Source organism: Acomys minous (assembly GCF_964271855.1).
Source record: "Acomys minous genome assembly, chromosome: 5".
NCBI classification, from domain to species: domain Eukaryota; kingdom Metazoa; phylum Chordata; class Mammalia; order Rodentia; family Muridae; genus Acomys; species Acomys minous.
In genome coordinates, this window is record NC_140494.1 from 32603574 (window position 1) to 32706122 (window position 102549).

Here is a 102549-nt window from a genome sequence, read left to right on the forward strand (position 1 = left end):
TGCATAATTTACATCACAAAAAACCAGATCAGGATTAATCAATTCATGATGTAAAAAAAACATAGTACTTAGCCAGGTGATGGTGGCACTGCCTTTTATCCCTGCACTCAGGAGACAGAGGCAGGTGGATTTCTGAGTTTGAGGCCAGCTGGTCTACAGAGTGAGTTCCAGGACAGTCAGGAACACACAGAGAACTCTTGTCTCAAAACAAAACAAAACAAAACAAAACAAAACAAAAACAAAAAACAAAGATAGTGTAGCTGCCCATCATTTGATGCCAAACCCAATATAAATACATTTACCCAGTCGCTATTTCTGAGTCTGTGTTGTCTGTCAGGCAGAGCTGTTTTATAAACTAGAGAATAGAGTAAAGCCTACCCCCCCCCCCGTGCCCCCAGATTTGCTGGCAGAACTCACATACCAGGTGTCATTCAGCTCCAGAGCTGTGCACGGAAAAGGCAAGGTCCCTTCACCTCTGAGATCCGAGGGCAGGTCCCTTGTGAAACTCTACGGAAGGGGGTGCCTTCTGACCAAACAGCCAGTGCAAAGCTAAGGAACAGGGAGCAAGCAAGAGTACTTCTGGGGAGCCCTAGCCTAAGGACAGTGACATTAGGGTGCATCCCAGGAGCTGGAAACAGGACTGGCTGCCTAGGCGGAAGGCTGGAAGGTCAGGGTGAGGAGTAGGACGTGGAAGGCAGGCTGCCCATATGAAGAACTTCATAGATTCCGTGAGAGGCACCTTGTGCTTGTTAGCACGTGGGACAGTAGAACAGGTAGGTACGTTTAGGCTGAGGCTAGCCACCATGTGGTGTCTGGAAAAGCTTCAGACGAGAATGTCTCCCATAAGACTCCAATGTACTAGTATGTCTCATTCCTGGTAAGTTCTGTGTCAAGAAGTAGCAAACTAATATTTTATACTTTGTGACCTATAAAAATGCAGTATTTTAATATATTTTTTTTTTATTCTCCAAACAACTCCGCAGAGGAGGAGAAGGGACGCGCTAAATTTAGGTTATCTGTTTTGATCTCACCCTCTGGCCTCAGGGGCCAACGGGCTCCAACCTACAGCTCTTTAAAATTGAGACCACCTGGACCTCCTCAGGCCCAGGTGGGATTTGGTGCACACACTGGGACGTCGAAAAGCACAAAGCAAGAGCCACCACGTTTAGGCAAAAAGACCTCGAGGACCGCGGGGACTCAAAGGACACGCAGTGTTACCCTATCCAGGCACTCAGACCCGGGAACCCCAAAGACTCAAAGGCGCGTTGCAGGCAGGGACGGAGTTGTGCGTGCGCCCCCTGCCGCTTTTCTCTTGCGTTTGCTGCTCCGGGCGGGGCAGGGCTGCTCGCGTGCTGGGGTGGGGCTTTCCTTCTCTAGTCCTGCGGCCAGGTCCCCGAGATGAGAGAGCTGACAGCTCCCTGTCCTCCGTGGCTCCCTCACGGGCGCGCCCTATCTTCTGCGCCCCGCCTGCTCCGGGTAAGTGCTCCTGGGCTTCCCGGGCTCTCTGGTCTTTGCCTCTGCAGTAGCCTCTCTGAGACTGTCCTGCGTGGTCTGGGGCCCCTTCTCCCACTTATTTTTGTTTCTAGAGGGCCCAGAACTCCTGAAAGTGATGGGCACTCCAGGGGCTTCTCTCTTGACACCCAGCCTTTGAGGGAAACCAGCCAGGTCAGTCGTACGCACACACGCCCCTCAGGTGTCCTGTCACCCCTCCACTCTCTCAATGCAAATGAATATATATACCTGTCCTGCATTAGGGAGTCCTTTGCCCTGGACCTAGCGTCTTTTAGAAGATTTTCGTTTTGTTTTGTTTTGTTTTGTTTTTTGTTTGTTTTTTAAACAGATGCTGGCAAGGGGCTCCCCACAGGCCACCTTAGTTGTTCCTAGAACGGGGGTCACTGGCACAGCCAAGCCCTTCATGGAGATCAGAGGGCAGGAACCTGGGATCCACGCTTTGAAGGGAATTCCACCATTCCAGGAATTCGTCAGTTAGTGGCACCAGAAGTATTTACTCTCTCCAATTTTGAGTGGCAGAGAATTCCGGAGTGTGCCTTCTTTCGGAAAGGGACAGGAATCCTGGTGTTGCTGGAAATCTGAGTGGCCCTGGAGGCCTCGGCCCTGCATTACTGCCCCAACCCCAGTTGGGGAGCCCCCTCCCCATTAAAGATGACTCTCACCCACCTCCCAGGGCTCCTCCTGGAGGGGGTCCAGGCTTTGCACAGTTCTGGTACAAGGGTCCCTCCAGAAAAGCTCCATTTTGCAGCTGATTCCACTGTTTGGGCTCATGGGGGTCCTTCCCGCTGTGGCTACCCCTGACCAGGCTGGGAGGTGTAACTTGGCTCCTCAGCACAGTGTCTAGCTAAACTTAAAGGTTCTGTCCTAGGAGAAACTTGGGTGTGCACCTTGAGGATTATACCCCAAGGCTTGGGGTACTGGATTTTGTAATTAGACTACCTCTAGTCTGGTCGAGGGGGACACTGTAGGCCTCAGAACCCTGGCCTTCCCAGTAACCCAACATGGTCTCAGGGTTATCAGACGTGCAAGACTAGAAAGAAGACTGAAGTAGTGCTACTACACACACAGGGGGCTGGGTTTTTTTTCTTCCTATTTTCTATTTATCTGTTATATAAAATGAACAGCTGTTAACTTTCACCCGAGGAATCAGCTCTTAGTGAGCAGAAGGTCCGCAGGCCACAGAGGGCAGGCCCTGCTGTCAGCATAGGGCTTCCTACGAAGAACACTCACATGTCTGTTGCCCACAGCCCATGGCTCAGCTCTGTCTACCAAAGAGATCCTGCTCTCTAGGAGTCCACTGCGGATGGTCCTCCCAGCCAGTCTTCGCTGAAGAGATGCCCCCTATCTGCTTCTAAAGTGTGGGAAGGAGATGTAGTTAGCCACAAGGGACGTTTGTGTGAAGTCACAGCGAGAAGGATCCCATGAACCCAAACTGTGGAACCAGCTGCAAAATGGAGCTTTTCTGGAGGGACACCTGTGGCAGAATTGTGCAAAGCCTGGACCCCTCATCCAGGAGGAACCCTAGTGGGAGGGGGAGCACGAGAGTCATCTCTAATGGGGAGGGGGCTCCCCAACTGGGATCGGGGCAGCAACGTAGGGCAGAGGCCTCCAGGGTTTGTGCCACTCAGATTTCCAGCAACACCGGGGCTCTCGTCCCTTTCTCAAAGAAGCCACGCAAGGGACACTCTGCTGGGGACATCGGCAGAGACAAAGGTGCAGGACAAAACTCAAAGCAGTTGCTTGGAAGACTTGAGACTGGCTGGGGGTGCCAGCGAATTGCTTATTGCTCTCCTGCTGTGGAGGCATAGAGCAGCTTTTATCAACTCTTTGTGATTTTTTTTTTGGGGGGGGCAAGAATCCGCATTTTAGGACTGTTCCTCACATCCCAATGGAAAGGTCTAGGAACCTATTTTAGACTACAGTGATCAATAGCAAGTGGCTGTTAACGAGGCTAGATTATGCCACACCCAGATCATAGCCCTTGTAGTTCCTGCTGTATGAGGCAGGAGAGTAAAGATGGCTCATACAGGCCTTCTGCTATGGCCTCTGTGCTCCTACACATGCTTAGCTGCCTCCTATTCTGACTTCTAGTTCTGTTCCTGCTCTGAGGCTCATTTGCCTATGATGTTGGTCAAGCTGGTGGTGCTGGGGCTTGGGCTTTTCTAGGATGTAGGGGTAACTCCTTCCTGTACTTTATTTGGCATGGAGGTTGGTTCAGTGGGTATAGTATGCATGTGGCCCTCTGAGGACGTCAGGAAGCATCCATGGCCTGTTCTCTGGGGCCAGTCCTGGGTGTGGCCTGGAAAGTTTCCTGTCTGAGTTGAAAGTCCTTTGCAGACCCAGTGGGATGGCTTGGCATACTGGCCTCCAGCCAGTGCTTACCCAACCTGGTTTCTTGAGAATTCCACTTACTGGACATGTGGCTGAGGCCAGCTCTCACTGGTCTTCTTGGGAAGATGGCCTCCTGAATGTCATTGCACACCTTTGTCCCTCCCCATAGCTACCTTTCGTGTGCCAGCTTATAGCCATTGCCCGTCACCCATCTATCTATACACCCCCAAACCTGCAGCTCCCCCATCCCTCCTTCTTTACCTATCTTCCCTTCAACCTATAGATTTCCCTCTGACCTCACCACGCTTGCAGCTTCCTGCCCTCCCCTGCTTTGTTCTTTGTTGTTGTTGCTGTGGGTGGTGGTGGTTGTGTAGGACTTTCTAGGCCCATAGTGATATGACTTGCCTATGTTTTCTGCCATTCTGTGCAATGTCTCTCTACTTTCTTTATAAACTAAAAGCATTTTATTTTATATTTTGTGTGGACGAGTGTCTTGCCTGCAGTTATTTATGTGCACCACATGCATGTCTGGTGCATGTCAGTGCCTGTGAGCTACGGTGTGGGTACTGGAAACCAAACCCAGGTCCTCTGCGAGAACAGCAAGTCCCTCAGTTTACTTTCTTGCCAGTGTGCTTTGAGACAAAAGTCTTATTTTTGATGAGACCCAAGTTAGCCTTTGTTTTATTTTGTTAGTTGTGCTTTTGATGCCCAAACTAAAAACATTGTCACATGTAAGGCTTATATCGTTTCTGTTTGTTGTAATCCTTTTGTTTCTGAGAGTGTTGGAGCGTAAGCTCTTGCTATTTTCTTTCATTCAAGCAGTGTGAGGAAGGAGCCCGGTCTCACACTTCAGCATGTAAATATCCGTTTGTCCTACCTCCAGCTGTTGGGGCACTATAGTCGAAAGTCAGCTGACCACAGTATGACCGTTCTTGTACCACATGTTCTTGCTTCTTAAAACTTAAAAATCCCACTTATTAGTTAATTTATTTTATATAACGGAGAGTGGCCTTGACCTCAGGATCCTTCTACCCTAGCATTTGAAGTGCTGGGTTACAGATGTGCGTGACCAGGCCAGCCCCCATACCTTTGTAACATAAGAGTCCCTTGAGCTGGAGTTAAGGTGCTCTCTTCTGGCTTCTGTTGTCACACACACACACACACACACACACACACACACACACACACACACACTTACACTCTTGTAACTCACTTGATGTGGTTGCTGGGGAATCAGCTTGGGTCCTCTGAAAGAGTAGTGTGCACTCCTAACTACTGTGTCATCCCTGTGGCCCCTCCCACACCTTTAATTAAGGAAAATTTCAAACCTTTTGCAAAGACGGGAAGAATTATACAATGAACCCATTTTGCTCACGACCCGGCACAGGTGGGTAATGGTCAATATTGGCAGACATGGCTTCATTTGAGCCTTATTCTTCCAACCAAACCATCTAGACTTCATTCATTGTCCTCCCAGACAGTTACATAGCAGTGACTCCTTTGCATGCCCTGTGTGTGTGTGTGTGTGTGTGTGTGTGTGTGTGTGATCATTTCTCAGCTTGACTTAATTTTCAGCTTAAATTTGATTAACTTTAATGTTTAATACACTATTAACTTTATCACTTCATGCAATAATACTTTATACAGTGTTTCAACTGTATCATACTTTGACACAGTACTAACTGTAACACTGGATTAACTATGAGGGTGACAAAGGGAACGCAGAAGAGTACCCTAGTGCAGAGGGAGAGTACCTAAGGAGGGTCCCTTCACAGCGATGGGATGCAAGCCTTTGGGGAGATAGGATTCAACCTTGCAGGTGGCAGAGGAGGCTGCTAAGTGTTCTAGCTTCTGCAGTGCTAAGTAAGAGCTAAAAGAAAAACTAGTTCCAGAACCAGAAAAGAACCCTTTCTCTTCCAGGATCCCTCTGGTGCCCTCTCTTGGCAGGTGTAACATCATGATCACTCTAAAAGAAAGTACTCTAAGGACCCCAAATCTTCTTGCCGAGTAGGCAAGCAAAGGTGACTCTGAACCCAGAAACAGCAGGTGGATAACCAGTACTATTTCCCATGGCTGATGTCTTCCCTGTTGGCTTTTGGTGTACACATCTCGTAAATCTCACAACATACTCTCATTGTTTTTAAATTGCCAACTATGGTTTTATTTAGTTTCAAGTGTGTGTGTGTGTGTGTGTGTGTGTGTGTGTGTGTGTGTGTGTGTGTGTGTGTGCACCAACAGAAGCCAGAAGAGAGCATTGGATCCCCTGGAGCTGGGATTATAGGTGGTTGTGAGCTTCCTGACACGGGTACTGGGGGCTGAACTCTAGTCCTCTGAAATATCAGTGAGCTTTCTTAACCGCTAAACCAACTATCCTGTCCCACATTTCAAAAATTAAAAAGGTGACCTTTGAAAAGCATTTTTACAATATGTAGAATTTTTAGGTTCTAGCATCTTTTTAAAAAGAGCTTTAATTTTGTTGCTTCTCTATCTTTTTCCTTGTCTTCTATCTGATGAAGAATCTGGTGCGATTCTTTCTCGTTTATTCTGCTGTACCAAATACTGTAGTACTTGGATTTTAAAATCACTCTATTTGTCACTGATTATGAACAATTTGGATATGAAGGACTTTAGTGTAATATTCCTTAGTGTGTGTGTGCGTGTGTGTGTGTGTGTGTGTGTGTGTGTGTGTGTGTGTGTGTGTTTGGGTTCACTGAGCCTCTTGGATCTGTAGTTTATGGTTTTCATTACATTAACTTTTTTTTCTGATATCCCTTTGACATTTCCTGCTTTTTAGAGGCCCACTTACACTTGTCAGGAATTTAGAGCTATCTATTTTTTTTAACTTGGGCATTATTTTAAATGTTATAGCTTAAAAAAAAACTAAATTCCATTGGCTCATTGCCAGAATATAGTTGTATGATTAACTTTTGTATATTGTCATTTTACTTTTTCACATTGCTTAATGGTTAATTATATGGTTTTTTTGTAATTTGTTTCTCATTTTCTTGTTTTTTTAATTTTTATTTTTTTGAGGCAGACACTGTATAACTTTGGCTTCCCTAAACTTGCTATGCAGACCAGGCTGGCCTTGAACTCATAGAGATCTGCCTGCCTCTGCTTCCACAGTGCTGTGGTTAAATGCATGTGACACCATGCTCAAATTATAGGAAGCTTTTCAAAAGTGTTGTTTTTTCTTTTTTGAGGGATTTTCTTTATGTACCATCACATTGCCTGTGATGAGATGAAGTTTGAATTCTTCCTTTCTAAGTTTTTAAAAAATTATTTTATTATATTTCTTTTTAACATACATTTATATTATTACACATGAATAAAATAAACTATGTACAGCAGGGAGAACCATGAGACAATCATGAGTTATATAAATGTTACTTTCATAGTGATTTGGCTATTTGTGTTTGTCAAACTTGAAGAAAACATCTTTCCCAGCTTGTTGGGTCTAAATTTCTGAATGACAACCAATATCTATCATATCTCATCTCTATTAATTTAAATCATCTATCTTGATCTAAAAAGATCTTATCCCCTAACCAACTAAACTTGATTGTAGGACTAAACTATTTGGTCTTCAACCCCCATGAAAGACTTGAGAAGGAATAAAACTTAAATGCTTGAGTGAACCGGAAGTGCAGGTTAGCAGCTTCCGAAATGAAAAAAAAAAAAAATGACTGAGACAGTTTACTGCCTGAACAGTCACCCAACACTCTCTATAACATTGGAGCATCATCTTCGGCCTTCTAGCTCAATGTATCTGCCAGACATATTTGCGAAGCAGAAACTATTGAGGACTTGCTTACCCTGTCTTGGTAGAGTTCAGCCGTCGACTCTGCCTACATCCAGGCTTGACCACTTTTAGGCAGAATTCTATCTGTGGCAGAAATGAGGACATTTTGTCCATGGCTGGTTTGCCACATTTAAAGCCATCTCCGTAAGGAGTTTTTTTTGATGCTCATCATATTCTTTGAGGTCAGCTGTGTGTTGCCAGAAGTTAACTTGTCTTGTTGTCAAAGAATCTTTAGAATAATAAAAAAAAAATCTTTTAATGCCATGTTCTGTAGGTCTCTGAGGCTTTTGAAGACCTTATTTAACTATTTTACCTTATATATCTGTAGAATCATATCTATCTGTTAGACCTTGGGTATATATTATATTCTTGTGATAAAATTAGACTAGTATTTGTTGTGACCATGATTTGCATCAATATACAAAAGTCTATACCAATGACTTAGAGATAACCTTCTTTGTGAGTAACTTAAGGCCTTGAGTTAAGGAGTAGGTTCAATAATCTACCTTTTGTTCTATCCTCCCTCTATATTTCTATATCCTCCTTTCTTTCTTTTCAGCTCCTATCTCCTTACCTATGAAAGAAAGACAAAGGAAAAGAGAGACGTCCCTGAGTCCAACTAGTCCCCTAGTTTTCTCTCTGTGTAAGACCAATAGTAACTTATAACCACCTCCTGATGAAAATAAGCATCTGTAGACCACCTTTCTAGGTTTTATGACTTTATTTTTCTTGCCTTTTTTCTCTGTCTAACCCACAATATGATATGTGATAGGAGTGGAGAGATACAACAGAAACACTTGCTCCTGGTTGTAGGGGGAAACTCAGTCTTTCACCATTAGGTAGGATGTTAGCTTTGGCTTTTTGGAGATGAACTTCATCAAGTTTATCACATTCCTTTCTCTCTATAATTTTAGGTGAAGATTTTAATGATCACAGATGGATTTGTATTTTGTCAGATATTTTTGTAGGTATTAAGGTGATCACATTTTCTTTAGTTTATTAATAGTAATAATGAATTGCAGTGATTGATTCTTGAGATTTAAAAAAGATCTGACTTCGTTGGACAAATTCCATTAAGATCTGGTGTAGTTTGTATTGCTGGATTCTGTGTACTAATATTTAATTGAAGATTTCTTGTCTATGTTCATGAAGAGAACTGACTTAAAATTTCCTTGCTCTGTAATATTTTTGCTTTGATATCAGCACATGGCTGGACTCACGCGTGAGTATTGTTTAGTTTTTCTCCTCTAAGCTATGGAGTGTTCTTATTTATATGTTAAATTAGTAGACTATCAGGGAAGCTATTTGGGCTTGGGTTTTCTTTGTTCAGATATAGAACTATCTATGTTATTTATTTTCTTGAGTAAGTTTTAAGAGTTTGTGCCCTTGAAGGAATTGCTTCGTTTCATTTGAGTTGTTGAATTCATGGGAAAATTATTTGTCCTAGTATGATTGGGTAACCATGACAAAAAAAAATCACAGGCTGGGCATATTAAAGGGCAGACCTTCTTAATTCACAGTTCTGGAAGATGGACATTGAAGATCAAGATGCTATTCCACTCAGGTTTTTGGTGAGAGTGTCTTCCTGGCAGGTGCATAGCCTTGTTTTCCCTTTGTCTTCCTGAAATGGCGAGAGAAAAAGCCATGTTGCCTTTTGCTCCTTTCCTAGGAGCACAACTCTGTGGGACTACAGAATCCACCAATGGCCTCACTTCCCTAGTCACCTCCATTCGTGTCCCATGCCCATGGAGAGAGCTGCAGCTTTAACATATGAATTTTGGGGGACACCGTTCAGTTCACAACAGTAAACTCTTACAGCCTTCCTGAAGTCTGTGGAGTCTGTGGAAATGTCCTCCCTCATTTCTGACTCTGGTAGTCTAGGCCTTTCATGTTTCTGATCATTCTGGGTAAAGGTTTGCCCATTTTGTTAATCTTTTAAGAATCGACTGTTAGGAGCTAGAGAGATGGCTCAGAGGTTACGAGCACCTTCCAGGGGTCCTGAGTTCAATTCCCAGAAACCACATGATAGCTCACAACCATCTGAAATGAGATCCGGTGCCCTCTTCTTGTGTGCAGGCATACATGTAAGCTGAACACTGTGTACATGATAAATAAGTAAATCCTTTTTTTTTAAAGGATAAAAAAGAGAATCAACTGTTAGTTTTATTGATTTTTTTCACTTTTATGTTTTAAGTTTCATACCTTCTCTTCCTTGTTTCTATCCTGCTTGATTTAGGTTTATTTTCTGGTCTAGTTACTTCAGTTAGAAGCTTAGATTATTTATTTGATTTTTTTCTAGTAAGTACTTATTGCTCCATCTTACAAAGTTTGATACATTTGCATTTTCACTCATCTATAAGTACTTTTAAATTATGAGTTCCTTGCTTTCCAAATATTTGGGAAAATTTCAGATGTCTTTCTAGTTTAATTCCACTATATCAGAGAACATATGATTTCTGTCACTTAAGATTTATTTGGGATTACATAAGTCCTACAGTAAAGTCTACCTTGGTGGATATTCCATGCACCCAGAATAACATGTACTCTGGTAGTGCTGAAGGGTGTGTTTTGTAGCTCCTCTGAGTAGCAGACAGCCGTCATTTGTGCATGCTGTGTCTGCAGTGATGTCCTATTGATTACTGAGAGTGCTGAACTGCTTTCTCTGTGGCTGGTGACATTCTTTCGTCATATGCCTTGCATGCTACCCTAGGGTGTGTGATTAGTGTTTACCCGGAATATCTTTTCTATGGGTTTTATTTGTCTCTGCCTGACTCCTTTTTACCCTCAAAGCAGATCAATCACACAGTTCTGACATGTTCACAGCCCCTTCCAGGGGGTAGAAATGGCGCCTTTTCCAGATGACACACACACACACGAGGTCAAGCCAGGGCTACCTATTTACATTCTCAGGCTGCTGGGGGATGCAACAGGGGTCTAGGGGAATCTGTAAGGCTCCGATGCCCCCACTACTGGAAGTATCAAGACCCCATGGCAGAGAAGAGGGAACTTATATTTGATGAAGGGTTGTGAAGTTGTAGACGTTGAAGTGCAGGGCATGGGCTGCCTCAGTGACTTCTGTGGGAAGCATGTGCGTGTGCCTGGCGCCACAGGACACTGTTAGTTGGACTGTAGAGGGATGAGCACGAGTGACCATAGTGGAAGTCCAGCACATAAGACTGAAAAAAAAAATAATACATGAAGGACTGGGGGCCTGTTAGCCCTGTGGGCTTGTGGGTATGGGGGGGGGAACTGTCCAGACAAACAGGTAGTATGGCTTTAAAAGGAGCAGCTTCTTGAGGCTCAGTAGCATGCACCCTGCTCCACCACATACGTAACAATTCTGTTCAGAGTGAAGCTGAAGCTGTGAAAGGTTTTCACAGGCAGCCACCTTGTTCTACACGGTAGAACTGGCTATAGCTCTGTCTATACTGCCTGTACAGATAGAGCCTTGACTGACCTCCCTGCTTTGGGGTCACTATAGTAAACACATGTGGGGATGTCATGTTGGGTCTCTTCATGTGATTGAATCAATGTCCCCTTTCTCTTTTTAGGACCAAAGATGATGATTCCATCAGGAGAGTGTACGTACGCTGGTAGGAAGAGGAGGAAGCCCGTCCAGAAGCGGTAGGGTACCATGCAGCTCACCCCGATACCCTGGGGGAATCGGGGACAGTTTTACGCCATCCTGAGGACCAACATAGTATAATGGAGGCTCTGGAGAACCTTCCTGGTGGCCATGGTCACGGTGGCCTTTGGGTCTCATGCTAGTGTGACTTGTCACTGGCTTTCTTTAGGCAGCTTTTCTGACCTGGACACAAAGCCCTGGCTGGAATTGGTGGAGGTCTCCTTTGGGTGACAGACATGTCACCTATGTTTGGAACCATTGTTCCCTTCAGCAAGGAGTCGGTCCATCTGTGGAAAGTGCCTTCATACTTCAAATGACAGAGGCTCTCTGAGGGTCATTCTCCTCAGCTAAGGTTCTCTAAAGGTATGGAGATGGGGGAACCTAGGGCTTAGACCCATGTCCCTCAGGGACACAATAGTTTGTGGTCTTTCTGTCTTTCCCAGGCTTAACCTGCTGGCCTCAGAGTAGTCAAAGTGAGAGAGGTGTGGTGATCCCAGCCATACAAGGGTTTAGAACACTTACCAGGAAATCAGCTGAGTTACAGCTTTCGCAAGAGGCACACAGGCTGCCTCTGGCTCCTGGTATAGAATCCGGTGTGTACATCACCAGCTGGGGATGGTGGTGGTGGTGGTGGTGGTAGTGTGTGTGTGTGTGTGTGTGTGTGTGTGTGTGTGTGTGTGTGTGTATGTGTGTGTGAGAGAGGGGAGGGGGGAGGGAGAGAGGGAGGGAAGGAGAGAGGGAGAGGTGTTGGTGGTTTGGGATGGGTGTTTTGGGTATGCTGTGTGTACGATACAGCTGTATGTGAGGCTGAGGTGGGGCAGAAGGTGAATAGGCACCCATTGGCAGCTCTTTCTAGGTGCGCTCTCTTTGTATGTGGCAGATCTACCTCGCTTAGCCTCCAGGGCTACAAGATCCTGTGTAGATTTAAGACCCTGTGGATCCAAAGACTGGCAAGAAGCTCAGGTTGCCCTGAGTGTGGGGCCGGCCCCTGAAGGTGGTTCTTTGGAGATTGGAGTCACCAAACAGTGGGGTTTGAGGTAGGCTGGGATGTAGGTGATTGATAAGGGAGGAGTGCTGGGGGAGGTGCAGAGGGAAGTCTGAGTGCACTGAAGAGAAGATATAAAGCTCATGAGAGTAAGCATAGCCATGTGCCCCTCTATGACAAAGATTCAAAATTGTTTATATAACATTTATCATGTAAGTAAGGACAGAATATAACTTTGTCACTCAGCTGAAACAGTGGTATGGAGATTTGTTTTTTTTTTTTTTTGCCTTCATATTATTTTTACTCCAACTCAAAAGTGAGGCCAGGTTTGAGGCATTGAATACTTACATTTATTTTATTTAATTTGTTTTGAGACAGCGTCTCACTATGTAGCCTTAGCTAGCCTCGAACTCACAGAGATCTGCCTGCTTCTGCCTCTCAACTGCTAAGATTAAAGGCCAACACCGCCATGCCAAGCTAATATTTGACTTATGGATGCCCTGAAAAGATAGAATGCTTGCCTGGCTCAGGACTCAGGGGAATGTCTCCGCACTCTGTCCCCTTTCAAGAAGCATCTGGCTTCAGCACAGCCTGGAAATGATCCCTGAGATGTGTGTGCAATGTGTTTTTCTTCTTTGTATATATGTGCTCATGTTATATACATACGTGCACACCTCAGGGTCTGTGCCGTAGGTTACACTTTCCCTGCTACACAGTCCGAGTATATGAAGTGTGCTCCTCGGAGGGTGTTTGTTCAGTCCTTTGATGTCCACTAAGTTCTGTGTTTTCCAGCTGCAATATAAATCTGCAGCACACATGTCATTAGGCAAGAGCCGTCCATCTGTCTCCAGGGGAACATGGATGTGGGTAAATGACACAGGCAGCCTGATGTTGGTGCCATTGGCCTTGCTCTAAGTGGCGAGCAATTTGTGAGTAGTCATTCAGTTATCAAAATTCTCTTCTTCATAGCTTTAGGTGTTACCTGGTAGTAAGGGTAATTCTGAATCCATAACTTTCTTCCAGGAATGAATGCTCACGTCGCCAGCAGCATGTTTAGTGCTCCGCATCATAATCTCTAGGACCCCTGAGGTCTTTCTCATGTGGAAGGTGTAATTCTAAAGTCCCCAATCCTTCTTCTTCTTCTTCTTCTTCTTCTTCTTCTTCTTCTTCTTCTTCTTCTTATTCTTATTCTTATTCTTATTCTTATTCTTCTCCTTCTTCTCTGACTCTGTCTCTGTGTGTGTGTGTGTGTGTGTGTGCGCACGCACGCGTGTGTGCATGTGTGTGTATGTTCTAAGAAACCTGTGACTATCCAAAATTCTGAAAGATTCTTGTACAAGTTTTCTTGTAAAGTTTTATGTTCGGTTTTACATTGGAGTCTGTGATTCATTAGAATCAGGAGGTGAGTCCTCCTGCTGTACTCTTCTCGATCGGCTATCCTAGGTCCTTTGCTTTCTGTATAAACTTGAGAGTTAATTTTATAATCATGTTAAAACCCCTGTTGGAATTTTAGTGAAAACGTCATTGAATCTGTAGATCATTTTTGGGAAGACTTGCATATTAACAATATTGTGTTCTTCAATCTAAGAACATGAAACACCTTTCCATTTACTTATGTGCACTACCTTTTAAAAACTCAGCAATACTTTTATAGTTTCGTCCGATGTCTTGCTAAGTCAGACCACAGTATCCTGCATGGCTGGTGTTACAGGGAGCTGACTAGTGGAGCTGACTAATTGCTTCTTACCTCTTGCTGCTTCTTACTTCTGTGCTGCTGATCGTCTTGGGTGAACCACTACTTCGCACTTCTTGCTGTCCCTCTCCCAGGAGTCAGTGGGAATGCTACCCTTATCTTCACGTCTGCCCTGGATTCAACCCAGCAGACTGTTTGCTTTCTAGATGGACTGCCCACCCCGATGATCTATCCTTTCTCACCCACCTGCTTCATGGAACTGATATTCAAAATGTATTATGACCCCGGCACAGCTACTGCCCTGGGCAGTGCCCGTCCTTGAGCCTGATAGAAAGGCTTGGAATGCAAGGACCCAGCTTACTGCAGGTAGCACCCTTCGTGTACTCTGTATAGAAAGACCTGATAGTCAGGGCTGGAGCTGGTGTAGGCATCACCCTGCATGGAAAGGCAAGGGCACCTCGACCTTAGATCTACACAGAGTTCAAAGTAAGCATGGCTTATGACTTAGGGAGCCCCTACTCATCTGAGGACTTCCCAGGACACTGAAGTAACTGGAGTTGGAGAGCATAAGTGGGAAGGCCCATGCCTGAGGCTGCGTAGGCCCCTGTGCAGCCCCTCAGATGGGCCAAGGCCTATGGTAAAGAAGACAGACCTGACCTCTGAGCACACAGCCCCATATGGACCCACCACATTGCTCTGGGCCCTAAATATCTCTTTCAGGTGCCTATACATGTCCACGCTCATCCTGGTTTTGCTGTCTCCCTCGCACTAGTCAGCACCTCCATGGTTCTCTTCCATTCTCTAACCCTGCCCCCATCCACCCATCAGATGTCGCCTTTGTTTTGCGTGGAGTCTTCAGGTATCTGTAATTCACAGAGAAGGCCCCTTGCCAAGTTGTGCTAGGTACTCTGTACCAATTTATTTCAGTTTGGACTGGCAATTTAAAATAACAAGCTGGGTAGTGGTGGTGCACGCCTTTAATCCCAGCACTCGAGAGGCAGCGGCAGGTGGAGCTCTGTGAGTTCGAGGCCAGCCTGGTCTCCAAAGTGAGTCCGGGACAGCCAGGGCTGTTACACAGAGAAACCCTATCTCAAAAACAAAAACAAAAACAAAAACAAAAACAAACCACAAAAACAAGAACAAAACACAACAACAACAAAACCAACCAAAATAAATAAATAAAATAACACTGGAAGTAGACAGTTAAGGACAACCAATAGAGAGGAGATACTATTTACAAATCATATATTGGACGAAGGCCTAATAGACATACAAAGAACTCTTGTAACTCAAACCACCAAACCAGCCCAATCAAAAGACATCAAAGGACCAACTTGCCACTTCTCAAAGACAATATGTAGGTGAACAAGCACAGCATAAGATTCATAACATGAGACGTCACCAGGGAAGCGCAAGCCAGGGTCACAAGGAAGTAGTGCCTCATACCAACTGTCTAGAATAAAAATGGAACTGAGCAAGTCTGGCCAAGCATGTGGAGACGTTGTAGCCCTGTGTACTGTGGAGAGTCTGTAAGTCGTGCAGATGTGTAGAGTGAGGCCCTATTATGAGATCCCTCAAAGCATAGATTTACACAGCTCCAGCAGTTCTGGTCCCGTGCATTTAACATACACGTTCAAGCAAATTCTTCGGAGTTAAATGCTCAGAGTATCTATATTCACAGTGATCATAAATGGAAAGACCCAGGATTTGTTTTTTGGTGAAAGATCAATACAATGTGGTCCATTTATATACTTGCATAGCATTCAGCCATAACACAGAATGAAGAGGCAACCACACTGCAGTGTGAACGAACCGTGGAAGCATCCTGTCTTGTGACAGCAGTTAGGGGCACCATTATTCATGTTTCTCTACATTAGGATGAAAATGCTCATTGCAAGTCAGCCCACATAGGTAGAACACAGGCCAGCAGCCTCCAGCACCAAGGGAAGGACCACAGGAGGAAAACGCACATGAGGGAAGAGCTTCCCTTTGAACAGGTAGAGTCTTCAGACCAAGAAGAGATGTGCAGTGCTATGACTGGCAAATGAAGGAGGATGCTCACTTTTATTTTATTTTTTTAAATTAATTTATTTATGCCGGGCCTGGCGGCACAGGCCTTTAATCCCAGTACTCAGGAGCCAGAGGCAGGTGGATTGCTGTGAGTTCAAGGCCAGCCTGGGCTACAAAGTGAGTCTAGAACAGCCAAGGCTACACAGAGAGACCCTGTCTTGAAAAACAAAAAAAAATTATTTATTTATTCACTTTATATCCCGGTCATAGCCCCTTCCCTCCTCTCCTCCCAGTCCCATCTTCATTTCTGCACCCCTTTCCCCTATTCCTCAGAAAAGGGGAGCCCCCCTACCCACCCACCCCAGCTCATCAAGTCACGCCAGGACTGAGTTCGTCCTCTTCCAAGGCCACAGGGGAAGAGATGCTCACTTTTAAGTGTCTGATTTTATTGTGTGAGGTACATCTCACTTTAAAAAGGAACAAACAAACAAACACAAAACAAAACAAACAAAAGGAACAAACGGCTCCTGAGGTTGTTACTGCCAGACACTATTAGAATTTGGGTCGCTGGACAACCCCTCCAAACCAGAGGGGCCTCTAATCCTGACATTTCTTGAGACCCCAGAAAGTGTTAACCTGCTGAATCAGGTGGCTGCTTTTGTAGTTCTGCAAATAAGGGGTCTTTTTGCTTTCCTGGCCTTTCCAACATTGGATATACTCTGGCTGCTGCCATCTCTTCTAGAGGTTTAGTGTGTGTGGGTAACGCCGAGGGTGAGGAATCAGGAATGTTCATTCTGTGACACAATTAAGAGGGCAGAAGAGGGAGGAGACCTAGGAAGTTGGATGAAGGCACGTTGAGGGCTCCCTCTTTAGGCAGGTGGATGAGGCCAGGTGAAGCTGCCTTTGGGTGAGCAGGTTTCCTGAGCTATGTGAAATGGTGGGCAAAGAGCCCTCTTAGCTCCCCAGATGCTGGAGCTCTGGAGGCCTTGACTTTGGGACCTTATCTGTGCTGTTTGTCAGCTCCTGGATTCCTCTTCTAGGCTTTTGGACTCTCAGGACTAGTTTGAACTGAAATTCATTGTCCTAGGAACCAAAAAGGCTAACTAACCTGTTTGGATTGCACAAGGGGTCAGGAAGCTGTCACCATTCTAGTCTGGGAACTTGTATTTTTCCTGTAGTATTTTAGGTTTGGCTTAGGTACTGGGAGACTCTGAAGGAAGTTAGACAAAAGCATATTTTCCACACATATTCTTGCCCAGACAGCCCTAGCTAGGCATCCTTCCTTCTCTAGAAACCTGGCCAGAGGATGTGAGGAATGCACCAGAGTCACATAGTCAGTAGCTATAACCTTCACCCTTACTTTCTCCATTTTCCTCCAAATAACAGGTTGTAGCTTACTAGTGCGTCTTCTCAGTTACTTGATACACATCTTCAAGAAGGAGTGATTGCTAATTTTTATAAGCATTTTCTCTGTCTGAGCAGGAGCTTCAGTGTTCCTAGTGAGGTCACCACAGAGAATGGTTTCTTCCTTGTGTGTGGCCAATGGCTCCTGGTGAGACCCTTTGTGAATAAAGCCTTCTTCCCACAGGAGGCTTCCCATGGGGGCTGAGAAATCAAATCCTTCCAAACGGCACCGGGACCGCCTCAATACAGAGCTGGACCACCTGGCCAGCCTGCTGCCATTTTCACCCGACATCATCTCCAAGCTGGACAAGCTTTCTGTCCTGCGACTCAGCGTTAGTTACCTCAGGGTGAAGAGTTTCTTCCAAGGTAGGACTCTTCTTCATTTGTGCCCTTTGTGTCCATCTGAGCCTAAGTCTCACTTGCGCCACCTGTGTCTGCTTGAGGTGACCTGGGTCCTCCTGGTCTATCTGGGTTTCTCCTGTGCTCTGTTGGGTCTTACTTGGGTCTACCAGATCCAGATGGATCAGACTTGGGCCCAGCTGGGATCAGACACGTGCAGAATTGTGTTATGCCACCACGCAACCCTTCCTGCCCGTGCCCATCTCATCTAGATGGAAAGACCTGGGTTGTGGGCTGACAGGCCTGTGGGATTTCTTTGGCTCCAGGTTAACAGTGATGCTCTTGTTTCAGGGTTTCTACCCACATTACTAGGATGATGCTGGGCTCTCCAAGTGCCTAGAGAGCCAAGACAGCCCTGGGGGTGGGGGAACTCCAGGGAATAAGAGGGCCATGCCCAGAGCCTGGATGACTGGTGGGGTGGGTCAGGGTTTCAGGGGTCTCTTCTGAGAGAGAGAGAGAGAGAGAGAGAGAGAGAGAGAGAGAGAGAGAGAGAGAGAGAGGGAGGGAGATTGCCACAGGCAAGAGGCTTTGCTGCCATGGCCATCACAAGGGTGTCTCCAGAAAAGCTTTGTGTGCTGTGCCAGCCACGCTGATCTCCCACCAACATGTTCTAGCAAAGTCTTTTTGCCCTTTACAACTTGTCAAGCCCTGTGTCGAGGACTCCAGAGGCTCCCTACAACATGAAGTGCCAATCCACCAGTTTAGGGATATCCTGTGTCTTTCTATTAGCTGCAGGGAATCCTCGAGGGTAGCAGGGTTCTGGGCTTTCTGCCATGCTGTGGCTTTTGCCCTATGGAAGAATGATTGGAAGAATGCCTGTGAAAGATTGGGGTGGTGGTCAGAGATGGACCCCTTCTCTGTGTTCGCCATGGCTTCTACCACTGTCTCAATTGAGACTGATCCTGTCCGTGTCCTGCCACATCATCTTATTTCCTTAGATGTCCAGGTTTTGGTTTCCTTCGGACCTTGGATATCTGAAGGGCCGATGAAGACATAGGGCTTAAAGACATAGGGCTGTGCAGCTTCTGCCTTGTGTGGCAGCTGAAGGTGACAGGCTTAAAGAGATCTGAAGCCCAAAGGGCATGGTTTCCAGTTGCTTGTTGCTCAGGTTAGTTTCTGTGTCTAGCATGGTTATGTATTCTGATGGAGTGGGGTGCACTGCTGAGCTTTGATAGCCCCTCTCAGTGTCCTGTTAGCAAGAACGGCCTTTCTTGGCATGTGGGTGCTCTCGGTGGAGCTCTGGTGATGGTTCACATTCCAGTATCAGGAGGATGCCAAGTGGAAGTTCTGCATGGCACCTGATATCTGATTGTCTTGACAGCTGCCTGAGGTCTTCCACAGACACCCCTGGGTCCTGGCTAGTCCAGGCCTCCTCAAAGTGAATGTTGAACACCATAATCACAGTGGAGCTGTAACAACACATTTTCACTTCACTCTAGGTTTTCCAGTTTTATATACAATATATTGTTTTTTTATGAATTTTCCTCTACCCTGGGGATCCTTTGCATAGAACTCTTATCTACCCTGTGGACCAAGACTGGAGATGCCTGTTGAGCAAGTCTCTCTCAGTCTGCTGCATTCAGAGATTTTTTTTCCCCTTCTGAGATTTGAGTGATTTTCCAGGTCATTAGGGTGGGAAGAAATTGAGGTCACCTTTCTAAACATGCTGTGTCATCCTGGTTTTGTATGGGTGTGGGAAGCTGGGAGAAAACTGAGTTTGTGTACTACAAAGTGCCTAAAAGTGAGAAGTGTGACTAAGTCAAGCCCAGCGCCCATGGGGACCTGTTATCAAACCTCAAGGGAAGCGTGTAAATCTAAGCACTCAGCTCAGACTGGGGCTGCCCTGGGTAGAGAAGAAGCTCCTTTCTTTTCTATTCTTGCACTGACATGGCCACACATATGCACGTATTGACCTTGGGGCAGAGATGAAGAGTGGTCTAGTTTCCTTTGGTTGCTGTGGTAAAATACTCTGATGTAAGTAACTTGGGACAGGAAAGGGTTTACTCATCATAATTCAGGTCATGGTCCATTGTCATTGAAGGAAGCTCAAGGCAGGAATTTGATGGTACGCCTGCTTATTAATTTCCACACAACTTTACCTTCAACCAAGGGACTCATTTTACAGCCAAAGAGGCATGGCAGAATTCATGGAGGATGCTCCTTTCTGGCTGGCTTGAAGACTGGTTTATACTCAGATAGCTTTCTGATGCACTTCAGGGTTATCAGCCCAGCAATAGGACCTCTCACTGTGGGCTTGCCATACAGTTAACAATTATGAAAATTTCTCACAGCTATGCCCACTGGCCAACTTGAGAATTGAGGCTTTCCTCTCAGATGACTCTAGGCTCTGTTAAGGTGACAGGTAAAGCTAACTAGGACAAGGAACAAGACCAGGCCACTTCTTCACTGGATAGGCTCAGATGCACCCAGCCAGGCCTAAAGCTTGTTGGCCCAGAGAAGATCTGCTCCTGAAGTTTCTGGGCAGTTCCGAAAATCTGTCCAGGAGTCTCTGTAAATAACCCAGTTGTTAACTTGCAAGTGAAGTGGTTTACACAGTTTGCCACTATTTTCACAGTTCTTTAATGTGGAATGCAGACTTGTGGCTCACCTGGCCATATCACTGCAGTCTGAGGACCCCGGTGTGTTGAAATTAAGTGACTCCTCAGTGTCCACAGACTTCTTGAGAGTGCTGTGGCTTCTGGGGGTAAGATTTTAAATTTCTTTACTATACATATTTTCCACCAAGAGTTCTGAATGTTCTGATTCCCCTTAAGGCTATATGTTAGAGAAGACATTTAAAAAATTTTCCTGAACTCATTTTCAACTGTGTGGTTAAGAAAAAAAGGTGGCTGGGCATAGTGGTGCACGCCTTTAATCCCAGCACTCGGGAGGCTGAGGCAGGTGGATTGCTGTGAGTTCGAGGCCAGCCTGGTCTACAGTGCGAGTCCAGGACAGCCAAGGCTAACACAGAGAGACCCTGTCTCAAAAAACAAAAAAAGAAAAAAGAAAAAAAGGGTGACTCTACAAAAATTGAATTTTAGTTTATGCTTGTTGACCCAAATAGATGAAATAATTTCATTAAAACTACTATAAAACATCACCTCTGAAAAGAGTGTGAGCTATAAACTCCAATCTCAGAGGGTGGCATTGGCCTGAGAATCTGCTCTTGGAATTGCCTTGGGTTGCCTTTAATGGGTTGTTAAAAGGCAGTGGGTTGTTTTAATTTTATTTGGTCTTTGTGTGTAGCAAGGCCTTGCTTTTTCAGAGCTCTACTTCCACTTCCACTCTCTTCTGCGGGTAACACACGTCAGGTGTGGGATTTTCCACATTCATAAATGTTGCTATCCACAAAAGGGGAAATTTGGGTGATGAAAAAAGTTTGGGGGTTGTTTAGAAGAGACTGCTATGTCCCGTTACAGGGCAAGGAGCAGCGTTTGGTCCTCCCATGCTTGCCCTAGGTTGCACCCTTGGCTGTATAGCACTGAGCATTAACTAGGAAAGTCTAAGAAACTGTGGCTCCAGTAGTTCAGTTCAGAAGCATCATAGGCTGGCTTGCTCCATATCTCCTCAGGAACTCCCTGCTGTCACCAGGCAGCTCTACTGGGGTAGAGAGTAGCAGGTATTGATGCTAAAGACTATGCTCAGGCCTGACCCATGGACAGCATCTACCCAAGGAGTCGATAGGATGGGAGCATCCATCAGGCAAGCAAATGTGCACTTTTGTGGAGAGCCCCGTCCAGGGAGAGAAGACAGTCCTAAAGACTAAAACAAATAATAAAAAGAGGCACAGAGGTCTAGCATTATCTTTCATAAAAACCTAGACATTTTTCATGCCTATGTTTCTGTTGCTGCTGCTGCTGCTGCTGCTGCTGCTGCTGCTGCTGCTGCTGCTGTTTCCCTAGTCTGGACTCACCTTGGATGGTGTCTGGTGTACATTTGTTTTGTTCCCAACCTGCCACACATGCCCACATGCTTCTGGATGTCCTAGAGTTTCTTCCCAAGGTCAGTCTTAGCCCCCATGTTCACTTGAGATGAACAGGCTCTTCTGCTTCATTCTAACCCCCAGATGGACAAATACAGACACACCATGATATCACTAGGTGGGACCTGGGACCCAGAACTTGAGGAACACAACTTCCATTAGCATGTAAAAAATCAGATGTTCCTTGAGAGCATTAATGATTTTGGAGACTCAGGACCGATGTGTACAATTATTAAACTGTACCACTTTTCCATTTTCACCACAAAGGATTATGCTTTTCATGATGGTCTTGATTATGGGTTAAATGTTTATATCCTCCCAAAATTCTGAAGCCCAAATCTGCTGTGTGATGACTTTTGAAGATGGGACCTCTAAGAAATCAAAGTTAAAGAGGATCCCAAGGTGTGGCTGTGATCTTTCAGGGTTATTGCTCTTATAAGAGTAACACAAGAATCTTTCTGAACACATACCCAGAGTAGCCACTCATTTGAGGGCACAGCAAGGTATGCGTTTATAAACCAGAAAGCCCCCCCCCCCCACCACCACAGGAACCCAAATTGGCTGTAATCGTGACAATGACCAGCCTCCTGTACTGTGAAATGATAAATGGTCCAACTTTCCCAGCCAATGGTATTTTGCTATAAGGAGCCTTATCTGACTGAATATTGAGAAGCGGGGTACCATTCAGACAAACACTGAGATATGTGAAGGAAGCTTTGGAATTGAGTGATGGAGGACACAGAAGCCTTAAGGTGTGTGCTGAGAAAAGCCAACTGGCTATGGGGTCTATTTGTTGTAATATGATTTTTTTAAAAACTAAGTTTATTTATTTATTTACTTTACATCCCAATCATAACGCCCTCCCTCCTTCCTCATGGTCCCACTCTCCCACACTCTTCCCTCTGTATCCCTTTCTCTTCTCCTCAAAAAGAGAACCCCTCTCCCTTACCAACCCACCCCAGCACATCAAGTCGCATTAGGACTGAGTGCAGCCTCTTCCACTGAGGGCGGGCAAGGCAGCCTCACCAGGGAGAAGTGATAAAAAAAAGTAGGCAATAGAGTCCATGTCAGAGAAAGCCCCTGTTCCACTTGCTAGGGGACCCACATGAAGACTAAGCTGTCCATCAGCTACATCTGTGTAGAGCGTTAGGTCCAGACCGAGCATGGTCCTTGAGTGTCCTTAAGCCCCCTGGGCATCGGTTAGTTGACTCTGTTGATCTTCTTGTGAAGTTCTTGTCCCCTCTGGGCTCTTCTATCCTTCCCCCTACTTTTCCACCAGGCTCCTCATGCTGGGCCTAAAGATTTTGGCTATGAGTCTCAGCATTTGTTTCAATTGGCTGCTGGGTGGAGCCTCTCAGAGGACAGCTACGTAATATGATCATTAAAGGTGATTCTAGAATGTGAAAGAAGGAAAGAAAGAAAGAAAGAAAGAAAGAAAGAAAGAAAGAAAGAAAAAGAGTGTTGTAGAACAGGCTCTTGATGTCTCAGATAATATATGTTATATTGAACAAAGGTTAGTAGAAATGTGAGTGTTAATAAGTTAATCTGTTAAGGACTCAGCAGGCACAAAGAGCTGATATTGGAAACCAGAGGAAATAGAATCCTTATTCATAAGATGGCAAAAATGCAGCCCGACCGTGCCCTAGTGTTTTGTCAAGAATAGAGCTTGCGAAAAGATGAGGCCAGACATTCAGTGGAAGAGGTCCCTCAGCAGACCACTGGAGGTGCTCCCTGAGGCTTTTCCTTACTGCTTATACTAAAATATGTGGAGGGATAAATTGAAGAAACTGAGAGAAAAGGAGCCAGAACTTAAAGAGTTGAAAAATCCTTGGCCTGCCCATCTTGCAACAAAGGAGAGAGGGTACAGATGGACAACCGCTTGTTAAGGAAGCTGTGTGGTGTGGACGTGAGTTTAATCAGCCACCACAGAAGGAGGAAGAGAGCAGGGATATATACCAGCAGCTACTTCGATCTCAACAAAGGGAGACGGGACAATAAAGGAGTGATTCCACACTCCGCATTCGCCATCAACACGGGCCAGTGTGACCCTGGAGAGGGTCAGAAGAGAGAGTCTACGGGGGCTGTGGGCCAAGGATGCCCATCCAGAGCCTTGAGCCCAAGATAACTTCTCAACTCAAAGAGGTAGTTGGATTTGCCTTACTAGGTTTTAGCTTTTCATAGCATCAACGCCTTTCTTTCTTTTCTTCTCCCCCTTTTGAAGCTGGAGTCCCTCTTTTTGGGCTCTCTGCCATTGTTTTTCAGATGTACACACATGGTTTGAGCCACAAGAGGAATCTGCTAAGGGGGCCTATCATATCCGATTGTCTCTCCACATGAGTAGATGATGCTGAGACGAGACTTTAGGGCCTAAACACTTCAGATCAAATAGCTTTCCAAATCATATTGTTAGGGTATAAAAAGATCACCCTTATTGTTTTATGAACAGATTTTATTTTCATTGATTTCAAAAGATCAACTCAACCAATTAGAGACAGCCTCGATCAGTTACTCTCTCCCTCCCTCTCTCCTGTCCCTGGATTCTTTCCCAGGACATAAAGGACTGAGGTTCAGTCTCCCTTCTTGTTTCCCCAACAGATCTTCTCTGTATATGGTCCTCCTTCTGCCTCTGGGAGGGTCTGGGACAGCCTAGAGCCTTGCTGGTCACTTTTAGGCAGGGTGTATTAGTATTTCTATCCTGTTGTTTAAGCAGGCTGGATTGAACATTTGTACAAGTATAAGACCGTTAAAACATAACATGCCTCACTAGACGTGTTAGTGCACACCTGTAATCCCAACACTCTGGGAGGCAGAGGCAGACGGATCTCTGTGAGTTTGAGGCCAACTTGGTCTACAAAGTGAGTCCAGGACAGCCAAGGCTACACAGTGAAACCCTGACTCAAAAACAACAACAAAGAACCCTCAAACAAACAAGCAAAATAAAACCAAACCAAAAACAAACAAACAAACAAACAAAAACCAAACCAAACCAAACCAAACCAAAACAAAAAACCATAACATGCATCTCTAGTGAGCAAGCCTCAGGAAGGAGGCTAGACCCTAATCACACTTCTCTACTGGGGTTCCTAGTCCCCTCAGTAGGAGTAGCAAGGGGAGAAGAAAGAAGGCCAAGAACTGTCCCATATGGCTGGCATGGTTGGCATGGCTGTGAGCTGGTACAGCAAGCAGGCATGAGATCCTAGGGGACCCTGGGATGTCACTGGGTGTCCTAAGAGATGACCACACTCTGGAGGTGAACACAGGTGAACATTCCCCTAGAACTGGTACCATGTAGCTTTCCTTGCCACAGGTGGCAGATCCCCCATTGATATTGTCTGCCTTCATGTCTCCCTTTACGCAGGACTTAGGCCACATCATCAAAGGCTAGTAAATAGAAACATGGTCTACTTGGTCCACACGAATTAATGCACCTTTGACCTACTAGCTAAATAGTTCTTTCTATGTGAGGCTTGTTGCCTGAAAGAAGCCCTCAAATCAGAGAAAAAAAGCAGCAGCCTTTAGTGCCACCCTGGCCCCAGAAGGCCCAGTAGTCTCACAGAGTCCTTCTAAAGCACCTCTGGCTGGACACAAGGGGAGAAGAAAGCCTACTCTCTCAGGTCATGGGTAGAGATAGACTTAGAGCATGCCCCTCTTGTTATTAAGAAAAAAAATGTCCCAGATTGTTCAATTTTACCAATAAAGACCTAGGGGCCAGATGCTGGGATGAAAGCCTACTAGCTTAGAGAGGTAGAGAAAACACCCAGCTGACCATACTATTTAGCTCATGTGCCAGTGGGAAAAAACCTTTCTTACTCAACTCACATCTCAGATGAAAAAAGCCAAAAGGCCAAAACCTTGCTAGCTTAGCTGACAGCCCAAGAGGAAAAGGCTTGCTAGCTCACCCAACAGGTCAGGAGGAAAAGCCAAAAACTAAAAGCCAAAGAGTCAAAGAGCTCTTCTTCTCCACACTGTTTTAAATACTCTTCTCCCAAAGTCTCTCCTCACTGCTTAATTCCTGTCAGATGGTTTCTTGCTCTACCTCTTGACCTAAGGTTAACTTTATCAAATTCTATGAACAGAAAGCTCTCAGGTTAAAAGTGTGTGTTAGGGATGAGCCACAAACAATAAACAGGTTTTTACAGTTTACAATCTCCAGGTTCACCGTGAGACCAAATAGCCTTTTACGCAAGTACCCCTTTACCATCCTTTGACTGTCAGTGTGGAGCCTAGGAATAGTTGTCATCAGTTGTCTTGAGGTCTCAAATTTATATGGAAAGAATTCATTTTAGCATTCTTTATAATGTGAGTGGGAAAAGGTGCCATCTGCATTCCTTTTTAATACTTGGAGTATACTGTGGGAAATCTACTTTTAAACAATCTTGTTAATTTTCAGTAGGCAATCAGTCTTCTCTTCTGTTGATGACAGCCACAAGTATAAGATAAAGTTATTTATTTTTGAGAAAAGGTCTTATTATGTCACCTTATCTGGCTAGAATTCAAAGTATTAGAACAGACTGTCCTTGAACTCACAGGGATCCACCTACCTCTGCCTCCCAAGTGTTCAGATTAAAGGTATGCACTACCACACTATCAAGATTTAGTGTTATAAAAATGAATTGATGAGTTATCAGAAACTTAAGTAACATTCTGAGACCAAAAATTAAGGAAAGCTAAGAACTCAAGAGATAACAGCATTAAATGAAACTGATACAGAAGAAAGAAAATTCCAGATGGAGTGTTTTGAGATGTAACAGAAATGAGAAACAAGAAAGTGGTGGCTATAGAGTAATTCAATAATTGACTAAAATGATGATATACAATAAAAACGAAAGAGAAATGAATGCATAAAGTATAATGGCACAGAATTAAAGAGGAGGCTTTGAGTTAGTTCTAAGGTTCTTGTATTATCCTCGGAGTTTATCTCCCCCGCCCCAAGACCGTTATTATTTTAGTGAAATCAGAGGTTACTCCTTGACCAGCTTTATACCCAAATAACCACACAGAGAGACCAGGATCTATTTAATTAGCCTATAGCACAATGCTGTGCAAGAATGACTCCGCCCCAAACCTCCATGCTAGCATAGTCTCCTGATGTTTCCCGGCCTCCTCCTCGTGTCTCCAGCCTCTCCTTCCTTCCCTCTCTCCTCTCCACTTTATACTTGCTTTCTACTCATCTCCCAGGTCCAGCTCATTCCTTCTGGTGCTCCCTGGTGCTCTCCACCTGCACTCCTCCTCTTCTCCCTGCTCTGTCTCCTTCCCTCTCTCTATCAGGATGTCCCACCCTATTCTCTGTTATTGCACAACATTGGCTAGTTGGTTTTTTATTGACAGCCCAGAGGACAAATGGTGACATGTTTACACAAGCTTGAAACCGGAGATACTTAGAATAAACACCACAGTGCCATGTCTGGATTGATGCAGGGAGTGGGGTGGAGAAATCAGCATTTGAATGAACAAGGGTGAACTGTACATAGTCGACAAGAACGTTATGCCAACAAATTTTCAAAAGAAAAAACAGAATAAGAAAATATAATAAAAAAAAAAGAGACAAGAAAGTAGGAAAGACTCAAATGAGTACAATAAATAGAAAGCACAAAAGTCCAAATATATCACTAATTGTAAGAAATATAAATGGACTAGCCATGCCAATTAAAAGGTATGTGAATTTTGATACGCTGTTTATAAACTGCCCATTTAAAGTCTAGTGGCTTAGAAAGAAAGAGCAAAAAGATGGAAAGACACAGTGAAGAAACTCTAATAGAGAGAAGACTTACATCTGAATCAATGTCCAAATTTTCCTTTGAAGTTAAAAAGCACTGGGGAGAGGAAGGGAATGAGTCACTACATAATTATTTAATGATTCATTTCACCAAATGAATAAAATAATTTAAAAATTGTGTGTTTCTAATAACTTTGAAATCTATAAAGCGAGCTGTAGAGGAATTTTAATTCAGAGAATTGGCTGCTCTGCCAAGAGATCACATCCAATGACCTTCTGGGTCTGTGTGATCATATTGGAATACAAACATGCCTTTACTCCAAGGAGACAGAGGCAAGCAGGTCTGAGTTCAAAACCAGCCTGTTTTAGAGCAAGTTTCAGGTAAAGAAAAGCTTAGGTTCAGGTGTGGTGGTACATGCCTTTAATTCCAAACAATGAAGGTAAAGTTAGTGTATGGAAGGAAGCACCCATGTTTTGAGAGTGATGTCTAATTGAGTTGCAAAAAAAAACAAAACAAAACAAAAAAAACAAAAAAAAAACTATAAAAGAAAAAAAAGTTTCTCCTCTGAACTAAATCTGTGGTGCTGAATTGGATATGGAGCTGTTGGTGTGAGTTGGTGCCTTTTAATATGTACAGATAGGCCAAGGATATCTCTCTCTCTCTCTCTCTCTCTCTCTCTCTCTCTCTCTCTCTCACACACACACACACACACACACACTTTGCGTTCAGATACTAACTCTGAATTCCATTCACCACTGGAAGGAGCCAGGGATTTGGGAACAGGGGAGACACAATATAAGCTAGAATTGTTTACACCAGAAAAAAAAAAAAGCAATGGAGGAATATCATGCAATATAGAAGACCAGCGAGGAGGCTCTACTGGCAAGATTTCAGCATTAAAATGCCTTACGGTAGTAATGGCCGATCGCTACATGGATAAAACAGGGTTCTGTCAGTGAACACTAACATCGACTAAATAGTGAACTAAACAGGGACAACACCTCTCTGTAATGCACTACTAGCTAATAAAGGTAGAGAAGACAAAGATAAAAGAGGCAAAGCTAAAAGTGGTCGTTCAGTGCCCTTTGAGCCATACTTGCCCTTTGAGCCTTATGGTTAAGGTGAACACGTGGGCCCCTCTCTCTACCCATCTTGGGATTGCTCCATCCAGATCTTAACTCAAAGGCCATTCCCTCAGATGGTTTGCCTAACCACAATTTTGACATCACCCTTCATCCCTAAGCTCCGGTAGAATTTATCTGACTCCCTGCTCTGTGTTTCTCCTTATGTTTGGCTTGTGTATGGTATCCCAGTCACAGCTGTACAAACTCAGGGATAGATAATGACAGATGCTGAAGGGGGAAGCAACTACAGGGACCAAGTGGGTATGTCTTTCAAGGACCTGTGTATCTGACATTAAGATACCAGGACGTTTTTACTAAATTCAGTTCTATAGCTATTGATCCCAATTATGGCAAAACCCTGATAGGAGCTAGTTACCCATAATGATCTATAATTTGTTTATGTGAATAAGCTGAAGACTCAGATGATTTTAAGGCGGGCAAGCCAGTTCTATGATGCTGTTATTTATGAGTGTTTGTGGTGTGTGTGGTGTGTGTGGTGTGGTGTGTGTGTGTGTGTGTGTGTGTGTGTGTGTGTGTGTGTGTCTGTGTGTGTCTGTGTGTGTGTTGCTGAGAACTGAACTTAAGGATAACCAAGTGCTCTATGTCTGAGTTTTCACCCTCCACTAACAGCTCATGGTTTACAAGTAGATTACAACACTATCTCTGACCTCTGAGCAGGGCACCCAGTCTGAGCTGTCAGGGTAGCAATTAGCTGTGAGCTGTAGGAGTTTGGTGAGTCTCATGAGGTGTCTTGTTTGTGTTGGCATTCACACCTGAGTATCATGATTTAGTAGATCTTTGATATTAAAATATTTTAAAACTGCAATTTTTGCTTTTGTTTTCTTTTACAAAACACTTCTTGAGTCCTCACTGACACCAGAGAACTTTCTCTTGCTATTGTTTGCTTAAACATTTCTTGATAAAACTTTGTAAGAATATCCAGTTTTGCTATACTGGAGGCTTCATATCAGGAAAAGAATATGGGTCTGTCCGCATTGTGCCCAAATCATGGTCTTCCCTCCCACAAAAAGCTAATTTAGGTTTCATCTTCTGTAGTGACAGGTTTTTGCAGGCAGGGTGGTGTTTCTTCTTTAAAAGACGTGTGGTTGGAACTACTACAGAGCCTGAGGGAGGAAGTGAACACCCTCAGCAAGTAGTTAGGAAGGGATGATGGACCAGTCCTCACTGGCTCAGAGGAAGTGCAGTTTTTGTGGTTCTTTGTGAACTGTTTGGAAGTGCGAAATCTTTAACGCATTTTTAAAAGCCTGGGAACTATATATCAAAGGCAGCAACTTGCTATAATATACAACTTGGACTGTGACCCAAATTTTTATGCCATGTTTGGGCGAGCGTTGTTTCATATTCCCTGGTGCCGTGTCTTGTTGAGGGACTGAGCAGTGAAAAGATTTTAAACGACAGGAGGTCATAGCCTAGCATGACCATAGTACAGGACCTGGGCAATGTGTCATCCTGAGTCTGCCTTGCTGCTTACTTGGGCCTTCTGTTCACAGTAGGCTGGGGGGCTGTAGACTGAGTTCTGACGGAGGCCTCTTCTTCCCAGCTGTAGTTCTGGGAATCTAAAGCCGATTGGCTTACTGAGATTCCAGCCAAACCCCTTTCTTGCCCAAGGGGGTACATGAGAGATTGTAAGTGTCCAGGAGGACAGTCCAGCTTGATACCAGGAGAGTCTGGTGAGTCTTGAGTGGTGGGCTCTCCCGTACCCCTTACTCTTATTTCCCGCCCCCTTGCTTCTCTTTCTTACCCTTTTGGTACCCTTCCTTCCTGCTCTGCCTGGGACCCACATCTCTATCTATTGACAATCTAAAATAAACTTTACTCAGCCTCATAAACATGCAGGAAACTTTAGCCAAAATTCTGGAACATCTCTGCTCCAGTTGGCTTGCTCAGCCCTTATCTCTGACTGTAGCAAGTCCAGGGGGGAAAGTAGAGGAATGCCTGGCCCACTGAATAGACACACCACTCTGGTGTAGGGATTGACATCACTAAGCTGAAAGGCAATTTTAGGCATTACAGCCTGACCCAGGAACAGAGATGGTTCAGTCTTCTTGCTTCTCCGCCACAAAGGACATTTGCCTGAATTGACCCCCAGCAGTTACTGGATTTTTGTGTGTCTAGCATCTGCAGATGGAGTCCTGCTTGCCTGCTGAGTTATGGAGAAAGGGAAACATGTTACTAGGAAGTTGGGTAGCCTGCACTACTTGCATTTCTGTGTGTAGCGATTTCAACCGTCTCTATGGTAACTCTTCAGATTCTTGCTGTTCCCAGTAAACTACTTCAAGGTTGCAGGAAATAGGAGAAGTGAAAGACTCGTTGGTTCCAGTTGATTGTGGCCAATTGGGGGCTCCTTGAAGTGCCCCTGAGAATCTTAAAAGTGAGTTTCCTGGGGGGTAGGGACCTACTGATCCTCCTTCACCTAAGGTAGTGAGGGAAGGACTAGGGCTGACAGGAAGCCATGGACTTCGGTTGAACTGGGCACAGGAACTGGGCTAATTTCTGAGTGATCGGTCCCAGCAGGTCCCTCTGCTTGTCAGTGGCCTCAGCACAGCAGAGAAACTTGCAGTGGTTGGTGCCTTGGAGAGTTAGCTTCCTGCTCACAGCCCTAGAAGCCAGGGAGGGGAAGGCCAACAGGCCCAGGGTCGGGATGGGGCATGAAGAAAGCAGAGGAAGTAGTGAGCGCTCACAGAGGTGCACGGATCACCTCTAGCTCTGCTTTGTGGGCCCCCAGTGACCTCCACAACTATTTTTTTTTGTAAATAATTTATTTATTCACTTTACACCCCCATCTCCTCTCGGTTCCACCATCCCTTCCTTTTCTCCCTCTCCTATTCCTCAGAAAAGGGGAGCTCCCCTATCCACCCACCCCAGCTCAGCAAGTCACATCAGACGGAGCAGTCCTCTTCCCCTGTGGCCTGGGAAAGGCAGCCCCGCCAGGGCAGGGGAGTGATCAGAGTCCGAGTCCGTGTCAGAGACAGCCCTCACTCCCCTTACTAGGGGACCCACATGAAGCCTGAGCTACATCTTCTGCTACATCTATGTAGGGGGCCTAGGCCCAGTTCATGCATGGTCCTTGGTTGGTGCTTCAGTCTCCACAAACCTCTCTGGGCCCTCATTAGCTGGTCTTCTTGTGGCGCTCCTGTCACCTCCAGGACCTTTTATCCATCTCCTTCCCCTCCCCCCACCCCGCTCCGCCCCGCATCCCCATTTTTCCATAAGACTCCCTATGCTTCGCCCAAGGGTTGGCTGTGAGTCTCCGCATCTTTTTGGATTCGCTGCTGTGTGTAGCCTCTCAGAGAACAGCTAAGCTACGCTTGACTCCTTTCTGTGTGCATTGCAGAGTATCGCTAATAGTGTCGGTGGCGGACCACTGACCTCCACAACTCGTGGCAAAGACACCCAGCTCTGGCTGACCAGCCACTCCAGGCAGGGAGTTACTGAACCCCACCTAGAGGTGAAACAATTCAAACCCCTCCCCTCCCGGCCCCACCCCCAGGCCCCGGCCACACCTCTATCCCTTTCCCTCGGGTCTAGGCCCCCAACCGATTTCCCCCCCGCGCCTACCGGGTGGGGCCCCATTCGCTCGCACGCGATCGCAGCCATCGCGTGACGCCTGTGGCCGCAGGAGGAAGCCAGAGGCGCCAAGCACGCGATGGGGGTGGCGGAGTCCCAGGAGCTGGACCTAGCGGCGCTTAGAGGCGGAGCTGGCTCTAGAGCTTGGGGTGGGGAAGATGTGGATTTGGCCAAAATCTGGTTGTGCTCAAGTGGTTCAGTTCCTCCAGCCCCATCCCACCCCGCCTCAGTGACTGAAGCGTACTGGCCCCTCAGACATCCTAACTTAAGTCCTCCACCATCAGGACGCTGTCCGCCGGGAATGAGCCCGGCTGGTACGGTGGTTTATACGGAATCCACACAGGCTGAACCTTGCTGTCCTGTAGGCTTCCTTACCCACCCCTCACGCCCAAGCGGGAGAGGACAGCAGCTCTTTCACTCTTGGCACCTTGTCCAGGGGTGTGGGATGACCTCCAAGAGCTCTAGCGCCCCCGCGTGGCTGCTAACCTCTCAGTACCCTATCTCCAGAGGGGAAGCCCAGCAGATCCCAGAAAATAGAAGCGATACAATGGAGCCCTCTGAGGCATCTAGAAGAGACACATCTGGAAACTCATGTATCAATGCCTCCCGTACAGGCGCAGACTAGGGAGATAAGCGGTGAAGACGGACTGGTGGGTCGGCTTCAAGGAGTCTGGCGTTGCCCCTTAGCTGCTTTTCTCAAGTTGTGTTAGCGACCCCTTTGGCAAACCTCTATATCCAAAAGTACTTACGTTATAATGCATACAGTAGCAAAGTAACAGTTATGAAGTAGCAACAATAATAATTTTACAATTGGCGGATCACCACAACACGAGGGACTGAATGAAAGGGTTGCAGCATTATGAAGGTTGAGAAACCACTGCCCTAGAGACACCAGGGCTCAAGTTTCCCAGGAGGGATCTGATATAAACCATGCGTGTCTTTCTGGGTCTTGTTACCTCACTCAGCATGATATATTCTAGCTCCATCCATTTGCCTGTAAACTTCATGGTGTTTTTGTTTTTAATAGCCGAGTAGTATCCCACTATGTAATTGTACCACAGTTTAGCCATTCTTTAGTTGAGAGACATCCCGGTTGTTTCCAGATTCTGGCTATTACAAATAAAATGGCTATGAACATAGTTGAGCGTAGTTGTCTTTTTTGTATGGTGGAGCATCTTTCGGCTATAGACCAGCAGTGGTATAGCTGGGTCTTGGTACCTTCTTTACTTAGTGCAGTGAACGCAAACCCAGCCTCACTAGGTGGGGAAGACAAAGGTGAGAAAGGACAGCTTCTGAGAAACGAAGAGAAAGAAACCAGGCTCCCAAGGATCATGTCACTGCCACTGGGGTCACAGCCTCCTGGGCTCCCCTGTGCAGGGTGGCCCTTTATCCCAGCAAACACACTTGCATGCAGGCAGAATTCTCTTAGGATTCCATGGACTTTCTGGGACTTTCTGCCAGCAGAAGCAACAGCTCTGGGTGAACCCAGAAGGGCTAAGTCTGAGGGCCAGGTGTGGGTTTGTTGGCAGGTGAGGCAGGGTGTTAAGCATTATCTGGGTCCCAGAGTAGTAGAGTTGCCCAGGAGCCTGGAGACCTATCAAGTTCCAAGGGTGCCTCAAATCTCTGCAAATGCTGTTAGCCTCAGCAAAGGAGGAGTTCAGTAGACTAGCTGGCAGTAGACTGGTACAAACTACTCAGAAAGGGAGGCATGGGGTCACAATGAGGCTCAGATTCTAGACAAGGGTTGCCAGACAGTACCACCACTCCTGGGCCAAGCCATGTGACACAAAAAATAATAGAACCTTGATTCAAATATTACTTTTATTTCTGAGTAGTATGCCCAGCCCAGCAAACCTATTCTTTTCAGCATGAAGTGGGCTGTGAACAAGCAATGTGAATACTTAATGCTGTGGTCCTCACCAATGGGACTTTTTCTCTGGGCTTGGGTCTCCCAGATAGTAGGGGCAGAGTCAGCTTGCCACAGACTAGAATCCAGCTTAGTGAGAGAACCTTGAGCTTTCCGTCCCAAAGCCACTAGCCCAGACTTCGATGGGGCTACCAGAGAGGTGGGCATCTTTATGGGCCCAGGAGCATTTATTTATTTATTTATTTTTTGGAATGGTGAGCACCGTCAGGGGACTTTCTTTACCTCCAGACAAGGGCGTTTGTCCTGCTCCCCTTTCAGAGGGTATGGGCAGACTCAGGGGCCTTGGCTTGCCTAGAAGCAGATGACAGACAGCCTTCCTTTCAAAGTGGGTAGTGTTGGGATCCACTGGTATTGGGTTTCTAGAGGTACTTGCAGCGGCCCCTGGAATCCTTGGCTCCTCCTGCCAATCAGGACCTCATGGAGATCCTGAACATTCCACATAGGACAAGAGCACAGCCCAGGATGGACATACAGCAGGAAAAAGGGGGCGGCGGGGGGGGGGGTGCAGGGAAGACAGGGAAACACAAGAAACTTGTGACTTAAAAGCCGATGGCAGGCCTAGCCTCTGAAAAGGGCTTATCTGTCTGTTCACTCTTCTCTGACAGCCTTGAAGGAGACGTGTGTATGGCGGGCTCCAGCCCTGTCACCCGAAGACCCCTCCCACAGAGAGTTCTCTGTGCAGGAAGGACGGCTGCTGCTGGAGGTATGTGCATACTCTGCTGCAACCTCACACAGCTATGTTTGTTTGTTTTTTTGTTTGTTTGTTGTGTGTGTGTGTGTGTGTGTGTGTGTGTGTGTGTGTGTGTGTGTGTGTGTATCCTGAGAAGAAGCTGAAAGGCACCAAAATGCCAGACTGGCCCGAGTCTGCTTAACCTGGGATCTGTGGGTAGAGAGCAACTTCACCGATGGAGTTAAGGATTTCATCATCCTCATGCTAAATTTGAGAAGCATTTGTCATCCCATATTCTCTAGTTTTACTAACTGGCAAAGGAACCTAAATATTAAGCTGTTTATTTTTTTCGAATTAAAGACTAAGAAGAGTCAATGTTGAGCTTCTGTGTCATTCACCCGGGGCCCTACACAAACAAGACCTAACAATTCTTTCATTTTACATTGGCATTCAGGCCTGATAGGAACTTCCATTAGGTGGATATCTTTTTCTCATCTGAGGTCAACTCCAAGATTCTCTGGTGCTGGGGTTTCTCTGAGCTGTTCAAGTTCTGTCTCTGATAACTCAGAGGATGACCTCAACGGTCTCTGAGGGCTGAGGCCTGGCACGAGAAGACCAGGAATTGGTGGGAATATGATGTAGGGCCAGGGTTGTATTCCTTTGTCCCCTGTCATCACTGGGCCAGTCCCTGGGTGAGCCTCTGTTGGGAGTACAGATGGCAGGAGCTGGTAGGTCCTCATTTTTCCCCTGCTCAATGGCTGTAGGAAAGGGTTAGCTTTCTGTTTATCATCAGTCAGATTTGAGGCACCATCTCTGTCTGGGCCGGCTTTATAAGAGGGAATGGAAATATTAAGTGCCCAGAGAGGGCATAGCACTTTACAGGGTGAAGCCACACCCTCTCGCCTCTTTTACTTTTTTTTTAATTAGAAAATCTCACACACATATATAGGAAGAAGAGGATAATGGACAGCCAGGTGCCAGGCTCTGCTCCATCCTCAGAACGTTGGCTTGGACTTAACTGCCTTCTGTATGAGCTTCTGCATCCTGCCTAATGGAGCAGACTTCCTTTGTGTTGGCTCTTCTTGCCTCTTATTATCTCCTAACTGTGCCCTTTTTAGACAATCCATGTGAAATACAGTTCAAGAATAGTGCTCTGGGTCTGCCTTGGCCATGACCAGCTTTGAGACATTGCACGTTCTGCGTTTTCACAGCATCCAGTGGGTTCTGGGATGCCGAAGGGAGAAAGGGTCTGGGGCTTGGGTGAGAAATCATCTCTAAGTTCTGTTGACTCTGAGAAGGAGTTTGGGTTTGATGAATTTATAAATTCTATCCTTAAAAAAAAAAGTATACAGGATGGGCTGAAGCAATGACTCAGAGGCTAAGAGCACTGGCTGTTCTCCCAAGGAACCCTGGTTCAATTCTAAGCACCCACACATGCAGCTCACAACTGTCTGTAACTCCAGTGCGAGGAGGTCTGACATCCTGACACAGACAGACACGTAAGCAAAACACCAGTGCACATGAAAATGAAATAAAAATGAATCCTAATTTTAAAAAGTACACAGGAGTTGCATGCTCAGAGGGGCCTATACCTAGAGGCAGTTATGCTTGCTCAGAAGAGCCAGTGATCTGGTTTCTGCTCTTTGTGGCTCAGTGTGAGTGGGCATCCAATGGGACTGAAATCTCTCCTTGGGGAACACTATCCTTCAGCTGAGGAAATGTGTGCAACGTTACCGCCTGCCATCATGTGCGAGAAAGCATCTCTTGAGCAGATTACCTTCTCTTCACTGTTGCTCTTTCTCTTGCTACTACTAAAAATGGAGTCTTAAAGTGCACCCTGGCTTGGTCATTATTCTTAGAAAAAGACAATTTAATATCTTTTAAAAGCTAAGATTCATCAAAAAATTAAGACTCAGACAATCATCCTTAAACTTTTTTTACTTATTGTAACACACAGAGTATATGTACCCAGCACCCAGGATACTGAGGTTGTCTGACCCGAGTCCTATCCAGAGTACATGTTTCTCCACACCTCCTGGTCCCACCTCCCTGCTCATGTCTGCACTTCCCTCTGTACCCCCCTTTCAGGCTCCACACCTCCACCCACACCCTACTCCATACCCGACACCTCACCACCTCCCTCTACTCCTCCTTCCACACCTCCACACCTCCTTCCAACGTCTCCAGCCATGCTCTGTCTGGAACCAAGCATGTTCCATGTGTAGCTCTTTCACTTCCAGGGCAGAGAGTTAAAACTACAAGGCTAACGCTGGTTCCAGAGGGCTCCCACTGCCCCATGTCCTTGGGGGCTGCCTTGGTTTTGTCTTTCACACTCAAAGTCATTCTGGTGGGTGTGTGCTGGAATCTCATGGTTTGAACTAGCGTTTCCTCATGACTCAGGGTGCTAAGCATCCCTTCTCTATGCCAATGTATCATATTTACCAAACTTTTCAAATTCTTTGCACGTATTTTAAAAAACCCACAATTTTTGCCTTCTTACTGTTTATTTAGTCTAGACTCATTCTACATTCTGGACACCTGTCCTTTGTCACATGTGAAATTTGTGAAAGTTCTCTCCTAGTCTGTGGTTTGTTTGTTTGTTTGTTTGTTTGTTTCATTCTCTTGATAGGGGGATATACAGAGTGAAAGCGCTTACGTTTTAATGGAGCCATCTATCAATTTTCCTTTTTGTTGGTCAAAATTTTAGTGTCACGTGTAGAAACTCTTTATCCCAAGGTCACAAAGATTTGTCTTCTATGTTTTCTCCGAAGCTTTAAATTATTTTTACATTTACTTATTATTTATTTATTTATGGTGTGTGTGTGTGTGTGTGTGTGTGTGTGTGTGTGTGTGTGTGTGTGTGTGTGTACCAGGGCATGCTTAGGGAAGTAAGGGAATTCAATTTTTTTCTTCTACCATGTGAATCCTAGGTATCAAACTCAGGTTGCCAAGCTTGGTGGCAAGCATCTTACTAAGCCATCTTCCTGACCCATTCTTCAAAGTTTTGTAGGTTTTTACATTTTGCATTCTCTGAATTTTGTCTGGCATCTTGACACTACCACACTTCCTAACTCCAGTAGAAGTAAGTAAAATTGTTCTGAACATCAGATGATACGAATCTTCTAATTGTGTTTTCTTTCAAAATTATATTGCCAGAGTTGAAAAAAATGGCTCAGCAGTCAAGAGCACTGAGTGTTCTTCCAAAGTCCTGAATTCAATTCCCAGCATCCACATGGCAGTTAACAACCACCTATAGTCTGTACTTCTGTGGGGTCCAATGCCCTTCTCTGGTGTGCAGATGTACATGCAAACAAAAGACCCGTATACATAAAATGCATAAATAAATCTTTTAGAAAATTGCCTTGCCTATTTTAGTTTCTTTCCACATAAATTTTAGACTGATCTTATTGATTTCTATAAGAATTCCCACCACAGGCTGGAAAGATGGCTCAGTGATTAAGAGCACTTGCTGATATTGCAGAGGATGTCGCTTTGGTTCCCAGAATGCACATAGCAGCTCAAACCATTGGTAACTGACGTTCCAGGGGATAGATGCCACATTCTAGGCTTCCGTGGGTACTTCCTCACTCAATACACACACATGCAGGCAAACGTTTGTACACATAAAATGAAAATTAAAAAATCTTTTAAAAACTTCCTGCTAGGGTCGGGCAGTGGTGGTGCACACCTTTAATCCTAGCACTCAGGAGGTAGAGGCAGGCAGATCACTGTGAGTTCGAGGCCAACCTGGCCTACAAAGTGAGTCCAGGACAGTCAAGGCTACACAGAGAAACTCTGTCTCAAAAAACCAAAACCAACCAGCCAAACAAGCAAAACTTCCTGCTAGGATTTTGATGGCAATTATTAAAACTGAAGTCAATTCGAGTGGGCTCCTGAACAGGGTGTGTGTCTCCATTTAGTTAGATCTTTAATCACTTTCAACGAAGTTTTTATCATTTTCATCTCACAGAGCCTGTCTATGTTAAACTGATACTTAGGCACTAAGTAATTTTTGGTCTTTCTATATATTGGTCTTTTTAAACTTTAATTTGCTTTTGTTGATAAAATAAAGAAATACAGTCTGGTTTCTAAGTTTACTTTGTATCATATGACTAATGTATTAGTTGAGTAGTTCTGGGAGCTTTTTCATAGATTTCATGGAATTCTGTTTTATGTTGATTATATTGTATGAGGGCAGATATAAGATGCATTAAAAAAGATTTATTTTATAATTTTGATTATGTGTATGAGTGTGGGCAGGGTACGTGCACATGAGTACAGGTGCCCATGGAGGCCAGACAGGAGTGTTAGGTGCCCTCAAGCTGGGGCTGTTGGCAGCTATGAGCAGCTGGGAACTCAAGTCTGATCCTCTGCAAGAGCAGTGAGTAGCCCTAACTCCTCAAGGCCCCAAATCTATGTTTACTTTTCTGAGATTCCTACTACCTGCCAGTGTGCATTTTTAGACTCCCAGTACTGGGTGGAATAAGACTGGTGAAAGGGACATATTTGTCTTGTTCCTCATATTAGGGGAAATTTCGGTCACTCCAAAATCAAGCATGACGTCAGTTTAGTTTTTCTGTTTGAAGCTTTGAGTTTTGTAGATGCTTTACATTAAATTAAGAAATTTCCCTCCCATTTTCCCTGTGAGTTCTTATGAATAAATGTTAAGATTAAAGTGATTTTCTGTATTTATTAAACTGATCATGCTTTTTTTGTCTTTACTCTGTTGATACTTTGAACTATATTGGTTTTCAACTGTTGGACCAACTTTGTATTATATTACCAGCATAAATCACACTTAGATATTGCTGGGTCCACTTTACAAAGGATTAGCATTAGCCCTTTAAACTATTTTTGAAATTAAAATATAATTACATTATTAACCCCCTTTCCCCGTTCAACCTTTTCTATGTATCTGTCTCCTGAATCTCTCAAATTCCTGGCCTCTGTTTCTTTGTTATTCCACAGATAAATAGATAAATAGGTGATAGGTGGTAGATTGATAGATAGATATTCCTAAATATACAAAACAATATGCCCAGTACACATTTTATTGGTATAAATATGATTTTGGGGTGAGTCATATGATATCAATCAATCTTGCCTGGAGAAGATTATTTCTTCCACTCTGAGCACTCATTAGTTGCCTACAGTTCTTTGCCTAGGGTTGAGGTCTCATGGGATTTCTCCCTTCCACGTTAGCATGTCTATTGGTGTTGCTCTTGTTCCAGTCGTGTTCAGGGAGCCATGTTGACAAGACTTCATGGGTGCAGCTTCTCTTACATTCTAGGCGATGCAACCTCACAGCAAACTTCCTGTTCCCTGGCTCTCACAGTCCGGTCCTTCTGCTCCCCTCTCCCACAGTATTCAATGAACCCTAGGTGCAGGAGTTGTGTTGTAGGTCCATCAGTTGGGGCTAGGCAGCAAATGATCACTTTTTTTCCTTCATTTTGATTGGTTGTGGCTTTCTGTATTCATATCCACTTGTTGCAAGGAGAGGTTTCTTGAAGGGTGAGAGCTACACTTATCTGTGGGTATAAAGATAAATATTTAGGATGTAGTTAAGAATTATACTGGCTTAATAAATTTGCAGTTGTATGTTTTCCTGTAAGGCCCAGGACTTCATTAATTCCAGGTAGTTGCAAGTACCAGGCAAGATTTCCCTCTTGTTGAACAAGCCTTTAGGGAACCGTTGGTTACCACAAAGGTATGTATCCATGCCACTAGTGCCATGCTGGCCATTGATTTAGTTCATAGATGGCACAGCTAGGTAGGTAGGACTCTTGATTGCTTTCTTCCCTGGGAAACTTGTATGGAACCTCCTGGAACCGTGAAAACTAGTCCACATGGAGGAAGCCTTCAGGTCAGAACCAGATCCGAGTCTCCAAAGTACATGGTGCCTTCAGAAATAGGGGCTTAGCTTTAGCCTCTGGGAGGCAACTAAGGGCAATAACCTATAATGTTTGCAGAGTTTATTGGACAACCCTCACCAACAACTCAAAAGAGGACTTCACATGCCTGGTGTGCTGGATAGCTTTATGTCAACTTGACACAAGCTAAAGTCATCTGAGAGGAAGGAACCTCAATTTTAAAAATGCCTCCATAAAATCTGTTGTAGGCAGGCCTGTGGGGGCATTTTCTTAATTATTGATTTATGGAGAAAGGCCCAACCCATTGTGGCTCACGCCATCCCTGGGCTAGTGGCCCTGGGTTCTAAGAGAAAGCAGGCTGAGCAACTTATGATGAGCATGGCAGTAAGCCACCAGCTTCTACATCAGCCCCTGCCTGCAGGTGCCTGGCTTGCCTGAGTTCCTGACCTCACTGCCTTTGATAATGAACTGTTATGTGGAACTTGAGTGAAACAACTCTCCAAGTTTCACAACAGCAATAGTAACCCTAACCAAGATACCTGGTGTTAGGGTTTTTGTTAGTCTATGGCTCTTTGGGGGAGCATTGTCAGCTTAGATAGAAAATTTTCATTTAAATAAAAATTTTTATGCATAAGCAGACTTATATGTATATAACATACAATTTTAGGTAGACATATGATTCCCTTATGACTTTTTCTGACACCCTTACTGTTATTTTAGCTCCTTCATCCTTTCTCAATATTTACCCTCCTCTCACTTCCCTACTTACAAGTCTCCTCCCCCTGTTCTTCTCCTCTCTCCTTTCAAATCACATGTATCCCGCTATTCCCCTCTTTGTTGCTCCACACAACTATAGTTCTTATTTAATTTCATGGTTTTCAGTTCCTCTGGGTTGTGTATTCATATCTGAAGATCTGAAGCTAAGAGCCACAGATAAGAGAGAAAATTTAATGTTTGTCTCTCTGGGTCAGGAGTAGCTCACTCAGTATGATCTATTCTAATTACATCCATTTACCTGCAAATTACTTGAGTTTGTTTTTTGTATGATATTATTTCTCTGTCGTCTATTTCAGAGATTCAGTTGAAATAGCTATACAGGTTATTAATCTTTTTTTAATATTGTTCCATAGGTCCCTGAGAATCTAATCTGTACATTTGTTTTTCCTGATATCTTCTCTTTCAATTGTCCTTAGCTTTATTAATTCTCTTCTCTGTCAACTACATATGCTGTTAAGCTCTTTCAGTGAAATAGTTATGTTCTATATTTTCTCAGTTTCAAAATTCTCACTTGATTCAGGATGCCTCTCCTAGTGTTCACCTTTGTCATGTGTAGTATAGTGATAGTTTCTGTTTCAGGATATTTATCTGACAATTATACCACTTTTAGCATTTGAAAATTATTATTTTATTGCCTTTAAGTACCAAATTCTAGTTCTTAGTGTATTTAGTACATATTGAGTAGAAAGAACGTGTTTGATGCAATCTGATCAGCCTGTATCCTGGATGTGTTGCATATGCTGTGAGACTATGGGTCCATGAGACTCTTGAGGAAATGCTGAGTATTTGTTTTTTAAATATAGTTTGTATTAGCAACCATCAGCACATCCAGGTCCTTTGTGAGCACCACATCCAGGTTTGGTCAGCTGTTTGGATTTGTACTACATGGATCTACCTCCCACAGCAACATATGGGTCCTAAGATGGTCCCTGCCACATCTGTCTCTCAATCATCCCTCTGTTTTCCCATGTGCCTCACATATAGCTTGGGAGTGACCTGGGTTAGTACAGTTCATATACAGAAGCTGAAAGTTCCTATCTCCTGCAGCCTCCTCTGCAAGGTCCTTCTGTTGGCTGCCTCCTTGTTTTCCTGGTCCTAAATAGAAAGGCAATATTTCTTTTAGACTTGTTTCTTCATCATTGCCGTATGGTATAGTGCAATGGTCTTATGATGAAGTCAAGGTACCAAGAGACTAGAGGGGAAACACATGATATTACCCTCTCTCTCAGGGAAGAAGGGCATTTCCAGACAGTCTGCACTTAGGTTACTTTTTCCGTGATGTTGTTCAGAAATTCACCAGAGGATTTCACTGTTAGATCCAGGTGCAGAAGAGGCAGGTATGGGACCTAGATTCCAGTGTCTTGCCAGAGGCAGAGACCTTGAGGTTGTCAATATGCGGCACACCTAGGAGATAGAGGCGCCAATATATAAATAAATAAATAAATAAATAAATAAAAATGGAATAGACAGGATGTCTGCCACAAAGTTGATCCAACTTGAAATGTATGGGGATGTCTTTTTCCATTCTCTCTGGTTGTAACTGAACCTCATAGACCACGTGGTCTATGGGAATAATGCTAACATAGCTCACAGTTCTGTAGGTTGGGAGGTGCAGGGTTAAGAAACTGAATCTGGCAAGAGCCTTCTTGCTGGCGGAAACTGTGTAGATATCTGAGGAGGGTCAAGGCGTTATTGGAGGGTGGAAGATTGATCCACCACTGAGGTACAAGATTTCATGGCCCATCACCCTATTAGCCACACTTGGTCCCTCCTCAACACCACAAAGTGGGGTTAAACTTAACTTGATTCTTGAATGGACACACCCAAACTTAGCACAATTAGTGAAAGGATAAGTGATTAGAAAATGAAGTGAACAGGCATTTTGCTAACTCCAGACAGAGAGGTTGCCCAGGGCACTGAAGGGTTCTGAGTCTGCCAGGTCGGGTTCTTCTGGGAAGTCTGTGTTGTTCTACAAGTGTACTGAGGACATTTGGGAAGCCAGGAAGGAAGTGTGTTGTGGTTGGTATTGGGCAAACCTGGCATCTCAGTGATGCAGTGACTGACTGGGGCTGAAGGAGTCACCGCTGCCTGTTATGTGTTCACATAATGAGCCAGAGAGAACAAGGACATGAAAGGAGCGCAGCGCCATTCTCTGCAGGGCAGGAAACTGTGAAGTCCATCTCAGTGGCGATCGCTCATATTTTTGGAGACTTTGGGCTCCATTTATCTTTTAAGGTCTTGTACATTTGGCCTTTGGCTCAGTCTGTCAGATGGTAAAATTATGCCTCAGGTTTATTTTGACTCCTCACTTCACTTTCTGCCCCTCTTCCCAAAATGAGCTTTGCTCTTAGGGGTGACTATACTGAAGTTGGTTCTTATTTGTTGGGCTGGTTTATGTTGTCCTATCTGTAGTTGCTTCTCTCTACATTCAACTAGAGAAGTCTAGTTCTCTGTAGACATCTGTGCTGTCTCCAGTCGACTGAGCCAGCCTTCATGTGTGGTCTGTGTTCTGTTGTGCTTGCCAAGCTTTCTGTAGGAGCTCTCTAGGGTACCCTCTGAAAGCCCCTAGACTTACTGACTCTGTCCTGGGACTTACATTGATTTCCTGTAGACCATAGGTTCTTGTCTTTGTTGCTGTCTTCTCTCTCTGTCTTGACAGGATCACTGGGAAGCCAACCAGAACCTTTGGTCATCCCCTTATCTCTCCCTGTTGCCCAGATCTGCCTCTCTTCAGAAGGATTCTTCAGGGTGTTACCACTGTGGGTCTTGATATCAAATCTTCCAGAGTCACAAAGCAAGCCAGTTGTTATGTATTGCATTTGGGTAGCCCTTTGGGTAGATACAGGATTTAAGGTGTGAGATCTTTCCCCTCAATTTTCACAGTATATTCTTCTGTTTGAAGTGCCTAGTGGTCTGAGTCCTCCATCTTGGTGATCTTGCTCTTTGAAAGTTTGCCTTTGGCATCCTTAAATTTCGCTATGATGTATCTTTTGCCTTATCTCCTCTGTCAGCTTCAATTCTGGAACTTATATGCCTTTATTCCCTGTTCCTTGTTTTATTTTTAGGAATTGGCATTATTCAAGGACTCACTATCCTAGTCACTTAGCATTTCTGCTTTTGTACAGTTGTCCTGCCCTATGCACATGGGCATATATTCACACCAAGTTCATGCCCACTGTGTTCAACATCACATTTTATACCTAATATTTTCATTTTTCCTTAATCCTATCACTTCTTGTTTTCCTTTGCTAATGTCTTCCTTATCTTCCTTAGCTTGATTCATATATATCTCATATTTTTCTTTGCTTGTGCTCCTGGGATACCGGACAGGGTCCTAGGCCTGGGAACATTGGCCAGCTCTAGTCTGCTGGAGAGGTGGAGCAAAGTGTAGTCAGTGCATCCAGCTTCCTGAGTGAGAGGGGCTTGTAAAGGAGCCCTTCTCTGCAGGAGTCCCCTCTGTGGGGTGTTGGTATAATATGTGTCTGGGAGGTAGCTCTGTCGTATCAGCTTCCCCGTCTCTGAATCTCGTGCCTGTGAACAGATCCTGCCAGTCAGGGATGGTTCCAAAGCCCCTGGCGAGGGGCAGGAACATAACCATTCCCAGGCTGTTCACTGTCAAATTACCAATGTATGCTAGTGCCTCGCACACTCCAACTCCAGACAACCTCAAGTGTCTGGGCCCCCTTGGCCTTTATGGGTACCCAGCTTCCCCAGTGTGACTGAAGCGAAGGTGCATGCTAAATCTTTGTGTGTGTGTGTCCAATGGAATGAAGGAGGTTGGCATGAATAAACAGCAGCCTGGGAAACTTTCTGGGTCAGTGACTTTGTATCCCGAGCCCAAGGCTGCCACGAGTCCTCGAAGGAGGTAGTAAAAGTCCTCTGGTTGTAAGTGGCTTGCAAACAGAAAGATCCACCGAATCACATGCTCCCGATGAAGGGAACCACACAAGTTACCTGAAAGGAGCACACCCAGCTCTGAAGCACAGGGAGACCTCTGCCAGGTTTTAGCTGCCCTCACAACGTGGTACAAAGACAGCTGTGGGATAACCTTATATGGCAGGGACCCACAGCTATGTGACAGGCAGAAGCTCTCTGGCCTACACTACTGTGTGTGTGTGTTTTTTTTTTAACTATTAGAAAAGCTACCACAGACCCTTCAGACTCCTGAAAAGAGGATTTTTTTTGGAATCCAAGTACCCCCAGCACTCCAAGTGTAGTAAGTTGGTGACAAACTATTTGGGAGTTGTTCTTCAAAAAAAAAAAAAAAAAAAGACTTCAAGAACTCACCTTCCCAATTAGGATGTCTTCCCTGGGCCACGTGGGCTGAACTGATATCTGACTCGCGTTTCATGTGAGTGGCCGTGTACTGGCCACTCAGGACTGAGGGGTGAGGCTATGAGAGAGAACCAGAAGGACAAGAATCCCTTTCTCCTGCCTTGGCTTCTTGGTACATAGTTAGGAGGACATAGCTACAAAGAGAAGGTGTAAAATCCAAGAGGCTCACAGCCAACATCCAGGGACTCCAGGGTACAGAAGAAGGGACCACAGTGGGAAATGAACCAGGAGGATGGGGCAGGCCTGCGGGGCCTGGGAGAGCCATGCTTGAGGCCGAGGGCCAAGATTACAGCTTATCTTCCAATGGCTGGGCCAGTGAAGGTGGCGCTTTGGGGGCCACTGGGTGGAGAGGATCTATTCTTCTCTTTCCCTGGCTATTGAAATGGTGGAGAATGAAGTGAACAGGATCAGGCATCTAAAGCCCATGTTTGAATGTGGTTGAGCTCTGCACTTTGGGGTGGATGTCTCCTCCTTCATTCTTGGCATCCTTAACAAACAGGATGCAGAATACGCTAGCTTCATCTCCTAGTCCAGAGCTTCCGGCCTCCTTTTGGACTTTTCTGACACAGAAGGCCATGTTTTATTACCAAGTTGTAATTACTGGGTCTATTGTTCCCAAATGCCTTTGAAGTACTTTCCTTTCAGAAATTCAAATATATGTGTGTGTGTGTGTGTGTGTGTGTGTGTGTGTGTGTGTGTGTGTGTATTATGTATATGAAGGTAGTGTTTTCACCAAGGAGGAACAACCTGGCCCTGTGGCTAGCCTGTGCATGGATATGGATGGGAAGTTCACCCTAGAGAAACAGTTGATCCCAGGGATGCCTGCCTCAGAGCAGTTCCCTTCAGTTGGGGCCATATCTTATCCTGTCTCACACGCTAGTGGGCCGCACATTCAGTGTTGATTAGGACACGTGGCTTTCATCCCTAACCCGGAGGTTGGTTCATATTTCTAGGGCTGGTCCTCACCTCTCTGTTGGTTTTTGATCCCTAGGATTCTATACCATTCACCCTCACTGTCCAGCATTTACCCCTAACCATGCCCAGCCTGAGATGGGCACACTGCTCGCTCAGTTTCTAACCTGCTGTAGGTTAACTATAAGCCTTTCTACCAGTAGAATGGAACACAAGGGATTGCTGAGAGAGTTGGCAGTGCGAATGTGGCTCTCCCAGGGCTGTCCACACTTGTTGCCCCGGCAGCTACAGTTAGCATGGTCTCTCAGGAACTGCTTTCAAGTGCTCTAGCTGCTTCATGGAAGAAACTCAAGGCTGAGTTTACTATTTGTGGGATCTATAAACAGCCATTTATTCCACTCCCCCGGCTAGAACAGTGCTTGCACGCACGCAAGTTCCATGCCACAGCCCCTGCGAGTGATCTGGCTCCAGGAAGCCCAGCCAGCTGCCCCAATGTCTGCCCGGTGCTGCTCGCGTGACTAGGGCCTGTTGCTGTGCAGTAACCATGGCAGCAACTCCCAGGGGGACGGACTTGCTCCAACTTCCCCTAATGCCAAGGGGGAGAGACGAGAGGAGCTGTTGAGAATTGTTCCCTCTTCCCTCTTTTTTTTTTTTTCTTTTTTCCTCTGTTATGACCTTGACAAAAATAATCTTTGAAGTACTTGCTGGCTATTTTCCTGCCATGGGACTGGAAGAAATCAAGATAGCCAGGGTTCGCCAAAGGAAGTACAACTTCTCAAAGTTCTGGCCTCCCTGTGTGCAGAGGGCGGGAGGAGTGCCAGGGCAGAGATGAGGGGCCATCAGGTCACCATCCCTTGCCTGTTCTTAGTGGCAGGTGTTTCATGTTGTGATTTTTGGTAATTAAACATAGATGAATTTTTTTCTCCTTAAAAAAAAATGTAGTCTTTAACCTTAGGGCTAAATCCTTTTTTTTTTTCCAACTTGGAAAAGTGATCTCATTTTCCATGTACCGTGGGTTTTTTGTTTTGTTTTGCTTTTTTAAAAAAACTTGTAGGAATGAGAAGAGAAAGAAAAGAAAAAAAAAACATTCATGATGCATATTTGAAAGATGGTTCCACATGTGTAAAAGAATTTGGCATGACAATTCTGGACCAGAAAGTCAATCTGATATTGAATCCATATGATCCCACAAACAGCATTTTATAGTCTTTAAAAAAAATTCTGCCTTGTGAGTTAAAATTAAGATTGTTTTTGCTTGTGACTAATCTCATAAAATCTTTTTAAAGAAGACATTTTATATACTCAAGTCTTGAAAATTTCTTTGGTCTTTGAACTATTATTAGAAGGACATCATGAGTACGTGGCAAGAACTGAGCTGGGAAAAGCTGCTGCAGGCCCTGGGAAGCACAGCTGAGCCATCTTTGCCCAGTGAGCTCAATTTTACTAAGGACATCTGCTCTGGCTTGGCCTGCCGTGTGCCTGCCACTCACCTGAGAAAGAAGGGATGCCCAACACCATGACTGCTGCCTGGAATAGACATCATAGTAGAGTTGAGGGCACGCCCTCCCATATTTCACCTACTTACTGCCCTGTTGATTTTGTCCTCACATAACAATCTAAGTTCTCACGCAGTGATGATGTCTTATTCACTGGTCACGGCCCAGTGCACCCTGATAGTACTCCCATCTCTGTCTGGATAGGGGCTTGCAGCAGCCTATGGATTAAGTGATGGAAAACAGCCAACAGTGCACACTGTAGTGATGTGACTCTCACTGATCTGCCCCTAAGGCATAGGCCAGAGAGAGATGACCGCCCTGGGAACTGATCACTGGCCTAGGCTGAGCTTACCAAGTCACCCTAACCATGCTGGCATCAGCTTTCCACCCTTCCACGGCCTCAGCTCTGGTCTCACCCACCCTAACTGTGCCCAGACCCTGCTGGGCAGTAAGTGGAGGGATGCAGGGGTTGCCAGACTTGGACATATTCCCCATGGAAATCAAATGTAGGCAGAACAAAAACTCTGGGATTTTCCCAGGCAAAGCACTTGAAGCCAGGGCACATGAGATGTGGGTCAAAAGTACTAGATGCCCCTTTGTAAAAAGCCTGCCAGCTGTTGAGGCAACAAAGTGACATTCAAGCCTCACTACAAGTTTATAAACCTTTTATCCCACTGGATTGCAGGAGGAGCAAAGTGTCAAATGGACCCTCACTCCACTGTGTCTATCAACAAATCAATGGAAATACAGAAACAGGATTGTATCAATCTAAAATCCTCTGTGGTAAAGGAAACAGTCAATAAATTGAAGAGAGAGACCACAGAATGAAAGAAAGCATCTAAAATGTACATATCCTGTAAGAGGTTAATGTTTAAAATAGATGAGACTCATATATGCATTAAAATATAGCCCTTGCTCCTATCATCTTCCCAAATGTGCCCAAGTTGGATGATTTCTAAGGTAAACCTGAATTTCAAGAAATACATTGCTCTTGTCCTAAAGAAGTAAGTCAAGATGATGGAGAAGAGACCAGATTTGGTATTTATTTTTTTCCACTAGACACCAACATTAGAAGAGAATACACACACAAACTCTTTAAAAAGCTGAAAAAAAATTCCAAAATAGTATACAAAACGCTGGACAATGAAGCGAAAGGCCCCACTTTGCTGCTTCTTGTGTTGATGTCTGATTATGTCCATCTGATGCTGCCATATTTCATTAAACGGGCGTGCTGTATCCTTTGCAGAAAGATCCAAGTCTTCAGCCTCATGAAGCATAGCCAGCTTCCTCTGTCTCCTGTTAATGGGGATGTGTTACAAAAAGGTGACAGAAAGCTGATGAGGGCATTTCTAGAGGTCATGCAAAACAGGAAAAATGTCAGGGAATTTCTACAGAACTAATGAGCCCAACTCAATTATACTTGTTTTTCTCTCTTAGTCTCTCAATGGCTTTGCCCTGGTGGTGAGTGCAGAAGGGATGATCTTTTATGCATCAGCAACAATTGTGGACTATCTGGGCTTCCATCAGGTAAATGAAGCCTTTTGGTATATTAAATGTTGGGTTCCATTACCTTTGTAAATGTGTATTGTCTTCCAAGCTTAAGACTGTCTAACATAAAGCTTTTTATATCACATGACCCAGCTTTGCCTAGGACAGCACATCAGCTTAGGTGGAGCATGGTGGGGCTAGGTGACCCTGAGTGGGCTAAGAGTCAACTCTCAGCCTCTCATATTCAGAGCACCATCTCATTTGATAACTCCATGTCTTAAACTCCACATATTTAGTGTGTTCCAAGACATAATTTCTCCCATAAATACCCTTTTCAATTTTGCAAATTTTCCATTGGAACAATTGCTTGGCCAACCCTGGTTATATTTAGCCCATGAGGCAAAGGGCTAGGGCCCAGGTACCTTAAATACAAGACTTATCAACAAACAGGTACAAAAAGGCCTTCTACCCAAGGCACAGAAAGAAATAAGGAAGCCTTTCCTGTTTTGAGCTCAGGAAGAAAAAAACCTCAATAGGAAACCAGCTCAAGTGAGACCAGAAACCAGAAACCAGATCTGCATTACTGTGGAGACGAGGCTGTGCCCTGATCTAAACTACTTTATATTGTATGAAAATAGCACCTTTCAGGCTGTGCCTTTCCCTAAATGACTTCATTTTACAAGCAGCATTTGGCTCAATTTTTGGGTGCAAATGCAAAGGCAGGATATCTGTGCTTCTCACTGTGCATGTAGACATCACCGCTTAGCCAGCCCTGTATAAGGCATTAACTGATAAATGACTTATTATTAAATGTAAAAATGTACTACCTATAAATATCACAATACACTAGGAGCATATGAACACATGGGTGTATAAAAGCCATTATCAGAAAGCCTAGACACAACACCTTATTGAACACACCAGACAAGGATACCACAGCCTCGCCTGACGCAGTGTTTAAATGATAAATATCATTTATAGATCTGGTACCTACTTGGAGGGCTGTTAGGGAAGATATGGGAGGTATAACCTTGCTGGAGGAAGTATGTCACTAGGGGCAACTTTTAGAGTTTAAGCCTCACTTCACTTCTACTTTGATTCTCTTTGAGTCATGTTTTTGGTTGAGGATGCTATCCATCAGCTTCTTGCTCCTGTTGCTATGCCTACTGCTTGCTGCCATGCCTCCTGGCCATGAGGGACTCTTAGAGCTAGGGTTGGGATTATTTTTATCCCTCTGAAACTGTAAGCCGAAATAAATTAATTCTTTCATATGTCACTTTTGGCCATGGTGTTCTATCATGGCAACAAAAAAAGTAACGGATACATTTGGTCTCCATAAAAAGGACATCCAATGTAAAGGCGACGGCCCTCCATTCACCTGTAATCTGACTACCTGGTGGTGCATCTGGAGACTAACAAAGAACTATCAACTATCCTCAGGGCTTCGTCTCAGCTTGGCCCTCACTGCTGATTCAAATCAACTATCTGCCCCATCCATCTTTTCATTGTCCATCCATCCATCTGTCCATGTGGACCTGGTCATGCATGTCACTGCAATGTCTTCCAGGGTCCTGGGCCTTGCCTATACAATTCAACTCAACCTTCAGGCCCATGACACCTGGCCACCTCATTGTTTAATACAAAGAATTTATGCCATGTGGCATAAGAAAGTATTGAAATTCAAAACAGTGCCTGAAGTTAGCCGTTACAGTAACAGAGCGTCAAAAGGGCCCTGACTGCAGTGGAGAGGCAGCAGGCACTCAAGGGGCCCATCTTGGGAATTACTATAAGGCTGAGAATTAGAATCTCATGACACAGGGAAGCATAGAGAGTTCACGAAGGGGTCAGACCAGGCATCCATCACAAAAAAGGGTTCTGTGCAGTTCTGATCTGACACCGAGGCACCTCAGGCTCCTGGCACCTCAAGAAGGAGGCAGTCTCCTGTCTCAAGCTTCCTCAAGCCAACTAGAAGCTCCACGAGCTGCAGTTAACGAATGAATGGCAACGTGGAGCAGCAAGCCAAATCATAGAATAATTAAAAACCAAAGCTGACCAGAGGCAAAGACAGTGGAAGGCAAGATCTGAGCGTGGGTTCCTGACATGTTGTCAAAACTAAAGTTCATCTGATATAATTATCGCTTTATCTAACTTTCAAGAAAAAAATAATTTTAATAGTTTCCCCGAACTGAAATAATATGGCAATTTCTTATAGCCACCTCACAGTTTCCTGTCACCCGAGCTGAAAGCCAGAGTCCCTCCAAACTACAGAGGTACTGTGACACCTGCCCTTGGTCATGGGAGACGATTGGTGGTATCATCCCTCTCAGTGACCCGTGGCAGCTGCCCCCAAGTGAGCAGTGTCCTGAGCAGGGACATTGACTCATGTCCACTTAGTAGATGCACACATGCTTTGCCCAAGAGGGCAAAACTAAAGTAGTCAGACATACAGATTGTAAAAAAAATAGGCATGTCTTTGTGTTGTACTGCATGCATGGATAGTGTCTTGAAGCTGAAGTGAAGACTGCTTCTCTCGGCGGCAGCAGTTTCTAGTTTCTGTGTACCCTTCACCCCTTCTCATATTTTTTCCCTCAACACTTCTCTTGGCTTCTCTTGGCGGCACACGCTCTAGGAAACTTTGAAGGACAAGGGGCCATCACACCTGTGGCGCTAGTTATTAAAACAGGAATCTGTTTCTTCAACCTAAAAATATTTCATGTTTTCTTCTAATTGTCATGGAAATATATGGCTTGGCTTGGCTCTCCCTTTTGGCTTTGCTGTGTCTTTCACTGTCTTGTCTGCCCTTTGCTCTGGCTGACTGCAGGCCCACAGCTTACGTTAACATGGATACACCCTTCACTGACCAAGGCACGTAAGATGAGAGATGAGATTTTTGAGGGGCCAGTCGACTCTGGAAACCACACTCTCTTGTGGTTCTACAAAGCTACAGGTAAAAAGAAAGTGTATGCTACAGCATCTGCCTGCATCCTTACTCTAGGAACCATGGATGTCCACTGTGCCTCGGTCAGAAGTTCCTCTAGTTAGAACCACATAGAAAAAAAGTAGTCTGCAACATAGTAAAAACAACAACAAAAACACCAACTTTGAAGGATGAATGCACTCAATGACTTACAGAACACTCACACAGAAAATAATAGTATTCATTTAAAAAAAACAGGGCTTTTTAATTAAATTAAGGCTGCTCCAAATATATGGTAAGATACACCATGCTCAGACGACTTGTTACAGTCGTGAGAATGTCAGTCCTCCTCACATCAAACTGCACAGTTAATGGGATTACAGTGAAAGCAGAGACACTCCTTGTGAACAATGGCGCTCCGGTTCTGGAATCTCCATTGATAGTGTCAGGAGAGGAGGGGGCTACCGGATGCCAAGAAACAGGTTTCTCAGACCTGTAAGCACAGAAGGGATAGCACAAGTCAGGCAAACCCACAAACACCTCTGCTCAGAGACAAGTGGCCTGGACCTATGAAAACATCCACTCCTGCAGTCACCCAAGCCAGGGAAGGCCACCTCATCTCCTGTTTTGTACCGTGCCTAAGTAAATATCATGGGGATGACAGAGATTTCTAGAGATGCAAGGGCAAAGATAGGGTGAACAAGTGGCTACGTTGTAAAATGTCACCGCCTGAAGATGATGCTGCCACACAAGGACTAGTTGTACAGTTGTGCTACTGGGATGCAAGATAGAGCCAGAAGAATCCAGTATTCCTTTGTTATGTGATCCAACCTGTGTGTATGGCACGAATCATAATTTACTGGTGTACAAAGAGGCTTCAGCATCATACTTCTTGAAATACTGACTTTCTTAGCTCAAGCCAACTTCTGGGCTATGCTTTAGTGTCAAAGTTGTACTAGGGTGGCTGAGATTTTGACGGCCAAACCTGTAATCCTAGTACCACAGGGTCTGGAGGCAAGAGGATCATGAGTTAGAGATGAGCCTGGCTTGCATATTGAGAGCCTCTCTTAAGAAAAAAAAAACAGGCAAGCAAATAAGCTAGTATGTGCACTCCTGCCATAAAGAGATCCCTGTGCCTCTGCCCCACAATTGCTCCAGAGCCCTCACCCTGACATCACTAACAGGACATCAGACGTTCCTGACCCACTCTCTGCCTCTGTGGGCTGTATCTGAACATTCCTTTGTGAAATATTCCCTCTAGATTGATGGTGCCTGCCACTGAATCAGTGCGTTTTATAGCCACATACTTCTACAACCTTGTGGAGAGTGTCTTATTTAATATCTGGGGTGCCACAGGCCTTACCCACAAAGTTACAGGAATTGGTAAAGATTGGGGGAAACATGAAGGAGCTCATGAACTCTGGGTGAGGTTTCTAGTTACATTCTTTAAAATGTAACATTTTTCTAAGGTCTTGGTTACTAAGGGACGTTTCCAGATCTGAGAAAAGAGTATTCTGCTTATTATAACCATTCGTTTGGAAAGGAATGCTGCCAGCCCTGACAATACTTAGGAGGCTGGGTTCCCAGTGCAAAGAATAAGCCAGATTTTTCCTTATAAGAATGGTAAGGTAAGGGTCATAGGAGACCTCTCCAGGTTCATGGGTTATCTCTGTACATGGCATAGTTAAAACTGATTGTCAGTCTTTGCAGGCCAAACTTTTTGCTCTGTCCACCAGACAGCTACAACAGGGCTCCAGTGCCTGAAAACTTTGGCTTCCTCTCAATTCTGATTTTCTTTAAAGAGGTTAGAGGAATGACAACCAGAGAGAAGCCATGCTCTGGAGGGTCCTTGGTGCATCCTTGACCTGGGTAGGTTGAAGTATATGACACAATTGTCATGAAGTACCAAAGTTGATTTAGGAAAGAGGACACCTCAGCCTTAGTGCCCGTGGCTCTGAGGACATAATTATACTGCACATGCAGGCCAGATCCTGGGAGCCACAGAGCGAAGATGCCATGGAGGTGACATGACCATGGAGGTGCATCCCTCCAGGGAGGGCTGTTGATGCCTCAAGAGGAAAAGTCTGTCTTTTTCTCAAAGCTTTCTCTTTACATATGTGACTTGCTTTTGAACGGTTGGTGTGGGTGGGGCTCTTGTGGTTCGTAATCACCAGAACATGTAAGTTCAGGATGAAGCTAAAGCAACTGCTTCTGTATTTCAGACAGATGTAATGCACCAAAACATTTATGACTACATCCATGTGGATGACCGACAGGACTTCTGCAGACAGCTACACTGGGCCATGGACCCTTCCCAGGTGGTGTTTGGGCAGTCCCCACGTGCTGACACAGGTGCGCCAGCTTCAGTGGCATCCACCCTTCCCCCTCTATTCACATGGAATTTCCTTCAGTTTTCTACTTTATCTTGAGCCCTCCTCTCCACACTCCTCCAGACAGCAGTTAGTCCATCCCAGGCTCTGTGTGACTACTGAGGGCCGTCGCACCATCATGCTCGCTCCACTCCATCCTGCTTTTCACTATGGCAGATACTTGAGATACTCAGCCCATAGAGAGAGAATGATTTCTTTGGCTCATAGTTTGGGAGGCTTCAGTAGGTTAACTGTGGATCCTTTGGTTTTATGCTTTTAGTGAGGGGCAGCACATTATGGTAGGAGTTTCTAGTGAGGTAAATCCTTATCTGACATCTAACTCAGAGAGGGAGAAGAAGGGACTTGGGTCCATATTAGTTACTGTAGCTGCTGCTGCAACAAAATACAAAATACTTAACAAAAATCAGCCTAAGGAAGGAAGGGCTTATTTCTGTACACTGTTGGGAGTTAAACCCCGTCATAACAGAGAAGGCACAGCAGCAGGCACATGAGGCAGGTGGTCACACTGTGTGTGCTGTTAGGAAACAGAGATGGATGCTGCTGCCCCTTTTCACTCAGCCTAGGTCATGGAATAGTGACATCGCATTCCAGGTAGACCTTCCCACCACAATGGACCCAGCCTAGGAACTCCCTCACAGACCTGCCCAGAGGTCTCTTTCCTGGGATGTTATAGAGAAGATTAATAATCACAACCCCACCTGTTGTCCTGTGACCCTGAGCACGCCACTTTAAATTGTAACAGGGTCCCCTAAGACCTCTCAAGGACGTGCCCCTAAAGCTCTAGCATCTCTCCCAGGTTCCATCACCATTGGCTGGGGCCATGGGGCTTTAGGGGATACTCAAGACCCAGATTCTAGGCTCTGCCATATTTGGTATTTTCAACACTGTCTAAGAGCCGAAGAGATTGTGACTTGTTTCAAAAACCTCTTCACGCTTCTTATCTACCAGGCAGCTTCTTTGGACTAAATTACATTGAACTAAAAAACAAAACAAAACAAAACAAAAACAACAAAACAAAACAAAAAACATTCCATGGAAATAGTAATTCTTTGTGCACTATGGCTCTGTAAATCACCCGCCAACAAATGCATTGTCCCCTACTGATACCCAGTTGATGGGCTGGGCATAGACTGTTCCCATGAGTAGCAGGTAACAGTGGGCTTGGAGACAAATGCATGTGGGTCCTGGACTTCATCCAAGAGTTCATTCAGATGGTGGTTTCCTACAGAAAATTTAAATACTTCAAAGAAAAATGTCCATATAACTTTAACATCCAACGCCTATATGTCATCTCATTTCTACAGCCCAAATGATATAAGTAATTGAGCTTTAGTCACACAGGCAGTAGTGCTTAAAATCAGTGTCAATAAGGGCAAGGCCAATGAAAGCAAAATCCACCAAAGTACTTGGAGACACGAGGATGGCAAAGCTTGGAGACCCATGGAGAGATGTGCATTCTAGACAGAGTTGCAACAGCCACAGCGTTGTTACAGCCAGTTACACATTCTCCCATATAGTTATATCTCTAGTCTGTTGTTTCCAAGCCTAATCACCACATTTTAATTTACATTATTTGCATTATCTTGGCAGACAACACCATCCTGGGGAAGCTGCTTGGGGCCCAACAAGGGGGCAAGGGATTGCCTTCAGAGTACTCGGCCTTCCTAACACGCTGTTTCATCTGTCGTGTTCGCTGCCTGCTCGACAGCACCTCTGGCTTTCTGGTGAGTGGGTGGATGCCAGGGACACATGGGGTGCTTTCTACTGTGGTGAAGAAAGCATGGGAACATAGTGAACACGATGTTGGGGCTCCAAGCAAGTGAGCTGGCAGGGGTGAAGCTTCCTGGCACTCACTGGTAGGTAGGTGGGTAGGGAGGGTAATTGTAAGAAAGGCAGATGAAATATTTAAAAAATTGACAACAATTTTCAATCTAAGTTTAGTTGTACATGTATTTAAAACACATTTTAAACAGTCTTTTCTAGGGCTGGAGGTGTAGTAAACTAGTAGAGTACTTCCCCAGCATACCCAAAGCCCGGGGTTGGACCCCCAGGACCACATCAACTGTATGGGCAGCTCACACTTAAAATTCCAGCACTTGGAAGGTGGAACTAGGAGGATCAGAAGTTCAGTTATCCAAGGCCAGCTTGGGAGTGTGTGTGTAAGACCCTGTCTCTAAATAAACAAAGTAATATGAAGATTAAAAATAAGGCTAATGAGATTGCCCAATGGGTAAATGTGCCTTCTGTCAAACCTGCCCACCTGAGTTTGATCTTTAGGATCCATGGAGTGGAAAGGAGGAGCCGACTCTTAGAACCTGTCTTCCGATCTCCACATGTGTGCCATGGCACAGCTGAGTCCACAGTCTCTTACCTAAGGTTGTGGTTGCAGCCCTTTTTCCTCACAACGCTTAGGTTTCTACCACTTTTTAGAATGTAATAATTTGTCTTTATTTTTATTATTGGGTTTTTATATTTTTTTTTATGCAATCGTGTTTTTCCTGCATATATGTATGTGCCATGTGCATGCTTCGTGCCTATGGAGATCAGAAGAGGGCATCAAATCCACTGGAATTGGAGTTACAGATGGTTTTGAACCCACGTGGGTCCTGGGAATTGAATCCAGGTCCTCTGAAAGAGCAATATGTGCTCTTAATGCTGAACCATCTTTCCAGCCCTGGGTTTCCACTTTTTACATTTGATTATTTCCTCTTCCACCTCCACATGAAAAGAAGAGGAGGTTATCCTCCTGGGACTTGGGCTCAGCTTCCTAGACTGATTTGTGGACCCAGGACTGTAATAGTAACTTTTATTTGCCCGATTAATTGTTGTCTTACAGGCTACTATGTCTGCTAACCTAGGCCTAGTACTGGAAGCTTCGTGCCTCCATACAATCTAATCTAGGCTTAAAATTATTTCAGGCTCTGAGACTTACTGCTAAGTAAGCTCACCCTTTCTATCTCTTTCTGAACTCTGGCTGGCTGGTTCAACTTTGCTGGCTGGCTCAAACTCCTCCCCAAGTTGACTGATTCAATCTGACTTCTCTCAGCTTCTGACTGAATTGCTCTACTTGGCCTCAAACTAACTCCAGCAATATGTCTAATCTTCTGGCTCCTTCTCATTCTCTGGCTCATTCTGTCTTCACCTGTGTCTGGCTTGTTCTCTCTTCAACCTGTCTCTGTAAAACTCTCCTGGTAAAACTGCCTCTGAATTCCACGAACTGAACTGCCATGAACTCAACTCCACTGCACTGTCTCTCAACTCACTGACTCATCTGAACTGCTTAAACAGAACTGACTAGAACTCAGAGATCTGCATGCCTCTGTCTCCTGAGTGCTAGGATTAAAGGCATGTACCACTGCACCTGGACCTAAACTTGTCTTTACATAAAACTTGCGCTATTTCAGGCTGACCTTGAATTCAGAGACCTCCCTATGGGTATCAACTTGCCCTGGCTCATCAAGTTCCAGCAGTACTAAGCTCATCTTCTCCCACAAAGGACAGTTGTACAAGGCAGCCCAGCTAGGGGAAAGGGATCCAAAGGCAGGCAACGGTCAGAGACAGCCCCTGACCCAATTGTTAGGGGACCCACATGATGACCAAGCTGCACATCTGCTATATATGTGTAGGGGACCTAGGTCCAGCCCATGCATGGCTTTGGCTGGCGGTTCAGTCTCTGTGAGCCCCCAATGGGCCCAGGTTAGTTTACCCAGTAGGTCTTCTTGTGGTGTCCTTGACACCTCCAGCTCCCTCAATCCTTCCTCCTACTCTTCCACAGGCTACATGAGCTCAGCCTATTGTTCGGCTGTGGGTCTTTGCTTTTGTTTCCATCGCTGCTAGATGAAGCCTCTCAGAAGACAGCTATGCTAGATTCCTGTCTACAAGCATAGCAGAGTATCATTAATAGTGTCAAGGGTTGGCTCTCTCCTATGGGTGGGTCTCAAGTTGGGCCAGTCATTTATTGGTCATTCTTTCAATCTCTGCTCCTCTTTATCCCTGTACATCTTTGTAGGCAGGACAAATTTTGAGTTGGGTTTTATGGGTGGGTTGGTGTCTCCATCCCTCCACTGGAAGTCCCACTGGGCTACAGGAGGTAGCAACATCAGGTTCCATATCCCTCCTGCTAGAAGTTTCAACTAGGGTTGCCCCCATAGATTTCCGGGAGGCTCCTCTTGTTCCAGAACTCCAGCTAGTTCCAGAGATGTCTCCCACTGCAACACCAATTTCCATTGTCTCTCCCAGCCATCTCTCCCCCTGCAATCTCTTTCTCCTCCTCACCCCCTCTAACATCCAATTTCCTCCATCCATTCACCTCCAATGTCTATTTTATTTTTCCTTCTGAGTGAGATTTAAGTATCCTCCCTTGGGTCCTCCTTGTATACTTGGCTTCTTTGGGTCTGTAGATTGTAGCATGGTTATCCTGTATTTATGGCTAATATCCACTTATAAGACCATGCATGTCTTTCTGAGTCTGGGTTGCTTTACTCTGGATGATACTTTCCAGTTTTTTCATCCATTTGTCTGCAAATTTCATGATGTCCTTGTTTTTAATAGCTGAATAGTCTTCCATTGTGTATGTTTCTTTATCCATTCTTCAGTTGAGGGACATCTAGGTTGTATCCAGTTTCTGGCTATTATGAATAAAGTTGCTATAAACATAGTTGAGCAAGTATCCTTGTGGTATGCTGGAGCATCTTTTAGGTATATGCCCAGGAGTAGTATAGTTGGGTCTTGAGGTAAAGCTATTCCTAATTTTCCGAGAAACTGCCAAAATGATTTCTAAGTGTTTGTACAAGTTTGCCATGAGTGATGAAGGAGTGTTCCCCTTTCTCCATATCCTTGCCAGCATGTGCTGTCCTTTGAGTATTTTATCTTAGCCATTCTGACAAGTGTAAGATAGAATCTCAGAGTTGTTTTGATTTGCATTTCCCTGATGACTAAGGACATTGAACATTTCTTTAGGTGCTTCTCAGCCATTAGAGATTCCTCTGTTTAGAATTCTCTGTTTATCTCTGTACCCTACTTTTAATTGGGTTATTTGGTTTGTTCCTGTTTAATTTATTTAGTTCTTTATAAATTTTGGATATTAGCCCTCTGTCAGATGTAGGGTTGGTAAAGATCTTTTCCCATTCTGTAGGCTGCCATTGTGTCCTATTGACAATGACCGTTGCTTTAAAGAAGCTTTTCAGTTTTGTTGGGTCCCATTTATTAATTGTTGATTTTAGTGCCTGACCTGTTGGTGTTTTGTCAATAAGTTGTATCCTGTACTAATGAGTTCAAGGCTCTTCCTCACTTTGTCTTCTAATAGATTTAGTGTATCTGGTTTTGTGTTAAGATATTTGATCCACTTGTGTTTTGTACATGGTGATAAATATGGATCTATTTGCATTCTTCTACATGTAGACATCCAGTTAGACCAGCACCATTTGTTGAAGATGCTTTCTTTCTTCTTTTTTCCATTGTATGGTTTTGGCCTCTTTGTCAAAAATCAAGTGTTCATAGGTGCGTGGGTTTATTTCTGGGTCATCAATTCAATTCCATTGATCAACTCACTTCTCTCTCTCTCTCTCTCTCTCTCTCTCTCTCTCTCTCTCTCTCTCTCCCAATAAAGGGCAGTTTTTATTAATATTGCTCTGTAGTACAGCCTGAAATCAGGGATGACATTAACTCTCCAGTTATTCTATTGTACAGGATTGTTTTAGCCATCCTGATTTTTAATTTTTCCATATGAAGTTGTGGATTGCTCTTTCAAGATCTATAAAGAATTGTATTGGAATTTTGATGGGAATTGCATTGAATCTGTAGATTGCTTTTGGTAAGATGGCCATTTCTTCTATGCTAACCCTACTGATCCATGAGCAGGGAGATCTTTCCATCTTCTGATATTTTCTTCAATTGCTTTTTTCAGAGGCTTGAAGTTCTTGTCATACAAGTCTTTCACTTGCTTGGTTAGAGTTAGACCTTGATACTTTATATTATTTGTGGCTATTGTGAAGGGTGTTGTTTCCCTAATTTCTTTCTCAGCCCATTTATCATTTGTATAAAGGAAGGCAACTGATTTGGAGTTAATTGTATATCCAGCCACTTTGCTGAAGGTGATCAGCTGTAGGAGTTCTCTGGTATAATTTTGATGGTCACTTATGTCTACTATTATGTCATCTGTGAATGGCAATACTTTGATGTCTTCCCTTTAAATTTGTATCCCCTTGATCTCCTTTAATAGTTTGACTGCTCTAGCTAGAACTTCAAATACTATATTGAATAGATATGGAGAGAGTAGGTAGCCTTGGTTTTAGTGGAATTGCTTTAAGTTTTTCTCCATTTAATTTGCTTTCTGTATATCACCTCTAATGTGTTTAGGTATGTGCCTTGAATCCCTGATCTCTCCAAGACTTTTAACATGAAGGGGTGTTGAATTTTGTCAAAGGCTTTTCCAACATCTTGTATTTTTTTTCTTTCAGTTTGTTTATAAGATAGATTACATTGATGAACTTTTGTATGTTGAACCATCCCTGCATTCCTGAGATGAAGCCTACTTGATGTGATGGATGATATTTTTGATGTGTTCTTGGACTTGGTTTGCAAGTATCTTATTATCAATGTGCATAAGGGAGATTGGCCTTAAATTCTTTTTCTTTGTTGAATCTCTGTGTGGTCTAGGTATCAGGGTGACTGTGGCCTCATAGCATGAGTTTGGCAATGTTCCTTTTGTTTCTATTTTGCAGAATAGTTTGAGGAGTATTGGTAGAGTTCCATACTGAAACCATCTGGCCCAGGGTTTTTTTGGGGGGGGGTGGTTGTAAGACTTTTAATGACTGCTTTTATTTCCTTAGGGGTTTATGGGATTATTTAAATTGTTTTCCTGATCTTAATTTAATTTTGGCAAATGGTATCTCTAAAATATCATCCATTTCATTCAGATTTTCCAATTTTGTGGATTACAGGCTTTTGAATTAAGACCTAATGATTCTTTGGATTTCCTCGCTGTCTGTTTTTATGTCACCCTTTCCATTTCTGATTTTGTTAATTTGGATATTGTCTCTCTGCCTTTTAGCTAGGGTTTGTGTATCTTGTTGATTTTTTTTCAAAGAAACAGCTTTTGATTTCATTGACTCTTTGTACTGTTCTCTTTGTAATTTATTGATTTAAGCCCTGAGGTTTATTATTTCCTCCTGTCTACTCCTCTTGGGTGTATTGACTACTTTTTGTTCTAGAGCTTTCTGGTGTGCTTTTAAGTTGCTAGTATGAAATCTCTCCAATTTCTTTATGGAAAGCACTTAGTGTTATGAACTTTCCTCTTGGCACTGCTTTCACTGTGGCCCCTGAGTTTGGGTAGGTTGTGCATTCATTTTCATTGAATTCTAGGAAGTCTCTAATTCCTTTATTTACTTCTTCCTTGACCCATTGGTCATGGAGTCGAGAGTTGTTCAGTTTCCATAAGTTTGTAGGCTTCCTGTTGTTTCTGTTGTTTAATCCATGGTGGTCTGATAAGATACAAGAGGTTATTACAATTTTCTTGTATCTGTTGAGGTTTGCTTTGTGACCCATTATATAGTCCGTTTTGGAGAAGGTTTCCTGAGGTTCTGAGAAGAAGGAGTACACTTTGATCCCCGGGAGGTTGAGCTCCACTAACATAATGGAGGCAGGGGTTTCCTATAGTTTCAGGATGAGACCTGTTTTGATGGTTTTGCTACAAAGTTATCTTCACATACTTGAGTCAGCTGTGTGAACAGAGTGTCTTTCTGTCTTTAAAACACCAGACTATGCAGTTCCAAGGAAAACTGAAGTTCCTGTTTGGACAGAAGAAGAAGGCACCATCAGGAACAGCACTGCCCCCTCGGCTCTCGTTGTTCTGCATCGTGGTGCCAGTCCTGCCTTCTGTGGCCGAGATGAAAATGAAAAGTGCCTTCTTGCGGGCAAAGCACAGGGCAGACATTGTGGTTGCGATGGACTCAAGGTGAGCACGAATTGTCACATCATGACATTGGATTATGACAGCAAAATGCCCTACATGTTTTAATTTCTATTTACTTTTCCCCAGAAAATAATAAACATGAAGTTTGGTGTTTTTTTAAAACCATTACACAATGTACCTGACAATTATTAGGGAAAGGTATCTTTTTAAAATTGGTGCAGACTTTACTTCCACACACCATTGCTCTGAAGCTTCCTTTAACCTCCAGGCTCAGCCCCCAGAGAGAGGCAAAATGGCCTGTTACCTCTATAGGTCCTGACCCCTCCTCAGTTAGTTGATATTGGCCACAACACAGATAGATGTCTAGTGGGCACATCTGAAGTTAGTGTCAGGACTGTGACAACTTTCCAGTCCCTCATCTGGCCAGTCCTGTGGCATTTTCTCTGATTTCTCAGGAGTAGAAAACACACCTAGTTTCCTGGGCCATTTCTAGGAGTGACTTAAAATGCTATGCATATAAAGTTATTTTCTCCTTAGTATAGTGACATGAAAGTATGAGATCAGAGGGAATTGGGAAACAGTGATGCCTCAGTTCTGAATTTGATTTTTGTTGTGTGACACTATTCCTGGAGCGACATGAACAAATGTCTACTCATCTGAGATAGTGAACTGATGACAGGCCAAAGTATGGATACCACAAGGTCCAACTTGGTGGACCAATGAGTTTTATTAGGGTTATTTATAAGAATATGAGTGAGGGGCTACTAACAGGAGCAGAAGTGACTCAGACAGATGCATCACTAAAGCCCAACCCAGCATGAGTGACATCTCACAAAAGCTGGAAATCTGGAACACACTGCAACAGCCTTCTGGCAGCTTAGTAAGTTGGAGAGTGGCCTTTCCTGGTGGCTAAGTTGGTCTGAGCCTTTTCTAAGAAGTTCAGCTTAAATGAGGGTCTTCTAGGCAGCTTGTATTGTAAGGCTCTCAGCATTTTTTACTGCATGGTTTATTCTTGAGAGATGCCTAGTGAATCTATTCAGTTTTAAGGGCTTTCTGAAGGTATTTTGAGTTACTTATTTCCTGCCTTAATGATTTTTCCTGAAGAATGGAATGTTTACCTCCCCTTAGAACATCTTGTTTCATTTCCCTGTAAAAATCCTGCCATTAAATATTCCTTTTACATCCTATGTCTTAAGGAGTTTCCCTCTGAGATGGAAGGTTTTCATCTTGGAGGAAACTGCTACACAACAATTTCCCACATAGATTGTGGATAACACTTTCTCCTGTTCCACTATAATAGTAGTAGTAAAACAAAACAAAACAAAACAAAACAAAACAAAACAAAAATAAGTCCTAGTTGCTTGTTTGTCCTTCAGTGACTAAAACAGACCAGGCTGCCCATCTTCCCTCTCCAGAGCACACTAAGAACCTCGGGCTGGGGTTGCATTAGTCAAGACCGCAAGGCTTGGGATAAACAGTAAACGCTGAGATGGGATCTCCATCTATTTAAAATTGAACCAGGAGTTTCAGCTGTAACCCTGACCCTATTCCTAACCTGAACCATGGTGCTCCTCTCATAAAGGCGCTGTGAGATCTTTTCTGGCCTTGGTTGCTGGAAGAGTGCAGGGGAGGGGCCAAGGCCATGGGCTAGGGCTAATCCATAGATTGGTCACTCAGCCTTCGCTGCGGCGGTGGAGACCACAAAGGATGAAAGAGGGGGATCTGGCAAACAGAATCCCTTCCCTTTAAGCCAGTGACCCAAGGGAGAGCACAGAGTAGCCCATGGATCAGGAAGGCTCGTTAGAGGCACTGCCCCAGCACACTTGGGGCATGACATCCTCGGGTTAAAACGGGGGATACCAGGAGGATGGTCACTGCCTCCAGAAATGGCCTGACAAGGCATTTAACTGCCCTCATGGAGACTGTACTGTGTGTGGGGTGGGGGGGTGGGGTGGACAAGATTGATGAGGAAATGGTGGTCCCAGAAGGTTACAGCTTTTCTAGCCACAAAATTCTGGGAACACTAATGCTGTGCTCAGAGCTATAGAGAGACCTCTAGTGCAACCTTGAATCCCAAGCAGAAGAAGGCGATTCCTGGTACCATTTCACTCTGTCTTGGAGGCATGATGGGCACAAGGTTGGGTACACAGGCCACCTCCCCTTCGACGAGACACCTAGATGGATTTGTAGGATTTCTGAAGACATCAGCTCTATAAAGTAGGTGTCACATTGTGCAAAATATTGGAACTCTTATGGAGAACCTTGTGTTTGGGACTTTGCCCCCTCAGCTTTGAGCTGAGTTCAGAACTGCTGTCAGCAAAACCACCACAATTCATTCCCTGCAGGGGCAGAGGTGGTGGTGCCAGGCCCTGAGAGCTGGCTCCTGGAGCAGGTGTATGGTTATTGCAGGAGCAGCTGCTGCCTCTCACAGCTTTCATAACAAGGATTTTGTGTTGGCTGCTCCTCTTTATTTCTTCAGCCTGCTATATTCTTTTATCTATCTACCTGCTAAAATCTATTTCAAACCCTTAAATCAACACTTGCCACAGTCATTGTTCATAGATACACAGTAGGAAAATATGATTCTCAGAAAGTACACATTCCCAGAAGTGACCCAGCCGACCAGGCTTCTCCCCCTCCCTCTCAGTCCCAGCTCCTTACAGACCCCAGGTACAAAGAAATAAGCCACATAGCACAGAGCACTCTGCAATGGGTGCAGCGGATAGTTTGAAGCCCAGCACTGACATCCAGTAAAGGAGCACTGTCAGGCAAGCCACCTAGGTTTCTCCTTCAATAAGCAACATGGATCTATCAAGATGACTCAAAATTATTCTAAATAGAATTTAAGGGCAAAAATCCATGTCTCCAGTAGCTCTAGCAGGCCAGGGGTGGCCTCTCATCCAAATGTGTCCATTAAAGAGACCACTAATAATACAAGCAGAGAAGAGAGACATTCCTGTAGTACACTGAAGGCAGAAACATAGGAAAGGGCCCTATATTTGGAACATTTACATAAGATTTTGGCTTAAATAGAGGCCGAATTGGAGTAGGGATAAGGTATATTTAATTAAGCAGTTCCAGTCAAGGCATGGCAATTTGGTTAACCACTGTCTCAGTTCTGGTTCTGCACAGTGGTCCGAAGAAATCCTTATTGCTTGAGAAGATAAACTAAGTCTCAGGAGATAGTTACTGTTTCTTTAAGCTTCAGCCTCATCATAATGGACAGTTTGGCTTATGAGGCTATCCTGTTGCTGGAATTTAAGGTGACAGCAGGTTTGTGGAAATGACTAGAGGCCTCTAGTCACCTTTTAAGAACATGAAACAAAGCCAGGTGGTGGTGGCAGCATACACACCCCAGCACTGCAGAGGCAGGTGGATTTCTATAGGTTCAAGACTAGCCTGGTCTACACAGTGAGTCCAGGACAGCCAAGGCTACACAGAATCCCGTCTCTAATAAATGTGAAACAAAATGCAGTAAAAAGCAGACAATAAGATGCTGGCTAGCTTTATGTCAACCACAAACTAGAATTATAGGAAAAGGAGGAAATCTTTTTCTTTCTTTCTTTCTTTTTTTGTCCCTTTTTTCGAGACAGGGTTTCTCTGTGTAGCCTTGGCTGTCCTGGACTCTCTTTGTAGACCAGGCTGGCCTCAAACTCACAGCTAGCCACCTGCCTCTGCCTCCCAAATGCTGGGATTAAGGGTGTGTGCTACTATGCCTGGCCTAGAAAAGGAGGAAATCTTAACTGAGAAAATGCTTCCATAAGATCCAACTGCAGGGCTTTTTCTTAATTAGTGATTGATGGGGGAGGGCCCAGCCCACTGTAGGTGGTGCCATCCTTGGGCTGATGGCCCTTCAGTTTTATAAGAAAGCAGACTGGGCAAAGTATGATGGAACAAGCCAGTAACCAGCACTCCTCCATGGATTGTGCATGAGCTCCTGCCTGCAGGTTCCTTCCCTGCCTGAGTTCCTGCCCTCAGTGCCTTCCATGATGAACTGTTATATGGAACTGTGAGTGAAATAAACCCTTTCCTCCTCAAGTTGCTTTTGGTCATGATATTTATCACAGCAATAATAACCCTAAATAAGACAGATAGGAGAGGTAGCCCTAGTTCCTAGATAGATAATCTATGAACAATTAATGTACTTATGTACATATGTAAGCTGGTGATGTAAAGTAAAAGACACAGATGAAAAGTGAAGGTAAAGATGCCAGACTTTCACATTATGATAGGCAGATTTGGACACAGGGGTCCCGCTCAAACTAAGGCACCAGCCAAGGACAATACAGGCGGTAAACCTTAAGCCCCTACCCAGATCTAGCCAATGGACAGAACACTCTCCACAGTAGAGTGGAGAGTGGGATATTACTTTCTCACATACTCTGGTGCCTCACCTTTGACCATGTCCCCTGGACGGGGAGACCTGGTGGCAATCAGAGGAAGGACAGCAGGTTACCAAGAAGAGACTTGATACCCTATGATCATATAGAGGGGGAGGTAATCCCCCTCAGGAACAGTCATAGGGGAGGGGAATAAGGGGAAATTGGGAGGGAGGGAAGAATGGGAGGATACAAGGGATGGGATAACCATTGAGATGTAACAAGAATAAATTAATAAAGGAGAAAAAAAAGAAGAAGAAGAAGAAAAAAAAGATGCCAGACTTTCATCTTGCTTTTAGGTACTTCATGGACCCAGTGAGGAGTTTGGTTTATAATAAAAGCAGCTTCCAAGTGCCTGATACTAATTTTCATCATCCCACACCCCTATATTTATCCTGAGGGAACTGGTTTTGTGATGAGTAATTCATTGTTATGATGATTGTATAGAACGTAACTTCCTTGAATCACGAGAGTCAACTTTATTTTTATTCTGGTATTCTGGAGGGAAGTAAGGTGCAATTTCTAAAAGCCATATACCCCTGAAGTAATTTACTAGCTTTGTATCAGACCCCAAAAGTTCTACAAGAACAGGTTAGGCAAGAAAAAAAACCTCTGTAATATAAATATTAAAAGGTGTAAGTTAATTTATATCTTCTCTTGAGCAAGCAGTACTATCTGTCCTGCTAATTACTTCCATTGTCATATTGTTAATGTGCACTGATGCTGTTATCTGGTCTTCACAGGACAAAAGCGGTTACAAGTCTGTGTGAATCAGAATTGCACCCCAAACCCAATTACTTAGCAGGTACTTCTAAAACTTCATTTCCTAGTCTTTTCTCTATGGCAAGATGCTTTTTCCCTGGGAGAGCTCTGCATGCCTACAGAACTCTGTGTATGCCTGGAGATGCCTGGGTCAGTGGGGAGTACCACAAAGACAGTTGCCTGCTGCTGTCACCCTGGTCCTGGTCATTGCTGAGAACAAACCTTTTCATTAGTCCTCATTGTGACATCCTTTTCCTCTCTACACTAACAGGAAGGAGCAATGGAGAAAATGGCATTTCACTGTTCAGGGGACAAATAGATAGGAGCCACTGGGCCCGGGCTCTAGCCAGGCCTTCATGTCTGTGCCTCAGGGGTGGTCCTGACCTCCTGGACCCCAAAGGAGCTTTGGGGTAAGTGGTAGCAGACTGCACAATTAAGTCATTGTGGATATCAGAGTGAAAGGGATGAGGTAGGCATGGAAAAGAAATCCTTGTTATAGCCCTGGCACCTGTGTGCCTGTAAGACATCCTCTCAGTCTGGGCAGCAAGCAGTAAAAGAGGAGCATGCTTGGCCCAGAAATCCTTTCAGGTCACAGCACTTCCCCCACATGCTGCCTGCCTACCCTCTCACCCCATCCTGATCATGGGTCTCTTTACCAAACTGGCTACTAGGTAGCCACAAAGTGTCCTGTGGTCATCACAGCATCGTTCCTCTAGTTTGATAGTCTCGGTAATATCATATTAGTCATGATCTTATGGCTGATAGAGGAAAGTCACCTATGTCCAGAGATGCCTTCCTGGAGCAAGGAGAGCAGCATGCTGTCTGGGAAACTAGGGGCCAAGGAAGGCAAGATAGAACAAGAAAGGCTCTTCACTGGTCCCCTGCACTGACAACAAGCTGATAAAAAGACCAGTGTGTTCTGGGAAGACTTGAAGCTACCCTTGGGATTTACTTGGTGTCACACTAAGTTGCCATCCTCTCATAGAAAGGCTGAGACCCCTACGAGGGGAGGGTTGAGAGTATCACTTCTCTTGCCATGTCTAATGGCTATCTTTTCTCTGAAGGGACAAAGAAGAGGACCAGAAGCATATACTAAGGAGATCCCCTGGTGCCTGGGGGCAGAGGGAGATGCACAAGTACAATTATGGCTTAGAGACCCCAGTACACTTGAGGCACCTGAACTGGAGCACGGAACAGCGAAGTCAGGAGGACACTGCCAAGCTGACTCGGCAGCCTAGTAAGAATGAGCCGTCCACATGTCTGGGGCCCCATGGTTCTTGTGTGTCCTACGCTGGAAGCCAGGGCATGTTTGGGGCCAGCAACGTGGCTTCTTTCAGAGATTCATCAGACCATCCTACTGGTGCCTACTGCAGCCAAATGAACAGACCCTTGCAGGATATCCACCAGGGCCAGCTAGATCCTTCTACCTGCCATTTTCCCCAGGGCAGCCTGGGCTCCAGGATCCCTCTGCCTGGAATGCAGCGCTTCACAGCCAGGAGCTTTTCTGCAGAGGATGCAAAATTGCCCAGCCTGCCAGTGACCATAGGTACCCCATGCAATCCAGTATTGTCACTGGAAATACCAATCAAGATGGAAAGTGAATCTGGGTCCCAGGATATAGCTGATGTCAGCACAACTAGCCGGGTGTGGCTGGGAGCCAGTGACGTGGCCAGGAGACATCTGGTCAGTTTTCCTGCCAGGATGCACCTGAAAACAGAGCCTGACTATAGGCAACAAGTCTGTACCCCACACCCTGGGCACGGTATGCTTGGAACTAATCCGCACAGCAGGGATACTGTTGGATCCTGCAGGGAGCAGGCTCCTCTTTACCCTCCACACTGCACCTGCCTGGATCCAGAGCCCCCTCATCACCTCTTCATGCGGGGCCACAGTGAGAGCCATCACCCATCTTTGGGCCAAGACTGCGGAGCTCCTGTTGTTAAGCGTGAGCCCCTGGAGTCACCACCATGGGTTGCTCCTAGTCAGGTGGCTGTGCCCAGGATGTTCCCTAAGAGTGCCTCTATAACTGTGATCCCACCCAAAGGCTCCGAAGGGACTTTCCTACCCTAGAGCTGCTGCTCAGCTGGAAATCTTAGTCCTTGGATGATGGGATGTGATCAGATTGTTCTAGTGAAACTCTTTACAGAACACAATGGCTGAGGCTGAGCTTCTGTGTGGGTAGCTGAGCAGTAGAAGACCCTGAATCACACAGGACACCAGGGTATTCTCATGCCTAAGCTCCTGTCTGTTCAGATGGACAGTATTTCTCTTTGAGAAATTACAATGTTTAAGAAAGTAGCCAAGAGTATTCTATGCGAGGCAATGCTCAACTGACTGTCGAAGTGATGTGTCCCTAGTGCCCAGGTTTGCTACACATCCTGCCTGTACATGGCAGGAGTTCTAAGGCTCTGAGGCAGGATTTGAGGGAAACACCCTGTCCCATGGTGTTCCCCGTGAGTTGCTGAGTATGGTTTATGTGCTTGTGTCCCTGAGCACATCACACAGTGGAGGTTACAGTGTCTAGGCCAGGAACTGGGGGAAGCACAATATATGGAAAAGGGTGAAGCCACACTGATGAAGGGACATTGTTCCTGGCTGTTGTCTATAGTGCTTTCAGGTAAAGAAACAGTTCCTAGCCTGAGGAGACTTAGCGACAGAAAGGCGTCCAGTATTTGTTTTGTATTGTAAAGGCAAAACACTCTGATTGTAGGAAATGTGGATGTCATGTATGAGACAGAAAGGAAAGGTAACCACAAAGCACGAACAAAATGACTTACAGCTGGTGGTGCAGTTGAGAATGTCCCAAGGAAGCACTTAGACCAGGAGTCCTGATCCATTAGCACAGGATCCACTGAACGGGAAAAGCCTTCTGTGCTCTGCCTGCATGTTTGGTACAGTCTTTCTCTAGGATGAGCATCCGTCTCTGATGCCACTTCCTTGAGGTCTTAGGAACAGCAGGAGCTTGCTGGAAGGGTTCATGTCTAATTCTTTTTTGTTTGTTTGTTTGTTTGTTTTTCAAGACAGGGTCTCTCTGTGTTAGTCTTGTCTGTGCTGGACTCACTTTGTAGACCAGGCTGGCCTCGAACTCACAGCGATCCACCTGCCTCTGCTTCCCAAGTGCTGGTTTTAAAGGCGTGAGCCACCACGCCCGGTGTCTAACTCTAACAGGCAGTTACTTCCATACAGACTTTCTCTACTTTACCTGTAGCCCCGGGGTATCATTGCTCAGCCACTGAGCTAGTGAAGAAGCTGTCTGGAAAATGCCTGTCACCTTATTGGAATCAGGTTGGGTGAGCAGGACTAAGTCTTCTGCCCAGCTTTTGAGCTGTCGGGCTCCCAAGAGGACTCACCGTGGGACAAGGGTACGACTGAAGATCTCCTAGAACTGAGTATACTTACCGTAGGAGCCCAGAGACTTGTGTTCTCTCTGTCCCTCAGCCCACAGAGGATTTTCAAAGCCTAAGACAGGAGCTGTGCTGTCATCAACGTGAGGGATGCTCGTACCTCCGCTCCAGCTTCCCCATTACCTAAAGCCTGAGGTCAGGATGGTTTCCCAGCTCTGCCCTGTGCCCAGCTATCCGACTCCCTCCTTTCCTCCAGCTGTCCCAGTCTCATTTCTGCCAAGCATAGCTTACCCTGTGGGTAGTAAGGAGTAACAACAGAAAGAATTTAAGTCTTCCTTGACACTTCCTGTTCTAAGCACAGGCTCCTACGGGCAGGACCTGCTTGAACCACTCAAGTGTCTGCCATTGTAGCATTTTCTTCTCCACGTGCTTAGCTATGTTTCTGGCCTCAGCCACACTCGGCATCCCATGTAGTTCTTACACAGGAAACAGCGAACACAGTAGACTGTTCTGCGCCAATGTATTTACCAAGTATCCTGGGGCCAGTGGGAGAAACCTAGGGACAAAGACCATTAAGATAATTGCAGAGACTTAGCCAGGAATGGTGGTGTGTATTCTAGCACCTGAGAGACTGAGCCACAGGATCAGCACTTCAAGCCAACAATGAGACCTTTTCTCAAACAAAATAAAACACAATGCATTATTACTTATTTACCAATTTTAACCAGATTCCCATCCCCTTGATATGTAACCAAAAAAAGAACCGTGTCCCTGATGAAGCCCAAATGCCCTGTGCTCAGGTACTTTGAACCTTTCAGCTGTACCTCATCTGCACCCCTGCTGAGATGACTTACCAAATGTGCAGTGTGGGCAGTTCAACTGGCACCTGGGCTTCCCTGCAGGCCAGGCTTCGTGGACTCTGAGTTCGGCACCTGGATGTCAGTTCTGCATGTTTTGTGTTTGGGGAACACTGCGTTACGTGGCAAGCTTGGATACCTGGTGCCAACACTTTCCAAGGAAGCTCAAATTGCCCAAACCTGTACGTTTGTTGCTCATTCAACCCAAATCTCCAGTCACCCTGCACAGGAAGTGCACAGAGGTTGGTCCTGCTTAAAGATTTCACCATCTACAGTAACTACTGGCTCACACTTTTTGTTATACCCAGCTTTTGCCTATATGGTGATATATAAATGATCAAATATAATGAGAGATAGGATAGGAAGGAATAAATACAAAACGTCCTTTATATTTGTACTTTCTACTGGGAAAAACTCCTCAAGATCAAGACCCAGTGAACTTTAAACAGATACACTACAATGCAGCTTTCTGTGCTGTTTTCTCGGAGCTCTGTTTTAACAGAGAATACAAATGCATTTCGCATACTGTAGCTTGTACTAAATTTGCAAAACTTGTGTGAAATAAACCTTATGTTTCCGTATTTAGTGTATGATTGTGTGCATTTTCCTTCAGAGAGTGTTTTGGATTCACACTCTAGGCCAGCAGAAGTGGGTGATAAATGGGAAAGTAGAAGGGCTGGGGTTATGGGGTGGGTCCCAGTCTTCCTCTCTTCCCTTTGGGTGCCCCCAGGACACCCCAGGTTCACACTGCCTGTGAAAGATGAGGAAGCCATAGCAGAGGTCTCCTTTGATCTGAAGATAGTTTTACCCTGCGATAGTTGGCACATTTTAATTCTTTTTCTTTATGGCTTCTCCATTTTGTATCTTCATAACAGTCTCTGAGGCTTTTGAGAAAACTCAGGCCATTTGATGCTAATGCCACCACCCACACATCTTCTCGGGCTTAACTGGCCATTGTGAGAAACTTCTTCCTCCACTAACCCTTTTACTCCCTTACACTTTAAATTTTCTTACCTGACAGTTTCACCATGTTTAATCCCCCAACTTGCACTCACTTGAACGTGTTTCTGCTTCCTATTCTGTTTTCAGCTATGTACAATCAACTCTCCCTTCCCCCACTTCCTCTGCTGTTCGCTTTCTTCCTTCCCTCGTTCTACTTGTTCAGAAGCTGCGATTCTGTATCCTTGATACATGTTTAATAGCATCTAACCTGTAGCTAACAAGTAGCCTGTCCCCTGAGAACAAGAACAGGTCTTGGCCACATCAGAATCCATCTCTGTTGATATTGAGGGGCCCCAAAGAGCTCCTCTGGATTTTCTTTGCCAAAGGCTAGGCTTCAGCACTACTCTTTAGGCTGAACAGGGGGACATTTGTCTCAAGTGAAGTATCTTTGGCAGCCTTCTCTACTCTAGGGCCATGCGGCTTTCTAGGCATCCCCAGGATAGACTGGGTTTCCAGAAGGAGTCTCCATCTGCTCCCTGGAACCGTACCTCCTCCTTTGCTCTGGGTGGGTGTAACTGGGTTTGGGGCCACTCATCTTCCTGCTTCATAGAAGCGGGATCTTTAGTTACTGTTTCATTGGGTCTTTCCCTACCGTGGCCCTGATTACTCCTATGCCTGCCTATTAATCCACACATACATCCAAAAGTAGGCTTAGCATACTCATCCAACGACCCCAAGTGTTTCCGTAGCCTTGCCACTATGTGGCTTGCCATAAACAGAAATCAAGAAAGATTCTTATTTTATTTATTAATCTAATTTGTAGGGAAACAAGTTGAGTCTTTTTCTGAAGCACTTCTCCTCTAACTAGGCTAGTTAGGGATCAAACACCATGACTAAACACTACACAGTGGGCAGCAGTAGATTAGGGTTAGATATAAAGTAACAACAAAAACAACAACCCCCTGCAGCTTTGTGTGGGTAGCTGTGCCCCCTGACTCACTCAGCTAAGCATTCACGAAGCTGAAATTCTCCCTAGTATATCATAAACTCAGGGGTCAGGGCACTTTCCCAGTTGCAAATCATGCACTAAGGGAGGGTCTGTATCTTCAAAAGCCTGACTTCACCATACCATTTGCATTATGGTCCCGACAGGTTACCTACATTGTTCCTTCATCCACTGGTTTGGGAGAACAGACTCTTAGGTGGTATAATGGGTAGGTGCACTCCTCAACAAGAGGGCATGCAGAAAAAAAAAAAAAAATGGAGGGAGCGGGGGTGGGGCGGGGGATAGACCTGTCAGGTCTGAGTTGTCAGAACCTAAACCCCGGCAAAATTTACTAAAAGTTCATACCAGTGTGGAAAGTCTCTGTGTCTGTTTCTGGCTGTTCCTAGTTGCCAAGGCGACCTGATGCTTCCTAGCTTCCTTCTTTGGCTTCTGTCTTTGTAGCTTCTATGGGCTATGTGAACTGTTATCAGCGGCAGCCCATTCATTGTGGCTCCATCGTCCTGAACACTTGAATCTACCAGCTGTCAGAAGCATCTGGCAGATAGGTGAGGGTAAGGGACGGCAAGAAGAAACAAATATACGAAGTACAAGTAGTGGAACCTTGAACACAAGCCATACTAAAAAGATGGACAGGTGTGGAGAGACCAGGGTGGCTAAGGGGAGGAACTTAAGTGGTGAATCCCGAGGAAAGGGGTCGGTACAGTAGGTACTACAACAGAGGAAAGGGGAGGGAAAGGGCCAGACGTCAGAGGGCTGAGCCAGGTCAGGAACCTCAATCTTTAATCATTCGGATCAAAGCAGGACAAGTTCCGAAAGAGACTACCGAAGTACCGCCCGCACCGCGTCTACAAAGTTAACCTGGTCCGGTCCTTCCGCCCTGACGCCGGAAGCGGAAGTGACCACGCCGTACACTTCCGGCCCAGCTCTGGGAGGTGGAAGCAACATCTCGGACGGTGAGGAACCTTAGATCTGACAGCTTCTGGTCGCTGAGCGATGGGCGGGGCAAGGGTCCTGGCACGGGGTACCCCTCACCGGGTTTTGTCCTTTGGCGAGGGACACCATCGGTCGGCGGTTCTGGCGGGATGCGACACCTTCTGGTGCGGGTCCCTGAGCTGGTTTGGTTCTGTCCTTGGTGTACGTCTCCTCCACTCCACCTCGGGCGGGGCTGTTTCTACCCTCAGAGTTCCCTTTTGCCCCTGAGGCCGGAAATCTCACGGTCCTCAGGCTGCTGCCACTGGAACCAGATTTGGTGGAGATCCCGCATTATATCCTTACCTGCTGATTCTCCGCGTTCAGGTTAATGAGCGGATTCTTTCCTGCAAAGGTTTTGTCAGCTTTCCTTCAGCATCTGGCTTGTGCCACTGCCACTGGGCAGCCTTTCAAAGCCTGTCGGTGTGGTTGGATATTGAGTTTAATGCCTAGTCCTGTAAATAGAATTATACAGGTTCAGTGTTGTTGAGAACGCTGAAGGTGACATGTCAAACCAAGGCAATAAAACAAAAAGCCTGCAACTGCATTATGTATGCAATTGAATCTCAATTTACAAAGAAATGAGAGAAAAGATGAATCAGCGCCTTTCGAAGGGGTTGCCTCTAGAATACTGTTTCTATGGCCTGCTCAGATTTCTGTTTGGGTATATGTAATTTTATAATCTGAAGATGAAAAAAGATAAGCGTTTGCAGTGCCGTTCCACTTGAATGAGAAATGCAAAGAGAAACACACAGGGGAAAAGGTCACATGACTTAAAATCTACAATGGTTTGTAGTGCTCTTCTGGGCCTACATGGGAATGGAGAGTGAACATTCGAGATGATAGGTCTTTATCACACCTGTGGATGTCGGGTAGCTGGAATCAAAGGGGACAATGTTATTAACCCTCTCATCTGCTAGATGCTCAACAAATAGCCTGTGTAGGTCCATGACTAGGGTATCATTGGATCTCAGATTGCAGGCTGACTGACAGAGTGGTGGTAAGGGCACTCATAGCACTCAGGTTTGCCCACTGCATGCTGAGGGCATCGGTAGTAGTCGTCTCCCAGGGAAGACCGCCCCATGGACATGGCCAGCAATGGGTGAAAGCTCCAGAAATGAAAAGTTGCTCTTTTATAGGGCTAAGAAAGGGATGCCTTTGACATAAAGTTCCTGTCTAGATGCCCTTTGTGTGTGCCTACCTCAGGCCTGTGAGAGTCCCTGCTTCTCTCTGTTAAGGTAAAATCTTGCCAGCAATTGAATTCTAAAGATTTGCAGCTTTGGTTAAGGAGTTTGTGATCCAAAATCAGCTTTCATGGTTCACTGATGTAAATATCATAGCGGCTCTCCTTTAGCTGCACTGTGGTCCTGTGATCTTTGCATGGTAAGTTTGGTCATCCGTTCCCCCTGCCTCGTGCCCGCCTTGAACACCCCTCTCCTTTGTGTACATAGCTACCTGTGGCATGACATGTGCAAAGAGTCTGCTTGCTGTTTGACCATGAAGGAGACAGACCGGGAAGCTGTTGCAACAGCAGTCCAAAGGGTTGCTGGGATGCTTCAGCGCCCAGACCAACTGGACAAAGTGGAGCAGTATCGCAGAAGGGAGGCTCGGAAGAAGGCCTCCGTGGAGGCCAGGCTAAAGGTAGGAGACCATAGAAGACCATCATTGGGTCAGAAGCCAGGCACGGTGGCGCACGCCTGTAATCCCAGCACTCTGGAGGCAGAGGCAGGTGGATCGCTGTGAGTTTGAGGCTAGCCTGGTCTACAAAGCAAGCCCAGGACAGTTAAGAAACCCTGTCTCAAAAGAGAGAAAGAGAGGGAGGGAGGGAGGGAGGGAGAGACAGAGAGGGAGAAATCATGGGACAGAGCCATTTGTTTTGAATTTCTGCTCCCTGCTCCCTTGCTTGCCCTATTTTGTGGAGACATTTTTCTCAATTGAGGTTTCTTCCTCTTAAATGACACTCTTGTGTCATATCATTAAAATTAGTCAACACAACATAATATATATTATGTGTATATATATTTAAATCTCGATTTTATATATAAAAGAAAACCTGGTAGATTTGTCTTCTCTCTTTCTGTTTTCTCTAGTTCCTTTCATTTAGATCAGCAGTTCTCAACCTGTGGGTTACAACCTCTTTGGAGGTTAAGTGACTCTTTCACAGGGGTCACTTTAAACCATCAGAAACACATATATTTACATTATAATTGATAACAATAGCAAAATTACAGTTATGACATTGCAAGAAGCCGGACGGTGGCAGCACACACCTTTAATCCTAGACTTAGGAAGCAGAAGCAAGTGAATCTCTCTAAATTCAAGGCCACCCTGGTCTACAGAGCAGGTTCCAGAACAGCCAAGGCCTTACAAAGAGACTTTGTCTCAAAAACCAACCAACCAACCAACCAACCAAACAAACAAAATGAAATAGCCATGAAAATAATTTTATGGTTGGGGTCAGCACAACATGAGGAACTGTATTAAAGGGTTACAGCCTTAGAAAGGTTGAGAACCACTGCTTTAGACTCTTCATATCTCATAACCCCCTTTAATTTTTGTGGTGTGTTTGTGTGTGTGTGTACTTAAGTCTAGTTTCTGTATTTATGCAAGAAAACAACATTTGTTTTTCTGACTCTGACTTGTTTAATATACAATCATCTCTAGTTTCTGGTTGATTAAATAATCAGAATGAGCTAATGGTGACAAAGCTATAATAGAGATGCAGGTTTATTGGAAGCAGTGTGAGGCGGGGAAGGAAGGGAAGGCGTGAGGGTAGGGAGGTGGGAAAAAGGCAAGGGCGGAAAGGGACAGTGGAACCACACTTCTGGTTTATAGAGTGAGTCTGTGGGAGAGGGGAAGCCGTGTCCGCCACACCCTGCAGCAGGACCTCACAGTGCCTACCATCTATTTTTCTGCAGATGACATAGTTTTAATCTTCTTTACAGTTGAATAAAATTCTGTTGTGTACTTTATCCCTTCATCTGTTGATGGACAGCTAAGCCAGCTCTGTATCTTGGCTTTTGTGAATAGTGCGGCAATAAACAGATCTGCTGGTGGGGTCTCTGGCATGTGACTTAGACTCATTTGGATGTATTTCTGGGAGTGCTATAGCTGTTTCGTATGGTAGTTTTATGTTTTGAAGATAGCTTCTTGCTGATTTTAGTGCTGCACCAGGAAACAGTCTAATCAACAGTGTGTAAAGGTTCCTTCCCTTCCCCATCAATGCTATCATTTGTCATCATTTGTTTTAGTTAAAAAACAAACAACAACAAAAACTTCTTTTTAGATTCATCTATTTCATTTTATGTAAATGAGTGTTTTGTCTGGAGGTGTGCATGTGCACCGTATGCGTGCCAGGTGTCTGCAGAGGTCAGAAGAGGGCATTGGATCCCCAGGAACTGGAGTTATGGATGGTGATGGGCCACCATGTGGGTGCTGGGGACTGAAGCCAGGACTGCACCGGCAACACGTGCTCTTAATCATGAGCCATCTTTCTAGCTCCCAGCAGTTTTTTTTCTTAATGATAGCTATTATGATTGGTGTGAGATAGAATATTAATGCATTTTTGTTTATTTGGTTGTTTTTGTTTGATTGTTTTGTATGTGTGATTTTTTTTTAAAAGAAACCCTGCCTTGAAAAAACAAAAACAAACAAACAAAACAAAACAAAAAGAATCTCACTGTGCACTTCTAGCTGGCTTTGTATTCCTTATGCAAGCCAGACTGGCCTTTCCAGCGAGATGGCCCAGAGGTTCAGAGCACTGTCTGTTCTTCCAAAGGTCCTGAGTTCAATTCCCAGAGACCACATAGTAGCTCACAATCATCTACAATGAGATCTGGTGCCCTCTTCTGGCCCGCTGGCTCATATGCAGGCAGAATATGTATAAATAATAGTAAAATAAATCTTAAAAAACAAACAAACAAACAAACCCAAAACTTTCAACCCAAAATTTGTCCTGCCTACCAGATGTGCAGGTATAAAGATGGAAGAGAGATTGAGGGAATGGCCAATAAATGACTGGCCCAACTTGAGACCCATCCCATAGGAGAGAGCCAACCTTTGACACTATTACTGACATTCTGCTATGCTTGCAGACAGGAGCCTAGCATAACTGTCTTCTAAGAGGCTTCATCCAGTAGCTGATGGAAAGGTGCAGAGACCCACAGCCAAACAGTAGGCTGAGCTCAGTGGGGAGTGATCAAAAGCAGGCAACAGATTCCATGTCAGAGACAGTCCCCAGTTCCCTTACTAGGGATCCTGGGCTGCCCATTGGTTACATCTGTGTAGGAGGCCTAGGTCTAGTCCATGCCTGGTCCTTAGATGGTGCTTTAGTCTCCACAAGTTCCTCTGAGCTCTGGTTAGTTGGCTCTGTTGGCCAACTTCTTCTTCTTGTGGCGCTCCTGTCCCCTCCAAGTCTTTCTATCCTTCCCCCTACTTTTCTACAGCACTTCCTATGTTGGTTGAACATTTTTTAAAAAGTATTTTATTTAATTTTAATTTATGGTCATTGGTGTGAGGGTGTCAGATCTTGGAGTTACAGACAGTTGTGAGCTGCCATGTTGGTGCTAGGAATTGAACCCAGGTCCTTTGGAAGAGCAGGCAGTGCTCTTAACTACTGAGCCATCTCTCCAGCCCCATTGAACATTTCTTTAAGCGCTTTTCAGCCATTACAGATTCCTCTGTTGAGAAATCTCTTCTTAGCTCCGTACCTCATTTTTTAATTGGGTTATTTGGTTTGTTGATGTCTACTTTCGTGTGTGTGTGTGTGTGTGTGTGTGTGTGTGTGTGTGTGTGTGTGTGTATTGGATATTAGCCCTCTGTTGGATGTAGGGTTGATGAATACCTTTTCCCATTCTGTAGGCTGCTGTTTTGTCCTATTTGACAGTATCCTTTGCCTTGCAGTAGCTTTTCACTTTTATGAGGTCCCATTTATTAATTGTTGATCTTAGTGCTTGAGCTATTGGTGTTCTGTTAAAAAAGTTGTCTCTGTACCAGTGAGTTCAAGGCTATTCCCTACTTTCTTTTCTATTAGATTTAGTGTGTCTGGTTTTATGTTAAGGCATTTGATCCACATGAACTATTCCATCAAAGAGAAACATCAAATTAAGTGGAAAGAAACTTAAAGCAATTCCACTAAAATCAGGGACAAGGCAAGGCTGCCACTGTCTCTGTATTATCCAATATAGTACTAGAAGTCCTAGCTAGAGCAGTAAGACAACTAAAGGAGACCAAGGGGATGCAGATCGGAAAGGAAGAAGTCAAAGCATCACGATTTGCAGATGATATGATAGTATACATATATATGTGATCCCCACATACATGACCCCCCAAATTATACCAGAGAGAGAACTCCTACAGCTGAGAAACACTTTCAGCAAAGTGGCTGGATACAAAATTAACTTTAAAAAAATCAGTAGTTCTCTTTTATACAAGTGATAAATGGGCTGAGAAAGAAATTAGGGAAACAACATCCTTCACAATAGCCACAAATAATAGAAAATATCTTGGTGTAACTCTAACCAAGCAAGTGAAAGACTTGTATGACAAGAACTTCAAGTCTCTGAAGAAAGAAATTGAAGAAGATATCAGAAGATGGAAAGATCTCCCATGCTCATGGATCATAGTATTTAACGTAGTAAAAACGGCCATCTTACCAAAAGCAGTCTACAGATCCAATGCAATTCCCATCAAATGCCAACACTATTCTTTACAGACTTTGAAAGAGTAATGCTATTTGTCAGTTCTTAATGATTACTCCTTGAGCCTACTTGAGTTCTTTTCAAGGCACGTTTGCCTATCCTTATAGCTTCCTCTAGCATTTTTAAAATTTCAAGTTGTACAATAAGGTCTTTGATCCATTTTGAACTTATTTTTGGCAAGGCAAGTGATACGGATCTAGTTTTACACTTCCGCATGTGAATACTGAGTTTTCCCACGTACTGAGTACTATTTGTAAAGAGACGTTAGATAGAGTACTTGGTAAAATCAGGTGTGTCTGACCTGTTACCATGAGTAGCTATGAATGCACCTGAAATAAAACTATAAGCTTACTTAAAATATGAGATTTCAAAAAATCCTATTGTGCAGTTGAGCACAAACCTTGTAGGTAAGCATATCATATTGCAGTGTCAGTAGTTAGGCATGCCTATGTGCAGACAATCATTTAAGTCCCTTTGATCTGTGGTATAATTTAACAATACAGTTTTTACTGATTTTTAGTGTAGACTTATTAACAACAGTGGGACTTTTTTATTCAGCCATTATTAAAGTATCCAGGACCTGTCTGCTCCTTTATATGCAGTAGTATTTCTTGAAATCATGAGACCTATTATTTGGTACGTATATATTTATAATTGTTATATCTTCTTGATGAATTGTTCCTTAATTAATACACATTGGTCATTCTATCTTCTGACTAATTTTATTTTTAAGATTTTACTTTATCAGATCTTAGAATAGTGACCTAATTTCTATTTGGAGTCTACTTTATCTTATTTTAGAAAGGCTATGGCACCTTTTTTCCAACTTGCATTTGTTTAGTAAATCAGTTTCTATCCTTCATTCTCAGAGTCTATGAGTATCATTGCCAGTGAAGTTTTTCCATTTTTCCAAACTAGTCAGCTAATTGCTTGTTTGTTTTTAAGGTTTTTCAAGACAGGGTTTCTCTGTATAAGAGAGCCCTGACTGCCCTGGACTCAACTTTGTAGACTAGGCTGGCCTTAAAGCCACAGACATTGATCTGCCTATTTTTTCCCCTGGAATTGGGTCATGTTTATTCCCCTTAAATGATTCTTTCTAAACTTGATCCTCCCTGGAAAAAACTTGTTCCTCAGGAAATCATATATGGTTGTCACTGACTCTACTTACCTGCACGGTGTCTCCTTTAGGCCGCAATCCAGTCACAGCTGGATGGCGTACGCACAGGCCTAAGCCAGCTCCACAATGCACTGAATGACGTCAAAGATATCCAGCAGTCACTGGCTGATGTTAGCAAGGACTGGAGGCAGAGCATCAACACCATTGAGAGTCTCAAAGATGTAAAGGATGCAGTGGTGCAGCATAGCCAGCTGGCCGCAGCCGTGGAGAACCTCAAGAACATATTCTCTGGTGAGTGGCTCTCGGATGCTCTGAGGATACCGTCCTATACACATACCTGCTTTCCTTCATACACTGGGGGCGCTATGAGATGAGTAGAGGCAGGCCAGCATTTCTTCACAATATACTCTTTAGGCCTGTCCTTGAGACGCAGTAAGCTGGATCCTGCCTGCTCAGGTAACTGCTCTGAACATGAGTAGAAAGGGTCAGCTGACCAAATTAGAAAGGAGCAGTGGAGAGCTTACTGTTCTGCGTCAGGATGGCACACAGGTGTACACGTACACTGCAGCGCCAGTGCTTTTGGCAGTGGGTGAGTGATTAGGAGTCTACTGTACAGAGTAGAGGTAGCAGTACACGCTCTTTAGAAGGAGAGCTGCCTGACTGGGATGAGAGGCAGGCTCTGAGACAGGGTCAAGGAAAGCAGCAGTTCTTCAGCCAGGACAAGTAAGTGCACAGGTCACAGAGCAGGTCAGATGGGAGCCGGGTGGACAGACAGAGCAGCGAGTCTCAGTGTGACAGCCAGAGCTAGGAGGACCCTGGAAAAGAGACAGGGAACTGACTGACTGGCCGGGGTTGTCTCTTTGCTACTGTGTTATAGAGTGCAGAATATTCCACAGCTTACTCATGAGCAGTGTGAGCTCTCTCCAGTCATGAACTCTTTCCAGTGTCCAGAAAAATCTCAGGAAACATTAGAACTAGTTCTCCAAGTGTTCGGCCAATTCATTAGTGATATGACCAGCTTAGGGCTTTTCTTTGTAGAGAGATCTGTTCATATTTGCCACTATTTTGTTATTCAGTCTAGTAGGTTTTATTTCCAGGAATTTGTTTGATCTGGGTATTCAGTTTTTCATTGTTCTCTTTTACAGTCTCTTTTTCAATTTCTGAAAAATTAGAAATAATATTCTTACTTTTGTATCTTAATTATAATCTTTTTTTAGGCCATTTGAGCTAAGGGTTTGCTAGTTTCCTTCCACACACGCACACACATACGCCCACATGGATGCTTTTGAATGCCCGTATCTGTTAGATTTCCAAAGGGATAGAAGGAACATTGGAGAAAGGAAGGTAGTCACCTCTTCGTTTCCTGGGATTCACATCAGTGGTAGTAGCTGTAGAACAGTTAGAAGCAGCCATCAGTAACCAGAACATAGAACACCGTACTTGAAGCATGGGTTTTTGTTTTGTTTTGTTTTTTCGTTTTTTTTTCTGAAAGCCACTTTAGCTTTGGAACGATGACTGCCTTAGAAAAAGCTTATGGAGCTGAACTTGACTATAATTTCTGAATTTCCATCTAGGCCTTCCCCTGAGAATTGCCAGCCTTTCATAGACTCCAGAGTTCAGAGCCATTAGGATCTGTCAGGGCAGCTGTCCAAGTAGGAGAGTGGAGGCTAGGTGCCTCCTGCTTTGCCTGCTGCCATCTCAGTGCGTGATACACACAGCCTTTATGTGTTTCACTGAATCAGCTTGTACCTTTCTCTAGTGCCTGAGATTGTGAGGGAGACCCAAGATCTCATCGAGCAAGGGGCCCTCCTGCAGGCCCACCGGAAGCTAATGGACTTGGAGTGCTCTCGGGATGGGCTAATGTGTGAGCAGTACCGCATGGACAGTGGGAATAAACGGGACATGACCCTCATCCATGGCTACTTCGGTAGCACACAGGGGCTCTCTGATGAGCTGGCTAAGCAGCTGTGGATGGTGCTGCAGAGATCGCTGGTCACTGTCCGCCGGGATCCCACCTTGCTGGTCTCCGTGGTCAGGATCATTGAAAGGGAAGAAAAAATTGACAGGCGGATACTTGATCGAAAAAAGCAAACTGGGTTTGTTCCTCCCGGAAGGCCTAAGAACTGGAAGGAGAAAATGTTTGCCATCTTGGACAGAACTGTGACAACTAGGATCGAAGGCACACAGGCAGATACCAGAGAGTCTGACAAGATGTGGCTTGTGCGCCACCTGGAGATCATCAGGAAGTACGTCCTGGATGACCTCATCATTGCCAAGAACCTCATGGTCCAGTGCTTCCCTCCCCACTATGAGATCTTTAAGAACCTCCTGAGCATGTACCACCAGGCCTTGAGCACGCGGATGCAGGAACTCGCATCAGAGGACCTGGAGGCCAACGAGATTGTGAGCCTCTTGACATGGGTTCTAAATACCTACACCAGGTAGAGCTACTTCCATGCCTTATGTCCTTTTTATCTAGAAACTTCTAAAAGCACACTGACCAACAGTTTACTGTCTCATGCATTTTGCACCGGTGCCTCTTTTTTGGCTTGTGAAGGTCTTTCTGTTCTGCCTGCTGGGGACTCATCTTTGAAGATGAACTAGCTTCCCATGTGGGTACAGCTGTTTCTACATGGTCTCTGCTGTCTGCCTTAAACACTGTTTTACACCATGGTATTGATTGTTTTCTGCGCTTACTGTGTACATTCTTGCTCCTTCACAATGATTCCTGAGACAGGTATAGTATTGGGACATTTTATAGGTTGGGAGCTTATACCCTAGAAAATTCAGTAACTTGTTCAGAGTCACTAGGCTGGTAAAGAGATCACCAGGTTTTGTTTTCCTCACCAGTACACTTTCAACAGTTAATCATTCAAGTGCAAACAGTTGTACACCAACCTAGTAGTCCACACCTGTAGTTCTGAACTCAAGAGACTGAGTGGAAAGATGATTTGAATAGAGCCTGAGCAGAATAGCAACACCTATCTCAGAAATAAATGGGGGAAAGCGAGAAAGGGAGAGGGAGCAGCAAGAATATTTAGAAAAAATATGTAGACTATATAGAAAAATCAGTTGGTTCTTTTGCAATGCAGCTTGAGACTATTACTTTACGTAAAGGAACTGAGCCACTATATGCATGAAGTAGTTGAAGGTGGACTTTGAAAAATGTCACTTGGAGGCTGTTGCGAGATGCTTCAAGATTAAGTAGTTAAAATGGTTATTAATTTCAACTTTGCTTGGTTTTATGGATAGAAAACAATGTTAAGTAATATGCTGAAATTTCTTTATTTTTGCCTATCTTGTGACTGTGGAGAAAGGAGCATAATTTTAACAGTGATGTTTATTTTGTAGTATGTGTTTTTAACTGTTCATAGTAGTGTTTCTGTACCACAAGACAGAGGATAGGAGCAGAATGAAATTGTTAAGCATGGGTGATGATCATCATTTGATAACTTTGAAAAAAACATTTATTTTATTACTTTTAATTACATGGAAGTAGGTATGTGTCTGCATATGATTGTGCATGTGTGAGTGCAGGCGCCTTCAGATGCCGAAGGTGTTGAATTCACTGAGATTGGAATACAGATGGCTGTGAGCTGCTTGACATGGGTGCTGAGAAATGAACTCTGGTCCTCTGAAAGGGCAGCATGTGCTCTTAACTACTGAGTCATCTTCTCTCTAGCCCCATGATTTGGAGCTTTTGCATGCACAGGGATGGGCCTTATGTCCTTACCACTATGGGAAGGCCCAGATAGTCTCCATCATTTCATTCTGTGGTCGTTCACATTGCAGAGCCTGGACCATAGGGTGTCAGGTGACCTAACCACATGCACATGAGTCAGGTGGCACTGTGATTTCCTCCACTTGGTAGATGAGGAACCGAGGCACAGAGAGGTTAATATGCTCTACTTCTCAGAGCTGGTGACAGGGAGCAAGATTCAAAGTGGGAACCAGGTCCCTACCCAGATCTGTTTTCTAAACCATGCTGAGAGTATCTTTGGTACTTAAGAATTCTCTTCACACTGATCGTGGGTGCTTTATTATGCTGGACCTTGGAGAAGTTGAGCCATTTTTTTTCTCTGGGAACACAGGACATTGAGGCTTCGGTGCTGGAAAACCAAGATTAAACAAGCAGCCTCTTAATAAGTGCAGACTTTTGTGGAGTCCGTTTTCACTCAGAAAGATCTTGATTTTCTTACAGCTATTATTATTGTTGTTGTTGTTGTTGTTGTTATTATTATTATTTATTCAGGGTTATCCTAAACATATATATTTGAGAAAGCATATGAGTGTTTTAAGTGATGAGTCCTAGACTTTTGTGAACCTGGTTGCATACACAAATATATTTTCTCTGAAACTTAGCATGTTTCCCTGCCTTTTGCACAGTAAAATGAATGTTATCTTTCCTTACAGACATGTTTCCTTCAGTACCATTTATTCCTTGCCTTAGCCTCACCCTCCTATAGGGATTAGCAACTTTTATGGCAGGGCTCAGTGTTCCAAACGACAGTGCTTACCCATTCATTATCGTCTTACTTAATGAAGTGTGGTGATTTGACAATTTCTGTTTGCCTGGTTCTGGTCTCAGCTCTAGAGACACTGTGAGTTAAGACAGACATCTGCCGACTCTTTTCCTGCATTTGAGTGCAAGTTCCCTGTGCATCTGGCACAGTGTGAAGAGACCAAATTGAAATGACCTAAGTGAGTGTGTGGCCTGTGTGGTGATATCACGGAGTTGTAGACGAGTCAGCATTGAGATCTCTAGCAGAGTGGATTTACAGCTTTAGAAACGTGTAGACTTACCTGAGCGTGTTCTGTTGTGGTTTGCCATTTACACCTGGTTTTCACTGCAGTGCAGAGATGATGGGGAATGTGGAGCTGGCCCCAGAAGTGGAAGTTAGTGCCCTGGAGCCTCTACTCTCTTCAAATGTGGTCTCTGAGCTGCTTGAAACATACATGTCAACACTCACGGTGAGTAGAACTGGCTTGCAGTCCCAGAAAGTGCTGTTGTGCTTGTATGTCTGTGAGTTGCTGAGCCATCTGCACTAACTCTCCTCAATAGACTAGCTGTTTCTCTGCATATTGGCATGTCTGTTTTCTGGTTTAATTTTTAAAGATTTATTATTTATTATTATGTATACAGAGCTCTGCCTGCATGTACATCTGCGGCCAGAGGAGGGCATCAGATCACATTATAGATGGTTGTGAGCCACCATGTAGTTGCTGGGAATTGAACTCATGACCTCTGGAAGAACAGTCAGTGCTCTTAACCGCTGAGCCATCTCCAGTTCCTGTTTTCTGTTAAAGAAGCGATACTTGACTCTGGCCTGGTTCTGTAGCTCATTTGCATGCATTTCACAGTATGTGAGTCAACCTGTGCCACCTATTTGGCTGGCAAGCCCATATGCCTACATGTGGGGTGGCAGTTTGGGGACCAGGGGGCCAGTCCGATATCAGCCTCAACCATTAGACAGTCTCAATAAGATGGAAGGTGCAACAGAATGACATCTAAGCCACTACTGAAGGTCCCTGGGCTCCCTGGGAGAGCTTTGTTCTGCTGTGGCCTAAGATGACTGGGCTGTCAAGTCTATTCTCTAGTGTCCTGCGCTAACCGTCAGATGCTGGACACCTGGTTTTGTCCTTCAGCATAATGTTCACCCATAGCCCTCTTGAGTCTTTGCCCTCCTTATCTACAGTTAGGGTTTTGGTGGTCCACCTATGCAGAGGCCAGTATGAGCACTGCACACTGACAAGTCACATGTGGAGTGCGTGCTGTGGCAGGCTTGCTGTGAAAAGCTACATCTAGTCTGTGCAGCTACACGTGCTGCAGGGAGAGTGGTGGATATAACTCAAAGCCTGTTCTTTCCTTCTTCATGATACCAACCGCTTAGTCCAACATCATTGCCTGGCTTCGGAAAGCACTGGAAACAGACAAGAAAGACTGGAGCAAAGAGACAGAGCCAGAAGCAGACCAGGATGGCTACTATCAGACTACACTTCCTGCCATTGTGTTCCAGGTACAAGCCCTGTATTTTAAGGTCCCATTTCCCATGGGGTTAATAGCATCCGTTGGTTTCCTAGACAGAAAATACCTTAGTCTTTACAGTGTGGTAAAGATGCCAAGAACACCCTTTCCCTGACATCTCTGCCTCTGTTCTCTGGAACTAAAGAAACTGAGGCTCAGGATTGTACTCACCAAGTAGTGCTACCCAGGACCACTTGAGATTTTCCAGAGCTTTTTGGGTCTGAACTGGAAGTTAATTATATGTTGGTTGTGCGCGGTGCTCCCACTCCGGGCTCTTTTGCGTTACATGTTGGTAAATGGTCAAAACTTGTCTTCAAAATGCCACATAATTGAATTTAATCTGATGAAAACCAGGAAAGCTGCATAGCATTTTAAAGATACTTTGTTATCACTAGATGGTACAGGATGTTAGGGCCATGGCGCGTGACTAGACATGACATCCTCATGGGCCTCCCTCTTTGTCAGCCCTCTTGTCACCCTTTATCGCCTTGTGGATATAATGAAAGAGGAGAGATTTCCCTTTGGCTGAAGGTAACTAGAAAATCATGTACTGGGCTTTTTCTACCCACTGGAGAAATTGTTTAACTTCATTTTTTTCAGATAGTTTTGTTGATTTCTTTGAATTTGGCCAACCGAACTGTTAGATAAGATTTTAAAAATCAACTATATACTTTCTTTTTTGAGATTATAATACAGTTACATAATTTCCTCCTCCTCCTCGTTTCTCCCTCCAGACTCTTCCATATACTCCTCTTACTCTCCTTCAAATTTATGGCCTTTTAAAAAAATTGTCATGAGCATTTATGTGCATGACTACACACATATATGTTTAGCTTCATAAATACAGCCTGCTCAGTCTGTATAATGTTACTTGTATGTATGTTTTCAGAGCTGACCATATTGGATAGCCAATTGGTGTGCTCTCCCTAAGGAAGACTATTTCTCCTACTCTCAGCATCCCGTGGTTGCCTCTAGTTCTTTGTCTAGGGTGGAGGCCTCGCGCGCTTTCTGTCACCCAGGTTAGCATGTCTATTGGTGCTATTCTTGTTCCACTCCTGTTTTTGCAGCCATATTGGTGAGGCTTCATGGGTGTAGCTTCTGCCATTTCTAGGAGACACAGTCTAACACCTTTGGCTCTTGAAATCTTTCCTCCCTCCCTTCCACGGTTTTCCCTGAGCCTTGGGTGCAGGGATTGTGTTGTAGATGTCTCAGGTGGCACTGGGCTCCACAACTCTGTGTTTTGATTGCTGTGGTTTTCTGTAACGGTCTCCATCTCTTCCAAAGAGAAGTTTTCTTATGAAAGGGGAGCACGATTACATTTATCTCTGTGACTTAATCACTGTTCTGTTTTGCTACGAAAAGACACCATGACCAAGGCAACTGTTAGGAAAGAAAGTATGTATTTGGGGCTTACTTACAATTTCAGAGGGTTGGTCCGTTATTGTGGCGGGGAAGTTGGCAGCACACAGCGCTGGGACATTAGCCCAGAGCTTTGCATCCTGACTCACACAGGCAGGCAGCAGGCAGCAGGAGACAGAGAAAGCAAAGCTACTGGTTATCACCAAGTATGGGTGCCGCTACTTTATCCTTAGCCTTCAGAAGCCTTTTCTGTATCTGTTGAGATGATCATGTGAGGGTTTTTTTTTTTTTGTCTTTGAAGTCCACTTATATGATTTCTTAAATTTGTTAACTTTTGTATGTTGAACTATCCCTGCATTTCAAGGATAAGATCAACTTGATCTTTTTTTAATGTATATTTGTATTTTTAAAATCTTTTTGATGTACTATAGTCTCTGTTTGCAGTTATTTTATTGAGTATTTTGAATGTGTTCATCAGACATATTTGCCTTTAGTTTATTTATTGTCATTACCTTGTTTTGGTCTTAGAAGTGATACTGGCTTGATAACCCCCCCCCCCCCCCCCGCCCCTCTCTCTCTCTCTCTAAGAATGATGGGTTGTAGATCTTCATTAAAAGTCTGTTAATTCATTATTCTGTGAATCCATCTGATCCTAGGCTTTTTATTACTACTTCAGTTTTCTTATTTGTTATGAGTCTGTTTAGGTTGTTGACTTCTTCTTGGTTTAATTTTGGAGGTTTTGCTCAATCTAGAAATTCATTTCTTTTAGGTTTTCCAACTAAATGGAGAATAGATTTTGTTTGTTTGTTTGTTTTTCGAGACAGGGTTTCTCTGTGTAGCCTTGGCTGTCCTGGACTCACTTTGTAGACCAGGCTGGCCTCGAACTCACAGTGATCCACCTGCCTCTGCCTCCCGAGTGCTGGGACTAAAGGCGTGCGCCACCACGCCCGGCTCTGGAGAATAGATTTTTAAGTATTCCCATATAATCTGAATTTCTTTGGTATCTATTGTATTTTTTCTCTGTTCATTTCTGATTCTGTTAATTTGGTTCTTCTCTTTCTTTTTCTTTATTTTTTATTGAATTCTGTTTTTCAAGTCCTAAACTGTCTTCAGCCTTATATTTGTATTTTCTTGGGCATTATTCATATGTAAGCTCTCTTTCCTTAATCTCACAGAGCTGCTTCTTTGTGTCTTCTTTAAAGTCCTTGAATTATTTGATGAAGTTTATGTGTTCTTTTGAATTATGTTTCCTAAGGTTCACCTGTGTAATTCTAATTTTCATTGGCAAAAATTTTTATAAGATGTGGTAGGTTTTGGAAGAGATCTCTCATATTGTTTGTATTTTTGTGATGTCTTCTGGGAATATGGACTTCTTTTGTTAGTTCTGTGTCTGATATGTTAGAGTAGGTTGGGGTAAAAGAGAGGACGTACAGACAGATTGGGCCTCGAGGTTGAAATTGCTTGGGAGGAATGAAAGCAGGTGGATAAAGGAAACTGGGCTGATGTGCAAGATGTGCGTCCTTTTCCAAGCCTGAAGTGTGGGAGTAGATCTGGCTCAGTAGAGAGGCTGAGTTTGCTGACGTAGGAGCCTGTGGGTCAAGGGTAGGCAGGGTGGGTAATTGGAGAAGCCTAGAGAGTGGTTGAGGTAGACAGGGGTGGCCAGGCCCGGCCAGGGCACTGGATGAGGGCTCCAGGGTAGATCTAGCAGGTTGGAGGGGGTGAGTCAAGCAGTCAGGCCGACTCACCAGGGTAGACCTTGGAGATGGATATCCCAGGTGGAATTTTATTAATGAGAACATTATTCTATACTCTTGTAAGACTATTTCAGAATTCTTAAGTTTTTTTCAATTTTTAGATGTTTGAACAGAATCTTCAAGTTGCTGCTCAAATAAGTGAAGAGTTGAAAACAAAGGTACTGGTTTTGTGTCTTCAGCAAATGAACTCTTTCCTAAGTAGGTATGTATTTTTGCCAGTGATCTAACTTACAAATTATGTGTTTTAAAATTAATTGCAAAATTTGTTGATTCTAGTATGCTGCTATTAAAAGATTAGCCACATTTTGTTGTTCAGAAATGCAAAAAATATTTTTAAAAGAAGAAAAATATGCAAAAATAATAACATTTAAACAGATGGGACATGTGACATAGTGTGTCCCAGTGGGCCTTTCCCTATGAATTGTTCTCATAAAGGTATTCGAGCCTAGACAGAAGAATACCGTTTTCCTGTCACACTACCACGCTCCTCTAACCACCCTCACATGGCCTGTTCTCCTATGTTCTTTCCCCCTTTTTGTGCCTCCCTCATACCACTCTGATGCCCAGATGTTGCTGGCCAAATCCCATATTCTCTCTATAACCACAACATCAGTCATGCAGTGGGTATCTGACATCTTACATTAGAATTCAGTCTCAGCTGCTAAGGTGGCAGGTGTGTGTCATGTGGTCTAGGCTGCCCCTCTCCGTCTTCACTAGGAGCCACTCCAGAGGCTGACACGGATCTCACTGTTGCAATTTAATGGTCACATGTCTTTCCACCTCTGACAGCTCAGATGCCAGCCCCTTTCTTAGAATCCCATCCATGACCCACCAATGGGATCACGATTTGATTCCTCTCAGTCTAGTCACAGGGCCACAAGCAGTCTCCACATTCCACCCATTGAGTTACCTGAGCTCCATAGCCTATGTATGGGGTTGTTGCCCAAGTAGCCCAAGGCTGTCACTTCGCAGGGTCACCGTGTCAGTCATTTCATTTTTGAGGTGGGATCTTCTGTGAAGAGGAATTTTCTTTGGTCTTATCTGGAGCCACAGATGGACAAAATCAGAATAAATATGTAGGTCTTTCCCATTAATTAACCTTTTTAAATTAATAAGTCAAAAATTCATACAGTGCACTTACTGAGCTACTCCTTTATTCCAGTGTATATTCAAGGATCTCCTTAGAAAATGAAAGAGTGGCAATCCTAGGTGTTTGTTTTCCAGATATTTCAAAAATCTAGTTATTTTTTGTTTCATTTCTTCATAGAGTTTTGAAAAGGGACATCTTATGAAATATATGATACTGTTTCTCACACCTTACACTGAGGGTTTTGTGAGGAGTAGAGTGGACATCGTGCCATAGTGTGTGTATGTAAGTCAGAGGACAACTTTGTGGAGTTGGGTTTCTCCTTCGCCCTGTGTCTGAGCCCCAGGGATCTGGCTCAAGTGGACAGGCTTTTGCGACAAGGACTTTTCCCTACTGAGTGATCTCTCTAGCGCTGTGGTATGAGTGGCAGGGAGATAAAATGAGGCAATACCGTCCTACTTACAGTTACGTGGTTTAGACGGCCTTCATGTCAGGATACCAATTATATTTCAAAGCCTGCTATACAAATTATTTTTAAAATTAATTTATCATGATTGATTCTCTCCTCCTCCACCATTAATATAAACAATCCAAAAGTATGTTTATGTTTAAAGACTTCTCTGGTCCAAAGGTGGTGATAAGAGTTCCCTGACAGGCCTGATGTCCACCTGGCACTAGAGACAGCTTTGGGGTTCCCCAATGTGATTTCAGATACAAAGATGAAGCTCAGCTTTACAAAGAAGAGCACCTAAGAAACCGGCAACACCCACACTGTTACGTGCAGTACATGATCGCCATCATCAATAATTGCCAGACCTTCAAGTAAGTGCTGTGTAGGACAGAGAGGGACAGAGAGCATGCAAGCATGCATCTGCTTTCCTGAGCCTTTGACGTTTCCTTGCAGAGAATCCATCGTCAGTCTGAAAAGGAAGTACCTAAAAGCTGAGGCAGAGGAGGGCCTATGTCTGAGTCAGCCGAGCATGGATGGGATTCTGGATGCCATTGCTAAGGAAGGCTGCAGCAGCCTGCTGGAGGAGGTCTTTCTGGATCTAGAGGTAAGTTAGAGCGTGGGGGAGGGGGTTGTGTGCCCTTCTGTGGGCTACATGGTCACCTGCTTCATTGGATGCTGTATGTGAGCCGATATGTTCCCTAGAATATGCACTAGGCTACAGTCAGAGGGCCACTGACTGCCTTGTATGGTGCAAATTTGTATAGGCAAATTTGAATAAAGGCTCCCAGAAAATATTAGACATCAGAGTAGCTGCATGGTAAGTCAAGTATGTGGAGCACACAAATCACATAAATCAGCCTCATTTTAGAATAAAATTCCAACATACCACACACCCAAAATCATTAACAAAATACTTTTCATTTATGTGAAAAGCATAATGCACCATAAACAAATAGGGCCACTTGGAACACAGATACCAGCATCATTAAATGCTTTAGCAGGAACCAGCATATGTTCCTGCTGTCTGTGGGTCTTGCTGCAAAGGAATCTTTTTTTTTTTTAAATCATGCCTCACTAAGTTCAGATCTTCAGCAACCCTTAAGCATGGTCATGAATGCCTGTAACCCCAGAGCTATGGGGAACAGAGACAGGACCACTGGCCTTGCTGGCCAGCCAGAATATCCAAATGGTGAGCTCCGGGTTCAGGGAGAGACCATGTCTCAAGGAAGTAAGGTAGAGAGTGAGAGAGCAGGACACCAGCATCCTCTAGCCCCTTTTAGGGCACGTATGCCCCAGTTGAAAAAAGAGGAAACATTTGCCTTTGGGATTATTAAAAACAACAACAACAACAACAACAACAAAACAGACATTATACAAAAAAAAAGAGAGAGGGTACAAATGCATGCACAGAAAAGCATTAGCAGAGTCTGAACATGAGCCAGACATCCATCTGCTGTCAGCCAAGAAACACAGATTGATACTTAGCATGAGCTGTTGCTTAGCCTGGTGCCAGGAATTGAAAACACACGCCAGCTGTAGGAGCACAGTGCTCAGCTCTGCTCTGGGTGCTGCAGGAGCACAGTGCTCGGCTCTGCTCTGGGTGCTGCAGGAGCACAGTGCTCGGCTCTGCTCTGGGTGCTGCAGGAGCACAGTGCTCAGCTCTGCTCTGGGTGCTGCAGGAGCACAGTGCTCAGCTCTGCTCTGGGTGCTGCAGGAGCACAGTGCTCAGCTCTGCTCTGGGTGCTGCAGGAGCACAGTGCTTGGCTCTGCTCTGGGTGAAGCTGACTGTAGTTTTTTAAAACACAGTTTAGATGTGTTTATCAGAGTTTTAATTCACATATTTTTTGACTCAAATTCTACCTAAGGAAACTTCACCTGCAAAATACAAACTCACTATAACATTATTTGTAATTACAAAATGTGAAAAGTATATAAATATATGTCAGAGAATTGAGTGGATAAATTATGACATTCATATAGTACATTGCTATTAAAAGTGAAAAACCAATATTTACATAGCTAACCTGTTGTTTGTGATGCTTTTTACAAAGCTTGTATATATAACTCTCCTAAATTTAAGGTACAAATTTGCAGATTATGTAAGAGTAGATTTATTTCTTTTTAACGTGAGTGTATCACTGCCACAACCAGAAGATTCCTGTGGCACCAGAGAGTGCCCACTCTCAGGTAGGGGTGATCCCGGACATTGTGCCAGGTGAAGATTTACACGATCACTTTGTGCTTCCAGCAACATCTGAATGAGCTGATGACAAAGAAGTGGCTGCTAGGGTCAAATGCTGTGGACATCATCTGTGTCACTGTAGAAGACTATTTCAATGACTTTGCCAAAATTAAAAAGCCATATAAAAAGGTAAGCAAATGAGCTTTAATACAGTGGAGCCTACTTCCCATCTGGCTAATAATTAAGTCTCAAAATAGCTCTCTGTTTATGATCACATGCCAGTGTTGATGTAATCTAAAGAAGGTGAGGTGATGGGCTTGGCGTAGAATATTCTTTTGAAGAAGATTGCTATTAATTTTAATGTAGTTTAAACTTTACTCCTTTTTTATGGTTAATTCTTTTTTTTGGAGGGGGATCATAAAGAATCTTTTCTTACTTAGAGATCATGAAAATTATTTTGAAAGTCAGCTATAAAAGTTACTTTTCCACCACTGTGCCATGTGGTACGGCTCCCCCACACCCACCGGAGGCAGGCAGGTCTCTGGGTCTTTCCCCAGCCGTTAGGTGGCACAGTGGCCAGGCCCAGAGCTTTGAGTTGGCCCAAAAAATCTACCTCATGTTTGAACTGCTGGAGTATTTGAAAGGGCTGGTCCTGCTGTTCCAAAGCTCAGGATCTCCATGACACAGGGTAACAACAAGATAACTGGGAGGATTCCTGATGAGGATCCAGTATTGATGGTGTCACGGAAGCCAGAGGCCTCCAAGCACCAATGACTCACTGCAGTGAGCATTTGCAAGTGGAGATGTGTGCACAGAGGGGTGTATTGTGGGACACGCTGCGACACACTACAGCTTCCACAACAAGGTGTTTTCTATGCTTTGTTTTGTTTGTTTTTTATTTGGTTTTGTGGGCAGTTGCAAGGGTGGATACAAGGGGACAGGGATGAGTGGGACTAGGGTGCATGACGTGAAATGCACAAAGAACCAATAAAAAGTTAAAAATTAGTCTTAAACAGAGTTCACCTGTGTGTTTACATCCCAGCAGTTATATATGTTATTTTTAAAAATTGCAGTTGCTTATTTTTCAAACTTATCATCAGTTTTTAATCATTTTACAGTGCTTCCCTCTAGCATTTGTACGTTGCTTTTTAAGCAGTGTCTGACAGCCTTTGGGCATGTTGGGTTTTGCCCGTGTTTGAGCTTGTTGTCTTTGCCAGCGATCCTAAGCTTATCTCCTAGTGTGTTTGTGATCTCTGGTTTTTAACGTCATATGTAGATGATGGGTCTCCAGGAGGGAGGCTGTTTCAGGAAGTTATATACACCTTTGGCCATGTTAGCTCCAGTCTCAGTCTGATTACAGCTTGGTTTAGTTAATGATGTGTGCTCCTTTGTCTTCCTGGAGTCCTGTAGAATCCAGTGTGATAGTGTGCATGCAGGCCCAGTGGTTACATGTGAGTCTCTGTTTTGAACCACTCCACTGACGGGGAGCAGACTCCAATGCAGAGGCTCGGATCAGGCAGAGCTGGAGCCTCTAAAGGAGTTGGCCCTGAGGCTAGAGCACACACACAGCAAGTGCTCGCCTGGTGTTTGTTAATAGGCTCATTGAAGTTCATTTGTAGATGATTTAGTACCCCAAGCTGTCAGGTTTTTGGATAGAGTGTAAGTATCAAGGTACACAGGTTATGTGTGGATTCCTTCTTGCCCTGTGCACATGCTGTGCTCCCAGCTGGCCTGTCATAACTATAGTGAACTCAGACATGCTTAATTTAATATACTTACTTTAAAATCCCACCAAATATATGGTCAGGTGTAGTATTCTGTGGTCTGAGACAGGAGGGTTATTGTGAGCTTGAGGCTAGCCTGGACTATATAGCTAAACCTTGTCTCAACAGGAAAAAAAAAATCCAGCTAAGTTGTTGGAATAGGAAAGACGTGCACTGGCCTGCTTGGACTATATAGCTAAGCCTTGTCCTAAGTTGTTGGAAATAGGAAAGACACACACTAGCCTGTTTGCAGATCATCTTAGGTTTATGAGAACATCTGTGTATGCTAGCGCTGTGGAATCTGCAACTGACTGCATGTCTGTGCAGAGAATGACGGCGGAGGCACACAGGCGTGTGGTGGTGGAGTACCTGCGGGCTGTCATGCAGAAGCGGATCTCCTTTCGGAGTGCTGAAGAACGCAAGGAGGGTGCCGAAAAGATGGTCAGAGAGGCCGAACAGCTCCGCTTCCTGTTCCGGAAGCTGGCATCTGTGAGTACTGATACATGGCTGGGCTCCGGGATGGTGGTACCAGGTTACAGGGCTGTGGCTGGTTAGCTCTGTCTGTCAGGAGGAGGGTCTGGGTCCAGAGCCTGCCCAGCTTCACAACTGATGAATGAATTTCCATAGGGGCTGACACTTCTTTTAAGGCAACTCTCAAGGCTTTTTTAGTGGCAACCCATGTGTAGCTTTCTAGAGTAATGTATCGCTTCCTGTCCCTCTGCTCTCATCTTTTTGTTCTCTATGATTCTGATTGCTACCCAATACCTTGACCCAAGTGGCCGTGATTGGGTACTCTTCACACTAGGCCTTTTTCCTGGTTAGAGATAAAATAAAGACTTGTCAAACCACCTCATGAGATTGGCCCCTGATTCTTGGTCAGAATGAATCTTGGGATGTTTACATGGAAGATCAGTGTCTAGCCTGAAAAGGGGTTTAAAGATGTCAAGGTCAGATTAGGACTACTGCAGGAGATAGCGTTTGCGGCTGTTCCTCACTCTGCTCCTGTTCCCTAGGGATTTGGTGAGGATGCAGATGGACACTGTGATACAATTGTTGCCGTGGCAGAAGTTATTAAGCTCACGGACCCCTCTCTGCTCTACTTAGAAGTCTCAACTCTGGTCAGCAAATATCCAGACATCAGGTAAAGGCAAAGCATCTTGCTTTCAGCAAGGAGCACAGTAAGCCCTTATGAAGATAATCTCTGAGCATCAGGAGTAGGCAACATGCATGCCGACTAGAGATGCAGAGAAAGGTTGTCAGGGCTGTGGTAGTGAGGGCGCAACAAGGAGTCACCTGTGCAGCCTTCCACCAGCCCTACCTGGTGTTGGCAGAGTCTGGCTGAAGTTTGTACACCTGCCTTGTAGCCAGACTTCTTTGCCTGAGTGAGTGGTGGTCAGCAGGCAAGCCTAATTGTACAAGGCAGGCGGTGTTGCAACGGATTGGGTATTACATCTTTAATGAGTGCAGTGGGGAAGGTTGTGATCCCTAGAGTGGTCTGAAAGTGATCTTAAACCCCATGCTCTAAGGAAGAAAGCTGACTTGTATGTGGCCTGGACTTCCTCACATATATGTGCACACAGTATCAGGGGTATCTGCTCCATGTCCCTCTACCTGCTCTATTAGCTCCAGGACCCAGGCCCTGCCTTTGTGACCACCATTCCAGGAACCTGCCATTTCCTTTAAGGATAAGCATGGCTAAGTTGTCTCGTTGGCACTGTAGGAAGAGCAAGAGTCCTAAACCTTCCAGAGTCGCCCTTCCCTGGGCAGGCACTTTGATACCAGTGCTTAGAAGAACAGAGTTTTTAAAAGTCCTTTACATTTTTCAGGAAGAAAGTAAGATGAAGTTTTGGGTAGCTCTCTTCTGTAATAGAAGAGGTGTCCTTTGTGGCTGTCAGTGTCCCACCCTGGGAGTGTCACCTGTGGAGACTTAGGGAGCTGAAAGAAGATGGAGGCTCATGCTGACTTCTCTCCACAGAGATGACCACATTGGTGCGCTGCTGGCAGTGCGAGGAGATGCCAGCCGGGACATGAAACAGACCATCATGGAGACTCTGGAGCAAGGCCATGGGCAAGCAAGCCCCAACTACGTGCCCATCTTCAAGGAGATTGTTGTGCCCAGCCTGAATGTGGCAAAGCTCCTTAAGTAGCCCCGTCCTCCCCACTGCCCTGTGTGGCTTTCCTGTTGCCGCCCTAAGAAGCAAGTGTATTAAAACTAAAGTCCTTCTCTAGGTGCCCATATGATGGCAGTTACACATCCCTGTCTTCTGTGGCGTTGTACTGTCCTCTGCTGGGAAATCTTCTTGGTTGCTTGTCATTGTGAAAAGATGTATAGTGGACATCACTCGTTCTTCCCTGCTGAGGTCTTGCTCTGCTTAGTTAACACACGTTGAACCTTTGCCACATAATTAAAGGAAAGCCAGGAAGCTTTTCATTCCCAGTTGTAGGCTGTTCTGACTGGTTGTAAAGCAGCCATGTTCAGAAGCTACAGGAGGTCATCAGGTCTCAGATGACCTGTGAGTAGTCCTGAGCAGTCTCTGGGGCCAGGATCTGCCCTGTCCTTTCTACCTTCCTGGCTGTCTACAGCTCTCCGTGTACATAGATGGTTGTCCGCTTTTCCTTCTTCCAGAGCTCCAGGGACTACCTAAATCAAACAGCGGTGGAAGGTCTGGTAGGGTCTGTCCTATTTCCTAGGCCTTGCTCAACATGGCCACCCTTGAATGTGTGGACTAATGCAATATTTTCTTTCTACTCTTGATGGCATTGTTAACATTCTGCTTTTATTTCATTCTTACAAGGTATTAAAAAAAATTCACAAATAACCCCTTTTCTAAGTGGAACTAAGTAAAAATGTCCCTGGGACTCAGAAGAAAGGTGGGTTTCCTAGAGTGCCTAGATGGTATTGTGCTGGTCCAGGCCCTGCTCGACAGTCTGCTCAGTGTGCATCATAGCTGGACAGTGGACTCTTTAAGTGTGCACTCAGGAGCATTCACCAATAGCAGTGACCCTTTTCATGACTGACAAAAGATGCTTGTGTCTCCACTGAGATTTCTTACTGCAGGTGCTGCTGCTGGTGTCTAAGGTAGACATTAAGATGGCCAAGGAATACCCACGTGGTTAAGCCCATTTGGCTAGCTGCCACTAGAGGTCAGCAGAGGACACGGGAGATCTTATTCCTGAGCAGTGGGTGGCAGGATCACGGAGACAGGATAGGGACTGCTAGAAGTCAAGGGATGGTACCAGGCTGTGTACTAGGGGTGGCACCAGGCTGTGTACTAGTGGGTAGACGGTGGCCAGTGCGATACTAAGAGAAAGTTGTGGCCAAGGACCTTTTTAGAGGACGCCTATGTACAGGGTTGGGTGGGCTATTCCAGTGAGTGGGTTGTGGCTACCAATCTATATATCAAAGTTTATAGTGTCTGCCTCCTGAACAAGGATGATTAGCTGTCATGTGCCAAATAGAAAAGTGTTTTTTAAAGTAAATTTTAAAAAATTAGTTAAACATTTTTCATTTTTTACATATACATTTATATTATTACACATATATACAATAAACTACCTATAGCAAGAAGAACCGTGACACAATCAGGAATTATATAAATGTTACATTCTTAGTGTTTTGGCTATTTGTATTTGACAGCCTTGAAGAAAACATCTTTCCTATCTTGGTGCGTCTAAAATTCTGAATGTAAATCGATCTCCATCACATCTTGTCATTATCATAGAGAAGTGTTTTGAGGGAGAACACTAGCCAGGTTGGTTCCGTGAAGTAAGCTGTTACTCTGTGAAAGGGTGTTTTCCAAATTAGCAAAGTCCCTTGGTTACTGACTGTCCTAGTCACTGATTCTTTTGCTGTGATGAAATAACCAAGGTGACTGTTTGTTTTTTTGGGTTTTTGGGGTTTTTTTGTTTGTTTGCTTTGAAGCATTTAATTGGGGGGCTTGCTTACAGTTTCAGAGGTTTAGCCCATTATCATCATGGACGGGAGCACAGCAGCGTGCAGGCAGGTGCTGGAGCAGTTCTGTATGCACACACACACACACACACACACACACACACACACACACAGACTTTTGGGGCTGACTCTTGGCTTGACATGGGCTTTTGAAACTTCGGGGCTCACCCCCGCCCATGACACACTTCTCCAACAAGGTCACACCTCCAATCCTTTCAAATAGTTCCACTCCCTGGTGACTAAGCACTCAAGTATAAGAGCATATGGAGGCCATCCTTATTCAAACCTGCACATTGACTTTATTTAGTGGGTTCCAGAATGAGGAGATGGTCCAAGTCATGCTGGGTCACCAGTGAGACGGCGAGGCAGCTACAAGATGCTGTTTTATCCTCTTTTCCTCATACTATTGATGCACACTTCAGATTGGTGATTGAGGTCCCTCTAAGGAAGGAAAGGATAGACATCCTGGGCACTTGGGTGCAGATTGCCAGAACCAGGCCACCTCAACAAATGCCTTTAATGTAGAATGCAGGGAAAGCTGAACAAGCAGAGCCACATTAGGTCACCATAATAGAAGTTTTGGTTTCTTTAGAAACTCAGTTATATAAACATGTTTGTTTTAATCCCAAGTGTGGGATGTGGGGCTGTTGTTAGTTTATCCACAGCTGATAATTACTTCATTCAGCTCAGAGAGGGGCGTGATCTTTGCCAGCTGCAGTTAGTTTAATTCTGAAGACACTGAGAGGGTATAAATATCAGAGCCCAGAGACAGGAAAAGGATGCTTTGGGGACACTCTGAAAAGGAAGAAGGCTGCTGCTGCGACTGCTGGATATCCTGACAGCTGAGATTGTTATTGCCCCAACGAACCTGGCGACCCTAACGAGCTGGAAGTAGCTAAAGAGACCTCCACCCTTCTCCCCGCTAACCTTCCTTCTCTCCTACCTAATATTGAGGGGTTGGTGGAAGGGAGGTAGAGGCATAAGAAACCAAAGAGAAGAGATTAAAAAGTGCGACTACAGGTCACTTCCTTTCTAACTGTGGTGGAGTGAACTGTGATGCCTGAAAGGAAGGCTGAGGTCTTATCCTTAGGCCCTTGACTTAGACCTGGGTTGAGATGGGTAGGATACCAGCAAGTGTAACGTGTGTCAGGGTGTGCTGGGTAGAGTCATGGCAAGTGTAACGTGTGTCAGGGTGTGCTGGGTAGAGTCATGGCAAGTGTAACGTGTGTCAGGGTGTGCTGGGTAGAGTCATGGCAAGTGTAACGTGTGTCAGGGTGTGATGGGTAGAGTCATGGCAAGTGTAATGTGTGTCAGGGTGTGATGGGTAGAGTCATGGCAAGTGTAACGTGTGTCAGGGTGTGCTGGGTAGAGTCATGGCAAGTGTAACGTGTGTCAGGGTGTGATGGGTAGAGTAATGGCAAGTGTAACGTGTATCAGGGTGTGATGGGTAGAGTAATGGCAAGTGTAACGTGTGTCAGGGTGTGCTAGGTAGAGTAATGGCAAGTGTAACGTGTGTCAGGGTGTGCTGGGTAGAGTCATGGCAAGTGTAACGTGTGTCAGGGTGTGCTGGGTAGAATAATAGCAAGTGTAACGTGTGTCAGGGTGTGCTGGGTAGAGTCATGGCAAGTGTAACGTGTGTCAGGGTGTGCTGGGTAGAGTCATGGCAAGTGTAACGTGTGTCAGGGTTTGATGGGTAGAGTAATGGCAAGTGTAACGTGTGTCAGGGTGTGCTGAGTAGAGTAATGGCAAGTGTAACGTGTGTCAGGGTGTGATGGGTAGAGTCATGGCAAGTGTAACGTGTGTCAGGGTGTGATGGGTAGAGTCATGGCAAGTGTAACGTGTGTCAGGGTGTGCTGGGTAGAGTAATGGCAAGTGTAACGTGTGTCAGGGTGTGATGGGTAGAGTCATGGCAAGTGTAACGTGTGTCAGGGTGTGATGGGTAGAGTCATGGCAAGTGTAACGTGTGTCAGGGTGTGATGGGTAGAGTAATGGCAAGTGTAACGTGTGTCAGGGTGTGATGGGTAGAGTAATGGCA

General features: G+C 44.6%; 2 protein-coding genes across 8 annotated transcripts; both read left to right on the forward strand.

The window, feature by feature from the left end:
• The first annotated feature begins 1345 nt into the window (after positions 1-1345).
• Positions 1346-70567, forward strand: AHRR (aryl hydrocarbon receptor repressor). 6 transcript variants are annotated; one of them, XM_084783018.1, is made up of 11 exons: positions 1346-1476; positions 11197-11269; positions 17547-17728; positions 34705-34802; positions 49597-49686; positions 54787-54916; positions 56545-56678; positions 62712-62908; positions 67989-68050; positions 68279-68417; positions 69072-70566. In XM_084783018.1, exons 2-11 carry the CDS (start codon positions 11205-11207, stop codon positions 70075-70077), a joined length of 2103 nt encoding a protein of 700 aa, XP_084639144.1. In that variant the 5' UTR covers positions 1346-1476; positions 11197-11204; the 3' UTR covers positions 70078-70566. The 6 variants fall into 6 exon arrangements, with proteins under 6 accessions (XP_084639144.1, XP_084639145.1, XP_084639146.1 ...); XM_084783019.1 differs by lacking the exon at positions 49597-49686 and having other exon boundaries at positions 69072-70567; XM_084783020.1 differs by lacking the exon at positions 17547-17728 and having other exon boundaries at positions 1409-1476.
• Positions 70568-74953: 4386 nt separating this feature from the next.
• On the forward strand, positions 74954-98800 carry EXOC3 (exocyst complex component 3). 2 transcript variants are annotated; one of them, XM_084783010.1, is made up of 13 exons: positions 74954-75109; positions 76577-76766; positions 82013-82232; positions 83701-84382; positions 86795-86912; positions 87833-87958; positions 91181-91281; positions 92878-92988; positions 93071-93221; positions 94866-94988; positions 96890-97051; positions 97576-97703; positions 98538-98800. In XM_084783010.1, the coding sequence occupies exons 2-13, from the start codon at positions 76593-76595 to the stop codon at positions 98707-98709; spliced, it is 2268 nt and encodes a 755-aa protein (XP_084639136.1). In that variant the 5' UTR covers positions 74954-75109; positions 76577-76592; the 3' UTR covers positions 98710-98800. The 2 variants fall into 2 exon arrangements, with proteins under 2 accessions (XP_084639136.1, XP_084639135.1); XM_084783009.1 differs by lacking the exon at positions 74954-75109 and adding an exon at positions 76343-76363.
• The last annotated feature ends 3749 nt before the right edge of the window (positions 98801-102549 follow it).

Coding starts and splice junctions, on each gene's coding strand:
- AHRR (XM_084783018.1), top strand. CDS start 11,205: ATGATGATTCCATCAGGAGAGTGTACGTACGCTGGTAGGAAGAGGAGG. Junction 34,803..49,596: donor AAGGACGGCTGCTGCTGGAG/GTATGTGCATAC, acceptor TTTCTCTCTTAG/TCTCTCAATGGCTTTGCCCT. Junction 68,418..69,071: donor GACCCCAAAGGAGCTTTGGG/GTAAGTGGTAGC, acceptor TTTTCTCTGAAG/GGACAAAGAAGAGGACCAGA.
- EXOC3 (XM_084783010.1), top strand. CDS start 76,593: ATGTGCAAAGAGTCTGCTTGCTGTTTGACCATGAAGGAGACAGACCGG. Junction 76,767..82,012: donor CCGTGGAGGCCAGGCTAAAG/GTAGGAGACCAT, acceptor TGTCTCCTTTAG/GCCGCAATCCAGTCACAGCT. Junction 93,222..94,865: donor AGGTCTTTCTGGATCTAGAG/GTAAGTTAGAGC, acceptor TTGTGCTTCCAG/CAACATCTGAATGAGCTGAT.